The sequence below is a fragment of the Esox lucius genome, chromosome 6 (assembly GCF_011004845.1).
Source record: "Esox lucius isolate fEsoLuc1 chromosome 6, fEsoLuc1.pri, whole genome shotgun sequence".
Classification (NCBI taxonomy): domain Eukaryota; kingdom Metazoa; phylum Chordata; class Actinopteri; order Esociformes; family Esocidae; genus Esox; species Esox lucius.
Genome location: NC_047574.1, coordinates 27,685,110 through 27,829,288, shown reverse-complemented (window position 1 = coordinate 27,829,288; position 144,179 = coordinate 27,685,110). Strand labels below are relative to the sequence as shown.

General features: G+C 40.4%; 3 protein-coding genes and 1 long non-coding RNA gene across 9 annotated transcripts in view; 2 read left to right on the top strand and 2 right to left on the bottom strand.

Annotated features, from left to right (window-relative positions):
* Positions 1-3,239, top strand: part of LOC105025931 (zinc finger protein 518A) — a 7,003-nt gene extending 3,764 nt beyond the window's left edge. For both annotated transcript variants that reach the window (XM_013134282.4, XM_013134281.4), the window contains exons 2-3: positions 1-292; positions 453-3,239. The exon at positions 1-292 is cut by the window's left edge and continues 2,329 nt beyond it. In XM_013134282.4, the coding sequence (XP_012989736.2) occupies positions 1-292; positions 453-1,207 (1,047 nt within the window). In that variant the 3' untranslated portion in view covers positions 1,208-3,239. The remainder of the gene's footprint in view (positions 293-452) is intronic.
* Positions 3,240-3,242: 3 nt separating this feature from the next.
* On the bottom strand, positions 3,243-42,700 carry blnk (B cell linker). Of its 2 annotated transcripts, XM_010897002.4 has the most exons (24): positions 42,604-42,700; positions 42,379-42,441; positions 31,274-31,320; positions 25,296-25,361; positions 13,139-13,185; positions 12,959-12,999; positions 12,602-12,719; positions 11,919-12,031; positions 11,745-11,808; positions 10,209-10,292; positions 10,001-10,026; positions 9,865-9,890; positions 9,658-9,711; positions 9,473-9,503; positions 9,289-9,337; positions 8,786-8,849; positions 8,673-8,691; positions 8,559-8,589; positions 8,311-8,386; positions 8,028-8,059; positions 7,562-7,614; positions 4,463-4,546; positions 4,023-4,178; positions 3,243-3,908 (listed from the first exon to the last, which is right to left on the bottom strand). In XM_010897002.4, the coding sequence occupies exons 1-24, from the start codon at positions 42,670-42,672 to the stop codon at positions 3,792-3,794; spliced, it is 1,530 nt and encodes a 509-aa protein (XP_010895304.3). In that variant the 5' UTR covers positions 42,673-42,700; the 3' UTR covers positions 3,243-3,791. The 2 variants fall into 2 exon arrangements, with proteins under 2 accessions (XP_010895304.3, XP_019902963.2); XM_020047404.3 differs by lacking the exons at positions 31,274-31,320; positions 42,379-42,441; positions 42,604-42,700 and adding an exon at positions 26,246-26,656.
* Positions 42,701-63,719: 21,019 nt separating this feature from the next.
* dntt (deoxynucleotidyltransferase, terminal) lies at positions 63,720-139,549 on the top strand. Of its 4 annotated transcripts, none has more exons than XM_010897005.4 (12): positions 63,720-63,983; positions 66,892-67,066; positions 73,014-73,121; positions 79,904-80,074; positions 81,642-81,713; positions 81,912-82,035; positions 88,733-88,865; positions 97,937-98,039; positions 105,071-105,319; positions 105,763-105,843; positions 115,299-115,435; positions 136,791-139,549. In XM_010897005.4, the coding sequence occupies exons 1-12, from the start codon at positions 63,790-63,792 to the stop codon at positions 137,008-137,010; spliced, it is 1,767 nt and encodes a 588-aa protein (XP_010895307.2). In that variant the 5' UTR covers positions 63,720-63,789; the 3' UTR covers positions 137,011-139,549. The 4 variants fall into 4 exon arrangements, with proteins under 4 accessions (XP_010895307.2, XP_010895306.2, XP_010895310.2 ...); XM_010897004.4 differs by having other exon boundaries at positions 105,760-105,843; positions 136,791-139,547; XM_010897008.5 differs by lacking the exon at positions 115,299-115,435 and having other exon boundaries at positions 136,791-136,966.
* LOC117594576 lies at positions 102,401-104,045 on the bottom strand. Its single transcript, XR_004575801.1, has 3 exons — positions 103,731-104,045; positions 103,271-103,391; positions 102,401-103,035 (listed from the first exon to the last, which is right to left on the bottom strand). It is a non-coding gene; the product is annotated as an uncharacterized LOC117594576 (long non-coding RNA).
* Positions 139,550-144,179: the final 4,630 nt, after the last annotated feature.

Below are 144,179 nucleotides of genomic sequence, written 5' to 3'. Positions count from 1 at the left end.
GAATATAATTTAGAAAATTTGGAGCTTCCAAACACTAACGTCAGTTCTGAAAACACTGGAAGACTGAGCAAGGGCATGGATTCTCTTGTCCTTGAGGGTCAAGCTTCCCCAAGGGTAGGCCTACCTCATGTATCTAATGGAGAAAGATCTGCTGGAAATCCTTTGGGCCTAATGGCTGAGGAGAAGTTGGAGGATGTCAACTGTCATCAGTCTGACACGGAAGGGGTCAGGATTACAGCAGCTCACAGTGCCATGATATCCCACTCCCCCATACACTTTACTTCCCCGCAAGGTAATCGGCACCATATTATGATTTCCCATCGTTACTTCTTCTTATCTATTATACATTATTTTGTTGACCTCAGTCTGCTGTTTAGATAGACAAAAAACATAATGAACAATCCCAATTACTAGACTAATTGTGCCTTGTTCTCTTTGAATATCTTCAACAGGTTTTACCAACTTGTCTGACAATCTGGTCCACACTCCAGAAATTTGTTCTCAGGACTGCTGTCCAAATACCAAGCTAAGAGATCGAGGAGATCAGGGCCTTACCAGAACTGGCTCACCGTTGCAAAATGAACAAACAGTCAGAGCAAAGAGGCACAGTGATCTGTCCACAGGGGAGTCTTTTGAGCCCCTCTCAAAGGCCAATAAGTCCTCTGGCCAAGTTGTGGTAGAAGAAGCAGCGGCCTGTCACTGGGAACCAGGCCGTAGAGATGTGGAGAGGACCCTGAAGCTGTTGCCATTAAGCCCCACTCAACTTATTAAACGTCCAAGGGGAGACCAACCTGTTGTAGTGCTGAATCACCCAGACACAGACATTCCTGAAGTTACAAATATCATGAAAACAGTCCACCGGTACAAAGAGGAAGTCCAGAAGGTAGTGCTGTCTCGAAAAACATTGAATGCCCTTGCAGCTATTGGTGGCGATGCATTTAGCACGAACGCCTCAGAGAATTTCCAAACCCCTTTTTGTCAAAGTGTGTGGCCTGAAAACAGAGTGAAAGAGCGATTTCTTTTGAAAATGAAGCTGAAAAAGATGAGCAGAAGAAAGTACAAAGTGATGAATGCAATCTCGCATACTGCCGAGCCTCAGTTAAGATTTAGATGCTGGTTTTGTGGTCGAGTCTTCAGTGATCAGGAGATCTGGATTCGCCATGGTCAGCGACATGTGATGGAATCTACAGAGAATGATCAGTCATGAATGTTATCTACACTGGACACTGAGTTGAGAGAGCTGCTCCTGCACTAAAACAATGGACAGCAAATATGACGTATGGAAAATATCTTTTTTTTTTACTGTCTTATTAGAGGAATATTGTTGATAATGACAACGAAATTATAGTTTCCAAAATGGGTGTAACTTAATGTGAGTTCTTCAAAAATACATGGCTGTAATACTCAGGTAATTTTAGCATTTTACTTTGGATTTTTTTTCCTCCCTTTGCTCAAATCGAAGTATTTAATTTGGAACCCACTGACATTTTAGTGCTACCATTATTTTAAATTGCAATACAATGCTATTTAAGTTGATGTAAGTACACTGTCATAAGGAATCGTTCAAAGAACACTGTAATAAGGACACAAATGAGCCATATTCCAGGAAGCTCGAAACATGAAAATGTAACATTATACGGGTAGGCCTATGTACAGTCATGTACAAAAGTAAGTACACCCCCTGGAAAGTTCTCTTTTTATATATGGACGTATGGATATTTAATGGTCACTTCAACAGTGGGTTCTTAAGAGACTTGCGCATCTTCCGGTCAGTTCTTGGGCAGAATTTGGTGGGACGACTCGTCATTGTAGATTGACGATGGTTTGGGATTTGTAGATGATCTGTCAAACGGTAGAATGATGTACTTTGAATTGTTTGGAAATAGCTTTGTTACCACTCCCAAACTCATGGGCGTCAATAATCTTTTTTCGGAGGCCCTAGGATAAGTTGTTTGATCTTGGCGTGATGTGTTACCACCAATATGAGTAAGAACAAACTAAATGTTTCTAATATGTAATGGAAGGCTAGACACTCCCACCTCACTCTAATGATCTTCTAATCATTTGCACCTGTGTTGGTGCACCTGATAATAATTGTGGCCATTTTATGTGATCGTAAAAAGAGGGGTGTATTAATGTTTTTTTCATGTAAATGGCATAAATGGTTTCAAAGTAAAACATTTTGGGTGTGATTTGTTGTTACCTTTATCAACGATGTGTTTGGAATTTACCTCAAATATCCCTGTGTCCAAATACGTAAAAATATAACTTTCCAAAGGGTGTGCTTTTTCACATGACTGTAATGTATATATGTATGTATGTGTGTGTGTGTGTGTGGGGGCGTGTGCGTTTGCGTGTGCGCGGTTGGTACAATGGCAAATTTCATGTTACTAGGCCATACCATACCAGCATTGTCTGAAAAGCTATTTTCTTTTACGTTTTATTTCTATTGCAGATGTACACTGTTTTTTTTCCCTTCTATGATTAACAGTAGAAAATAGTGAATGTTTGTTTTGTTTGTAGGCATACAGTACTTACTAAACATAGTCATGGGGTCAAATGTAGTGTTACCAAAGTGTAGGGCACATTTTGTTATGAAGGCACTGCATTAGTAGCAGATGTAGTACTAAGAATATTCCTTTTTTATAATTTAACAAAATCAATCAAATGTCACAAGATGACAAATGACATTTGTGCATATAGGAAAAGATGGTTTTACATGCAAAGGCTAAGTGTGTTTTTCAGGAAGAAGTTCCCATTGTGACTTGAAATGATTATCCGTTTTTTTTAATTGCACTTTGAAGGGACAGTAAATATTTCTTCCCATTACCTCACTTTATAAACTTTATGACAATCTTGATATGCATGTTACTATGTATGTTTCCATATGTTCTGACAATCTCACAGTATCCATGGCAAGGGATACTTTCTGTCAGTCAGCTGAGGACCATTGGTTAAATGGACCCAAATTGCAAATAGACGTAGCACATTTACCTAAGCACACTCTTTCGGCTTGCACACTTCAGCATTAGTCGCCCGCCATTTATTTCATAATTTAAACCGAAAATACAGTTTGTAATTTTATTGAGAAGTCAGGGAAACAGGTACACATTTGACCTAAGAAACATTTTGCTTTTCACCAAGTGCCTGAGTTTCCCTTAAACCTGTATGGATCTTGATACCACAACTGCTAGCATTATATGTTGAACAGATGAATAAATACGAGTAGTTTGACAATACACTGCACTCTGTGTCATTTATTAATATCTTCAGACATATGTACTGTAATTGAAGTAACACAATTGAGAAAGTTTTGGAGTGATGAGAAACATTGAGTTTATTAAACACAACAAAAAAAGTAAAAAAACACCATGCTTGCACATTTTTGTTCAACCCACAAATAGCATTCCTGCTTTATATATGTCATTATTATAATATATTCTAATAATACTTCTAAAATATTTTTTTTGGCAGAATACATGATATCCAAAGCACCCAACTTGTTAGAAAACATTTTCAGCACAAGTTTGACGATGCATACACAAAATATTTGACTGAAAAGTGCGACAGCAGTTAAGTCAGTTTTGTTCTGATCTTGCTTGCATAGCTCTGGCTGGGTAATGTGACGAGAGTAATCCAGCAGGTGTTCTGTGAGATCCATGTGAGAACACCGTCAATGCCCATTCACTTGAACTTCGCTCTTCGTACACTAGACCAAGCTTTGGGTTGTGGTTCCGAGTCCCAACCTTAAATCCCAATGGCCCATGGGTAAAGTAATTGTCTGGTGAAACCTATGGCTTCACAGCAAAGCATAACTTAGTGGAGTCCTTGGTGTTATTTTGGCTGTCAATCAATACCAAAGGGTTCCTCTGATGGTTCTCAATCATGTGTGAAACACTGGCGAATCGCTGAGGGAAAACAATGAGAGTTAATAGGCCTATTGGTTAAAAATCTAACAAAATTTGGGTTTTGTGTCAGAAAATAATTTGGCAGCCCACAGAGCTAGTGGAGATGGTTTTTACCTCCTCGCCTTTCTTCTCCCTTCCAAGAGCGTACTGCTTCCGTCCTTGGATGTAGCGCACCGGAATGTTGTACACTCGACTGTTGTATAACACCACCAAAGTGAACGGCTGCTGTGTGTCCTGACCGGAGCTCTTCCTTATTAGGAATGACCCATCCTGATACAAAGAGGAGACACGAACACTCAGACAGAGCATCCATTTTTTTTTTTAACCCAAACCCCTTGATGGTATTTTGAAAAGTACATTATTAAAGATGCACTGTGGAGTGCATCTTCTACATCAACCATTTCCTGATATGTTACAGCATGCAGAAAATGTTTGGTATGAATCCAACTTGTAACATGTCATACAAATGTGGTGCGCTTAAGATCCCTGAAAGCATCTTTAAGACTAGGTGTAATCTAATAGGAGTTTGTTCTACTATCCAGAGTCAGACTTGCCTTGTTTGAGCGAATCAGAGCCTCCTCAGCTGTCTTCCGGTCACAGGTGCTGGCATACCAGGGCTTCTTCAAGACATCTGCGGCCTATAACAACACGAACAACAATATCAATTAGCCACAAGAAACTGGAGTTCAAATGGCAATTAAAACACTAACAAGTATATATCCAGCTCCTGTTTTGGTTGAGGTTGATCATGAACGAGGTTCAAACCTGTAACCACTTTCAGAATTATGGACATGCAAGGACTGAATATCCACAATATCAACATTATATTTGTAACCATGTTTTAGGGTTGGGTTGGATTTACTTTGGGTACATATATTGGACTAATACATGTTTGAGTCATTGTCTGGCTGCAAGGGGAAGTGCTGTTCAAAGGGTTTGGAGGGAATTTCATTAGAGCATTTGAGCCATTTCATACTCTAGATGTTTCTGTGTATTTCAGGATTCATATTACTGCTGCTTTCAGCACTATCATCATCACTGAAAAAGTGACCCTTTTCCAGTGGCAGCCATACATGGCTTTTTACCCCTCAATACCTTATTTCACAGATACATACAGTGGGGAGAACAAGTATTTGATACACCGCAGATTTTGCAGGTTTTCCCACTTACAAAGCATGTAGAAGTCTGTAATTTTTATCATAGGTACTCTTCAACTGTGAGTGATGGAATCTAAAACATAAATTCAAAAAAATCACATTGTATGATTTTTAAGTAATTAATTAGCATTTTATTACATCAGAAAAGCTTGATATTTGGTACACAAACCTTTGTTTGCAATTACAGAGATCATACGTTTCCTGTAGTTCTTGACCAGGTTTGCACACACTGCAGCAGGAATTTTGGCCCACTCCTCCATACAGACCTACTCCAGATCCTTCAGGTTTTGGGGCTGTTGCTGGGCAATATAGACTTTCAGCTCCCTCCAAAGATTGTCTTTTGGGTTCAGGTCTGGAGACTGGCTAGGCCACTCCAGGACCTTGAGATGCTTCTTACGGAGCCACTCCTTAGTTGCCCTGGCTGTGTATTTCGGGTCGTTGACATGCTGGAAGACCTAGCCAAGACCCATCTTCAATGCTCTTACTGAGGGAAGGAGGTTGTTGGCCAAGATCTCACGATACATGGCCCCATCCATCCTCCCCTTAATACAGTGCAGTCATCCTGTCCCCTTTGCATCCCCAAAGAATGATATTTCTACCTCCATGCTTCACGGTTTGGATGGTGTTCTTGGGGTTGTACTCATCCTTCTTCTTCCTCCAAACATGGCGAGTGGAGTTTAGACCAAAAAGCTACATTTTTGTCTCATCAGACCACATGACCTTCTTCCATTCCTCCTCTGGATCATCCAGATGGTCATTGGCAAACTTCAGACGGGCCTGGACATGTGCTGGCTTGAGCAGGGGGACCTTGCGTGCACTGCAGGATTTTAATCCATGACGGCGTGGTGTGTTACTAATGGTTTTCTTTGGGACTGTGGTCCCAGCTCTCTTCAGGTCATTGACCAGGTCCTGCCGTGTAGTTCTGGGCTGATCCCTCACCTTCCTCATGATCATTGATGCCCCACGAGGTGATATCTTGCATGGAGCCCCAGACCGAGGGAGATTGACCGTCATCTTGAACTTCTTCCATTTTCTAATAATTGCGCCAACAGTTGTTGACAATAGTTGCATTCTCACCAAGCTGCTTGCCTATTGTCCTGTAGCCCATCCCAGCCTTGTGCAGGTCTACAATTTTATCCCTCTCTGGTCTTGGCCATTGTGGAGCGGTTGGAGTCTGTTTGATTGAGTGCATGGACAGGTGTATTTTATACAGGTAACGAGTTCAAACAGGTGCAGTTAATACAGGTAATGAGTGGAGAACAGGAGGATTTCTTAAAGAAAAACTAACAGGTCTGTGAGAGCCGGAATTCTTACGTCATGCAATAAAATGCAAATTAATTATTTAAAAATCATACAATGTGATTTTCTGGATTTCTTTTTAGATTCTGTCTCTCACAGTTGAAGTGTACATATGATAAACATTACAGACCTCTACATGGTTTGTAAGTAGGAAAACCTGCAAAATCGGCAGTGTATCAAATACTTGTTCTCCCTACTGTACATTGGTATTCCATCCCCCCACACTTTCTTCTTGCCTTCATTCTAGTACATGTTAATATTATTTGTCTTATCCTTTCATATTAACTTCTACCAGAACTCTGCAGGCTAACTTTGGTATTTGAAGTAGTTAGCCTGTTTTTGAGGCTAACTTATAGTTTTGAAACATACAGTCAAGCCCTTGGTTGGAGAAGTATTTTGCGAATAGTGGCTGACACACAACTACCTCCTAGTGCCTGTTCCTGATCTGACTCTCTTGTCCACTACATCTACTCTAGCAGGTAATTTACTATTGCTAAGCTATCCAGTGCTTGCTTTCTTCTTCCTAATGTTTTAGCTATGTCTCTGAAGACCTTTGTCATGATTTATCTGCATCATTATGGCCAGCTTGACCTTTATTGACACCTTTGTTCTTATGCTGTTAAACACCAGTAAACGACTCAGAATGCAAAGCCTAGAATCAAGACTAAATACTGACAGCTCTCTTGTGCATGCCCTAATGAGGCAAACAAACACACCTCCCTATTAAGAAACAGCTGTGAGGATAACTGTCCAGACACTTTTGGCACCCTTAAATACAGGGGACTATGTACCAAGCCAAACTAACACATTTTGTGTTCATGTTTGATGACTACTACCCCTATTGCTGCCCATTTACTCTTTTTAAACTGCTGCTAGTGTACAATGTTATGTATATTATTGCTTTATTTTTTTATGCAGAATGAAGCTGTGTATTTTGGTGCATTTGACAAACAAACTCTAAAACTTTGCAGTCTGCACAAACTTTAGTAGTGGAATTATCCATTCATTGTGTATTTCATGAGCAGCAAATTAAGCTGCAGCATGACAGGACTGCTCAATCCTGTTCCTGGAGAGGTTCTCTCCAACCCTAATTTTGCACACCTGATTCTAGATCTTCTGGACCAGAATTGAGCAGCCCAGAGCTTTGCCATGGAATGTTATTAAAAAAATGAGGAATTAATGTCAGGTTTTTATCACCTCTTCAGCGTCCATAAATTGGTTTTCAGCTGTTGGTGCACCTCTCTCAGGTTCTGTAACAGGGGAAGAGAAAAATGGTAAATATTAATTCAGAATTGGATGGACAAAGCAGGATTTATTGACTGAATACATTTTTGAGGTGTTGTGTCACCGCCAGGGTTACACTGCAAAAATATATGGCTTATCAAGTACATTTATCTTATTTTCAGGTTAAAAACCCTACCATCCTTAAAATAAGGTATATTTTTCTTAACAAGCTGGGTTATTCCGCTTGTTTTTAGAAAATATGCCTTGAATATCATAATTTGTCTTGTTCCTTTGGCAGATTATTTCACTTATTTCAAGCAAATACCTCCTCAAATATAGTTAAATTGTATTGTTCCATTGGCAATTATTTTGCAGTGTATGGTGTATCGCATCTGAATGTTTGCATGTACTTTACAATTCAACATGAGACACTACTTACTCTGAGAGGTAAACTTCTGTGGCAAAAACTTCCTGCAGAAAAAAGTTTTAAGAACATAATTCAGCCCGGGAAAAGTCTGGCTAAACATATAGCGGTGTGGTCACTGTCTGAAACTGCCTGAAATTCCTTCATTCCTGGAGAATTGAAATGAGCCTAGCCCCAATCTATTTGTGCTGTCTTGCTAGATCTGTAAGGCAGCAGAAACAGATATGGGATTGGGCAAGATATGAATGTGCAGTGTTCAAAATACAATAATTTCTTATGAGGAGCTGACATTCCATACTTGGCACATCTGAATTCAGAGGGCTGGGGTGTGGCCGTTGGTTTCTGGGTATTCTGTCTTGTGGCCAGTGCTGGCCCTGTAGGAAAGCAGACAAAGAGATTGTGTTTTACAGTTAACTACTATTAATAAAAATGCATAAAATGAATTTGACAACTTTCAACAGATAAGTCATTTCATGCACTATGGACAGTAATGCAATTTGGCAATGAAATGTAAGGAAACACATCAGTTTAGGAATTGGTAAATACCTTCATTTACCCTGGTTACAATATCTGGCCTCTGAAAAAAAATACATTACCATGATCATTTAACACCATATCCCATATACTTTGGTAATCAAATCCAAAGCTTTGGTTTCCTACCTCCAGAAAAGATGGCTTCCTAAAATAGAAAAGATTATTTCAGTTAAGCAACCCCTGGAACAGTCGACAATGAACAGAAAATAAATGATGATGATTTTGTGACTAACACATACGTCTCTCTGGGCAATGCTCTGGGAACAACAGGCATAGGCTTCTCCTCAGACTTTGTACTGCTACCTAGGAGAACAGAGAACATGTACAGTTTCCAGAGTATCCTACACTAAGAAGTTCTGTCAAGAAGCACAATGATATTTTCTCAGTGAATGTGTTCATTCAGTTTTCACTTCCATTCATTGTTTTGCGCATTGAGTTGCATCTCATGTTTCTGTATTTTCTTGTATGCTGCTTTTTTGGCCAGGAAAAAGATCTCGCTAAAAAGATCTCTATATGTCTACATAACATTAGCAGAGGAGATGGTCCCATTTTGGTTTTGAATTTGCCAATCCACTAGGTGGCATGATATGCCAAGCAACTACCAATGCAGTATTTCAAATATTTGGAGAATATGGAACAATGTGCTTAAGACCATTGTGCTCTGTGTTATTTTAAAGTCTGTTTGCTTGTTATTGTTTGAAGAGTTTGTCATTTGGTTGACGGTGGTAATACGAAAACATACTTTCATCTGAATTGCAGACTTCATATTCCTCATCTCTGTGCCCCTGGACCTGGATGAACATAACAAACAGTTATAATTCCCATTTTTGTGGTAAGTAATCTTAACTTCTAATTTCTCACATTATCTCATTAAATATCCTTTTTGTGATCAGGTATTGTACAGTCACTGGTGCAGTAGTACTTACTGGGATTGGGGGACATTTCTTTATGTGCATTCTAAGGAAGGAAGTATAAAGAATAGTTATGCAGTTCAGTTTGGCAATGACAAAAATAAACCTCATGTGTATTAAATGGTTAGTAGATATTTAAATGGCTATAATACACAAAATGTTCCTACAACAATTCAATAGGTCATTGTCATTGTTAGCACCTTGGGCTGGCTCTAGGGGGCACACTCTGTGAAGGGACTTTGAGAGTGGCAGGTCTGTTGAAAGAAGATGTGAGACAAAGCAATCATTGTGATAGCTACCCCATCATTTTAAGCAATGTACATGTCTTTAGGTATTTCCCTCAGAGGAAATGTTCACCCCATTTCACCCTGTCGGAATAGTGCTACCAACCCAGAAACAGAACTGACCGACTCACTGGCACGGGACAGTGTTCCTTCGGATAAAAGAGAAAATGGGACACATTAAGCATGCTCCTACAGTTATTGCACAGCCATTTGTTATACTATTAATTGTAATGTACAAGCCATTGGTTATCAAACCCACCTCCATGTCAGGAACTTCATACACATCTGAAAAGAGAGAACAAATATAAGCCTCAGAGTTAGAGGAGTTGGGAATAAAGAAGAGCCAAGTTCAAACTCAGTCATTAATGCTACTGCTACGCACAATAAATTAAATGTCTTGAAATTCAATTAATCGCCTCAAGCAATTCCATTCAGTCTTTCTGCTGAAATGCAGTTACATAGCCTACCTGGACTATTTGAGCGCTGTGGCACTGCCTTGGGCATTGAAGGACTGCTCTGAATTGGTTTTCCTCTTCCATGTGACTGGTTGTCTGCAAGGAAGTTTACAATTCTATTTTTGTTGACTTTAGGTGTCTTAATAAGGTTTCCATTCAGTTGGTGACTACTATACTACAAATACAGGGTACGCCCTCTCCCCACATGCACAACCCCAACAAGATATTGCCATACATGCCCTTCAAAGCCAACAAGGGCTTGAGCCGGACTGGAAGCCCCACGTTACAGGTGACAAAATCAAGGCTTGGCCAGAAGGACATAGATCCATCACACTTGATTGTGGTAAGCGGAAGGGCTCAGACTTTTTAAGCCCTATTATCATGGGACTCATACTAAGCCACCTGTTTTGGGGTTTCAGCCTAAGTGTGACCTGAACTCACAGAGGAGCTAACTCGAACATCTGACTCTATACAGAACTATGCGTTTGTGTCTATGCTTAGAACAAATTAGTTTCGCCTTCCATAATCCAGTGAAGCTGGGGTCTGTAGTGTGTTACTGCAATGCCTCCACCTGTTGAGGGAGTGATGGTGTCAAGGATAGCCATAATTTTCACAGGACCATTATGGATGCCACCGGTTCAGGGGCTGGGTGTTTTCCACTTGCTTGAATGTAACTAGCCTCCTTAATTGGAGGCTCCAGGTATGCTCATCTTACCTCAGGTCACTGGCCCTGTGGGGGGACACCCAAACATTGTTTCAGGGAGGTGAAATGGACCAGATTGTACGCACTTTTCAATTCTAGCATGGGGCTCTTTGTCTGCTTACAATGCCAGTTCAGAATAATGCCCTATCTAAGCAGGGGCTATCTCAATGGACTGTGGGGGATACTTGGCCTTTGACAACAAAGGGCAAGGGTTGCAGAACAGGGTACCCCACGACTCAATTTCTTTTGTAACAACATCCGGGGTATCTGTTCAGAGGGTTGACTGTGGCAAATATCTTTGTTTCGGTAAGCTGGACATCACCTCACAAATATTACCCATAAAATATAATATCTATTCGGCTGAATATCCTTGAAGTCACCACATTCCCCTTGAGTACTGGTGCGCTGATGTGTAATGATGTCTTCCTTTGGGTAGGCTGACATTCTGTCTGTCCCACTTGGTTTGTGATATTTTTCGTACCAAAGTGACTTACTGAAAGGAAACTTTAAATTATGTACATAATCCTGGTTCCCTGAAGGATGGATTAAGGTACATCACAAGGAACTCCTCGTGCCAAACAAGGTGCAATGAACAGCGTATCTTACTAAATGGTTTTGGGCCAAGATGTAATTTTATCACCTGGAGGGCAAAGTCTGAAATCTGAGCCTTGAAGGTGACATTCTGTCAATTTTTCAGTTTGTGGTGAGAGTAGAACCTTGTTCCTTCCTCCAGGGAACTAAGGATATATACATGAACTTTGAATTTGTCATTTAGATTTAATTAAAATATTCCCAGTATATTGGTAATATTTCCAGTGCCTGATTTGCTTAATGCCATAGCTTACTAGGTTTCTCTGTGGGGTCTATGTAGTTGTCATCATTGTCACATTCTGGGTCAACGTAGTCTTCCTACAGAGGGCAGATGTAAAATGAAAATATTTGATGCAAAGAACAGTATCTGGTAATAATACAAGAACTAACAAGAAAAATTTCCATTTTGCCTATCAATTTCACTTTACATCAGCATTGTCTTTCTGGTTGGGTTTTGGGGGCAGTGATGGGGATGTTTTGGTGCTTTTTGGGGGGCGGATGGGATTCCTGTGTGGGGGGTCCAGCCTGCCACGGCAGCTGTCTGGAAAAGAGAAGCAAAAGCAGAAACAGGACATCAGTATTTGCATAAAGCAAGTACACACTGTCTTTGTGGCTCTCTGAGTCACGGCCCACTGACTACACTGACTGCTGGCTTTCATCAACGAAAACATCACTAAGTGATCACTCAGCAAGCCAAATAGTGGCTTAACAGTTTTGAAAATGCATGTTTTATTTATATGGTATTTTCCATAACATGGACAACAATAGTGGTTCAAATTGCAAGACGTGGTGTTACTTTTCTACCTGAGGAGATGGGCATGCATGACTGCATCTTCAGTTGGTGTGTGTGTGCGCGTGAGTGAATGAGGAAGTGTAGTAGTTTTGTGTGCTTGCAAGTGTGTGAATGAATGTGTGAAGGAGTGAGTGCATGCCTTCAAATCTTTAATATGCTACCTTGAAATTTGTATGACTCCATGATGGGTTAAGAGAGTGTTGTTCAGGCTGACTGTTTTGTAAAAGCACTTTGTGACAACTGCTGATGTAAAAAGGGCTTTATAAATACATTTGTGTGATTGAGTGTGTGTGTTTGTCAGACTGGAACAGCTCTCACCAACATAGTCCCCTCTGGGGAAAGAGGTTGATGAGGAAGGGGTAAAGACTTTCTGAGTGGGAGGGGGCTCATAACTGTCATCTTGATCCTCTTGGGGGTCCTCATAAGTGTCACTCTCCTAAAACATCAGAATATTGTTAAGTTGCTCAACCCAACACATTTGTACAATGTGAAGTATAAACACTGTTCAAGTGGAAAAGTAAAGACTGCAAAATGGAAAAGCCTAAATCCTTCAGATGTCCCAACATTAATGTCTCCCCATTAAAGTTTACATGGTTAAATGTTAGGTTGGTGTTAATGGTGAAAAGAGACAAAACGTTTGTTTTAGAATCCATTAAGCACATAGATTTAACTTACAAACTCATTGTCAGACCACTGTTCGGCGTCCAATTCATCACCTGTACAGATAAACTATATGAGTCATTAGAATTCACAAGACATGCAGCGAAGTTCACAATTGATTTTTGAAGCGTATTGCTAACAAATACTGCTGGCCATAAAAACAGTTAGCATTGGGAGACTTAAAAAATATCTTACCTTGATAGTCTCTTGCAGGTAGTTTTGGAGCTGATTTGGTTTTAAATCTACAGTAAGAAACCAGAGGTTTTAATAACAAGAACAGACATGAGCAGAAATACAACTACTTATAGGCATTACAGAGGAGCAATTGCATACGCTGAACTTATGAACACTCACTGTAAAATCACAATCACCTCATCCATCCTTATGGTATTCTTCATGATCTAGCAGAGTGAATACTTTCTTTCTTGTAAAAATTGTTTTTGAAGTAATTTTCCAGTGAGTAATTTACCAATTCCTTTTTAACAAAGAAGGTGAGAGAGTGGTGACATTTGTCTTTTGGTTGATCTATTTTCAGACTGAAGGAAGTTTTATATTTTCCTAACAGCTGAAGAAAGGGGAATAGCCACTATTCACCACAAACTCAAAGATTTTTTTGAGAAATATTTCCAAATCCATGCTGTACACATCTGTTTTTTTCTTGTGGTAAGATCTGTGCCCAGTTCATGTCCCTGTGCACGCCACCTGAATCCCAACCTTCCACTCCACCAGAACGAAGCACCTATTGTCACTTATCTGTTCTCTTGTTTGTCACAGTATTTAGTTCAGTCTCTCGCCCCTGTCTGATTGTGAGGTATGGTTTTGTACACTACTAAGCTGTTCATAGCATTGGGTTTCCTAAAATAAATATACCAGTCCTAGACTTGGTTCTTTTTGTGTATGACCATTCAGCCTGTCCCTGATATACCCTTTGTCTACCACCCAACGCAAAACGTTGTCAAACTATGCTCAATCGTTTGTGCTGGTTTGTGCTGTAAAAAGTTTCGTTTGTGCTGCTTCGGTTCTTTAGATATTAAAATAATATCTTTATCATTCTGAAGTCACTCAGCCCCCCCACATGCTCCAAATTCACCCAAAATAGTCTTGTTCGTTTGTGCTTCGTTTGTGCTGGTAAAAGTTTAGTTTGTGCTGCGTTGGGTTTTAAAATATTAGACATTGAATTATAGACGATGACGTCACCAGCCCCCCCACATGCTCCAAATTCACCCAAAGTAGTCTTGTTCGTTTGTGCTGGTTTGTGCCATCAAAATCTTTGTTTGTGCTGCGTTGGGTTTTAAAATATCAGAAATTAAATCAAATTAATGTTAATATTTATTAGGCCTATATGCTACAAATAAGGCTGACTGAATAAAATAGATAAATCAATGGTCACAAGATCAAAAATAGTTATAGACAGCTCTGTATTTTTGTGTGAAGTTAGTCAGTAGCCTATAGCCTATGAGCATTTTATTTCGGTTTTGTCTATTCAATCTCTAAAATGTTAGATGCTAATAAAGATGATTTAATAGAACATCATGCAACTTCTTATCAGTGTTTTTTGTAGTCCTGTAGTGTTTAATAAAAACATCATGTTGTTCAGATATTAGTCCTATGTCACTCTCTCTGAGCAAAATGGATTTGTGCGCATGTGCCATCAAATCGTAGTTTTAATGTCACTTCAGCATTTTTGGGCAAGAAAACAGCTAAACTATCCTCGAGGTGAGCACACTTTTAAAGTAGAATTGACGAACTCGTTCTGTCATCACATAATTTGTTCAATAAAGAATTATCTTCACTTCAGTGTCTCCTGAGTAAAAACACTTACCTTCAAGTTTATGTTGCATCCACACATCCTGTGATCCGCATCAGTGTTTGTTAAAAGTTGAAAACGCACAGGATAACAGTAACCTATAAGTGAATATTGTGATTTGGTTTGCCGATTCTTTAGGTCTTACCTTGTTACTTCAGCTAGCCTACTGTTAAAAAAAAGTGGGCTGGTGCACTGTCTATAATTCTCTCTCATTCATTGTCTTTCCCATTCAGTTAGTTGTGCACAGACGGAGCACAAACGAACGGGAATTTGGAGCATGTGGGGGCTGGTGACGTCATCAACAATAATATACACTCATCTAAAGGATTATGAGGAACACCATACTAATACTGTGTTTGACCCCCTTTCGCCTTCAGAACTGCCTTAATTCTACGTGGCATTGATTAAACAAGGTGCTGAAAGCATTCTTTAGAAATGTTGGCCCATATTGATAGGATAGCATCTTGCAGTTGTGGGATGCACATCCAGGGCACGAAGCTCCCGTTCCACCACATCCCAAAGATGCTCTATTGGGTTGAGATCTGGTGACTGTGGGGGCCATTTCAGTACAGTGAACTCATTGTCATGTTCAAGAAACCAGTTTGAAATTATTCGAGCTTTGTGACATGGTGCATTATCCTGCTGGAAGTAGCCATCAGAGGATGGGTACATGGTGGTCATAAAGGGATGGACATGGTCAGAAACAATGCTTAGGTAGGCCGTGGCATTTAAACGATGCCCAATTGGCACTAAGGAGCCTAAAGTGTGCCAAGAAAACATCCCCCACACCATTACACCACCACCACCAGCCTGCACAGTGGTAACAAGGCATGATGGATCCATGTTCTCATTCTGTTTACGCCAAATTATGACTCTACCATCTGAATGTCTCAACAGAAATCGAGACTCATCAGACCAGGCAACATTCTTCCAGTCTTCAACTGTCCAATGTTGGTGAGCTCGTGCAAATTGTAGCATCTTTTTCCTATTTGTAGACCCCTGTGGTGTCTTCTGCTGTTGTAGCCCATCCGCCTCAAGGTTGTGCGTGTTGTGGCTTCACAAATGCTTTGCTGCATACCTCGGTTGTAACGAGTGGTTATTTCAGTCAAAGTTGCTCTTCTATCAGCTTGAATCAGTCGGCCCATTCTCCTCTGACCTCTAGCATCAACAAGGCATTTTCGCCCACAGGACTGCCGCATACTGTTTTTCCCTTTTCACACCATTCTTTGTAAACCCTAGAAATGGTTGTGCGTGAAAATCCCAGTGACTGAGCAGATTGTGAAATACTCAGACCGGCCCGTCTGGCACCAACAACCATGCCACGCTCAAAATTGCTTAAATCCCCTTTCTTTCCCATTCTGACATTCAGTTTGGAGTTCAGGTGATTGTCTTGACCAGGACCACACCCCTAAATGCATTGAAGCAACTGCCATGTGATTGGTTGATTAGATAATTGCATTAATGAGAAATTGAACAGGTGTTCCTAATAATCCTTTAGGTGAGTGTAATGTCTAATATTTTAAAACCCAACGCAGCACAAACAAAACTTTTACCCGCATAAACCAGCACAAACGAAGCACAAACGAACAAGACTACTTTTGGTGAATTTGGAGCATGTGGGGGGGCTGAGTGACCTCAGAATGACCTAAAAATATTATTTTAATATCTAAAAAACCGAAGAAGCACAAACGAAACTTTTTACAGCACAAACCAGCACAAAAGGAGCACAAACGATTGAGCATAGTTTGACAACGTTTTGCGTTGGGTGGGGGGCCAACTTCATGCAAGTTTTGTCTACTCCTTTGTACTTTCATCTGTGTTTTGGATCTCTGGTGTTTTTGACCGTTGCCTGTCCAACGACCACAATTTCTTGCTTGCTCCTACTGCTGTTTAATAAACCTACACTGGGCACTCCGCAGTTGGTACCATCAACACCTGTCTCTGTCCGGTATTTTTACTTGTGGCAAAATTTGCAGTATTCTCACTCATCTATAATTCTGTATTTCAGGTATGTGCCAACCCAATGCTGTCTCAGAGCTTTTCCTATTATTATGAATGTAAATCTGTGACACTGAATGAGTTATTGTAATTTCCCAACGTGGAAAATGGAATAGATTGTACTTTATTAATGATTGAAAGGAATCAAACAATTATATGGGAAACTAGTATTTTATACTAAGTGCTGAGAGAATACACCGATCTGCCATAACATTATGACCCCTACCTAATACTGTGTATGGTCCCCCTTATGCTGCCAAAACAGTCCTGACCCATCGAGGCATGGCCTCCGCTAGACCTCTGTTGGTGTGCGGTAGTATCTGGCACCAAGACGTTAGCAGAAGATCCTTTAAGTCCTGTATGTTGCAAGGTGGGGCCTCCATGGATTGGACCTGTTTGTCCAGCACATCCCACAGATGCTCGATTGGATTGAGATCTGGGGAATTTGGAGGCCAAGTCAACACCTTGAACTCATTTGTTGTGTTCCTCAAACCATTCCTGAACCATTTCTGCTTTGTGGCAGGTTGCATTATCCTGCTGAAAGAGGCCAATGCCACCAGGTAATACCATTGCCATGAAAGGGTGCACATGTCAAAGTAACATTTACATGAATGGCAGGACCCAAGGTTTCCCCGAAGAACATTGCCCAAAGCATCACACTGCCTCCGCTGGCTTGCCTCCTTCCCATAATGCATACTGGTGCCATGTCTTCTCCAGGTAAGCAAAGCACGTGCACCTGGCTATCCATGTGATGTAAAAGAATATTCACTTGCTGCCTAGTATATCCCACCCACTGACAGGTGCCATGATAACGAGATTATCAGTGTTATCCACTTCATCTGTCAGTGGTCATAATGTTATGGCTGATTGGTGTATATTGTCGCATTACATTTTTTTGCTGTAATAGCAATTCTAACCTCTAAAGATTATTATAAATTAAATCAAAGTAAATATAATCCTATTTCACTGGGAAAAGAAAATTAGGTGAAATACTTGTCAAATCCTTCTGCGTATGTCATAATGGGGAAATAAAAAAAAATCACAAAAGACAATGGGTTGTTTACTTTCATATATCAAGCACAGGTACTTGTAAAATCAAGCATATATGTGCAAGAATTTCTCTTTGAAGTCAGTACTTTCAGGGTAGTTGTATGATACTTTGTTAAGGAGTCCCCACTTTGTAGGGAATATAAATGTGTTGACAGGTGCTGCTCTCGGGGTTGTTATAGAAAATAGTAACTGATTTGTAAAAAATAAGGCTTCATGCTAAGTGAAAGTGAATGCTTATTTATAGCCTATGTTTTGTGGCAAGGAATTGAAATATCACTAAATGTGTCAGTAACCTTTGCTGTTATTACACTCAACTATAAATTGCAAAGCAGAATTTCCGATATGTTCGTTTTCTTTCTCATGCATAGCCTGAAAACATATCTCAACTGTAAGTGTCCTGCTCATTACAGGAGGCTGGGGCTGTTTAAAACATTTAGTGTGGATTGTTGAGCCAATCTCTTGTGCCAAAGTTATCTGTATAGCCTATCATTGCCAGGACAAAATGAAATATACATACAACTCCAAAAGTGAACTCAGCAAATGGCGAAATATCTGCTAGATCAAGGAAGACCTCTACATTGGATGATCAAAGATTGATCACCATAATGAGAAGAAATTAAACAACCAGACCTTAAACAGTCTCAACATGTGAATGTGTCAGGCAGTACCATCAGCAGAAGGCTTCACCAGCTGATCTACAGAGGCTGGATTGCAAGGTGCAAACCACTAGTAAACAGGATTGCCTAAAATGTACCTAAAAGAGCCTGCAAAATACAGGAAATAAGTATAGTGGACAGATGAGACAAATATGTACCAGAGTGATGGCATGAGGAACGTGAAATGATATAACTGTTCAAATACTATTTGATGTCAATGTATTCACATCTAGAAAATAAAGACATTCAATTGTCTGCCTTTAGCTTGGAAAGTTTGGAAAAAATTTACCCGTCTGAACCATCCATAGGAATAACTGACATTCTAGCAATGATGAAACAATATTATTTTGTAATACTAGTCCTGTGCGAACAATTAAAATATCAGCTGCAATTCATCTTTAAAGTTACTCTTTTCATATTATTTCTGAGGGCTAACCAGTCATTCTACAGCTCATATTTGGGACAGGTCACTAAATACCGTGAATGACACCAGAAGACAAGAATGCATTCTAGTCACCTGAAACAAAGAACAGGGCTTAAGTCCCTTTTATCCTTCTGGGTTTTTTTGTTTGTTTTTTAGGGAAAGATAAGGATGGTGTAACGTCTGCTTATTGCCAGAACCTTGCCCAGAATGAAAATGTTAGTGGCAGTGTCACATCCTGGCACGGTAGACTTGTTGGGCCAGAGAGATCCAATGCCCGCCCTCCCTCCCACATTTGGAGCACTGAGACCTGTTTGTTGTTATTGTCATTTCCCAGTGTATCTACTCAGTCTTTATTTGGTTTCCACACCATTGTAATCTGTGTCTCTGTTCAGTTTTTCATCCCTTGCGTTCGTTGATTTAACCTGTGTCTGTAGTCTTCTCAACCGGGGTCTGTAGCCTTTTCACCTGTGTCTACTTGACCTCTTATCACCACCCCTATTTTGTCTCCTCCAGGTCACTGTCTCTTTGTCATTCATTGTTTCTTGCTACGCCTAAGAGTCCTATTCTTGTTTCAAGTCCTGTTAAGTCTTATCATGAAGTCTCTGAATTAAAAGTAAATATTGCTGTTAATCTGACATTGTGTCCTGCTCCCTCCTTGAAATGTGAAAGGCATATGCATTTATTTATCCCACAAGTGGTGGTCGGTACCATTAGGCAAGGTAGGCAGCCGCCTATGGCCCTAGAAGGCCTAGGGCCATATACAAATTCAAAATATGTTTTTGTCTTAAAGGGATTTTTTGTCTTAAAATATTTATCTAAAAGTTCACATCCTAAAAGATCCACAATGAAAGAAATAAAACTGAAAAGAAAAAAAAGGTCCACCGACGATATTCACGTTAATGGGCCAGCTAGAGACATTCTCACCTCACGTAGCTTCTGGAGACTAAAACTCACTCCCACCCCGATGACGACATCACTGAAGCTGTGTGAGTGTCTGGAGGAAATAGTTTGCTAATGCTGGTTTGGATTGACCAAATTCGGTTGTTTGGTCAGTGTACAGTTAAAATAAACTATGCTACCGCGACAGATTATTGAATGTAGTTTGAAGTGTTTTGGAGTAGTTTTCTGCAGTTTCCATTCATTCATTTGGAAGATGCTAAGAATGCAAACTACAGAGCTGAATAATGCATGGTTGGAAAAAATGACTCTGTCCACTCTGGACAAAATTTTGGTTAGTGAATTCTTTATAATTTTTTATAATATTATATTATTTTCTTATGTTTGCATACCCTGGCAGAAATAGTGACATTTTGGCATTGATTTTGAAAATATGACTGATCATGCAAAAAACCTATATTTAAGGATAATGATCATATGAAGCCATTTATTATCACATAGTTGTTTGGCTCCTTTTTAAATCATAATGATGACAGAAATCACCCAAATAGCCTTGATCAAAAGTTTACACATCCTTGAATGCTTGGCCTTGTTACAGACACACAAGGTGACACACACAGGTGAAAATGGCTATTAAAGTTTCCCACACCTGTGGCTTTTTAAATTGCAATTAGTGTCTGTGTATAAATTATTGGCGTCGTTAGGCCTGGGCGTCCGGGGCTATAGCCCCAAATCTTTTATGAATAGCCCTGGATCTCAAATTGACGAAGAAAATATATTTGATCGATTCATCTTTAATTCATCTATAATTCCGATTGCATGCAGGCCTACATTCAAAACCCTGTACTTTCTGTCCAGGGTGGGGGGGCTAATCCCCGAATGTATTGTGATCCTAGTCTGGTATAGTCTGGTATAAAAAATCAATGAGTTTGTTAGCTCTCACGTGGATGCATTGAGCAGGCTAGATACTGAGCCATGGGGAGCAGAAAAGAACAGTCAAAAGACCTGCATAACAAGGTAATGGAACTTTATAACAATAGCAGCTGCCTCAGGAGGTGTGTCCTCTAGCCCATTTACTACTCCATAGGTAAGATGTCTGGGTCAGAGCAGTCGGCTAGACGACAGACCTTGTGGAGTGTTCCCGGTCTGCAGTGGTCAGTATCTATCAAAAGTGGTACAAGGAAGGAAAAGTGGTGTACCAGCGACAGGGTCATGGGCGGCCAAGGCTCATTAAAGCATGTGAGGAGCGAAGGCTGGCCCATGTGGTCCGATCCAATAGACGAGCTACTGTAACTCAAATTACTGAAAAAGTTACTGCTGATAGAAATGTTGTTGCGTGTGGTGCTGTGTAGCCACAGATCAGTCAGGGTGCACATGTTGACCTGTGTCCACTGCTGAAAGTGCCTACAATGGGCACGTGAGCATCAGAACTGGACAACGGAGAACTGGAAGAACGTGGCCTGGTCTGATGAATCACGTTTTCTTTAACATCATGTGGATGGCCAGGTGCGTGTGTGTCGTTTGCCTGGAGAACACATGGCACCAGGATGCACTATGGGAAGAAGAGAAGCCGGCGGAGGCAGTGTGATGCTTTGGGCAATGTTCTGCTGGGAAACCTTGGGTCCTGCCTTTCATGTAGATGTTACTTTGACATGTACTGTACCACCAACCTGAGTTTTGTTGCAGAACATGTGCAAAAAAATTTCAGGAATGAACTTACAGGACTGCTCTGATGCACTTTCAAGTACTCTAATGGACATTAGAATATCTAAAATCCATACTAATTCACATTTTCTTTTTCAATGTATATTACTGCAATACTTGCCATTTCTACAAAATTCAATACTACTACCAATATTGCTGCTAATCTACAGTACTCTTTTTAAACTGCTGCTATGTACAGTGTTATATGATCGCATTATCCTCTTGATATGTTTAAAGCTGTGTGCACATTTTCTTCTTCTTTATATCTGATATTTCAATAACTCCATCAATTGCTGCTAGGTCACACTGTTATGTATATTACTGCCATACCAAAATGTTCAATAATGCAAACTGTTCTCAGGGGATTATGTAGACTATTTTACATAAACCTTTGACAGCCAAATTCTTAAGATATATTATGTTTGGTAAAGTAACTTTAGAGTAATAACCCTGGTAACACCATGTTTTGAACCAGGAACCTTCTGCTCCACAGACAAGTACTCTACCCACTGCTCCAAATAGGTGATTATCTTGTCTAACTCAAAACTTAACATTAACCTTAACCCCAGTGCTGTGATACCTAACCTTAACCCTAACCTTAACCCCAGTGCTGTGATATCTAACCTTAACCCTAACCTTAACCCCAGTGCTGTGATATCTAACCTTAACCCTAACCTTAACCCCAGTGCTGTGATATCTAACCTTAACCCTAACCTTAACCCCAGTGCTGTGATATCTAACCTTAACCCTAACCTTAACCCCAGTGCTGTGATATCTAACCTTAACCCTAACCTTAACCCCAGTGCTGTGATATCTAACCTTAACCCTAACCTTAACCCCAATTCTCTGATACCTAACACTGTAACATTAAAATGTAACATCAAAATGCATTTATTACATATTGTAGCGACCTTGGTAAGGCCGCTACTTGTTCCACGCTTTAATAGCGTTCGTAACATATTATACGTTGTAATAGCGTTCGTAAAATATAAGTTTTAACCAATTCGGAATGTGTTCAACGTTTTGGTAGCGCATAGTAATGTAACCTAACGTAACGTAACATATCATATGAAATTGGGTGCCATGGATTTAAATAAAATAGTCTATGTAGTCCCCTGAGACCACGTTGAATAATACTACCCAGATTGCTGATAGTTCACAGTATTCTTTTCTAAACTGCTGCTAGTATACAGTGTTATGTATATTGTTGCTTTATTTTATTATTATTTTCCGTCTAGCTATATTTTTGCTTATATACTCTTCATCTTAACTCTCACTACGTAGTTTATTGGGTGACATGTCATAATAATTTCATTATACAGGATGACGCTGTGTTGTTCAGTGCTTTGACAAATAAACCTTGAAACTTGATTATTTCTTTCTTCTAACATCACACATTTTGATTATAATGATGCCAATGTTGATCATGGTGGTGATAGCGTCAGTGCTACTGATCACTATTAAGCAATGTTGATGTTAACCCTCCCCTGGCTCCCCAAAAATACTCTGACTCTGTAGTGACACAGAATATAATCTCTAATCCAGGTATATCTCCCAGCTGACAGATCATGAAAGGAGCAGGATAGTGAGAGTCATAGTTTATAAGGCAGGATGTACACTTCAGATAATTATATTTAAACTAAGTGATTGATTCTATTTAAAGGGGCAGCAATGCAAGTGTCTTTCAAAGTGGCAGTTACATTCAACAATAAAGAAATTGTTGAATGTTGCCAGAATGGCTGATGGATGATGTTGGGGCCTCAAATAGTCTCTGCCTAGGGCCCCTAAATTACTAAAACTGCCACTGTATCCTACTGGGAGCTGGATGAATTCCTTGGCATACGACACACCTCCATAACTCCACTTGTGAGAGAAATGATTGGGATTTTTGTTGTTCTCCCTAAAGGCTTGTTGTTCAAAGAGCTTGAAAATCAACTTGGAATCAAATAATGAAAAATGTAGTCTCAATAGTCCACCCTTATATAAATTGAAACTCACATTGAAATGGAGTATATTTATACCTGACATTGGGGGTGATGGAGATTGAGGAACAAATCTATAGCCTACTGTTAAATATTCTGAATTATGCAGCTAAATATTTTTCTATAGGCACAATTATGTAGCCTAAAACAATAAAAAACAATTATGTAGCCTAAAAATGTCTGGATAGTGGACACTGACAAGATGCTCAGAAAATTCCTGTGTCAATTTTTTTTTATGCCTGCCCACAACATTCACGGCTGGTCTTTACATGCTGCCATTAATAGAAACGTCATTTAAATAAATGGTGTCATAGATAGATTGTAAAATGGCATCATGTCACATTTGTCTGTTAGCCCAGGGCTTAGGAATCCAAGTGTGAATCCTTAGCCTAGGGTTAAACCTTAGCCCAGAGTTAACAAACTCTGGCTAAAATAACCCAGGTCTAGTCTTACCGTGGGCTAATGTACAAATACGTCACAACACTATTTTACATTCTAAGACAAGCTACAAATGTGTAATTGTCCCTGGCACGCGAATAATGTTACTGTACATCAGATCATTGTTACCCTCAATTAATTTAAATTAATGACTATTTGACATTGGTTGATCAAGACGCCCACCCTGTCGGCATTTGCTTTAACTTTGTTAAAACTATGCAAAGAAAGAGAAAAACAGCAAAGAGAAAATATAAACACATGGCAGAAAATCTGACTGGTCAACCTTTATTCTTTCAACATATTTGTTGGATTTACGTCAAAAGCAAGCTGCAATAAGATAAATAAGATAAAGCCAGTATACTGAAAAGGGGAATGTTTGCAGAGGGAAAGTGAAACTTCTATGATTTTGTTCTTGACCCCATTTCACACTGGTTATTCTGTCACTGTGTTTCTGGGGCTAGCCCTGAAAAGTCGGTGCTGGCCAGAGCATGGCCAGCTAGCCCTAGACTAAGACTGGTGCTAGCCCACTTCAAAATATGCAAGTGTGAGCACCCAGAGTTTAGGAGGCTCTTAGCCCTAGGCTGAGGTGCAGTGTGAACACGTCTAATATATAGTGAACACCTGCTTAGCCCTGTGCTTAAATCTCCCTTAGCCAAGTGCTTATGAGGCTTTTATTTCTAGGCTAAGGTGCAGTGTAAACAAGCCTATTTTCTCTCAGGTTTACTCTCCATAGCGTTAAAATGTGTAAAATCCCCTGTCTCCACATATACCATTAGACGCCCATGTGCATGCTAATTAATTAACAATAAATATTTTTAAAAAGGGTCCTAATCCCTAAGAAGATGATATATGTTACATTATGAATTGAATAGCAAAACTGTAGAAATCAGATAATGTATGGTATTACACAGTGTGTCTTTCTCTGAGACCATGTTGCTTGCTCTGGCATAACAAAGGAGAATCGTGCAGACAATGTACATTGTTGATTATGGGAACTAATATCAAAGGTTAGGATAATTTACTTGAAAGGTTAAGTTAACTAAAATGACAAAGGAAAAATATTAGTATTTTACCAGCTGGTTAGCTGAATTGTGCTGAGGTTAGAATAAGGGTTAGGGGAAAATGTTAAAATGTTTAATGCCACATTGCTAGCCAGTCATGAATTACACCGACCCTCCCCATGACTGACCTTGCTGCTTTTGTTTCTGTCTAAACATACTTTACACAGAAAAAAAAGTAGGCTGTAGACTTTGTGTCTGAGAGGTGCTCAGAAATATGTAAAGTACTTTAAGTATCATATTAAACAATGGTAACCTGCTAACCGGTGGGTAACAGACATAAGAGTTAAGTGATGAACTGATTAAATTGTGTCAACCATTTAATTTGAAGCACTGACCTTCTCAGTCTGTTTAGGATACTGCCATCATTTTTCTTGATATCCTGGACCATCTTCTGAAGCTGCCTGGAGAACAGGTTTAAAGCTTTTCAGTAAACATGTCTGATATTCAACATAAAACATGCAGTGTCCATTGATCTTATACAGTAAAAACCTGTTTAGACCCTTTGAAGACAATAACAGGCGCTAGAGAAACAGTTACAGCTCACTAACAATGTGTTAAAACAAGTCCAGTATTTGGCATAGCCTAAATATATGTCTCTATGGCTGGCTGCGGAACACTGAAATTATGTCAACTTCAACACTGAATAAAACCACAGGTGCAATCTTCGGTCAATTTTACATGTTGGCTAGCGCTTGGAGGTATTAGCGTAGTTGGGAGTAAAGTACACACCCACATACACTCACTCAAACTCGGTCACTGTAGCTTACATGCAATTACAGAACGAGTGCTGAATAGAGACAGTCTTGAGACGTGTAATTACTGCAACATCCAAGTTAGTCACACTTCTCTCCACACATTCCCTCTCCCATTAAATTTTTGCAACACCAGCACATTAGATTTGGATTCACACAACAGCCGGCCATTGCCATCATAAATATAAACGTAGAGTAAGCCTGTTGTTTACTGTTTAATTTCATCAGGATGAAAAATGTTTTGTGACATACAATAACAAACAACTAAAAGTGTGGTGGGAATATAATATTAAATATAATATAGGCACTTCAAAAAAACATTTAACAGATGTAAATTTCATTTTCATTATCTTAGTGCATATAATTCTGTACTGTATATTTATTTACCAGAACCCACTATGCCCATATAGAGATACAGTAGCCCATAACAGAACAATAGACATTATTGAAATAGTAATTAAGGTTACGATGACATATTTACAATAAAACAAAGTTCCTGTTAATTTCAAAACATCAAATTGGTTATCTCTTACCGAAGTTGTCCACTTGCAGAAGCTGTGAACTTGTAAAATGTCTCCATGTCTTAATTTGGAAATTGACCCGAGAGACCACTTGCTCTGTCTAGCTACTAACCAGCTTGACGTTTCCGTTGTGAATGACCTCACTGACACTGGCTCTGTGCCTAAATTACGGTACTGAAAAACTCATGCAACATTCATTTGTCATGGCAGAAGGAAAAATAATAACACCCCTGCAAGAACTTCTTCTTTCCACTCCTAGAGTTTGAATGCATGTGTGGCTAGTCTATATTAAGAAAGCATAGATAGATAGATATGTTCCAGATGTCACAAACTGTATGTAAACCAGTCCATGGGGTCTATATTTTTCACATCCAATTTAAAGTAAATACAATTCTCTATCCACACACATTTTTTATCCTAACCTGATAGTCATGGAATCAGTCAAATGTAATCTGCTGAATAAGGCTAACTATAAATGACACCTGTAAATGAAACTCATTGATAGTCATGTTTATTACTACAGGTTGCCGTTGGGGGGGAGGGGGGGCCATAGAAAGGATCTAAGGGGTATTTAAGTGGCATAGAAAGGATTACAAGGGCCCACATAATTATCTATCCTAACAGTTAATAATGAAAATGATTTTAATTCTGTTCTATGTAGTTGAGTCATAATGAAATTAATATCACATAAGAAACAACATGATTAGATTAGAAAGAGCAATATTGCCCCCTACTGTGAACATCCTCTGATCAGCCAGCACAGAAAAACGAGTATTTAGGAACTTTCCAGTGAAATGCCAAGTGCGATTTCCATCATCAGATATTAACACACAATACACAGTGTTTATGGGGTAATATGTTGTATCAAAAGGCAAGGCAAAAAAATTTACCTGGTCATAATCACTTTGAACATTTACCCAGTAGCCACTAGCCTACCAATACAAGCTGAAATTAGACAGCCTGCAGTACGCTGTAGTTAAATTTTTTTTAATCTATGGTTTTGGTTTCTACATGTTTCACAAAACCGTTCTAGTAATGTAGCTACCTCTGAAGATTTGATCAGTTAGCCAAGAAGTGTAAATTAGTGTAGCGACAAACACCACTTGCAATGATAAATCCATTATCTTCAAAATCGTTGGCACCCTAATATTCTATCTGTCTGGATGCTCTATCAAACATCAAACCAACCAAACAGAACAACTGCAGAAACACAGAAACCAGGCATTAATGCTTAGTATGTCAATTCTACATTTCATTTTGAATCATTAATCATACATAATATACATTCTCTATATGTTCAGCTATTAACTTGCTAGGTGGAACAACCATGTAACCCAGTAACCCAGTCAGGTTAACTCAATTAAGTATCTATAAGCAAAGTCAGAGCTAGAAGAAAGAACAAGGTAAAATGCAAACATTAATTAATGAAAGGTATCAGAAAATGGACATGGACACAGCTGTCCTAGCTTCTAGAGGAAGCTAAATTCACCATTGGGTTGCCGAGACATTGAATAGATTTGGGCTTAGTGGAAGCAGCCATCCCGCAGGTGTGGGAGGGCCATGAAACCAGAAGTGGCAGAAAAATTGTCAATGTGAAAGTCAATGTGGTTTTTAAGCATAGACTGAGGTTGGCCGGGACAGTTCTTGCTGCAACACAGGGCAAGCACCATAGTAGTGGTTTCTCCTGCAAACTGGAAGGTAGGAGAGTTTTTGCTGGAGCAGGGTGACTTTGGAAAACTTGGGAAGGTTGAACAGCAGAAAAAGTGCAGAGGATTCACAAGCAGGAAGACCTACTAGTTGCGGCAGTCCAAAAGTGGGATGACAAGTGCCTGCAGTAGTCCATACACCGCTTCATCTGTGCAATAAAGACATGCAGTACGAATGTCGTAGAGCATGATACCGCAGGAGGAAAACAGTGCGTTAATATTTGCGGAGAAGGACAGGATGTTGTCTGAAATAACTTCGAGGTTCTCTATGCAGTGGGGAACTCAGAGAAGGAGTTGTTGTGAAACTGCACAGGCCTGTGGTAATGGCCCGACATCCAGGCAGAGATTTCGGCCCAGCGTGCAGAAATATGTTGCCACCTGGGTGTCAGATGAGCGGGCATTGAGGGAAGGATAGAACCAAGCACCAATGGACATCAACGCTGTTCCTGTGGAGCAGATGCAGATCCTATTGTTGGCCCACTTGGTAAAAATATTACCCTCAGCCTTTAGCACTGATCAGATTCTGGAGGAAATCCTGTTTACTGACACACAAAAAAGAACGATTTGCAGGATTTCACCAGAAGAAAATGAGTAAAAATGCCTTCATGTGTTTGTGGTACGAGTGAGCAGGTGTGGATGTCATCAACCTCCTTTTGTGGCTGACAAAGTCATTTGCATGGAGGGGGAGGAAGTGATAGATTCAGAATGTGTTTCCTGGGGTTAGAGGAAGATGCTTGAAGTTTGGAGATGTGTGGAAAGAAGAAGGTGAAACGAAAACAATCAAGCTCATTGAGGAAGTCTGAAAAGGCACCTGGTGGACAATAGATGACAACAATGTGGAGCAGTGACAGTACGAAAGTTGAAAGAGGACATAGTCTGCTGGGCTAGAAGGAAGAGAGAAATCCTCCCCTTAAGAGAAATGATTAGCTCTTTGCCACCAACACGACAATACAATCAGACCGGACCCTCTCAATCTGTGGGACAAACACAGTCAGATGAAGTGAGAGCAGTTGGAGTAGCAGTTTATTCTGTAGTAATCCACATCTCTGTCAGGATCAAGAAGGTGAAGGACATGAAGGGCATCATGAGCTGAGATCAACATTTCCAAATTCTGCTTGAGACTAGGGATTGTGCAAGCAGTGAAAACAACCTTACAGCTATTGCAGACCTGTAGTGTAGAGCATCTGCAAAAACCACAGGGTCGAGCAAAGAGCAATAGAACACACAAAGTTGAAAAAGCTAGAAAAGTGCACATTTTAATTTAGCCAGAATTAAAAAAAAGAAGGACACAAATATACAGTGGAAATAAAAAGTCTACACACCCCTGTTAAAATGCCAGGTTTTTATGATGTAAAAGAATGAGACAAAGATAAACACGTCAGAAGTTCTTCCACTTTTAATGTGACCTATTATGTGAACAATTCAATTGAAAATCTAACTGAAATCTTCGAGGGGGACATTTTTAAATGAAAACCTTACAATAACCTGGTTGCATAAGTATGCACACCCTCTTATAACTGGGGATGTGGCTGTGGTCAGAATAAACCAATCACATTCAAATAGAAGTCATTACAGACCTGCCATAATTTAAAGTGACTCTGATGAATCACAAAGTTCTGCTGTTCTAGTAGGATTTTCCTGACATTTTCTTAGTTGCATCTCAGAGCAAAAGCCATGGTCCGCAGAGAGCTTCCAAAGCATCAGAGGGATCTCGTTGTTGAAAGATATCAGTCATGAGAAGGGTAAAAAAAAAAATCCAAAGCATTAGATATACCATGGAACACAGTGAAGACAGTCATCATCAAGTGGAGAAAATATGGCACAACAGAGACATTAACCAGAACTGGACGTCCCTCCAAAATGTATGAAAAGATGAGAAGAAAACTTCCAAGAGGCCTACAGCAACATAAAAGGAACTGCAGGAATTTCTGGCAAGTACTGGCTGTGTGCTACACGTGACAACAATCTCCTGTATTCTTCATATGAATGGGCTATGGGGTAGGGTGGTAAGACGGAAGACTTTTCTTACAAAGAAAAACATCCAAGCCCGGCTAAAACAAACAAAAACAAACATCAAGTCTCCCAAAACCACGTGGGAAAATATGTTATGGTCTGATGAAACAAAGGTTGAACTTTTTGGCCATAATTCCAAAAGGTATGTTTGGCGCAAAAACCACAATGCAAATACCAGGCAGTTTTGGCACAAAAACCTCAGGCGTCCGTTAGAAAGATGAAGAGGAAGTTCACCTTTCAGCACGACAACGACCCAAAGCACACATCCAAATCCACAAAAGCATGGCTTCACTAGAAGAAGATTAATGTTTTGGAATGGCCCAGCCAGAGCCCAGACCTGAATCCAATTGAACATCTGTGGGTTATCTAAAGAGGACGGTGCATAGGAGATGTCCTCTCAATCTGACAGATTTGGAGCACTTTTGCAAAGAAGAGTGGGCAAATATTGCCCCATCAAGATGTGCCATGCTAATAGACTCCTACCTAAAGAGTGAGTGCTGTAATAAAATCAAAAGGTGCTTCAACAAAGTATTAGTTTAAGGGTGTGCACACTTAAGCAACCAGGTTATTGTGAGTTTTTTATTTTTCCCCCTCAAATATTTCAGTTTGTTTTTCAATTGAATTGTTCACGTTATATGTCACATTAAAGGTGCAAAAAGTTTTGACATGATTTATCTTTGTCTCATACTTATACATCACAAGGACCTGGTATTTTAACAGGGGTGTGTAGACTTTATATATCCACTGTACATTTTATGATAAACTTCTCAAAAGAGAGGTTAGTATAGTTAGCCTTCCTCACTTTCTTTTATTCAATAACTCTGCAGATCAACTCGGCAGAACTGTCTTTGTTTTGGCATCAGTCTTTATTATAGAATTGCTTTTGCAACTTCCAGATTGCACAAGAGTAAAGTCTTGAAAACAGGAACTCATAAGGAAAGAGTTCCCGGTGAACATATCAGACAACTAAAATACAATGTACAATATTCACAGAAAGGGAGAGAGGAGCAAATGCACACATTCTCTCACACACCATTGCTTTGTGGTGCTCTCTTGAACTCATTTTAAACATTGTACATTTTAGTCATTAAGCAGGTGATCTTATCTGGAACGATTTACAGATTTGTGCATTTCATCTTAAGATAGCTTTGTGGGACAACCACACAACCCAGTAATAGTAAGTACATTTTACTGAGTGAAGTAGCTATCAGCAAAGTCAATGCTAAAAGGAAGCATGATAAAATGTGCTGTCTTTACACTAAGTGAAAACACAAGAAAGGAAGACAAAAAGGATGTCAAAAAAGAAGAGGGGGTGACTTACCGTTGGTGAAAAAGGCTGAACCGGCTCATTTCATTGTCAGACATATTCTGGGAAAACGAAGCAGAGGGGCACAAAACAAATATACAGTTTTTTTATTTAAAGATCTACCACATTTTTAAATCCCAGTTTTATTGACCTGTCTGAAATTGTAAAATGTGAACCACATCTGCTGTTATGTTATAACATTAAAATCTTCCATTCTGTTAAACCAGAACTCATTTTTCTATACAAAGACTGTGTTGAACCACACATAACTGATACAGTAGAATAGATTGTACAATAATAAAGACCACTTAGGGAATGTGTCACTATTACCTTACACTAGATGGCAGAATGACACTAAAACAGTCAAAAGCCTTGGACGTCTGCTTGCTTTAAATCAGAAAAGTATTTTTAATGTTTGGCCAAACTGACCCAACAGACTACTATCACTACTATATTCTTAATTCGTCTCTGATTTGTTGACTACATTTTTCAGTCAAGTCCCTAGTGACTTGTTACCACTGAAATAATGGTTCATGAATAAGTACATACACATCCAGTGGCATAGTGGAGGGTAGAAGTATTTTGCCTTCCTTTGTTCTTTTTCTATGACATTTTATCTAACGTTTGTGAAAGAAAATGATTTGAAAGTGAGCTTTACAGTTTTTTTTTTGCGGTTTACCCCTGTTGAACCACTATTGAACTATACACCACTATTGAACTGTACTCATGCTTCAGTACAGGTTCATACAGTATGTTTTTATGGTTCTCTTTGAAGGGAACATTTGCCCTGAATCCCAGAGTAGTGATTATCATGTACATTATGCTCAAATAATACAGTACATTGCTTAAGGTCTTCCTTTGGCCTGACTATTTCCTCTTTTCAGTTATCTCTTACTGTAGATGTGCTATGTTGAACTGGTTTTCAGTGATTCAAAACTAAACTGTGACCAATTATAGAATGATCATTCATAGGACAGTAACTGAATTTTGTTGGCATCTTGATTTTGGTTTAATGTGTAGCCTATTATCTTTACTGTAGAGTCGTTTAATATTTTGCAACATCAGGTCGTTTTAACTACAGATATTTAGAATACTTCCAATATCAAATCTGAAGTCAAGTGTCAATGATGTATCTGTGTTCATGTTTACAATGTGATGCAAATGACACCATGGTTACCAAAGTACCAAAACTGGTAAAAAATGTATTGCAATGTGTCATTTCTATAATTTCTTAGATGGGTATCACTGCATACTGAAAGCTGTCAAGAAGAGACCATGCTGTTTGAATAACCTCTAGAATAATGAACTTTTTATCTAAGAGAGTTAATGGTTGAATCATCTGTAAAATTGGTCAAAATGCTTACTCATATGACAGGAATCACCTTCCTTATAGTTCAAACAGACCTCCATGTGCACGGTGCAGACTTGACCATTTAACTCACTTAAAAGAGGAAAGAATTCTCAGCCCTCATTCCTACCTCTTTGACACCGAATGAAATATCAAATATTTCGCCTGAGTGCCTTTTCATACGCTGCTCCCACATTGAATTATTTATGCCTAGATTCTCCTGGTGTTTGAATGAAACACAACAGGCCTATGCCCTGCAACTACTCCTGCATATTGAAGACCAGCAGTCCCTGCTGCAGAACAGGCTAGAGCTACTTCCCTCTCACTGCAGGACCTCAAAGCTCATATTCTAAATAGGCATTGAGGAGACAGACTTGAAATCTGAATCAGGTCCAAGAAAAAGAGAGAGGTAGACCACAATCTGACCCCTCATCTCCTACAATCAACACCTGGCAAAATAAATATAAAATAAATATAATCTCAGACCTCATTGATGGCTGTATTATCTCCCTCTGTTTTAAGACTTTCCTTCACTCTAACCACATCTCTCACGACTTCCAAATCAAATCAACTTAGTTATGAAAACTAGTATTCTGCTCAGTGAAATAAGGTACTCACTATGTAAAGCACAGTTACGAATAATTGAAATGCTACAAGCTTCAAACTACATCCTTTCCTAGCCACAGATGGTGCAGAAAGACAGCCCCTCAGATGAACTGCCCACGGTTTTACTTGTCGAGTAATGATCAGATGTCATATAGGAAATGAGAGAAAAGGCCTGCTCATTTACTGAGAGCCGCATGCACCGCCAAACCATATGTTTAAGGCTATAAATACCACATGAATATGCAAATCGACATATAATGGCAGAACCCACACGGGCCAACATACTCTACATAGGTCATGTAGCTAACTGTAAGCAGGGTAGCTAACTGTATTGCATAACTATAACATAATGTAGCATGACTATCTTCAACCACACCTGACAACCTCTTAGAAACATGGCCTATGTGTATGTAGATTTACTACCTCAAGCCTGGTCTCAAAATAATCTTAATCTTCATCTTGATCACTAACTAGCTCAGATGCTACTATGGCATTTTTATTTTGCGAACTTAATGAGAGAACGACCCTGGGGCATGGACTGGGAATAAGTTGTGTTTCATTTTTTGTTTGATCCTCAGAAGTTCCAGAGCTTGAATATGACTATTTGGCATGAGAGAGAGGGCTGTGGACTGAGAACTAGGATGCTTGAAGAAATTATGTTGAAATATTTCTGTTTCGAAGGAAGACCACAGTAACATGAGTTTTAACTGAACCCAAGTGATCAATAAATGCTAGATGAATCAATACATATGTGCAAGCTTTAGATCTGGTCTGGTAAACCTCACATCAAAAGTCTTTCAAACATTAATGACTCTGATTGATTCACCTTGAAATCCCTTATTTTGGGGAGGGAGAGATGGACAACTTGAAGATACATTTTGAGTATATCAAAATATCTAGTAGTATTGCTGTAGTATTTTACTTCCCCAAGGAAGCTGTATAGGGTCACTGAATAATACATAGAGAAGCTCACAAAAGAATATCCTAAGATGACAAGAACTCCTTACTCATTGCCATGACTAATGCCTTTTGGATCATTCAGTATTTGGCAATGAAGCCTTTTATCTACCTCCCCAGAGTTACAGCCAATGTCAACTAGCAGTAGTGCAATAACTGAAAGTCTAAGGGAACAGCTATCAGGTGTTGTCATAGACTTCCTGTCATTGTGGTAATGGGATTAGCCATTGTGGTAAATTACAACTTTATTTAAACTGTACACAGAGACATAAGCTTGGGCTGTGTTGTATTACTCAAAACATTATTGAGTGTCTCAGTCTTGTCTTGGTAAAATTGTACTTAGTCTTGACTCGTGAGACCAGAGTAATAATTCTAGTGTTATTCTAGCAAAAATAGGTTTGGGTGACACGGCAATAGCCAAACTCTGCTCTGGCTTCTCGAAGCCTCTGTTTGCATAATTACTATGAAAATGCTTTTGTAACTTGAACTGGAATGGCAGTGACTGGCACATTTATGCTTGTTTTAGGTTTTGTACAGTATTTACTTGAATGCATCTACATTACCAGTCAAAAGTTTAGACAAACCTACTCGCTCAAGGGTATTTCTTTATTTTAACTATTTTCTACATTGTAGAATAATAGTAAAGACATCAAAATTATGAAATAATGAAGTAACCAAATTAAACCAAGTTAAACAGATACATTTAGTAGATTCTTTAAAGTAGTCACACTTTGTCTTGATGACAGCTTTGGCACACTCTTTGCATTTTCTCAACCACCTTGAGGTAATCATCTGGAATGCATTTCATTTAACAGGTGTGCCTTGTTAAATATACATTTTCATTCCTTCTTAATATGTTTGAGCCAATCAGTGCTGCTGTGTGAAAGTAGGGCTGGTATACCATAATTATAACTGTACTGCTGTAGTCAATTTTTTGGAAAGAAAAACAAAAATAAGCAAAGAGAAATGACAGTCTATCATTACTTTAATACATGAAGGTCTGTGAATCCGTAACATTTTGAAAAGAGTCAAAAACCATCAAACGCTATCATGAAATTGTCACTCTTCAGGACTGCCACAGAAAAGGAAGAACCAGAGTTACCTATGCTGCAGAGGAGAAGTAGATTACAGTAATCAGTGGGGGAATGGATAATCTCTGCATTTGTGGTTCCTACCGTGAGTCATTGAGGAGGAGGTGTGATGGTGTGGGGGTGTTTTGCTGGTGATGGTCTCTGTAATTTATTTAGAATTCAAGGGACACTCAACCATTATGTCTACCACAGCATTCTGCAGCAATATACCATCTCCTCTGATTTGTGCCTAGCAGGACCTTTTTTTTTTACAGGACAATGACCCAAACTTACTTCCAGGCTATGAAAAGGCTATTTGCCCAAGACGGAAAGTCGTGGTGCAGCATCAGATGACCTGGCCTCCAGAATCATCCAACCTCAACCCAATTGAGATGGTTTGAGATTAGTTGGAACGCAGAGTGAAGGATAAGCAGCCAACAGTTTCTTAGAATAGCTTTTCCAATGCTTTTCCAATAACTTCTTGGAAAAACATTCCAGGTCAGTACTACATAGAGCTGGTTGAGACAATGCCAAGAGTGTGCAAAGCTGTCATCAAAGCAAGGGGTGTCTGGTTTGAAGAATCTAAAATATAAATGTACTTTGTTTAGCACTTTTTTGTTAATGCATGATTCCATATGTGTTATTTATAGTTTGGATGTTTCTGTTATTACTCTACAATGTGGAAAAGTAATACTAAAGTAATACCCTTAAATTTGTATACAGCTCTGGAAAAAATTAAGAGACCACTCCTAATATTTCTTAATCAACATCTCTACATTCAATCAGCCATTAAATTAAATCAGCCAATCCATTCCAGTGTCTGTTAAATTCCAACAAAGATACACCTAATTATACTTAATGAGGTAATGATTAGGTGATTATCTGAACCAAATCTAATTTAACGATGAAAAGTATATAAACCACTGCTGTGGTCATCACTATCATCTTGCAATAGGACCAGCTGGATGGCAAAAACAATGCAAGTAGTACCTCTGTCCACGACTGTCCACAGACCGAGATGACCGTGAACTAATTTGAATGTCACTCAACAACCGTAGGATGACATCAAGTAACATACAAAAAAAATAGCAGCTGGGGTGAAATGCACGGTGAGGACGGTTTGAAACAGGCAACAAGGGGCAGGGCTGAAGTCGTGCAAAGCTAGAAAACTTCATCAGTGAGAAGCAAAGAAGAACCAGGCTGAATTATACAAAAGTCCATAAGGATTGGACCGTAGAGGAATGGAGTAAGGTCATCTTCTCTGACGAGTCAAATTCTCAGCTTTGTCCAACACCTGGTTAGATGGAGACCTGGAGAGGCCTACAAGCCACAGTGTCTCGCACCTACTGTGAAATTTGGTGGTGTTCTGGGGATGCTTCAGCAAGGCTGGAATCGGGCAGATTTGTCTTTGTGAAGGATGCATGAATCAAACCAAGTACATTGTTATCCTGGAAAAACACCTGCTTCCTTCTGCTCTGACAATGTTCCCCAACTCTGAGAATTGTTTTTATCCAGCAAGACAATGTTCAATGCCACACAGCCAGGTCAATCAAGGTGTGGATGGAGGACCACCAATCTCCAGACCTTAACTCCATTGAAAACATCTGGAATTTGACCAAGAGGAAGATGGATGGTCACAAGCCATCAAACAAAGCCGAGTTACTTGAGTTTTTGTGCCAGGAGTGGCATAAAGTCACCCAACAGCAATGTGACAGACTGGTGGCATGCCAACACACATGAAAGCTGTGATTAAAAATCAGGGTTATTCCACCAAATATTTATTTCTGAGCTCTTCCTAAGTTAAAACATTAGAATTTTGTTGTTGAAAAGTTAATATGAATTGGTTTCTTTGCATTATTTGAGGTCTGAAATCAACCTTTTGTTTTGTTATTTTGACCAGTTGTTATTTTCTACAAATAAATACTCTAAATTACAATATTTTTATTTGGAATTTAGGAGTAATGTTGTCAGTAGTTTATAGAATAAAACAAAACTGTTCATTTTACTCAAACCAGAGAAACTGATTTTGCAGTGGTCACTTAATTTTTTCCAGAGCTCTATGTACAATGTTTCACAGTTCACACACGGTTGCCTTCAGCCAGGGGAGTTAAAATATCAAACATAAAACTAAACTGAGTTTACACACAGACTCTTTTACTTTAAACCTACAGTACCAAACTATTTGCTAAACAATACAATATTAAGTGAATACAACAGATGATTCAGCATAGCTGCGGAAAGTAGGGGTGCTGTGGATGCTTCAGCCTCCCCTGCACCTCTGACAAGATTTCTTATTTCTTAATGGAAAGCTAGGGACACACAGGGAAGATATTTTGAGAAGCGGATGCTGAAAGTGAATAGACGGGTAACGCTTGCCCATTTGCCACGGTGATGTGCGTCTCACTGTTGTACGATGCTTGTCCGTCGGCTGTGGCGATGCATAACACTTCTACGAACTGTCCCTCAAGGACTGGCACAGACTCTGCTACAAAATTATGCTGTAAAAATTAAGTTGTAAAGTCAATATCCATGTTATAAACACAGTGCTGTTGTTGTTCTTTGTGGACATAATATATGTGAGTTCATTTTTTGTAGGGCTGTGGCAGTGCTCTTCCAGTTCCTCCTCACACAAAGGTGAAGATACTGTTCCTGCAGCTGGGTTGATGCCCTTCTACAGCCCTGTCCAGCTCTCCTTGTGTAACGGCCCATCTCCTGGTATCTCCCCCACGCTCTTGAGACTGTAATGGGAGACACAGCAAACCTTTGCACGTATGGATGTGCCATCCTGGAGGAGCTGGACTGCTTGTGCAACCTGAATGGGCTGCAGGTACTGCCTCATGATACCTCCAGTGCACCTGTTTGTCACTTTCATTTGCACCAACAGGTGAAGTTGATTCACAATTGCTTATGCTTCCTAACTGGACAGATTGATATCCCTGAAGGTAAATTGACTTGGTGTTACAGTTGTGCTCAAAAGTTTGCATACCCTTGGAGATTTGGTATTATATGTACAATTTGTAAAGAAAACATAAGTGAGCAGGCAAAACACGTTTTTTATTTCTTATGGGATTCACATTCAACTGTAGGTCATAACAGAATGGCACAATCATAAAACAAAACATGGCAACAAAGAAAAACACGAACTGACCCCTGTTCAAAAGTCTGCATACCCTTAGTTCTTAATACTGTGTATTGCCCCCTTTAGCATCAATGACAGCGTGCAGTCTTTTGTCATAGTTGTCTATGAGGTCCCCAATTCTTGCAGGTGGTATAGCTGCCCATTCGTCTTGGCAAAATGCCTCCAGGTCATGCAAAGTCTTTGGTCATCTTGTATGATTCGCATGTTTGAGATCTCCCCAGTGTCTCAATGATATTAAGGTCAGGAGACTGTGATGACCACTCCAGAACCTTCCCCTTTTTCTGTTGTAACCACTGGAGGGTCAACTTGGCCTTGTGCTTAGGGTTACTGTCGTGCTGGAAAGTCCCTTTCATGCAGAAGAATGCAAATTGCCTGCCAGTATTTTCTGATAATATGCTGCATTCATCTTGCCATCAATTTAGCACAGTCTATGATTAGGTGTAGCCTGGCTCAGGGATGTGAAGGTGACCAGAAAGGCTTGATAATGTCCACCCTTGCTGTCTTGCCATTTGGGCTCTCATCGCCACTGGGATGCCTTCCCTCCAATGCCTCTCGGGGGCGGAGTCACTGGCTTGTTGTTGCACACTTGTGCAATTGGGCTGTACTCTGCTGGCAATTCTCTGCCCTCATTCAGGGAGGTTGCGGTTGGTGGGTGTCCCTTTTGGTTGATGCTTGGCAATGTGGGTGGATTGATTTCCTGCCTGTTGGTCCCTGTCCAGGGCATCCCCCAGGTAGGGCCACAATGTCGCTATATTATTGTGCTGGGGGAGTAGGGTCAGTTATCCTTCTCCACTAAGTTCTCCTTCTCCACTATAATTCCTTGTTGATTTTCTGAATTTTCCCAGTCTCCTCCCGTTTTGAATTTAGGAGGGCATGAGGTCCTGGCCCACATCTGTGGAGTACCTGGCTTGGGGGACCCGTTGCTGTCCCTGTCCAGAGTCCTCCTGGTTGTGTTGCAGATCGAGACGATGCCTGATGATTTCAGCTGCCACTGTGCTGACACCTCCCCCTCTCCCGTGCTGTCCCTGTCCTTGTCCATCTGGTCATGCTTCCGACCTGGACTAAGTTAAAATAGACTCGAGACTCAGCCCACACGCATTTATTAATTATTACAATTGTAATCTTAATATGTTCACCTGGCACAACCAGCAGAGGACTGATCACCCCTGAGCCTTGGTCCTCTCTAGGTTTCTTCCTAAAAATAATTGGCATTCTTAGGGAGTTTCTTTTGTTTTTACATCTGCTGATGTAAAAAGGGCTTTATAAATACATTTGATTGATTGATTGAATTTTCACATCAATTTCACCATGCCTTTAGAGCTCACACACCCACAAAACATCAGTAAGCCACCACCATGCTTTACAGTAGGGATGGTATTCTGCTCACTATAGGCCTTGTTGACCCCTCTCTGAACATAGCGCTTATGGTTGTGACCATAAAGCTCTATTTTGGTCTCATCACTCCAAATTAGAGTGTGCCAGAAGCTGTGAGGTGTGTCAAGGTGTTGTCAGGCATATTGTAACCAAGCTTTTTTGTGGCATTGGTGCAGTAAAGACTTCTTTCTGGAAACTCAACCATGCAGCTAATGTTTGTTCAAGTATCGTCGTTTTGTGCCCCTTGAAACAAACATACTGTCTTTTTCCAGAGCAGCCTGTATTCCTCCTGAGGTTACCTGTGGGAGTTTCTTTGTATCCTGAACAATTCTTCTGGCAGTTTTGGCTGAAATCTTTCTTGGTCTACCTGACCATGGCTTGGTATCAAGAGATCCTGAATTTTCCACTTCTTAATAAGTGATTGAACAGTACTGACTGGCATTTCCAAGTCTCTGGATATGTTTTTATATGCTTTTGCATCTTTATAAAGTCCCATTAACTTGCTTTGCAGGTCTTTTGACAGTTCTTTTCTGCTCCCCATGGCTCAGTATCTAGCCTCCTCAGTGCATCCACGTGAGAGCTAACAAACTCATTGACAATTCATACACAGACACTAACTGAAATTTTAAAAGGTGTGGGAAATCCACCTTTAATTGCCATTTTCACCTGTGTGTGTCACCTTGTGTGTCTGTAACAAGGCCAGACATTCAAGGATATGTAAACTTTTGATCCGGGCCATTTGGGTGATTTAGTTTAGTTATCATTATGATTTAAAAAGGAGCTAAACAACAGTGTGATAATAAATGGCTTCATATGATCATTATCCTTAAATAAAATACAGTTTTTTGCATGATCAGTCATATTTTCTAAATCAATACCAACATTTCTGCCAGTTGTGGTGGTAATTCCATCGATCGGAATTCTTATAGGAGTAGGTACAGAGACAAAATTCTCTTGGCATAATTAGCAGTTTATTTGTAAATAAAGAGATGCGTCAAAAGCTTACAAAATAATCCTCTGAGGAATCTCTGCGTAAATACATGAACAGTCCGTATTTATTACAGATAAAAGGGGTGTGGTAAGATGCTGCCCAGCTTATGTCACACAGGTTTTACCCAAATGCCGGGCTGTCCCCCACATTATCCTTCCTGCCCTATGTGTTTACTGTTGTGTTTACCTAAAGAGGCCAATTACCCCTAATTCCCCCCAAAGGCCACATTCCTAAGGAACAAAGAACTGATACCCTTATAAGCAGATAAACAGATGGTCAGAGTACCTAATAATTCTCTGATATTATACACACATTATACATGTGTGTCACAAACAAAGACCAGAGTTACATATCAGGTAATAGAAAAGCAGACATTCCTCATATGTACATTAGTTCAAGAATTTCCATAACACAAGTCATGTACACTTATGAGCACAACTGTATACTGTGATGATTACATGTTCCCTTAATTGTTTTGAGCGGTGTATCTAGATCTCAGCACACAATTTAATGTGTTGTCTTCAAACCGAACAAACAATGGAAAAAATTAAATAAGCCTTCATATACTGTAATGAAAAAGAAGATTAGGCTGCATCCTGCCTTTGGCATCCATTGTTCTCCAAGACAGGTGAGCTCACCTTTCGCCCTTTGATTGCTAAAGCTATGTTTGCTTAATGATAAGAAACAAGTGTTTGCCCATATGAGGAGTCAATGGTGTATTTGGTATTTTGAGTTAAGCATTCTGAATGGCAGTGTTTTCCATGTAAACACAAGAGATTTTATCAAAGATTTTTGGGTCAAATGTAAGAACTATGTGGAGTGTTTTTCAAAAAGTGTGGTTTAGAACGGCAGAATTAATGAAAAGCAGGAAATGTGTTTGTATTTGTGCAGGATTGGTGTCAGATGAGGTACATGAGTTTCAGGTTTTGGTCACGGTGTCTCAAGTTCCGGTGTCAGAGTGTAAGCAATTGAGAAAAACTATAGAGATCATAGTTAAGTTAGCAAAGAAATATGTTCCCTACGACCAGAATAGTGGTCCGTTTGTGGTTATAGAATGTTACATACAATATGCATAACGTCACACTGTGGCTTTCTCAAAGGGGAAGTCCAACCCAATTGTCTTTTTTTGCTGGACTTCCACAAGGCCTCACTACTTGTCGTTCGGGGAAGTAAGTGTGATGATATTTTGACTAATGATGATTCCACTTCCTGTTAATTTTCACCAGAGGTTGTAAACTTTTTACTGTTACTTCATAATATACTTCATTTAATGCCCAGCATAATGCTGGAAAAGCCATTATGTCCATTGTGCATTTGGAAAGGATTTGCATTTTCAGGCTTGTTTAACCTAATCCCAATATGTTTACCAAAGATGTAGAGAAACTGACAGATTTTTGTCTCCTGTAAATGAACAACACCAGTTAATTAACAAGGATTTAGTGAGAATGGTGTCAACTATTTTCAGCAACACTGGCCAAAAGTAGCATTAGGAAATTGTAATTATTGTGCTCCTTTCAAGGCCATAATTGCTGTAGGGAATTTGGAGTCTATTGTCCACTCTGACATGATTAGGACGCTACTACTTCCATGTAGTATTTCTATAGCAAAGGAAGAAAAGTGTATAAAATAACTTACCATGAATCTGTGTCCATCAATCCTCATTCTTTTAACAATTGTAGCACATTCTTGCATTTGATTCTGAAAGCAGTATGACATACATCCTACTTTATAACGTATAATTTGTTGCGGTCTCGTTCAATTAATTCAGTTGTAAAGAATGATGCAGTTGTTAAGTACTTATTTGTGTAATTAGTAATACTTAAAATCACATTCCCCGAACACACACACACCCTCACATACCTGGCTGAGGAAGCTGGACACCTCAGTTGAACTCCAGTTCTCAAATTGCTCCCTGGTTGGCATATTCATCACTGTCACTGCCTAAGGGAGTTCTGAAGTCCAGGCTCTAATGGGAAGTGATGGACTGACCTCACTCACACACTGCTACGTCACATCAGGAAGTGTACCAGGAAAGGAGGGGAGCTAATCTCTCACTGGGGCAGGCTAATCACTCTCTCTACGACACTCACTCTCTCATACTCTATATACAAATATCACTCACTCACTGTCTCTCTCTCAACCTGCCTCACTCACCAATTTACCCTCCCCTTAACCCTCTTACTTTGTCCTTACTCACACTTACTCTCATTGTCTCTTAGTCTCCCATCTCTTTCAAAACAAAACTAAAACTACATTTCATGAACTAAGGCTGGCACTTGTTTTTTTTATTGTTTTAGCATGGGCTCTGCAGATAGCTAATTGAGTGAAAGGTACCTACTATTTGTGTGGTTTTCTTCAGGATGTGATAACTCTAAGTTACTCGGGATAAGTAACTTTTGAATTACTTGAATGTAAAATGTGCACTAATTATAAAATAAATGTGACTTATTTGGTGTGAGTAAAATGTAAAACAAGGCAGACTGTGAACTATTATTGGCAACATGACACAACGTTACAATAAATTTTTCTTAAATATCAGTCGAACCAAAATAACAATTGATACAATGTCCAAAAGTATCACTTCTCCTGGCTTGAAATGTTTCACTTTATGCATCTAAAGTGAATCTAGAATATAAGGTGTCACTTTGTGATTTGAATTACGGAAAACAATGTACTTTTCCACAATATTCAAATTTTTGTAGATACACCTGTAGGGAATTTAACTGGACAATAGAAAAGTCAATAGAAACAGGATATGCACGTTTCTATTGAAATTTGTTAAATTTTTAAGTGAGAAGCCCTTAGCCATGGTATACTGCCCATATACCAAAAAACCCAAAAAGGTATTTTAGCCTATCAATTTCAGGGGATCTCAAACTGTTAACCTCTCTCTCTGCTTGCTTCCTTTCTCTGTTTATCTCAATACCTTATCAGGACCTGTGTCACTACTCTCTATGAAGAAATGGTATCTGTATTGCAAATATTTTTTTATTTTTTTATGGTCAGGCTCAATTCAAAGTTAGGTATTTTCAACTTCATCCTACTTAGCCAGCTAGTTAACAGCTAGCTAACTCATTGCAGCCAGAGCCGTTGAACGAACTAACTAGCTAACCAACTAACTGAAATACTTACCAGCTGTTAACTGATTCTCGGACACAGTATTCTTTTATTTTTTATCGTTTGAGGGATGACTGCATAAAGACAGATGTTGAAGTGTTTTGAGAAAGTGCTGTGAATGGGCAAGAGTACTTCCAGGTCACAGATTTTTGGAAACCTTCAAAATATTCTCCTCATGTTTACTTAATTAGTCAACATTATAGATAACTACTGATATGTCTTATAACACTAATCATATTTGTAAAAAAAAGATGAATTTTTCAAGACTTTATTTTTCAAGAATTGCATATTTTGTCAGTAAAAGGGGACCCAAGGACTCCATTAAGGACACACTTATGTTACTGCTCACTCTGTGCACTCTGTTTTCCGTATTGGTCACACAGATCAGACTGCTAATTATAATTATTAATAAATAGCATATACTTTGTATGGCTTCGATGTATGAATTGTGTTATATAAATAAACTTGCTTGCTATTGTGATGTTACTTTCATTGATGTTAAGTATTTTGTAATACTTTTTCTTGCTGTAACATTAATAATGCTAATATTATGTTTATTTGCGCTATAATCCTTTAGACCTTAGCTGTTTTAGATTGTTAATAAAAATTCTATGTATGCTTAAATTTCCACATAAAATATAAATGATCCAGACCATTTGTAATATTGTTTTCATGTCTTAATTGAAGGACCTTTATTATGAAGGGAAATTGTAGCGATCTCAGCCTTATTCTTGCTAGGTCTTGCTTTTTCTTGCTGATGGAAGGGAGAAGTGTGCTAAGGGATGGATACTAAAGGTTCTTCACAAGTGATTACTCTGATTTTTTTACTGTTGGTCAGCAGCAATAGTGGAATTATGGTGTTTCAACATATAATAGTACCACAGAGTTGTGATTTGTGGTTTTATTCACCGGCATTCACCATAATAAATCAGTCAATCCCATTTTCTGTCAATCCTAAATCAGTCTGTCAATGTTGCTGGTAAAACTCTGAGGGTGACTTCTTTCAAGTCACAAGTGTGTGCAAAAGATTATGGGTTTATTGATCTCCTTATCTCTCTCGGGAAGTAACCCCCTGAGTTTCGTCCGCAATACCTGAGAATAGCGTGAGATTCACAGTAAGACTGGTTCTCATCTGCACACTATTTATACATGCACAACCCTCCTCCCACTGCACCTCAATTGCATTTTCAGTTATATAGCAGATTATCCAGAGCCACTTAAAGTTGTCTATACATCTTATCAATGTTTTTTTTATTTGTTAACCTATACAAACTGGTTTTATTAAGCATTTTAATATGGCAAAATAGATATACACTTTTTAATAATACATTATCAAAGTGTTGAAGTGCCTTTCCTATATCTGAGCTGTATTTAAAAAAGTAGTAGTAAAAATGGCTCTATGACAACACACTGTGAGTTTGGTCCCCTTCCATGCAATGTGCTTATTCTTTTTACCAGCCAGTTCTTTAGTGTTGTATACACTGTGAAAACAGCAGTGATGACAATGTACAAAAGCAGTGATGATGTCAGTTTGACCTCTGATAAATAAAAGATAAAAGCAGCCAACAGGGAAACAAAGATTCCCAGAAACCTCTCAATAAAATATGTAGCCTGAGGAGTGTGTTGTTTATCTGAATTCACTTTGGATTAACTGGTGACCAGCACTGAGGTCTTGAAATAAATTGTAGCCTACTTGTTTGAGCTGAGGCTCCTTTTCATCCAGAGGTTCAATCAACAAATGTTCGCAAAGCACAGCCTAATGTATTCAATTTGGTCAATGACTAAATAAGAAAAATATTGGAGTAGTAAATAGGGAAACAGTATCTCAGACAGTTGTTGATAGAACTTGCGTTTCTTTGAAAACCTTGCTCTGGCTGGCTGTGGGACTGTTAACCTGATGTATATACATTTTCTTGTGAACAAATAACACTATTTATTTGAATTGAATAGAGCTTGATATAGTGAATATCTTTAATAAGGTTGGTCTGACTGACAGAAGAATGACATTAGTGGAACATGGAAAGTCTCCAGGTTATGCTGTTACTTGTGGTTACTGCTTCTTATTTTCTGTTACTTTTTTTCCATTCTTTGTTATTTTCTAGGCTCCCCTGCGAAAACATGTTGTATAATAGGAAACAACAAAAGAGCACTAAGAAAAAGAAAAGAGGAGACACCTGCTACGTATGTTCTTATGTGGTTTTGTTTTATTTATCCTAGCCTTTTCTTTATTTTGGAATTGTTATTTGGTTGAAAATGAATAGAATACATTACACACAGGTTTTCTATGTTAACCTGATTTCCCCTGACTCTCTATCTTTTCTATCGTTAAGTCTTTCTTCACAGGGAGGCCTGCTTGTGTTGACTGAGGCTGGAGGAGGGGGATAAATAATCTACTGTGTCAGTCTGTTATAGGACATGAGAATACTCCCTGGTGTTATTTTGTCATGATATGATACTGCTGTCTGTTGTTTCTTGCAGCCCAAAGTCAAAGGCTCATTGCATCATCAGCCGGATTGCCTGCTTTGAACCTTTCTTCAAGGTGAGTGGGGAGGGCAATGTTTTCACGTATATACACTACATACCAACATACATACAGCCCAGTCCAAGTTTAGACACACCTTCCAATTATAGAGTATTTCTTTAGTTGCGCTATTTTCCACATTATTAAATAGTAGTGAATCCATTAATACTCTGAAATAACACATATGGAATCATGTAGCACACTCTTGGCATTCTCTTAACCAGCTTCATGAGGTAGTCACCTCTTTGTACTTTGCACCAATCATTCTTTCCTCAATCCTGACCAGTCTCCCAGTCCCTAAAAATTATCCCCATAGCATCATGATCCGACCACCATGCTCAACAGTAGTGATTTAGCTATGTGATGAGGAGTACCTTGATTTTGCCAGAAGTAGCACATTGCATTCAGAGGCCGAATAGTTTGATTTAGGTCTTTCAGAGAATCTTTTTCCTATGCTCGCCGAGTCCTTCGGGCAGCATGAAGGATGCCTTTTACTCAGAAGTAGCCACTCTACCATGAATGCCAGATTGATGGAGTGCTGCAGAGATAACCTTTCTAGACAATCTCTTAAGTGGCAACTGGTTTCTTGGGAACACATCCAAAAAACACAGAACATTTTCCAAACATTCACTCAAGGTTCTGTTTTGGTAACTTTTTCGGGAAACTTCTCAGAACATTTTGGGAACATGATATTTATTTTGTAAACCGAAAGAAAATCGAACTTTCTTATAACCACTGAAAATAACGTGACATTTAGTGATTTTTGGGAACTAAAACAGAACCTTCCTGTGATGTTCCCTGTAAGTTATATTTCATAAATCCTTCTCTAAAGGTTCCCTCAGCTATATTGAATAACCTTCCCCTAATTTTCTGGATAATGACACCTACTCAGAAAACATGTAAACTCTTTGAGAACTTTCGGGGAAGTTTATTTATTTTTTTGGCCTCTATGCACTTTAGGAAAATGTAGCATTTTGGTTCTCCTCAAATTAAAGTAGAACGTTTTCCTTACGTTCCAGGAACGAAGGAGAAGGAGGTTGTAATAAGGTTCACAAATAACGTTTTGCCAACGTTATTATACGGGATACAAAGAAAACCCAGAGGTAACCTCAGGAGAAATACAGGCTGCTCTGGAAAAAGACGCTGTGGTTGTTTCAAGGAGTACAATATGACGATACAAAAATGAGCTGCATGGTCGAGTTGCTGGAAAGAAGTCTTTACTGCGCCAATGCCACAAAAAAGCCTGGTTACAATATGCCCGACAACACCTTGACAAGCCTCACAGCCTCTGGTAATTTGGTGACGACATCAAAATAGAGCTTTATGGTCACAACCATAAGCATTGTTTGGAGAGGAGTCAACAAGGCCTATAGTGAACAGAATACTATCCTTACTGTGAAGCATGGTGGTGGCTCACTGATATTTTGGGGGTGTGTGAGCTCTAAAGGCACGGGAAATTGATGTGAACATTTATGGCAAGATGAATGCAGCATGTTATCAGAAAATACTGCATTGCTGCAATACTGAAAATGTTTTGCAAGAAAGCTGCGCGTGGAACGCTCTTGGACTTTCCAGCACAACAATGACCATAAGCACAAGGCCATGTTGACCTTCTTTGTTGCCATGTTTTGTTTCATGATTGTGCCATTCTGTTATTACCTACAGTTGAATGTGAATCCTATAATAAATAAAAGATGTGTTTTGCCTGCTCACTCATGTTTTCTTTACAAATGGTACATATTTTACCAATTCTCCAAACTATGCATACTTTTGAGCACAACTGTACATATATTTGTTTTGAATCATTATGCTTTTGCTTTAAGAAAAATATAAAACTTCCATTTGAATATTTTTTTGGACAGAATTAAGCACATTACAAATTCTAAGTTAGTGCTGTCAGCATAATATCCGGACCTGACTGTTGACCAGGCGACAAATTACGAGGTGCTGAAGAAAGAAATCCTGCGACGTTACGGATTTAATCTGATTAGCAGGGCACAAAGATTCCACGATTGGACATATGACAGCACCCCCCCGGACGCAAATGCATGATCTGATCAGACTGGCCAAGAGCTGGCTGACGGCCGAACCACTGACCCTCAACCCCATTGAGAAAGTGGTCATAGATAAATTCTTACGTGCTCTGCCGTACGAGGCTAAAAAGTTAGCAAGCCAAGCTAACCCGCAGAGCGCAGATCAGTTAGTGGAGCTAGTGGAAGGACAGCAGGTAGTTTTGGAGGTTCTGCGCAGTGGACAAACACGGAAAACCGAACCCTCCCCTTGTCAGAAGGAGAGGAAAAAGACAGAGGATCGTGCTGGTAGTCCTGCTAACGAGAGGGGAACACCCACAGCCAGCTCCCAGAAAATGTCGACTCGGTCTGCAAGAGGCTGAGTACCTCGGTTACACGATTGGGAGGGGATGTGTCAAACCCCAGGTGAAGAAAGTGGAGGCGATTCGGAACTGGCCCCGCCCCCTTACGAAGAAGCAGGTACGCACGTTTGTGGGTTTGACCAGCTACTATCGCAGATTCATTCCCCACTTTGCTTCTCTAGCCGGCCCCCTAACAGATCTGACCAGGAGCTGCCGGCCCAACCCGGTGGTGTGGACAGAGGGGACGGAGAAAGCATTTCAGGACCTAAAGGCAGCGCTGTGTTCTGGACCCGTACTGGCGACTCCAGACTTCTCCAAACCACTGGTGGTACAGACCGATGCGTCTGAAACCGGGGTCGGTGCTGTCCTATCACAGCAGCAAGAAGGTGAGGAACACCCAATCTTGTACATCAGCCGGAAACTGTTGCCCCCGGGCTTGCCACAATGCATATTCAAAATTAAGCTAAATGACTATTAGGCTAAACCAGCTTTTAAGCTAAACCATTATTATGACACTCTCCGTTCAGACATTCCAATATTATTTTTTTTTGTTAAGCCACAGAATAGAATGTTGTTAGTGTTATACACTTCAGTATGGATTCAAGAAAGAAAAGAAGTATGTACACAAGACCGTGGAAAAAATCTAAAAGTCAGTGTGTTTAATTTAAACTAGCTCTATTAACACAGCCAAATCCATCTGAAGATGTTGATTCCACGGCTAGTGCTGCAGAGTAGTACAGGTGTGTGAGGTGCCATGGCCATCCAGAGCTACCAAAAACAGGTTGCACTCTTCTGCACACACCAAGATCAGTGACAGTTGAAATGAAGGAAGACATGCATTTTAATATCAGAAAAGCAATGCTGAGAAAACTCATGTGAAATCGTGAGGATGATTTCAAAGAGTCAACTACAATTATACATTTCATGGTAAATAATATCGAACAGGAAAAAGATAAAATGTGTTTAATTTGTTGAGAAGATAAAATAGACCTACAAACATGTAGGCCTTGTCTGTGGTAGATATAAAATCATTCCACTGAAGGCAAAGTGCTCCAAGAATAAAAAAAAATTGGTGGTGAACCTTTAAGTAATACTGTACACTAATGCAATTATAATGTATGTGTTACAGATAAGGAAAACTGAAGACTGTCGTGAGACGTCAGACAATAAAAAAATAAGAGGCAATTTTAATTTCATTTCAGTTTTTTTCACTAAACGTTTCAGGGTGACGTTATCATTGAAAATCCTTTGTTAATAAAGTATTAGAATTATTTTTTATCTGTTTATAATTGTATCCTATAAGGCATTTTTAAAATTTTGGCATGACTGATCAAAGAACATTGTTGAACGTTACTTGTTGAACATTCATACAACCTCCAGCTAACATTCATGGAATGTCTGGAAAACGTTCAATGTTTACCTGAGGAGAACCATGTAACGATTAGGGAGCATTAAACGAATGTTGCAATTGTAACCTTCTGAAAACATTCCCAGTATGTTACACGTTGAACATTCACACAACCTCCTGCTAAAGTTCATGGAACATCAGAAACACATTCCATTTTACCTTGAGGAGCACCATGTAATGTTCTGGGAATATTTAATGAACATTGCAGTAGTTGTAACCTTTAGAAAAACATTTCTAGGTTCAAATTTCATGGGATGTCAAGAAAACTTTCCATTTTAACCTGAGAACCTAAATGTTCTGTTTACTTAACTTACATACATGGAATGAAAAACAAACATTCCCAGAACTTTCTGGAAACAGAATATTGTTTGCGGGGGTTAGTCATTTAATTTTAACATTCCCCAGATCTATGCCTCAACAGAATTCAACCTCCGCCCACCTGATTGTTCCTAATTGTCCTTTTCATAGTTCTTTTTTTTTTCTTCTAGCCACTGTGCATTAACTATTGTTGCTTGCTCTTTGGGGTTTCAGGCTGGGTATCTGTAAAAACACTTTGTGAAAACTGCCGATGTAAAAAAGGGATTTATAAAATACATTTGATTGATTGATTAATACCTTGGAAGTCTATGGAGAGTGTCCAATAAACTGAACTTAACACGTGTGGACTCAAACTTCAAAGTTCTAGAAACATCTGAAGTATGACCAAAGGACAATTTGGAGTGTTGTGGTAAAGATAAGGTACATAAGATAAGATACATATGATATTTCAGTTTAAAATGTTCAATAAATTGTCAAACATTTCTAAAAACTTGTTTTCACTGTCAGAAGGGGGTCCTGTGTCTAGACTGATGCCAAAGGACCAGGGCTGTAAAATGGAGCCCTTGAATGCAGCTTGGCTGCCACCCTTTGACGCAGCATACCTTCCTCAATCAAGCCTTGTCAGATGGAAGATAAAAAGGCCCCGAAGAACGGCTTGGGGTAGTGGATGAAGAGAAATAAGAGTGTACCCTGACGGATGTGGTTACGTTGCTTCTACTTTGTGTAAATAAATATACATATATGTTTGCACACTATTAGTATAGAATCATAATGTGCCATTTGAATACTACCTTACTATAACAATGTGTTCTTGATGTCAGTTATTAGGCTAAATTGTAAACATTTAAGTAGTTCTTTTCAATTATATATTTAAAAAGAATTTCCACCAGTTATAAGTCTAGCAGTAGTTCTTTTTTTTACCAATAGGCTACAATAACGTAAAAGGCTTAATAATAAAATACAGAATTTTGACTCTTACTGAAAATGCATTGCACATAAAATAATAAATGAGGTGTGCAAGTCACATACACAACACTATTGTTATCGATGGGTTTCAGCCCAAGTCATAGTGAAACCCCATAGAAGCCATATGTCTTTATTAGGCAATAGTCACTGATGTTTCTGCTTTTGTCCCCACAACATGTTCAGAGGAACATAAACCACCATGGCTTCCTGTCTGTCAGAGGTCTGTAGAATCATAATCCTTTTAATTCAAGTGTCTCTAAAATATTATGGTCTGTAAGCTTCTGTTAGGCAAAAAACATTAACGGTATCAGATGTCAGTCAAATACAGACACAGAGTTTTGTGCTGTCATAGGATGACCAAATCACACTATCAAGAAAGTAGAATACATGTTATTTTACCAACCATCTGAGGTGAGCAACCATGGTGTGTTGTTCCATAATCTGGACTTTACTCAGATCCAATAACAAATGCTCTAGAGTCCAACATAGGGTCAAGAACAGGTAATGCTTTTATTCCACTGTATTCTATGGTAGTTCAGCCTGGTTTTGGGAAATTGCATACCGCCACATATAAATTGCCTGGTCCAGACATCAATGAATGTGATGTGTGAACATGCAACAACAAAATAAAAGCACCCTTACCATGTAGTCCACAAGTTTGAGCTTTACGCCTCAGGCTGGATCCCTCAGTGTCAGTTGAACAGATGTAAACACTCCATACCACTATGAGTCATGTTCCAAACTGAAGAACTGTGGGGGAGACCATGTAAAATTCACTCATTAAGCTGTATGTAGATTTCATTAAATCATTTGATCATTCTATATAAAGACATGTGCAATGCAATATTTGAACTTAAATGTACTTTTGTTTGTATTGTTTCTGTGTGCAGAAGCTATTATTTTGTCTTGAAAATCAGTTTTGAATGGTGGTGAGAACAAGTGTTTGATACACTGCCGATTTTGCAGGTTTTCCCACTTACAAAGCATGTTGAGGTCTGTCATTTTTATCATAGGTACTCTTCAACTGTTAGTGACGGAATCTAAAACAAACATCCAGAAAATCACAATGTATGATTTTTAAGTAATTAATTTGCATTTTATTGCATGACATAAGTATTTGATACATCAGAAAAGTAGAACTTAATATTTGGTACAGAAACCTGTTTGCAATTACAGAGATCATATGTTTCCTGTAGTTCTTGACCAGGTTTGCACACACTGCAGCAGGGATTTTGGCCCACTCCTCCATACAGACCTTCTCCAGATCCTTCAGGTTTCGGGTCTGTCGCTGGGCAATACAGACTTTCAGCTCCCTCCAAAGATTTTCTATTGGGTTCAGGTCTGGAGACTGGCTAGGCCACTCCAGGACCTTGAGATGCTTCTTACGGAGCCACTCCTTAGTTGCCCTGGCTGTGTGTTTTGGGTCGTTGTCATGCTGGAAGACCCAGCAACGACCCATCTTCAATGCTCTTACTGAGGGAAGGAGGTTGTTGGCCAAGATCTCGTGATACATGGCCCCATCCATCCTCTCCTCAATACGGTGCAGTCGTCCTGTCCCCTTTGCAGAAAAGCATTCCCAAAGAATGATGTTTCCACCTCCATGCTTCACGGTTGGGATGGTGTTCTTGGGGTTGTACTCATCCCTCTTCTTCCTCCAAACATGGCGAGTGGAGTTTAGACCAAAAAGCTCTATTTTTGTCTCATCAGACCACATGCCCTTCTCCCATTCCTCCTCTGAATCATCCAGATGGTGCGCTGCAGGATTTTAATCCATGACGGCGTAGTGTTTTACTAATGGTTTTCTTTCAGACTGTGGTCCCAGCTCTCTTCAGGTCATTGACCACGTCCTGGCATGTAGTTCTGGGCTGATCCCTCACCTTCCTCATGATCATTGATGCCCCACGAGGTGAGATCTTGCATGGAGCCCCAGACCGAGGGAGATTGACTGTCATCTTGAACTTCTTCCATTTTCTAATAATTGCGCCAACAGTTGTTGCCTTCTCACCAAGCTGCTTGCCTATTGTCCTGTAGCCCATCCCAGCCTTGTACAGGTCTTAAATTTTATCCCTGATGTCCTTACACAGCTCTCTGGTCTTGGCCATTGTGGAGAGGTTGTAGTCTGTTTGATTGAGTGTGTGGACAGGTGTGTTTTATACAGGTAATGAGTTCAAACAGGTACAGTTAATGCAGGTAATGAGTGGAGAACAGGAGGGCTTCTTAAAGAAAAACTAACAGGTCTGTGAGAGACGGAATTCTTACTGGTTGGTAGGTGATCAAATACATATGTCATGCAATAAAATGCAAATTAATTATTTAAAAATAATAGATTCCGTCTCTCACAGTTGAAGTGTACCTATGATAACAAATACAGACCTCTACATGCTGTATGTAAGTAGGAAAACCTGCAAAATTGGCAGTGTATCAAATACTTGTTCTCCCCACTATATATATCATTTTAATATGATTTTTGAGTGATTTATATATGTTATTGTAATACCATTTTATCAGGTGTAAAGATTAATTTATGCCAAAATTAATAGGCTATGAATAAGATAATTAGGCTATGAATAGGACTATATATATATTCTCATATATATATTCTATATATTCTTATTCATAGACTACTAATCTTGGCATACATGAATCTTTACACCTGATGAAATGGTATTACAATTATGTTGAGTTACATTGTGATTGGCAAACATAGTGAATACTATGTAGACACGCTATCTGATTTCAATTCTGGGAAACAGTTCCCTCGAACTTCATGCCAAAACAGATAATTTTGGACTCCTGGATCACTACTGATGAAAATGCAGTTGTTGATGCCTTGAATCACCACTTTATTACTGCTGGTTGTTTATTTGATAGAACTTCCATTGCTACCCAAAAGGAAGATGAAAAAGGAATAAATGATAATCAAATATTTAGGCAGATCTTAACAACCAAAGCATTTCACTGATCTATTCACTATAAAATGTGTCCTTGTTGCCCTGCCCCATTCTGCTGGTTAGTTATACACCACACATTTCTGGAACTATAAAGCATGTTTTTTTACTCAAATTAATTTCTGGAATTATGTATGAGAAACCACCCATGGACTGCCACTATATGGAACTGATAATAGTGACCTTGATAACTATTGTCCTATCTCTAACTGGTCTCGTCTGGCAAAAATTCTGTTTGAAAGAGGAATTGGAAAACGCACAGTTCCAGTCTATTTTAATCTGTGAACAGTAATATAACTGCTGTTACACTGGTTGCATAACTGGATAAAAATGTAATTCTATGGCTCAATTTATTGACCTTTTTTTAAGGCTTTCAGGAGAGTGGATCATTCCTTTTTGATTAAGAATTTGACTATTCTGGGCTTAACTGTGAACACTTGTAATGCAATTATATTGTCTCTTTAGTTACTAAATTAATCTTTTACAATAATTTATTGACTCCTTTAATAGCTTATGCAACAGGTCTAAATCCAGTTCCTCCAAGAGTCACTGACAATGTCATTGAATCGCCAGCAGGTCAAATCCCAAGGGATACAGGCTGCATCTCCCTTTGCCAGGATCACCTTGAATGAGTGGACCTTAAGGACATGTTGTCGCATTTGAAAGAGAAAACCATTACATTAGAAGTCATTAGAAGTCAGTTATGGATAAAGTGAAGTTATTTTAAATATTCTGAAAAGCAGTGAATACAGGGCTCTTGCAGTGGTTACTGACTAACATTGGTCTTAGGATTGTATGGAAAATTGTTACTGAATCACATTGTGGAAGGTGTTTGGTAAAATCACTCCTTAAATAGGTCCTTTGGCAATGGTTACTAATTAAATAGGTTATGTGGTAGTTGTTACTCCTTAAATAGGTCATGAGGCAGCGGTTACTCCTTAAATAGATCATGAGGCAGTGGTTACTCCTTAAATAGGTCATGAGGCAGCGGTTACTCCTTAAATAGATCATGAGGCAGTGGTTACTCCTTAAATAGGTCATGAGGCAGTGGTTACTCCTTAAATAGGTCATGAGGCAGTGGTTACTCCTTAAATAGGTCATGAGGCAGTGCTTACTCCTTGAATAGGTCATGATACAGTGGTTACTCCTTAAATAGGCAGTGGTTTCTTCTTCAATAGATCCTGTGACAGTATTGCCAGGGGAAATTAATTGCTTAACTGTGAACACTGATGAGTGGCTTTTGGGTGGTGATATAATGTGAAACACAAACATAATTGACAAATAATAAACCTTAAACTATGTATTTAGATAGATGAGGTAAATGTAATGTTAATCTTACTGTAGTTACATTAATGTTTTGAATGAATATTTTTTAAGTGCTTTATCATTAACTAGCAAGGTCTAAATGTAAAATAGTCTCTCACAGCCAACATGAGTTCTCATGATTACCTGTTAGCTAGCTTGGTAGATAATGTAACAGTAACTTTAATTAGACAGCAATAAAAAGCTTCACCAAAGACAGAACACAAAGTGAATGTCAAAATGTTTGATAGCTTCTGTAACATAAACGAAAACACAAAAGAGCCATCAGTGGCCACAAATCAGCCAAATTAACAAACCTCACCAACCTCCCACATCTCACAATCCTCCATGCAAACCCGTTTCAGACATAATCCCATGATACATTCACCCATGACTCTCATATAGTCAACCAGTGGTCAACATCAGACCATCATTTACGCTCAAACACAGACCCACAAAATGCTGTACGACAACCAAAGACACTATGAACATGCCAAATAGTTGGAAGATAGCAGATTTGTTAGACTACTCTCAAGAAAACAGCTGACAAATTTGGTAGATTTTTGGGTGGTCTATGCCTTTAAGTAAAAGCTAGGCTAATGTTTCAGTCTTCAAAGTAGCCAAATGCAAAATATTCTATCAAACTAATCTTAACTTAAAAACGGACCACAATGGTTTAGGTTTTGTCCTGGGATTTCCTCCCACTGGTATTGATGTAAAAATGTATATCTACAACAACTAATCCTCCATTGTCTCACTGCTCATGACTGAGCACCAGTGTTAACTAATATTAGATAATATATTGTGACATTTTATATTGGTAATGAAATGCCAAGCCACAGTGAGTCAGAAAATAAGGGGAAATCTCAGACAGATTTAACAGAAGAGCCATTTTTGCCGACTGTAACCAATGGCAAAACTCAGGAACACGTTGACAATTTTCTATCGTTCAATTTCCATGCAGTTCAAGCCAGAATAAATTACTTTTAGACGTGCCAACTTACCCCTTTGAAAGGAGAGAGAACATCACAACACATCTTACCAGCACAAAAGCTATCCAACTTTTTTCTGGGAATTTTCTGTGCGTCACTTATGCGTCTTCTGTGTGACATTAATTAAAGCCCCTTCACAAAGAAATAACCTGGGTGACAACTTCAACTTCTACGTAATTTTTTTTTTTTTTACTGTTCATCTGCTTTTGGATGCCAGCCACCTCTGTTAGCCACCTGTTTTCTATTTCTTTATGTCTGGAGGCTCAAGGACACCTTGGACTGACATGCCTTACCCCACATGGACATCAGATTGACAAGCCTTACCCCACCTGGAAGTCAGATTGACATGATTTACCCCACCTGGACGTCAGATTGACATGCCTTACCCCACCTGGAAGTCAGATTGACATGATTTACCCCACCTGGACGTCAGATTGACATGATTTACCCCACCTGGACGTCAGATTGACATGCCTTACCCCACCTGAATGTCAGATTGACAAGCCTTACCCCACCTGGACGTCAGATTGACAAGCCTTACCCCACCTGGACGTCAGATTGACAAGCCTTACCCCACCTGGACGTCAGATTGACAAGCCTTACCCCATCTGGACGTCAGATTGACATGATTTACCCCACCTGGACGTCAGATTGACATGATTTACCCCACCTGGACGTCAGATTGACAAGCCTTACCCCATCTGGACGTCAGATTGACATGATTTATCCCACCTGGACGTCAGATTGACATGATTTACCCCACCTGGACGTCAGATTGACATGCCTTACCCCATCTGGACGTCAAATTGACATGCCTTACCCCTCCTGGACGTCAGATTGACAAGCCTTACCCCACCTGGACGTCAGATTGACATGCCTTACCCCACCTGGACGTCAGATTGACATGCCTTACCCCACCTGGACGTCATATTGACATGCCTTAGCTCACCTGGACGTCAGATTGACATGCCTTACCCCACCTGGACGTCATATTGACATGCCTTAGCTCACCTGGACGTCAGATTGACATGCCTTACCCCACCTGGACGTCATATTGACATGCCTTAGCTCACCTGGACGTCATATTGACATGCCTTTGCTCACCTGGACGTCAGATTGACATGACTTACCCCACCTGGACCTCCTTGCACTTGGAGTATGAGACACAAGAGATTTACAGATAGGAACAGCCATAAGGCAAAAATCTGCCTAAATACTACAATATACCCACACCTATCCCATTAACCAAGATGCAAAGTTTTGTAAAAAGGTCCGGCGCACTGATATTTCCAACATGTTCAGTAGATATTTACAAGTACAGTAGGTCTTCAATTTAGTAAACATTCCGCAGCTACCACCCCAGTGTCAAGACATCCGACCACTAGATGCAAAATTCCAGACCTGACACATCTTGTCAATTCCCTCCGACACATTGTGAACATATAGTACCAGTCAAAAGTTGGGACACACCCACTCATTCAAGGGTATTTTTTGAGTTATAATACTTTCCACATTGTAGTTTAATAATAAAGACATCAAAACTATGAAAAACACATAAGGAATCATGTAGTATACCGTAATTCCCCGTTAATAACCCACACCATTTATAAACCGCACTATAAATTGTATTGCATTTGTGTGTATACAAACCCGAATATTAACCATAAAACGCATTTGCCTGGAGAATTATGACTCGTACATACATTGTAAATTATTAATGTTGAACCTCTGTTATATGGCGCTACCAAAATACATTTTCCTGAGGAATAAAATATGTTTTGAAAACCCCTTTAACATCAATTGTATTATATTTGCTACATGAGTTTCTGAGATCTTTACATCATCAAGCAATCATTTGTGAAAAATGTTGCTGGTGGAAATGGTTGTAAAAATGTAAACTTGTGTATTAGCCACACCCATGTATTAACCGCTGTAGTTGAAAATGTCTACAAAATCTGTGTATAAGCCGTGGTTTATAATGATATTTTAGATCCTTCCAAGTAGCCACCCTTAGCCTTGGTGGCATCTTTGAACACACTTGGCATTTTCTCAACCAACTTCATGATTTAGTGATGCCATTATTCTACAGTGTGGAAAATAGTAAAACTAAAGAAATACCTTTCAATCAGTACTGTGTGTCCAAACATTTAACTGGTATTCTAAATAAATTCATTTCTGGCAGCGAAAACACAACAACACAGACTCTTTTAAAATGTGGGTAGAAAGAGATGTGTGAAAGAGGTTGTGTTGTACACACAGGTTATTTATCAACCCTGGTATTGCATGTTGATTTGATAGTACAGGCACCTTGTAGTTTCATGTAACAATGTGACATATTGGGTAGGAGTTACTGACATGGTTATTAAAAGGGGATATTAAAATACTTAATTACATTAGTTACATAGTGGGACACGAAAAGGTGTAAACACATTTTTTTTTACATGTGGAATAACACTCAGCAAGTGAATGTGTAATTAATAAATAATTATTCCAACTGTGTAATAACTGATTCGGTAACAACCATATTATTACCACATATTACACAGTAATACCTATGTAACTGCTATTATTGGGTTTGTTACATAGCAATTAGCAAAACCTAGTCTAAAGTTTTGTATTTATCCATCTAGTCATTCTTAAACTTATTTAGCCTGCCTGACTTCATTAAAGTGATTAGCCCAAGTAAGTCAAAAAAGGCTGTTTATGGCCACTAACTGGCTCTGGGTAAGATGACTAACAAAAACAAAAGCTGTTAAAGCAGTTTTTAGGTTCAGAACCAGGCTTTAAATCAATACTCAGGTTTATTGATCTGGAAACAAATCCCTGGGCAAGTGGTATGTTCCCCTTGTTCAAACCAATTGTTTTACGCTTTGTTCCTAGCCAAGGTATGCCACTTGAAATGTAATAGTGGACACTTTTTTCTCTTTGTGTAGATCAACCATGAGCGAGGATTATCTTTATGTAAAACATCTATATTAGCATTATTTCAACAAAACAAAAAAAATACACACCAACCTCACACAGACACACACATGCAATCAAACACAAAAATATCATGAGCAGCGCCGACCATAGCACCAGGATCTGGAGTAGGCACCGGGGCCCAAAACCCAGGACAAATATATTATTCTACATGCCATGCCAGGCTCAAGGGGGAACATAAGTCCACATAAATAAGCCTGTTCCTTAGTTCTCTTTGCCATCAAAGGCCTGCAGAGCAATGTGGCCATTTTAATTGGTACTCCCTAATACACACTGAAATGGCCAAAATGGACTTTCATTGAAACCACACTCTTGTAATTTCTGTCTCAAATTTCTATCCTAACTCCATCTGAATCACTTAATCTTGATCAAAAAAATCCTGCCATCTGAAAGCTGGCCTTCGGAAACCAGCCATCTGTCCCATTGAGACTAAAAAGATTATTCACACTACATCAAGGCTAGTAAGCCTTAAGTAGATGTAGTCTTCTCATCTTCCTGCATCTAAATATATAGATACAGTGGGTAGAAAAAGTATTTGATACACTGCCGATTTTGCAGGTTTTGCATGTAGAGGTCAAAAATCCAGAAAATCACATTGTATGATTTTTAATAATTAATTTCAATTTATTGCATGACATAAGTAATTGATCACCTACCAGAGAGCTGTGTAAGGACTTCAGGGATAAAATTGAAGACCTGCACAAGGCTGGGATGGGCAACAGGACAATAGACAAGCAGCTTGGTGAGAAGGCAACAACTGTTGGCGCAATTATTAGAAAATGGTTCAAAATGATGGTCAATCTCCCTCGGTCTGGGGCTCCATGCAAGATCTCACCTCGTGGGGCATCAATGATCATGAAGAAGGTAAGGGATCAGCCCAGAACTACACGGCAGAACCTGCTCAATGACCTGAAGAGAGCTGGGACCACAGTTTCAAAGATTAGTAACACACTACGCCGTCATGGATTAAAATCCTGCAGCGCAGGCAAGGTCCCCCTGCTCAAGCCAGCGCATGTCCAGGCCTGTCTGAAGTTTGCCAATGACCATCTGGATGATCCAGCGGAGGAATGGGAGAAGTTCATGTGGTCTGATGAGACAAAAATGTAGCTTTTTGGTCTAAACTCCACTCGCCGTGTTTGGAGGAAGAAGGATGAGTACAACCCCAAGAACACCATCCCAACCGTGAAGCATGGAGGTAGAAACATCATTCTTTGGGAATGCTTTTCTGCAAAGGGGACAGGACGACTGCACCGTATTGAGGGGAGGATGGATGGGGCCATGTATCACGAGATCTTGGCCAACAACCTCCTTCCCTCAGTAAGAGCATTGAAGATGGGTCGTGGCTGGGTCTTCCAGCATGACAATGACCCGAAACACACAGCCAGGGCAACTAAGGAGGAGTGGGCCAAAATCCCTGCTGCAGTGTGTGCAAACCTGGTCAAGAACTACAGGAAACGTATGATCTCTGTAATTGCAAACAAAGGTTTCTGTACCAAATATTAAGTTCTGCTTTTCGGATGTATCAAATACTTATGTCATGCATTAAAATGCTAATTAATTACTTAAAAATCATACAATGTGATTTTCTGGATTTTTGTTTTAGGTTCCGGCATTCACAGTTGAAGAGTACCTATAATAAAATTACAGACTTCTACATGCTTTGTAAGTAGGAAAACCTGCAAAATCGGCAGTGTATCAAATACTTGCTTGTATCCCCACTATATATATAAATATATATTATACAGATGTAAATATATACACTCACCTAAAGGATTATTAGGAACACCTGTTCAATTTCTCATTAATGCAATTATCTAATCAACCAATCACATGGCAGTTGCTTCAATGCATTTAGGGGTGTGGTCCTGGTCAAGACAATCTCCTGAACTCCAAACTGAATGTCAGAATGGGAAAGAAAGGTGATTTAAGCAATTTTGAGTGTGGCATGGTTGTTGGTGCCAGACGGGCCGGTCTGAGTATTTCACAATCTGCTCAGTTACTGGGATTTTCACACACAACCATTTCTAGGGTTTACAAAGAATGGTGTGAAAGGGAAAAACATCCAGTATTTCTGACTCTACTGTTCATATCTCATCAAATCGCATATAATCCTATATGACTCATTTGTATGTAACTGTTTATAAACTGTGTTATTGTGTTTTCTGCAGTATTCTGAGGTTTTGGACACTTACTTAGCAAATAAAGGAGTTCTTAGTGCATCTGGGGCCACACAATGTTTACGCCTTGAAATGGTAGTGGTGAGAAGTTGAAAGACTGCTAGATATTATGCTTGTGATTTACTGTCCTAATTTCCCTTAAGTGACCTCTATATACAGGTGCTGGTCATAAAATTAGAATATCATAAAAAATATGATTTATTTCAGTAATTCCATTCAAAAAGTGAAACTTGTATAATGTATACATTCATTCCACACAGACTGGTATATTTCACGTGTTTATTTCTTTTAATTTTGATGATTATAACTGACAACTAATGAAAAACCCAAATTCAGTATCTCAGAAAATTTTAATATTGTGAAAATGTTCAATATTGAAGACACCTGGTGCCACACTCTAATCAGCTAATTAACCCAAAACACCTGCAGAGGCCTTTAAATGGTCTCTCAGTCAAGTTCTGTAGGCAACACAATCATGGGGAAGACTGCTGACTTGACAGCTGTCCAAAAGATGACCATTGACACCTTGCACAAGGAGGGCAAGACACAAAAGGTCATAGCGAAAGAGGCTGGCTGTTCACAGAGCTCTGTGTCCAAGCACATTAATAGAGAGGCGAAGGGAAGGAAAAGATGTGGTAGAAAAAAAGTGTACAAGCAATAGGTATAACCATTTTCCATCAGGACTTGGCACCTGCACACAGTGCCAAAGCTACCAGTACCTGGTTTAAGGACCATGGTATCCCTGTTCTTAATTGGCCAGCAAACTTGCCTGACCTTAACCCTACAGAAAATCTATGGGGTATTGTGAAGAGGAAGATGCGATACGCTAGACCCAACAATGCAGAAGAGCTGAAGGCCACTATCAGAGCAACCTGGGCTCTCATAACATCTGAGCAGTGTCCCAGACTGATCGACTCCATGCCACGCCGCATTGCCGCAGTAATTCAGGCAAAAGGAGCCCCAACTAAGTATTGAGAGCTGTACATGCTCAGACTTTTCATGTTCATACTTTTCAGTTAGCCAACATTTCTAAAAATCCTTTTTTTGTAAGTAATATTCACATTTTCTGAGATACTGAATTTGGGATTTTCATTAGTTGTCAGTTATCATCATCACAATTAAAAGAAATAAACATTTGAAATATATCAGTCTGTGTGTAATGAATGACTATAATATACAAGTTTCACTTTTTGAATGGAATTACTGAAATAAATCAACTTTTTGATAATTTACACATGTTATGACCAGCACCTATATATATAGCCTTTCAAAAACGTCTTAATCATTGACAACTCGACCATTGCACACCTACCCTATGCGAGAGCAACTCTTTTCTTTCAGGTATCTCAACGTGATGACTGACCAAGAATCCCATGTGACACTGTAAGCTAATTAAGTGTTGGAGCAGATGGTGGAAACATGGCCTGGACTTAATGAGATGCAGGGGTGGGGAGGTAGACTGGACGTTGGGGTTGTACAGATGTTGACGTCTCCTGAGGTGAGCATTATCCCGGAAGCCTCCTGGAGCAAGGTTTTACTGTGACATGCAGTGCAGAATCCTGATTACAAATATTTTTTTCCTGGGCCACTCTGTGAACTGTTGATACTGTAAGATGTCTTTGCTTTTATTGTTTTACAATTTAGGTATCTTAGTTGAACTCCACTCCTTGTTATTATTTGATTGTGGCAGTTGATTAATAAAACCAAAATCATGAACACCTGTTTCTTTGCCAGAAGCTTCCTGTCTGCCAACCCCAAACAGACCTCATTCCAACTGTCAGTTTGTCCTCCCGAACAAATATGAGGCAACCGCTGTGGCATCACCAAAACAAGCAATTTCTCTGAGGCAATAGTTCCTGGCTATGACACAGACATATACATGTGAAACTAGCAAAAACAGGTTCCAAGTTTACACTCTCTACATTCTGAAGCTTGTAAACCAAAATGAACCATGCAGGCATGTTACTGCGTGGGAAAAAGAGGTCGAGACCAGTAGAGGCCAGTGCTCGGTGTCAGGAAGAGGTCAAGTTCAAGGAGGTGATGGTTTATCTGGTGGAGAAGAAGATGGGCCGAAGTAGAAGAAACTTTCTCACCAGTTTGGCCAGATCAAAAGGCTTTAGAGTTGATGATGTCCTCAGGTAGGCAAACCAGTGCACTCTTCTTAACACTCTTATCAAATGGATTCTGTTAGTTTTTCTTGTTGAGCGATTAAACAAAGGATTTGACGTTGTAATGTTAACAAGCCTTATGTGATGTTTTGCGAATTCTGGTCATTATGCCTTGACTCTGTCTGATCATGTGAAGTTTCTTGGTTTTAAGTGATCACACCGTGCATTTGGAAGAGAACAAAGATTGTAACATCATCCCATACAATTCTGTCATTTGCATAAAAAAAATCTTTCCCAAGACTTTCGATGCCAAATAACCCCCACACAGAAGGAATCACCCACCAGCCAGCACGCAAAATCCTGTACAACAGAGCCAGCCACAGGTTCATAATAAGGATTCATTGTACCATAGCTGGGCGGCAGCGGGAGCAAGCACCACTGAGCTGATCGATCTCTGCCAGGCAGACCCAGCTGTGTATGTCTGCCCCAGGGGCACCGGTGGGTTAGCTGAGCTGGGAAGCTGTAGAACAGAGCCGCTGCCAGTGTCCTGTTGTGCCAGGCTGGGGAGGATGGCAGCTTTCCCAGAAACACAGCTTGAGCGCCTCTGCGGTTACACTTGGCTTGATACAATTGTTTGAAACCGACCGCAGGAAGTAGAACGTGTGTGTTTGTGTGTGTGAGTGTGTGCGTGTGTACACGCCTCAAACTGATATTCTACCCAGCAGCTGATTTCATATCAGCTGCAGTTTTGATAACACCTCACTTACACAAACAAAATACGCCTTTGCACAAACACGCGCACACAGACGCACACCAACACACACATATAAGTTAGTAGGTACACATACGCAGATACGCATCAACATACACACATAAGTAAGGTGGCTGAAACATGTTTAATGGTGTGGATAAGTGATGGATCCCTCTGATATTATTTCTTATCGGATTTGTGAGCTCACTATAGGAATTACGTGATTTTGGAGTTTAGCTGCTGTGAAATGAATGGCATGCTGACCATTAAATGATTGACATACACCTAATCTTGATATTGGAAGCACCCTGCTGTAAGATGCGGTAGGCTGCAGAACGATTCAATGCAGACTCAAGTTAGCACAGGCAACAGCTCTTCGTGAACCCAATTGACTTTAGCCTGTCCTTGCTCACTGCACTGGAGCTCAGGATCCCACTGTTCCTGGGAACTTCAATCTGCTGCTGCATGACATGCTAGCATATTTGCATATCTATCTCCCATGCCATTCCCCACTGGTCAGGTCTCAGAAACATATCTAAATCGGGACTAGATTATAGGGGATTTGTTTATGTAAAGACTGCAAAGTAAAGGAGCAGAGAGAAAACAAGTAAGAGTACACCATTTCCTTTTTATTGATCCTTTCTCTATCCTGGCCACAACTAGATTCTCCATCAAATTAACCAGAGGGGTGATAGGATATGAGTGAGTGTGGACTATAAACTATCTTGATAATATCAACATCATTTGATTAGCTTGATGGACACATTCCTTGTCCCTTTTCTAAGAGGATAGGTTTTTACAACTTCTTTGTCTGCAAATAACAAGATTCTGTGCGCAAATAAAATCTTTGATCACTGTTGGTGCCCACTCTTTCGGTGATCTTTGATGAGCTTTATTCCATATTTCTTATTGTTATAGAACCTCTCTGAACTTGGTCCCAGCGACAGGCCCACCATCGCAGGAAACATTCAGATAGAGGATTATTTCTGCCACTGATGCGGCCAATTAGGCCCCGGTGTGACACCGTTAGGCTGTTGCCACGTCCTGGGAGGCCCGTAAGGAGCCGTTCTGCTGTTTTAACTCTGCAAGCAGACAGGAGGAGGAGGAGCCCTGGGTAGGGTAATTCTGCACACGCGGGTGCTCTGACTGGCTCATTGGCATAGGAGTTACACAACGTGATGGAACAGAGGGTTTCTTTCTGGATGACAGAAAAGCAGACCCGTCTGTTATGAGGATCCTCGGTGGAGCTGTATGATATTCTCTCAGTGAATGCATATGAATGCATCTCAGTGGAGCTGTATGGTACATGCGAGTGCATATATCAACTTTTAGGAGAGTATTATTCGTCCTAAATGTCTGAATGATGCACCAGGGACTGCTGAGAAGGCAGTGGCGTGTGTTGTGAGTCTACGCTGGTCCACAAACATCACGCTATACTAGTCCCTGACAAAGACAGCTGCAGTGGATCTGACACCTTTCTGGATCTAAAACAATAGAGACGAAGACGGCAAGAAGTTATATCGTACTCGAAACAAATTACTCTAAAGAAAAAAGAACCACTGAAGGGACCATCAATATCATATAGGTAGCTCTAGAACAGTGGTTCTCACAGTTTTTATACTGCGTACCACCAGTGGCCTCGGACCGGGGGAAAAGGGGGTACTAAGTATATAGGGCCCTGACGTTTAGAGGTGCAGTCGGAATTTTTTTGGAATCTTGAATAAAGATGTGATGGGCCCTCAGAAGATGCCTATGTACAGAGCCCAGAATGTTGTGCTATACCACCCCAGAAAATATTTCACTGAATATATATCCATGAGAATCAGTGCTCTAGAACATTTAAGATGCTTTTTTGGACCTTCTCACTAAATGAATAGCATATTTGTCAGCTGGCGGGTTGTCGCTACCCTCTTCACTTGAACAGTGTGCTTGTAACTCCAGCATTCACAATTTCAAGTGCATGCGCTATTAAAACAATAAAAGGTCAAGTTGCTTTGTATAAAATAATGTAGTTTTAGAGGGACATGATAATAGGGCATCATGGGTGGTTATGGACTTTTATGACACCGTTAAGACACAGTTATGACAGAGATCCATTATTTGTGCGTTTGTACACATCATTACTCATTCTAACTGTCCCTGTAATTTGACCGGCCTGCGATCTCCCTCTTCCGGGTACGTGTGCAGTGATGAGGTCACTCATGTGGTGGCGGAGGACAATCAGGCCGGGGGATTGTGGTCATGGCTGCGGGAGCAGGGTCTGAGGGACATCTCCAAAGTGCAGGTGCTTGACATCTCCTGGTTCACAGAAAGCATGAGGGAGGGCAGACCTGTCACTGTGGAGTCCAGGCATCATATTCAGGTAAGGGACTTTGTTCAGTGTTAGGGTTGGGTGTGTGTATTTCGTTCAAATACATCATAATTTACTTTTGGTATTGTAACCTGTTCCTAAAATCTGATTTAGATGTATTCTGTTTTCACTGCTTAACATTCAGATATTTTTGGTTTCAGTTTTAGAAGGGTTACATTAATTGAGTCTGGCATTCATACATGAATCACACTCTAAATGCTAACTGAACATACTGTTAAATACCCAGTGTGGTTTTACTGTGGGGGGGGGGGGGGGTTCCACCTCAACCCACTATGCCCACTCAGCTGAAGGGAAGGGAAACAGACATTCCGCTCTGTTTGCTAGTTACACGAAAATGTTCTCGCTACCTGCCCTATGGAACAATATCACTGTTAAAACCTATTCATGTCCTGTGTAGCTCAGCTGGTAGAGCATGGCACTTCCAACATGAGGGTTATTGGTTCCCAATGGGGAACAGTACAAAAAAAGATGCATGCACTCACTCCTGCAAGCCGATCTGGATAAGTGCATCCGCTAAATTACAAAAATGTAAATGTTATTCGGCTCAATACTTTTTACCTGGCTTGATGTGCCAGCGCAGACAGCGGCCAAAACTCTGGGTACCAGTCACTCTGACTAACATTCCAGTCCCTGAATTCCATGTCATGTTCAGTACAGGGACTGGAAAGTGAGTTTAAAAGACTGGTTCTCAGACTAAGCTGCCCAGTCTTCCACTGAGATAATGTGTTGTGAGAAGCACTGGGTGAACCAGTACCGACAGTTAACTACTACAGCAACTTCTGGCCCGCTACCACAAGGAGATGAGGTCACCAAGTTTTACAAGAACCCGTACCAACAGTCTCCTGTGCCCAGAGCCGTCTGGCAGTGAACAGGAATGTTTTCGGTTGAGGAGGTAGAGCCAATGCACCGCAGGCAGTGTGTAAGCTCTACGTTTAGGAGATGTCAAAACTGACTAGAGCCATGGACCTTCTGTTCCACTTAGACTAGTCACAAGGCTCACATTGATTGGGACAAGCTACTACATGCACAAAAACAAACATGCACAAATAGTTTGAATATATTATCAGTAAAAAATATATATATAATTTGGTAATTAGTTAATTTTTTAATTCAATGTGGTTTAACTCAGCACCCAGCATCAATACCCCAAATAACTTTATTGGTGTGTGTATCAAATACTGACCATGGAGGAACTGCAAAAATTATTTGGCAACGTGATTGCAATAAATATACGTTTATTTTTTATACGGAACATAATAAGGAAAACTAATCAATTATGCTGATTTAAAATATGCAAAAGAATAAAAATGTTCACGTATGGGTGACTGCATAAGAGGTGAATGGCCTAGAAAGTTAAAGAGAAGGAAGGTAAAGGAGTCGTTAAAGAAGTAAATGATCCATAACATTAGGAGATGGTGTGACTAAGTCCATGAACAATAGGCACTAGAATCATATACTGAATATGCCAAGAAGAGACAGTAAAATGCCACCTTGAACAAATTGAGTCTATTTTCTCAACACGAAATCTGCAGTAATACTAGTTGCCACACAGCTTTACTTCAGTATGAATGTCAAATGCTCAATAATGGAGGGATAAAAGATTCCATCCTTATCTAAAGTTCAACAGTTAATCAGAATTTAATGCTAACAGGATATCCCGCCCCCAAGTGGGATTGCCTGATTTAAAGGTGGTAGTGGGAGAGACATTTTTATAAATATGCTTGGTTCATTGAACTGGGGTTATGTCAGTAAACTCTGCTAGCCGGTAGATGCGGTTGTATTTTATGGTTTATTCTGTTTTCTCCCAGAAAATGTTGCCCTCTCCTTTGAACAGTTTCAGCAACAAAATATTAACACTAACAGATGTTAAAGAGAAGCTTTACTGTGTGTGTGTGTGTGTGTGTGTGTGCATGTATGTATGTGTTTGAGCATTCGTGTGTGTGTGTGTGTGTGTGTGTGTGCATGTTTATGTTTGATATCTACCCACCAGAGAGGAGTGTAGAGACAATAATTGAACGTTCTCCAGCCTCCACTCACATTACCACATTTCACTCTGCTTGACAGCAGGAGATACATCGGCTGTGTTGCTCTTGCGTGCCAAATAGACCCATCAGCCCAACGTCAGGCCTCGCAACTCGCCTCTAACCATCACACAGGCAGATTTGTTTCTTCTGAATGGCAATGTGGAGGGCTACAAAACATATGGGCCTAGAATACAAAAATATGCTTTCACATTTAGATGGACAGTGAGTATGTCTCTCTATTCTCATTCAGGGATAAAAAGACAGAAGCCTTTTCCTTCATACCATACCTGGGTTCACAGTGAAATCATGAGCCTGATATAATTTAACCATTTTATGCTCTAAATGAAAACCAGGTTTCTCTAAACATGCCTGGAGAAATCCAGTGTGGACAAAAAGCTAAAGGTGGTAACTGCAAATAAGTGATGCTTTGCAAAATGTCAGAACCAATCAAAATTTCAATATGTATGCTAATTTTATTTATGGAGAACACATTAACCAATAGAGACATTTCTTTTGCTCTAGGTTATCCTCTTTTTTCTGCAATATTGCAAATTTTTAACAAAATTACCTTTTTTTTCTACCTGGTTTGGATATTTTTGAAAAGGTAAGAGTGGTCCATTCCACTAGTATAGACAAATACAACATTTTCTAGAACTCAAAATGAAGCACAACAATATTGAGATTGCGAAAACACTTAGGTTGCAGTCAGATAATCAATTAATAACCAAAACGAGGTCAGTTCTGGAGGTGCCTCTAATCAAAAGCTAAAACTATTTGAAATATGATTTGATCACAGGTACATTTCTCACCAACCTCAGCTTGGTGAGAAGCTCAAACTGCCTTCCTCACGATGTTCTGCTGAGTTTTGTCAACAAGTATGCTCGTGGTACCGTATAAAAACGTCTAGTTACCATTCCTTCCATTTCTGTAATTAAAAATGACTTGCTAAAAATGTGATCTTCACACAAGCTGATGATGCAACATTGACATGTATCGACCTGTCTCCTACGATAACCACTTCTGAATGAATAAATAAATAAAAAAATAAAAAATAAAAAAAGATAACCACTGCCTTTTTTTACTGCTTGTCCCATGATGCATCGCTTTTCTAAATCAATCAAGGCGGCCCACTACGGCGCTTACGTGTGACTCACTTCCGAAACATAGTTTTTTTTATTACTTATGAATCAATTTAAGAGTCCCTTGTAAAGACAATACTGTTTGGTCTGGCTTTGCTAAAACGTTCGCCTCAGGCTCATCCTAGACCCTGAAAGCAATGCATTTTACCGCCATAAATATTATACCGTGCCCGCCGCTACGGAGTGGATGTTTAAGTATTAAAAACCTATTGAAATGTACTATTTCCATTACGTACTTAGTGGAACGCATGCAATGAGCTACAGTGGCAGATTTGTTTAAGTGGAGTGGGCTGCGGAATAATATGTGGGCTGCCAGTGAGAACAAGGAGAATGAGGACAAGGGAATGAGTGACTAAGGGAATGCAAGGCTGGAGAGAGACACGTCAGGCCTGGGAATACTGAGACGTGCTTTTACTGCAGTGACTGCCATCAATCTTCTGCTAGAGGAGCTAGTTCCCCCCCACGTAAGTGCCGGCCTCTGTGACACCTTCCCCTGTTCGGTGGCCTGCAAGGATTTCATTAATCTGCTTGAGCACACCTCTCTGTCTGGGTGAATACCATTAACCTGAACAGGCCGCCTCTGTCGGTCTCCGAAGACACGCACACACAATTGTGCCCGGGTCCGGTCACATACACGAACCACGGGCGGGTAGGCAGGCTGTTAGCCAGACGTGAGCGTGCACCATCAAACTGTGTTGAATACAGTAGGTCTGATTAAATTCAGCCAAGTCATGCTTATACCTTAACTACTCCTGTATACTGTTTCTGCGTCTCATTTTAGGCTCAATTCCATATGCATTAAAACTATCACTGAAGCGAAAGATAAAAAGCAAGTTGTATTTGGATTTGTGTAAGAAAGACGAAAGCAAGTTTCACATGTGATTGGTGCTGCCATGAAATTTATTCACAGCTATTCAATACTTTTTGGGAACAGGAGAGGCCTCGGGCGAGAGAAATAAGAGATTTTTTTTTTGAATCCCTTGCTAATTGAGTCCGCTCTCCAATTCTGGAAAACCGGAGAGAGGCCAAGCCCTTTTTTTTTATTATCTTCCGCATAACACCCACGTTCCGTTTTTCTTTTTAAATGTTTTCGGTCAACACAGCGCAGTGAAGTCATCCCTACAAATCTCGTGTCACAGTCCGGTCGAAATACTTGTAAATTCCTCAGGTAAAATTCAAAGATACAATGTTCCACTGCGGTTGTTGTCTGCAAGAACATGAATATTTCATCTGCAATCTTTTTGATACATTACAAATTAGTAATTTTGTTCTGCTGGAATGAAAATGCAATTTACAAAAGGCACATTTGGTTAGCAGAATTCTTGATGCGTTACAGGTTAGCTGGATTCAGATGCCATATGGGTCTGTGTGCCTAGTATCATTAGACGGTTGCCTGGTGACGTGGGGACTGGGGTATTCTTAACCTCTGTCTACTTAACTTTCCGAACCAGTAACTGTTCTACATAAACCCCTTTTGTCACATTTTGTATAAACTCCCACCGAAGGAGACTGCTGACAATTTATTTGCAAATGTTTTTCCTCAGAATCCAAATATACTGTAAACTGTCTTCTGAAAATATTCAGACCCCTTCACTTTCTCCACATTTTGTTGTGCTATAGACATCATTTTTGATTACATAGTTTGCCATCAATGTACTCTCAATATCCCTGAAAGAGTAAGTGGAAACACATTTTTAGAAATATCACAATATATTACTGAAATATCTCATGTACATTAGTGTTCAGACTCTCTATTCATTACTTTGTATAAGAGTGTTTGACAGCAATCACAGCTTTGAGTGATTTGTCAAACAACACCTGCACAACTGGAATCGGGCAGTTTTTCCCATTATTTCTTCCTGCAGATATTCTCAAGCTCTGTCAGATTGAATGGGGGGTACTGGTGCAAACTTCAGGTCTCCTCACAGATGTTCAATGGGGTTGAAGTCCAGGCTTTGGCTGTGTCACTTGAGAACATTCACAGACACATCCCAAAGCCACTCCTGTGTTTTGTGTTGGCTCTGTGCTTTGGGTCATTGCCGTGGAGAAAGATGAATATTCATCCCAGTCTGAGGGCCTTTGTCTCTGGATCAGGATTTCTTCAAGGTCCTCTAAATTTAGATCTGTTCATTCTTCCCTCAATCCTAACCAGTCTCACAGTCCTTGTCACAGAGAAGCATCCCATAGCCTGATGCTCCCACCACCATGCTTCACTGTAGGGATGTTATTAACCAGGTGATGAGCGGTATCTTGTTTTTCCATGTGTAATGTTTGGTATTCAAGCCTAATAGTGAGATTTTGGTTTCATCAGAACAGAGAATATTTTTCCTTCAGGCGGGATGTCATATGTCTTTTATGCCTTTTCAGGAGTGGCACTGTCTAGCCACAACTATTAAGGCCTGATTGATGGAGTGCTGCAGAAATGGTTGTCTTTCTGACAGTTTCTCCCATCTCTGCAGAGAAACTCTGACTTTCAGTTATAGAATGGCTCTTGGTCATCTCCTTGGCCATTTATTTAGTTTGACCCTTTGGACAGTTCTAGGATAAGTCTTGGTGGTTCTAAGCTTTTTCCATTTTACAGTGATTGTGTAACAGGTGCCATTTTTAATGATGTCCATAAATTGGCAAACATTTCTTAAAGCGTGTTTTCACTTTGTCGTTATAGGGTATTGTATGTCGATTTGGTCGATTATACATTTAGTTCATGAAACAACAAAGTGTGCAGAAATTGAAGGGTTCACTTTCGGAAGTCACTGTACTTTTTGCGTTCTACAGGAGACACTGGCAGAGACAGTCTGTTCCACACCTGCGGCTGTGGACAACGTTTCTCAATATGCGTGCCAGAGGCGGACAACCACAGAAAATCATAACAAGATGTTCACGGTAAGAACCCACTCTCTTTACATGTCTTTCTGGCTATTTAACCCTTATTGCCACAAAGCACCCCAACTGGCTAGGCACTAATTGCTTCCTTGATTCACACACTGTTGCACTGACCTTGCCCCACCCCTCTGCACCTAATATGTGAACCTATGAATGAGAAGCATCTGCATGTGGGCTACGAGGAAGGCAGAGCAGCTGAGTTGCCCCTGAGGACTGACACAGGCTGGCATGGGCCGACCATGAGGATGGGCATGCCACACTGAATTGGGCACTCGATGCAATGCTTCTCACCAACAATGATGGATCTGTCTCCATGCCATCTGGCCACTGGGCAGCTTGCTACCAATGCCAGCGGAAAGGAGGGCATGTGTTCACGCTGGCTTTGAGGGAAGGTAGTACTGCAGACCTCCATTGCATTGTGTGAAGTAAGCTTTAGCGGCACATTATCAATACAATACGCTTTCAAATAAGTCTTGCTGCCAGTGCGCAGTAACGTCTTTGTGTACAGTGAGAGGGCTGTTTTGCCAAGGTAATCAAAAGCCCCTCATAAGAATAGTTGGACACTGGTATGGAGGAATGGAGGACCTCTGATGCGGTTCCAAACTTACCGTGGGCTGTGTGTACGTGTGGGAGGTTGGTGGCTCGCTGATGATTTCCTCCAAGCCTTATTAAGCAAAGCTTATTGGGAGCCCACGGAGACATCTGTTTCATAATGACTTTCACTTTTTTTCCAGACTGTCTGACAGAGCATGCACACTCACATGTGAGAATGCACACCTATTCATGTCGTGCGTGTATACACACACACACACACACACACAGGGAGTTTTCGTGTTCTCCTTCCCCTTTCCACTCTGTTAATTACCAGTCTTCGCTCCCGATCGTAATTGTTCCCCATGAATGTAATAACACTCCGCAATGTTATTGGTGCTAATAAATGTAAGTTCAACCTGTGGCTCTGAAGGTGTGATATAGGTAATTAAGCAAAGCCCTAGTCACTTTGTAAATGGTGAACTTTTTAAATTCTGTTACCCATGCCTTGAGCCATAGGCTTTAAAACTAGAAGTTGTGGTTAGAGCTGGAATTAACTATAGTTTTCCATTAGGTGAAACACGTGTGAATGTATTCTGTTTCATTTCTGTAAAACCATGAGAACTAATATTGGAGTGTACTATGTACAAAATACTGCAGCTTGTCTTCCTGGTTCTTTTCACGCCACTCTGGGAAGTGTGAACCAGTAACCTTGCATACAGGAAGGAAGGCATTATATGGCCTTTACCTCAATGGACCTCACTAGCGCCCAAGCCAACACGTGATCATGCAAGCCATTTTGGACTGCATACCAATCAAAAATGCTGGCCAACTGCTCAGCCCTCCACGATCCGTGTGCTCAGGATTCTAACCCTGGTATGGCAGTAAGAAGCTAAATAATTTTAACCCTGCTCCCTGTATATCCAGGGGCCCTGTAGACCTCAGTATTCCCTGTAATACAATGGCGTGCTTTTCTGTTGAGTATTATAGCTTTACTGAATTCACTGCGGCATTCTATAGAACTGACTGTACTTCTCCGTGGGTATAATATTTATCATAGTGCACTACAGTATTTACTGTAGCACTTTGTAAGGTACCCCAGTGTTGTTGGTTTTGGTAAAATAAAGTGAAACTGTAGTGTGTGCCTGTTATCGGGGCTGTGTACTGTGCAGTGTATGTGTCAGACGGGATCAGTCAGGTGGAGAGGAAGGGAGGGAGGAACCAGCCCATGCAGCTGCGGGGGTGTGAGGAGCCACAGGGTGTCGGACAAGGAAGCACTAGGTACCAAGAGGTGTTGGCATCAGAAAAACAGGATGATGACTAATGAGAGAGAAAGAAAGGGCGAGAACAGGAGGGAAAAGAAAACGAGGGAGAAAGGGCTAAAGAGCTTGGATTTGTTTCTTGTCCCTGGTGCTTGTTCAGCATGTCGATAGCAGCATGAAGGCGTTCTATGTGCTTGACTGATCTTCAACTGCACCAAATTGATCCTCAACTTACACAGCGATAGCAGCTGGCAGTCAATTCCTGGCTATATGGTGTATCTGACTTATAGATGTATGCTAACATAGTTGTTTACATTTTAGGCATTTAGCAATATCCCAAAGGCACAGTGACATGTTTTCCATGTCTTGTCTGTGATGCAGAAAGACAAACAAACCAGAAGCTCCAAGTGGGGCCCCATGTATCTCAGTTGGTAAATCATGGCACTTACAACACCTGGTTTTGTGAGTTTGATTCCCACATGTTGGCAATAAAAAGTATTAAAATGCTGACATGGTCGCTTTGAGGGGTCTGGGAAGAATTTTGTTCCATTCACACTGCTTAAAGAAAGTACGTGAACCACACACTGAGTTCTAAACAATTCTCTGAAAAGGGGCCGAGTGTAGATGAAAGATGACTGAACACAAGTTGTCCTCAATGTTTTCCTCACTGATAACCTGCCACAGACTCCAGGCCTTCCGGGTACAATGGAGCGAGTGCTGGGTGGCAAACTGGGATGATACATCCACTCTGTGGGGAATAACCAGCCTTACTTTCCATTAATTTGATAAATGCAAATGTGCCTGTCCTCCCAGCATGCTGGAAGTAGGAGACCTGACAGCTGACAGGCTGGCCTCCAGAGGAGATGAGAGGGCCTGGGAGTGTTGATGGTCCCAATCTAGTCAGGTAGGTTCAGGAGTAGGTCAGACGCTTTAGGAGCATGCATGACTCTGATGGTATAGAGACTCTGTGCTGAGCCATCTGTCACGTTGAGCTGTAAGTGAAGCTGAGGTGAAAGAATAAGTATACTGCACAGACAAGGTGAGAGAAACTTATGTAGTCTATGATCACCTGTTAGAAGCATTTCATAGAAGACTTCATTTGGTTCTTCTACTTCCATGTCTACACTTGAAGAAATAAGTCAATAGATTGAGGGTCATAATTGGTTGAAGTCTTTGTATTTTTTGTAAGTCATGTGAACTATGCATGTGACCTGTTGGTTAGCCAATAGCCAATGAGAAGCCTGTAAAAACTATGAAGCGGTTACTAGAGATTAGTCATATAGGAAATTAGAGGATTTCCAATGTTTGTTCATTGAAACTAACTTTTTTAAGGGAGAGAGTTAAATTGAAGCAGGCTGTATCTGTCCACCAGGCTACCAGCTAGAGAAAAAACTACTTTTGTATGGTGTGGAGTGAATTCTTCAAGCAACACCTTGGGTAATGCGTGAAGTTTTCAATTCAGGAACATAGTGTGCCAACATTTTGCACATCCTGGCATTTTACAAATCAAAATGAGACCCCCAGTGATGTATTGTATGTTTTCTTTTTAGAACTGCAATGGCTTGTCCTAGTCCTGTGTGTGGAATTTAAAAAAATTGGCCACCGCCTTAGTCAGACGGTAATGCCAGGAATAGACAGTGTACAAACAAAACACATAATTCAGTATCTGAATATGAAAGCTCTGGCTAATAGGCTGAATTATCAGTTTTGTTGGCGGGAATGCATATTGGAAAGCTACAAACCATGAAGGGCAAGGTAATGACAATCTCCTAAGCACATCTGAGCCCCACCGTGTCTCCTCCTCTCTCTACTTGAAGTTCAATCGTTCCTGCTTGTTAACACATAGTAATGTTGTTAGAAATATTTTGGCAATGTTGTGTGCCTTGCAGTTGTGTATATACTGCCTATGTATGAAACTAACTGACGGCTAGTAACAGTGCTTGTAACCGGAGTGACTAAGCAGCTTGTTTTCAGTCAAAATCAGCAACGGACACGTGATGTAGACTGAGTACTGTAAGTATTTGGACTTGCTAGCTATAGGCTTTACATTATTAACCTGTCATATATTAATGCTAAATATCTAGCGTTAAATGCATTGGGCATACGTTTCAAATGCCAGACCTATTGTTTTGTTGGTTGCTGTTTACCGAGATTTTGAACATCATGGAAGCAATGGTAATGTCCTCAATCCAGTTACTTCCTTATCAGAACGTTGTTTTTGAAGTGGCAATCCAAGGATGAAAAAATCACAAACCTGCCTCCGCCCTTGTTTCTGAACAAAGATAAGAGCTTTTTTTAACCACTTTGTATTTAAAAATAATAGTTATGGGAGGGCAAGGGGATATCATCCATTTCATTAGTTTGACTGTTTCAGTTTAAAGTAGTTTGTCTAGAAGCATCGGAGCAAAATAATATGATGTTTTGGGTACTGAATGGGTTCGGCAGTTAAAATATTTCTTCTGTTGCTGTTGTTAAAAACACCCAAATTCCTACTCCTCTGGAGTGGAATGACCAATCTGCACATAACTTGGTCTTAAGCATCTACAGTATGGAGGAAGTTCTAACAATGCTATATCTTCCAGATTACATGTTCACAACAATGGTAAGACCACATTTTGATATAACACACTGTAGCTCTATAATAGCCATGTTGTTTATCTCTTAAACCATGATTTCCAAATCCTGCCCCTGGGGACCCCAAGGGGTGCACATTTTGGTTTTTGCCCTAGCCCTCCCACTCCGGATTCAAAAGCTGCCCTATCCCTTATACACCCGATTGACGTCATCAACCTATCAAGTCTTTAAGTGTGTGAGTGCTAGCGCAAAAACGTGCACGCCTTGGGGTCCCCAGAAATCTCTTAAACAGTTTGACAGAGTGGAGAAATACTGCATTCATGTTCAAGTGTATAAGTCTAGCTAAACTCTGAAGTGGGTAAACTCAAAAAAATGCTGGCCTAGAGTTGAGGCTGTTGAATGGGAAAAACCTTTTGTTCAAGCCCATTGGCTCAAAGCGGCCATAATATTTTAATTATAAATATATTTTTCATAAAAAATAAGTGACTGTGGCTGTTCCATATCTAGTTTTTAGTGTACTAAAGGGCCCAATATCTTAAGTTTTACAGTAATGGAAAGTAGCATGATAACAATGTAACTGAGCAAGCCCGTCCAACTTAATATTAAACAAAATGAGGGAGAGAACCCGTGCAGCACACATGATGTTACATACGTTCCTGTGCATTGCATAACATTGTTATATGTTATAAGCTGTTGCTAAATTTGCTAACATGGGTTTTTACAAATTCTTGTACGTCCAGCTGCTGCAGTGCACACAGCTGATCAGAAAGAGCTATTGTTGAGGAAACATGCTGGCGGGCAGGCAGGCTGATAATGAATCATTTTGGGGGAGTATGATTACTTCATGAAGAAATCCATCTGTGTCACAAACCGTTAGCCTCCATTACTAAATCTCTCTGCTACTTGTCAACAACAGGAAACGTCCTTTGACCTCCAACGTCACCACTCAAGTGTAATTTTTATTTTTTATTTGAGTGACATTTGTGTTTAGACATCATTAACCACTGAGAGTATCTCTGGTGAAAGTGTCCTATGCTACCTTGGAAGGTGATTGACATTTTCATTCAGTTATGATATAAAACATTTCGATTTTATGCAAATCTTGCAACAAGCCTGTTTAGGTAAATAAAACTTTTGGTATAATTAGCTACCTCCTCCAGGTAGACCCGTAATGCATACTGAGCAGCCCAGCACAGCAGTAGCCTACCCTTTCAGTTCTCTCTATTAAGGCCTAACTACTCTCATTATCACATGCTGTGAGGGGAGCCCAGTGTGTGTGTTTGCACGTATGTTGAGTGAGTGTGCATGTATGCTTGTAAACTCTCTGTGTGCCCATGCTTGTTGTAAGCGTGCTTGGGGTCACGCTCTCGTTGCGTTGTGAACGGGTCAGTGGAGTCTCCTGCCAGGCTGTGCCTGCTGACCCGAGGCAACATGTCTGGACAAATCACCCATGGCCCAGCCTTTCTGAGGGTGACTGCACTCATCTAGCTCCCCACACAACCAGACCAGAAGAAACCAGCCAGCTCTGCCACGTCATGATCCACTGAAGAGAAACACTGTTTTAAAGGTCAGATTGTTGGAAGTGGACCGGTTTTGGTAAAGTCTCTACAGCTAGGCTGTCATTAGCCTCTAGCAAAATGTAGCCACCTTGTGTTTTTATTAGTCTGTATTATAAATAATCAATTAACTAAGTTTATTGTGCTTTTGGTGGTCTATCTACACTGTCTAGCTTCATATTTCTTAACGTTGACTTTCTACTAATCTGCACAATATGCCCTTGTCCATCACCACAATTACCACTGTATTACCGCCGAGCCCAGCTATAGGTGGTAGTAGTAAAGAAGCGTGTCTAGCTAGAAAATGGTGTCTTCATGTATAAAGCCCTCACTATCTCCCCCTCTGGCAATATCCTACTATTGAAAATAACAAAGGAGAAAACTCCTGACAGTTGTTCTTTCCTTTTGTCGAACCAACGCGTCGTTCCACAGAGGAAAGTCCACCGCAACACCGCAGGCCCCTGGGGAGCCTGCTGTGAACAAGTGGAAAATGACAGGTTCCTCTCCGGCGCACACCGACCCAAATGTCGCTGTGCGGTCATCCAGAAACGCCGGGGCCCACCGCGGCCGGGAGGGAGATGGACGGGGTGGGAGGGGGGGACTTCATCCTACGATCCCTGTCTGGCTGTCACCACGGGTCAATGTGTCTGATGTGAGAGTGAACACCTGACATTTCTCTCTCTCGTTCCCTGCACCCCGTCTCTATGGGTGTTTGTCTCGTCACTCCTCCTGATAGGCAAAGTTTCCATCTATATTTATAACTTGATTTTTACCTCTTCTTCCTTCCCTCTCATTTCATCATCCACCCCCGCCCTCTCTCTCACCATGTCCCCATTCGTTCCTGTCTCTTTTTCTTTAGGACGCGTTGGAGGTGTTGGCAGAGAGTTCTGAGTTCAATGAAAACGAAGGGCGGTGTCTGGCGTTTCGACGAGCAGCCTCAGTCCTGAAAAGTCTTCCGTCAGCTGTACGCTCCCTGGGGGCCACCCAGGGTCTACCCTGCCTAGGGGAACACACAGAGGCTGTCATTGAGGTAACATCTGCTCTGCCAGACATGCATACATGGCACCGAACGCAGACAGACACACACACACGCGTGTGGAGGGGTTCAAATGAAATATGGGAAGTGCGGGATGGCCCTAGTCTGGGGTCAGGGGGAGAGGCGTCAAACCTGTTGCATGGAGAGTTGACTCTCTGCTGGTTGTCTATTTGGAAAGGCAAAAAGAAACTAATTTCAGAAAATCCAATGTCATGTGAAGCTTCCTGGCACATTAGCTTAACTATTTCTAAAAACATTTCTAATATGCAGCTTCTCTGGTTGCATTTTAACCCAGTTTTGATCTTTTGTTTGTTATTGGCCAAATTGCTGATCAAAACAACTATATAGTGTCAGAATTAGGCAGCCTGTGTACAATCACAACACAATTGTAGACCTAATTGTAATTATTTTGGTCTAAATCTAACCCATATTTTGGAAATGACATTTTTCCTTGTGAAGATTGGATAAAATAAAATCTTCTGGAGACCAAATTCTCAGGTTTTACTCTGTGTGGAATTTGGTCCCCGCAACCAGGGTAACACAAATACACCGATATGTGCGTATATTGTCGACCCCTGCCCACCTTCCCCACAGCACATTCTTCTGAATGTCGTTGTAAGTAGAATGTGAGAAATGTTTGATTTGAATGCAAAGCGAAGTTTAAAGATAATTCCATGCATGTTGGAAATGTAGGCAATGTCTCAATGCAAAACACACTGGAGTCCCTCAGTTGAATTCCGTTGAACATCAGAGTGGAAAAAGCTAAAAACACAGTGACATGAAAGTTAGTAGTGAGCAATGAGTCAGAAATTAACAATTTGCATGTGCGTGTGTCTGCCAACAAGAAAGTATGTTAAAGGTTTAACCCGTAAGCATGAAGAGAGTTGACCTTGGCTTGAGTGTACATTGTGACGGCCTTCATTGTTTTCTATCATGCTTTAGGCCTTCACTGTTGTAGATTGTTTCTGCATCCTATGCTCAAGCACAAACAAAAATGCAGTTTTGAGTTATTTTTCTCTTCTCTACACAACCAGCTGAAAACAGATGACAGCAAATTACCAATGAAAATCAAAAAACTTCTCCACATTTTGTGTCCTCTGGGGTTGCCGATTATGGTTCTAATAGATAACTCCAAACAGCATAATAGTTTTATCCTACACCTTACAAAGGGCCTTGACGCCTACTGCTTTTACATTTATGATAAATGTCTTATGGGGACACTTAAAATGTGACCAGCAAATGAGTTGTGCTCCCTCATGAGAACAACACTATTAGGCCTGCGGACATAGACTATTCAACACAAACAGTCAGAGCCGTAGAAAATAACACCCTTTCTTCTTCATTACAGCTATAAAATAGGAATTAATAAAAGGTTTTACCATACCAAAGCTATTATTTCTAGAACAGTTTTGGAAATGGGTATCAAAGGAGTACTTGGAATATGTATAATCTATTCTAATATGAAGAGCTATGGAAATGTTTTTTGAAAAAAAAAAAGCATCCAACTGCCTTTTGGCAAAAAAAATCAACATGGTAATGTAGTTAACTTGATTCTTCACAGGAAATCCTACAATTTGGCCGTTGCTTCAAAGTTGAAGAGATACAGTGCGATGAGCGATATCAAGCGCTAAAGGTGAGCTGATTAGAACAAAATCTTTTTAAATCCATTTAACTTTGGAAATATCCTCTAGATTTTTTACAAATGTTCTTTATATGCACAATGTTACAGGTCCTAGCAAGACTTTAAAAAGGACTCATAACCGTCACTTTTTCTCTCAGAAGTCCCAGTTGACAACGTGTTCTCTTCAGTGCATTTCTGCTTCCTTGCCAGCTATTTACCAGTGTGTTCGGGGTTGGACCCAAAACAGCAGAGAAGTGGTATCGCAGAGGGCTGCGCTCGTTCAAGGAGATTCTAAATGAGCCCGCCATCCAGTTGAACAAGATGCAGAGAGCTGGTATGAACAGGAGCCTCACACAAACTCCTCCTTTTTATCTGTCACAACACACCAGCAGAACAGCAACCTGCATCCCACTGCTGACTTGCCTCTGCTAAGCAGGTTCGCTCTTGGTTGTTCCAGGATTGGGGACCAGCAGGGGAACTCTTCACTCTCGTTTAAAGATTAAATCTCAGTAGCCCTCGTCAGTAAAGGGGATATTGCCCTGTGATTGGTGCAGTCTTTCAGATGTAATGTTAAACAGGTCCTGGTTGGTAGCGGTCACTAAAGAACTCATGGCACTGATCATAATGGTAGGGGCTGGTAATCCTGGTATCCTAGTTACATTTCCGATCTGGCCCTCGTGTCATCCTAACTTCCTTATCATCCGATGCATTCAACTGGCTCCGTGTTTCCTCCTCCTGTAACTGCCCCCGACCAATAAATATCAAGTACGTGAGTCACTTTTGATATGAGTGTCAACTAAATTACTTAAATATGGAAACAAGATAAATGGGTACACTAGCTTCTCACAATTTATTTTTTATCTGCTATTTCCCTGGTGTAGCGGCAGGCAGTAGTGATCTCGGCTTGTACTCCGATCCATAGACCTCATTCTGTATTTACTGTAATATTTCACAGACTGTCCTTTATCCGACAAGTTACAAGTACAGTAGCATTAAGCCCCCAGATAGCACTTGCGAGAAGCTGAGCCTGTAGGGATCTAACACAAAGTAAACCTACCAAGGGGGATTTGAAAATCAAAATGAAAATCAATGAGTTGTATTTACGAAGGGTAGCACTTCTCATGGGATTTGCCGGGCAGACTCATCAATCAGCTTTAGAGAGAAGGTCCTTATCAACGTAAAGGCCAAAAATGTCCCCTGACATCCAATATGATAATGATGATTGGTTTGTCACATCATTGCTGTGACACAGCTACAGAGTGAAATCTCATGGTTTTAATCCCTACTTCCTTGTTTGAGAATGTGTTTCAGTGAACTTGGGGAGTATGCTCTTTCAGCAAATTGGGACTTTGGGATGTCTTTGGCAAGCAGCCATTTTTCTTGCTGTTAGGACAATAAATGGATGTGCTTAGGCAGAATTTAATAAAGAAGCTCAAGTTTTCTTTTCCTTTTTTTGTGAGTGAAACACCACTCCAAATTTGCATTATTTTTTTTATTAAGGACAGCCCACTGATTAAAACAACATTATAATTTTATATATATATATATATATATATATATACTCACCTAAACGATTATTAGGAACACCATACTAATACTGTGTTTGACCCCCTTTCGCCTTCAGAACTGCCTTAATTCTACGTGATATTGATTAAACAAGGTGCTGAAAGCATTCTTTAGAAATGTTGGCCCATATTGATAGGATAGCATCTTGCAGTTAATGGAGATTCGTGGGATGTACATCCAGGGCACGAAGCTCCCGTTCCACCACATCCCAAAGATGCTCTATTGGGTTGATCTGGTGCTCTATTGGGTTGATCTCATTGTCATGTTCAAGAAACTAATTTGAAATGATTTGAGCTTTGTGCCATGGTGCATTATCCTGCTGGAAGTAGCTATCAGAGGATGGGTACATGGTGGTCATAATGGGATGGACATGGTCAGAAACAATGCTCAGGTAGGCTGTGGCATTTAAACGATGCCCAATTGGCACTAAGGGGCCTAAAGTGTGCCAAGAAAACATCCCCCACACCATTACACCACCACCACCAGCCTGCACAGTGGTAACAAGGCATGATGGATCCATGTTCTCATTCTGCCAAATTCTGACTCTACCATCTGAATGTCTCAACAGAAATTGAGACTCATCAGACCAGGCAACATTCTTCCAGTCTTCAACTGTCCAATTTTGGTGAGCTCGTGCAAATCTGTAGCCCATCCGCCTCAAGGTTGTGCTTGTGCTTGACTCTCCTTTTTAAATTCTTGACAGCAGAGGCTTCTTCCTTCCTGACCTCCCATGTAAGACACATTTGTGCTGTGTCTTTCTTAAAGTTGACTCATGCACTTTGATATTATGTTACTCTGGGGTTCTTAGAGACTTCTATGAGCATCTTTCCGTCAGCTCTTGAGTTGGATTTGGTGGAATGATCTGTCAGTGATCTGGAATGTGAAAATGGCTTTGTAACCCGCTCCTGTTTTGGTGCACCTGACTAATTTTAACTAATTTTATGTGAGGGTAGGGTGTATGTTAACTTGTTTTCGACTTAACGTCTTGCATCTCTGTTTACTCTAATTGCATGAATGGTTCCAAATATGTAAAAAAAATTATAATAGACCTTCCGTTGGGTGTATGTACATGATGACAGCACATGGATTAATTGAAAATTGAAACTTTGCCTTTTATTTATAATTACATTTTTCAAATTCTCAACTGTACATAAGTGGAGACCCTGACCCCTGCCCTCCAAGAAACATGATCTGTGCACGTTACTAGATGGATCCACTGGTGTTCATAGGGCGTAATGAGTTAGAGCGGGGACAAATGGGAGTGGGACAAAAAAGGTAAAGTGGTCTTGGTAGGACCAGGGAATCGAACCCATGCTTTTGGGGCATTGTGTATAGCCCATTGGTGACTGCACTGCCTCTAAACCAGACACTAATATTGTATCAGAAAAATGAATATAGTGCCAGTGACAACATATCTAAACTGTTAGCTCTATATGCCATATATGTGTAGTTTTTTTCCCTTTAAATTTCTCTCTGACAAATGTGAATGATAATCCTTACAAGTTATTCTGGTGAAATGTCTGTGCTCTATCTGCATACGGACCATTTGATCTCAATCCGTTTCATGGAGATAAGCATTTACATCTTCCAGAATTACAGTGTCTGAGTAGGGTATACACGCTTCTCTTTTGAATTAAGTACAATGACAGCTTTGTTTCAGCTTTAATCTGTTTGTGCAGCAGTTAAGAAAATACTACTTTTTTTGCCAAAAAACAATTTTCCATATTAGTATAGCAGATGCTCTTATCTTGATTATTGTACATGAGCAATTAGGGTTAACTATCTGGATCAAGGACAGAACAATGTATTCCTCAACTTATCCATCTCAAGGATTATAGCTAGACTGCCAGCCTACTGCCTGCCTGTTTACTTAATTAATTGGACTTAGGAAACTCAATCAATCTTTTGTCTGATTCATACTATATACCAGTCTGCCATAACATTATGAACACCTGCCTAATATTGTGTAGGTCCCGCTTTTGCCGCCAAAACAGCCCTGACACCGAGTCATCGAGTCATGGACTCCACTAGACCTCTGAAGGTGTGCTGTGTTATCTGGCACCAAGATGTTAGCAGCAAGTCCTATAAGTTGCAAGGTGGGGCCTCCATGGATTGGACCTGTTTGTCCAGCACATCCCACAGATGCTCGATTGGTTTGAGATCTGGGGAATTTGGAGGCCAAGTCAACACCTTGACCTAGTTGTTGTGTTCCTCAAACCATTCCTGAACAAGTTTTGCATTGTGGCAGGGCGCATTTATCCTGCTGAAACAGGCCAATGCCCTCAAGGAATACCATTGCCATGAAAGGGTGCACATGGTCTGCAACAATGCTTAGGTAGGTGGTACATGTCAAAGTAACATCCACCTGAATGGCAGGACCCAAAGTTTCCCAGCAGAACATTGCCCAAAGCATCACACTGCCTCCGCCTTGCCTTCGTCCCATAGTGCTTCCTGTTGCCATGTGTTCTCCAAGTAAGCAACGCACACTCACCGGCCCATCCATGTGATGTAAAAGAAAACATGATTCATCCGACCAGGCCACATTCTTCCAGTGCTCCGTGGTCCAGTTCTGATGCTCATGTGCCCATTGTATGCGCTTTCGCCATTGTACAGGGGTCAGCATGGGAACCCTGACTGGTCTGCGGTTACACAGTCCTTGGACCACTTCTGATACGTACTGATCACTGCAAAGCGGGATAACCCCACAAGGGCTGCAGTTTTGGAGATGCTCTGACCCAGTCGTCTAGCCATCAAAATCTGGAATGTTCCCTTGCTGCCTAATATATCCCACCCACTAAAAGGTGCCATGGTAACGAGATTATCAGTTATTCACTTCACCTGTCAGTGGTCCTAATGTTATGGCTGATTGGTGTATATAAATAAACATCTGACTGTTTGAAATGCATAAAGGAACTTCATTTCTTTTCAGAATTGATTTATTGACGTAGCCTTATTCTGTTTAATGTTCTCTGCCTTTAAATAATCTACATACCTTAGGCCAAGTGCCAAATAATAGAAAATTGTGGGAATTATCTTTTTGAAGTTTTTAGTCACTAGCTCTCATTTTGTGTGTTCTTCTATATAGAAAATGTAATAATTGATGTTAATTTTCCCCGTTTGATTTATTGCCTGCTCCCATCCTCTCTGTAATGAGTTCTAAAGGAACACGCACCTGTCTAATCAGGAATTGGGTAGTAATATTTGGTAGCTTAACTGGCAAAAAGTTCTCAATATACTGCTTGAAGGAGATTGTGTAGCAGGTGACTGGTTTTGTACAAGACCTGCCTTTGTGATTCTGTAATGTTCTCTTATCCTTCTACAATGGATAATACAGTTTAATTCAATTACTTTTCTAGTGTTTTGGAAGCAGTTTACATTTCCAGCTACTTGGTAGAAATTTGTGCTACTTTCCAAATATCTCCCTTTGTGAAATCCGAGCAAGATGGATAACGGTGTGAAGTGTCAATAAGGATTGAAATGGTGCACTGAGTGGGTCGTAAAATCTGGAAGGTGGGGCCTCCATGAACCAGCTACACGCTGTTGTGCTCAAGCTTAAAACGCTTAACATTTCTACTTTTCTACCCAGTCTGGGTTTTATTTTGTTAGAGAAGTTTGTTAGAGGAAAGTACTATATATATATATAAGTATATATTGACCGAACACAACATACAGGACTAGTACTGTACACTTATTAAATTGTAAAATAATGTCAATACATCCATGCATTTCCAAGGGTTGCATTTTGCACTGAAGATCAGGACAAAGCATATTCGAAATAGAATATTACATAAACCCCCCCCCCCCCCCCCCCCCAAAAAAAAAAAAAAACCTAAGCATCATTTCTTTGCCTAACTGGGTCGTGCCATATCACTTCATCCACATCACAGGCTATGTCCTTGCTCACAAGATAACGAGGGAAGAATCTTCTTGAATGGTGAATCATCCTTGTACAGACCCTGCATCAATTTGGTCGCAGGCCTCAGGGACCATGTAAGGGAAAGTGCAAATGGGTGCTTTTTATTTTAAACCAAGCCCCATCAGCACTCAAGGGGAGAAGGAACGTGGGTGGTGCCAAACAAAAGAAATAAACAAAAATGTCCTACCTAAACAATAAGGAAGCCTACTAACCAAAATTAAATAGGATGGCACTCACACCCTAACCTATTGTGTTTAACAGACAATCACCTACGGGTTATGTAGACACCAGGGCGTTTTACCTGCCCCCCCCAAAAATAAAACTGGTATAATTAATAACAACATTAAGGACAGACATGGGAGAACTAGATGCAAGGGTTGCAATAGAACACACCACCATGGGTGGCAATGATGACTCAACTCCAACAATGAAGCTCCCCCTCCTGGATGATTCCAAGCTGTATTTAAGGGGATGGCGTTGTAAGGAACTGGCAGGCAGCGGTAGTGGATTGGCTGATCAGTAGGTGGGAGAAGGAGGACGAGTTCAGGTGGCAGTGGGATGGACCAATCCAGGGGAACCTAATATGGGAAAGATAGTAGAACAGACCAGCCAACAAAATATATTGTAATTACACACACTAATGCATGGGGGCGTAACAATTCTGAATGGCATTGTTTTGCAAAATGTGGTGTGTGGAGTGTTTTGCAAAAAAGTGTGGTTTAGAACAGGAAAATGTGTGGAATTTATTCAGAATTGGTGTAAAATACGGTTCATGACTTGCAGGTTTTTGGTCAGTGAGTCCCAAGTTCCAGTGTCAGTGTGTAGATAATGGAGAGAACCTGTACTAGCATCACCATGAGACCTCATGCGGGTTTGTGAAATATTGTCAATATACCATGTCTAAAATGTGTCCAGACGCTGGCTTGAATATAATAGATGCATATATTGTCATATATTGTACAAAATGGGACGTCCTTCAGTGTATCAGCAGATGTGAAGGTACATACAATGGATTAGTGAGAGGCTGAGCAATGACATACACATTGGAATGCTTTTAAGATGTGGAAACTTAAAAACTGTCCATGAGTTTCCAGTGAACAGTCTAGAGCTTATCGCTGTGGAAATATCTCATCGCCAAGGAAGTCATTTCAAAAGGGAAGCGATCAAAGAACAGCCCAACGTGTGATGCAAGAGGAGAGCTTTTTTTGGGTTGTCCTGGTGTTATGTCCGGAAGCAGCCAACCACAAAGACTATTCCTTGACAAGACAAATACACTATTTTATCAAAATCAAATAGCGTATTTCTGTCAGGTATGGAGAGCCGAGAAGTTAGAAGGGTAGAGGGGTGAGGTGAGGCGAGGCAAGTTGAGGGCAGGGCAGGAATGACAAAGTACATGAATCCTCAGTGTCACATTAATTGAAAATTCGACTTTAATACAGTAATTGCCAGAATACCAGATATCTGCAATGCTTTACACATGCAATGCCTGGGCTACTGCAACATTTCCTACTTCAAACAGAAGTCTCTGATATTGATATTTTCCCCTCAGGTTTCCTATATTACAGGGACATCTCAAAGACTGTCAGCAAAGCTGAGGCCCAAGCTCTCAGATGTATAATCGAAGAGACTGTCCATTGGATTATGCCTGATGCCATACTGGCTCTGACAGGTGGCTTTCGCAGGTACTGTACAACTCTGGTCTTTGCTTCTCAGTGGGGATCCATTTTTGCTATTTGGTAATGAGTTTGACTTACAAGGCCAACACAGCACTGCCATTATAGTTCATAAGTCTTCTTGTCTAATTTTTTATTTTGAGTAGATGCATTGAAATGTATTCATTGATGTTATTTGTAATATTAATCAATCAATCAAATGTATTTATAAAGCCCTTTTTACATCAGCAGTTGTCACAAAGTGCTTTTACAAAATACCCAGCCTGAAACCCCAAGGAGCAAGCAACAATATTGTGGAAGCACAGTGGCTAGGAAAAACTCCCTAAGAGGGAAGAAACCTAGAGAGGAACTAGGCTCGGAGGGGTGACCAGTCCTCTTGTGGCTGTGCCGGGTGAATATTTTAAGAGTAAGTTGTAATTATTAGTAAATGCATTTGGCCTGTGTCCAGAGTCTATAAAAGCTAATCCAGGTCAGAAACATGACCAGATGGACAAGGACAGGGACAATCGGGGTGGCTGGTGGGGGTTATCAAACTGGCAGCTGGAATCGTCAGGTGTCGTCTTGATCTGGAACACAGCCAGGAGGACATTTTGAGAGTGCTTTCTTTAGGTTTGCAATGACTTATAGTGGAGAAGGAGAACTGACCATACTCCCCCCTCAGCCCATTAAAATGGCAGTGTAAAAACTTGTGGCTGAGACATGGGGGTCCAGTGACACTGTGGCCCTCTCCGGGTGAGGCCCTGGACAGGTCCCAGCAGGCAGGAGGTCAATCCACACATATTGCCAAGCATCAACCAAAGGGACACCAATCAACTGCAACCACCCTGAAATGAGGGCCGGGTATTTCCATCAGAGTTCACCTCAGTTGCACAATGGGTGCAACAGAGAGCCAACAACAAGCCAGGGACTCCGTCCCCGAATGGCATTGGAGGGAAGGCATCCCAGTGGCAATGAGAGCCCACCTAGCATGGGTGGACAGTATCAAGCCTTTCCATTCACCTTCACACCCCTGGGCCAAACCACCTTATCATAGGACATGCTGAAGAGATGAGTCTTTAGTAGACACTTGAAAGGTTGCACTGAGTCTGCATTTCTGTCCATAATTGGCAGATCATTCCACAGTAGTGGAGCTCTATGAGGGAAAGCCCTACCTCCAGCTGTTTTTTAGATATTGTAGTTATAATTAGAAGTCCAGCATCTTGCAATGTTAGGTTACGTGTAGGTATATATAGCTAGATCATTTCAGCAATGTAAGTAGGAGGAAGTCCATGTATTGCTTTATAGGTTAACAATAAAACCTTAAAATCAGCACTAGCCTTAACAGGCAGCCAGTATAAAGAGGCTAGTACTGGAGTAATATGTTCAAATTTTTTTGTTCTAGTTAGGATTCTAGCAGCCATGTTCAGCACTAATTTTAGTGTTCCACATAAAGTGTGAAAAGACTAGCAAAGACAAGCGAGCTTGTCTATGATCTTAGAGAATCATCATTCTAATGTGTGTTTGTGTGTATCCAATCTGGGTCTAATCTCCCCTTTTATTTTGCCCTGAGATATTCTGGAATCTTTGATAAGCACTAAGTAGTTCTTCTTTTGTTCCTACCCTGCGAGAGAGAGAAGCGTATGTCCATGACTGTCAACCCTCCATGTTACACCACAGTGATTTTAATCAGCATCTAAACCAGTGTCACTCACATGACATGCCAATCACAGTGGGCTCATGGTGAAGTCCAGTGAGGCAGCTACAAAGTGGTGCTGTTTGTTCATTTCCTGCACCTCTTTCTTTGTCACTTTCCTTTGTTCTCTATGTGTGGTGCGGTGGGCTTCAGTCAGCCTGGAGCACAGGGCTCTGTGGTGCTGTAAAAGCGGGGTGGTAACTGATTAAATAATTCACAACAGGAGCAGTCTGGCGGTGAGGATAGGCTCTTCTCCTCTCTGCAGGAGTGAAAGTTTTGCTGCCATTTAGCCATCGGTCTTTAAAACCTGTATCTCTTCAATCTCTTTCTTCTCTGTTGTTTTACAGACCATCTCTGTATCAATTCAGTTCAAATGGCATGTTACTACATACATTGCCAAAGGAAACATAAATATTTATTAACACTAATAGAACAGTGAATAACAGTTACAGTAAGAAGTGAATAGTGTGAAGGAATAGGAATAGTGATATTTTTGGCTATGTATTCCAGCTCTTTGAATTTGTATTGATACTGTATTTTGTCTTCCACTCACCCTTTTTTTACACCAATTGATAACATACAGTGCCTTGGGTAAGTATTCAGACCCCTTCACTTTCTCAATATTTTGTTGAGGACTGTTATTGACTATATTTCCCATCAGTCTAGACTTAATACCCGATAAAGACCAAGAGAAAGCATGTTTAAAAAGAATATATGCCAATATTTTGTACATTTACATATCTCATGTATTTCATTTGAGTACACCTGAGGCAAATTCAATTGACTGGACATGATTTCCAAAGGAACACACGTGTATATATTGTCCCACACAATGCTTTTCAGAGGGACCAGGGACTGGGACTCTGGTCATTAGTGGGGTAGGAATAAACAAAGAGAAATCCTTGGGCTCCTTGAAGAGAACCTGATCCAGAGTGCACAGAACCTTAATTTGGGCAAAGATTCATATTTTATCATAACAGTGACTGAAAGCACACAAGGCCGGAGACTTCAGGACAAGTCGGTAAATGTCCTAGCGTGTCCCAGCCGAAGCCTGGACTTGAATCCAGTTGATCTGTGGGGAGACCTGAAGATCACAGTTCACAGATGCTCCCCTTCCAGTCTGACAGAGCTTGAAAGGATCTGCAAGGAAGACTGGAAGAAACTGCCCAAATCCAGGTGTGCAAAGCTGGTAGTCTCAAAATCTAGAAGACTAGAAATTGTGATTCCTGCCAAAGTTGCTTCTACAAAGTACTGAATACTTACATACATGGGATATTTCAGTTTCCAAATTTCTAAGATGTGTTTTTCCCTTTATCATTTATGGGGTAGTGAGTGTGAATAGATAACAAATTATTGTATCAAAATCTATTAAGTAAAATCTATGAAGGAGAAAGTGAAGGGGTCTGAATACTTTCCGAAGGCAGTGTACAGGAGGTCAATTTATGGTAGTTCTAATCCCATACTAATTGCCAGCAAACCAGTCCTACTGCCTTTCTGCCTTTGTACCTCAGGGATTCTTGACCTGCAGAGAAATCATAGTTTTGTTATATAAAAAAAATATCTGCATATAGAAGAAAAACATGGTTAGATACTTTTTTTGTGTGTTAAGTGATTCCATGGGTCTATGTATGGATAGCTCATGGTCCCAAGCAAATGATGGCAAAGATGGGGAATATAATTATTTTCATAAGTTAGGATATTCCTCGCAAAATTAAGATTCAGTAAATTTGTCTTGAGGTTTGGTCAACTTCCACAGATTTGTCTAAATCAGTGCTGAATTTTAAATAGATAAAATAGATGCTGGATCTGTCTTCCAGGTTTATCCTTTCGACCAGGGAGTCACTGTTAAGGTAGTGTATAAATTACATTAGCCCCTCCTCTTGGAGAGCTGCTGGCTGTGCAGGCATTCTGATGGTCCTGCATAACACTTTCTCAAGGTCTTGTCCTGTATTCATTCATGCTACAATATGGTTAGAGTGGGGCTCAGGTGGGGGCATGTCCACCCAGTAGATCTCCTGGTGCATGATAGAAATGTTGCCATGTTACAAATGTTAAAAATAAAATACTAGATTTCAATGCAGTGTTACACATATGGGTGAATTTCTCCCCCCTTCCCATCCACCTCAAAAATCCAAAGCCAGAAGTCCCTCTGTTTTCACCCTCTTTTCCAACATGCCACCCAAAGGAGATGAGGACTGAGTGACACGCAACTGAAATTGTGCTTTTGCATCTGTGTGCAGCCTATGTGAATGGGCTAATGTGAATGGGCTGTCCAGGGAGGGAGGGATAGATAATTTTAGATTGTTGGCGGTAGCATGGCTAGCAATCTGCTAGTTAATTACTTAGCTAGCTAGCCTATGACACATTGTTACTGCCCATCACCTTTTAACCTGCACTGTTGAGAAATTCGTAATGATGTTGGAAACACTATTATATAGATGTACTACGCTGTTAAAGCCACCCTTTCGAGTAGCCAAATTGAAATAATAAATGTCCATGCTTTGCAAATAGATCTCCCCCGATGAATGTTTAGATAAACATTTCTAATTAGCCACCTTGCTTTGAAGTAGCTTATCCCTTTGATCCCGTCTCATTCATTGAATTACGAATAAGAAAGGGCCCGAGGCCCCACTCCAACCACATTGTAGACAAAATTACCAGCCGTGCCTGAAGGACAAAAACCTTGAAAGGCTTAGGTGTAATTCAGGGCAAGATCAAATGCCTGCAGACACTGCAGCTCCTAGATAGACAAGCTGGTTTTAAAATGAAAAAGATTAAATGTAGTCGTCAAAAGAACACAACGTTCCAATCCAAATGGCACTTTCACATTGTGCTCCTGTTGAACAATTAGGTTAACAAAGCAACAGATTTTCTAACATTTTCAGAGATTTATATTAGTATTTAAATGCCCTAACCACTTGGCCACCTGCTTCCCTGTTATATATATATAACCACATTTTACAGTAGTCTATGGGAGCCTGATGCAGGTATTTCACATGGTGGTGGTGGGGGGGTGGCTTGATCAAAAGCACAGAGGAAAGGCCTGGTACACTATGCCTTAAACAATTCTGGACCAGGTTCATACAGTATGTCGTGTGCTGGCTGATACAGTGCTGGTACTTGTCTAAATCATAATCAGGAGTGAGAATGGCCTACACCCTCTTACCAATGTTTTTAAAAGGTTGACATTTACAGACTACACACACAAAGTACTAGTAACACTTCTGGCATTCTAAATGAGGGTTCTCACAATTTCTAATTAGAGGGTCTTTTTTTCTGTCTCATTCACAAACACACCTGCCACTTTTGCTTACAGTATGAAATACTCGCTTGGAATAGCATATCACGTTTCAGTTGCGGGCTACCGAAGTCTGCATAGCCTAGTCAATGTTAACGTTATTTGGTAGTTAGCGAGCTAAGTAACGTGTGTGTGTGGGTGTGTACGTTTGCGTGTACACTAACAAACACAAGTATAAAGGGACATTACCCTGGAGCTCTACATTTTCTCAGAAATGCCACATTTTCATTGTGTCTATAGAATCTTGAGGTTTCACAGTGACTGAACCAGGCATGACAAGGCCTTGATCGGAAGCAACGTCCCAGGCTATAATTGTTTTGTGGCTCAACAAAACATGCTTCCCAGTTTACTGTATTTACAAATGATTCTGTCGATAGGAGACACCACTGAAAGATGTCAAATGGATAAACCAACAAGGAAAACCACACATGCGGATACATTAATTTAAAGAAAGATGAAAGATAATATCTGGAAATAAAAATCTCCGCAAGGGATACCGAACAGTTAGCTAATGTTTCTTTGAGCACTGTGTTCCTGTAAATGATTATAGCCCATAGCCATCATGACACTTCAGCGCTATGGATTTCTCGACACTAGTGATTTGATGCTTGAGACATTAGCCTTATTGAGAGGACAGCTGTTGAAGGCATTTGACAAGGCTTAGAGCTATTTGTAAGTAGGATTAAAAAAAAATTAAGTCACTTAAGTGTGCAAACAGACTGGCTTTACTAAGGTGCTGTTTTTGTTTGCAGTAATGTTGTCACAGATCCCAGTCATGGCATTTTGTATTCTTCTGAATATTTCAATTCAAAGTGCCCATATTATGACTGCTTTTTAACAAGTTAAAATAGGTCTATAAGTTCCATAAAACATGTTTCTGACGTTGTTTGCTGGAAATAGCTTGTAGGAAAAGATTCTTACCTCCCTCTATTACCCTCTGTTTCAGTCCCTTTCAAAGTGTTCTGTTTTCTGCTGCTCATTGCATATTCATTAGCTGCTGCTCCTTTGCCCACGCCCACTCTAACTGTTACCATGGTAGCGGGGAGAGTGTAGTAGTTATGGTCTAACGTAATTTGCGCATGTTTTGCCCTAGACAACGCTAACATATTCCCTTTTGTAAATATAATATTATAAAATATTAACAAATGCATTATTTCCACAAATCCCCGATATTATATCCAGCAGGGGATGTGTATTGCTTGACCGACCGAGTCTCCGGGTTGGTTAGCGTTACCTTGTACTATGTGGCAAAACACTAGCTAGCTAAAATGTTAGTTGGCCAAAACACTTCTTGGTTAGTTAATGTAGAATCGCAAAATAAAGACCGCTAATTGACAGCTAATTGTGGAGCCTATAGACGGTGGAGACATTAGGTATGCTCTGTTGGGAGGGGTGGAGGGTGGGAATACTCACATTTTTCGAACAGCTCACCCAGAGACTGAAGACAGAGGACATTCAGAAACCCATATCTCACGCAAAACAGCATGGATGTTTTTTTTCAAATTTTGTATGCTTGTGGAAGCACCAGAGACACAAAAGAACAAAACCCAGAAAGTGATTTTTTTCATAATATGGGCACTTTAAAGTGTACACTAAGCCAGCTTGCTCCACTGAACTGTTAAAAGGTCTTTCATATAAGACCTTTTTGTGGTTTCATATAAGGATTATTTACATTATCTATAGCATTTATAGTTATTTCTGGCATATTAATGTTTTAATAAGTTATACCTTACATGGTTGAGTCTTGAGAAACGACGTGTTGCTAGCTGCAATATGCCCAACCCTTTAGGACAGTTTCCCACAATATTTACGTGAGACATCTTAGTCAACAAAACATCTTCATGCTCGGGAAGACGAGCTGTTAATGACACCATGAAAGGATTCAGGAACACACAGCTGTTGGTTCTTTTGGCAGGTATTTCTAGCGGCAACCCAGAGATTCTATTCACAAGAACACATCCGAAAACTGCATTATTCATATACGTCACCCGTGTCATCTAGTTGTAAATATCCATGTATATTTGATATATTCTGCACAGAGGTTATTAATAATTTACAGCTTTTCCTCACGCAATAGCATCCTAAGATCTAACTACACATCGGGGGTATGGACTGCAGTAGTAGGCTAGGTGTAGTTGACTAAACAACTGCTGTTGCTTAGGCAAGAGACTAGGAACACGGCCAGGGTTTCCTTTAAAAAGTCCATCAGTCTTTCTTCCCTAAGCCATAAAACCACACTTTTTGTTTAAGAGCTGTCCCATGGGGTTAGAGTGGGTGCTCAAAGCTAAATAAGAGTACAATGTTTTCAAGGTATACAATAGAAAAATCTCTTTGCCGGGAGAGAAATACTCTGCCATGCTGTTATCAGTTTTTCCGCTGAGTGGGGTTGATTCAGAGGAAGTATCTGCCCGACTGTAGTCGAAAGAAACCCTCTAAACTGATGCCATGATGAGTTGACTGTTCCGCAAAAGCTGCCTGTCCTTGGTAATGCGGCACTCGTTCTAAATTAGCACCTGGAGCTGGGTGTTCAAGACTTGATTGGAGGTAAACTGAATTTATGCTGATAATTTCCTCCTCCAGTTTTGCTATTCATGACACACTCTTATGCAGTGCAGTCAAGTGCCTTTCTGCTAGCACAGCAGAGGCTAGCTCAGAGATTCCGCCCTAGTATTAAGACAGGAGTGTGTTGTGGCATCTTTGCGTTGCTGATTAAGGATGCTGAAGAAAGAAGAGTGCCCATTCAGCAGTTAGGAATGTGCTGTGTTTCCAAAAAGACAACCAAATAAATCTCAGTTATCTTTCTCCCTTCACAGCCTCAGTCTCTCATTGAATCAGATGTGGAACTCAATATGACAGGCTTCCAGTCCAAGGCAATTCACTTTACCTCACTCCGATTTTCCAAATTGTCTCACAATGATGTAAAGACTCAGTTTTAATTCCTAACATTTGTAAATGGTTAGATGGAAGTGTTTTTAAATAGGCTTGCACAACAGGTTGGCAGTATAACCCCCCCCCACTATAATTGAGCCAAAAAAGCATCAGCATTTCTAGTTGAGCTCTCAATGGCTGTTGTCTCATTCATCACCCACTGAGTAAGAGAAAATGACCTTCTGCCTCAGACGGTTTGTTTTCTTTCTATTGCTGCTGACAGTCTCAGTTGCATCCTCTGCTCAGGTGGAGGTGGCGGCGTGTGCTTGTTTTGTCTCTGTGCCCTGTGCTGGTACCAGCAGGGTTACCTAAAGACGCCATCACCCTTGTTCTGCGGGGCATGCTGCTCCTCTCGACCCAAGCTATGTGGTCACAGTCAGGGAGAACATAACATTTTCAAGAGCTTCAAAAGTCACAGGAAATGTTTAGCTTTTTTTATTCTGTGTATTTTTTGCTCTGATTTTGTCTCTGACATTGTCTTGTTGCCACGTGAACATGAGACTCTGTACATTACCTCTTTCATTTTTTGGACCTTTCCACCTAATACGTCCAGTTGATCATCCTTTCAAGGCAGATGGTTCTGATTAAATTCCTAACAGAGGCCTCGAGAAGTTTCCTCTGGTTGGTTACATAAGGTCTTCAGGACTAATGGTCCAGAAACAGTATTCTGAGGTTGCCCTAATAGGAATTGGCACTTTTTACTAAACTCAACTGATATTCAAGGGCACTGACGGAAACAACTCAAAGCTTTAGTAGATAAGCGCGATACATACACCCATTAATCTATTACACAGCCTTACATTTGTCCTTTTCTCTATTCACTTATGTCTATCTGTTCGCTGCCCACATTCCTGCTGACATTGACAGACTATATAATGTATGTGAGCAGCCATGCTCGGTACGAGTGTTCTTTATTGCAAGAATCGAAGTAGAAAATGATGATTCAAATAAAAGTGAAGGCTGTGCTGACAGCTGAGGCAACAAAAAGAGAGCTTTTGAACTCAATGACGCAAGCCAAATTGCTTGTTTGAATAATGAATAAAGTCAAATTCCATTAATATGCTCCCTGTTCCTAATGTGGCATCTTACAGTGTATCAGTTATCCATTGTGACAAAAAAAATTATGATCTTCAATTATTTCCTGCTTGGTGACAATAGTCTGAAGTTATTTCCTATAATCAGGGGGAAGGAGTATGGTCATGATGTGGACTTCCTCGTAACTACACCTGAGCTGGGAAGAGAAGAGGGCCTACTGCTTCATGTTATTGACAGACTTCAAGACCAGGTATGTGTGTATGCTATGAGCCGACCAGTATACTGTAAAGAATAGAACCCAATGGGCACTAATATCATTTCAACACCTGTTTTTCATTTATATGTGGTTCACCATCATGAATTCAGTGTGAAATCAACCAAAAAGTACTTTATTGGATGTAGTTTTGATGAACAAAAAAACATATTCCTTAGGGTGTTGACTATTTCCTGTGTCAACTTAACATAATCAATTTCTAATTAGAGGGTTGACTGTAGTAAAAACAATATTAGCTTTGTAGGAACTAAGATCAAAGAGCTTTTAAGCCTTACTAACAATGTCTTAAAAAAACTGTTAGCTACTTTACTGTTCAGATAACTTTACACACACACACACTCCCTCTTTGCGCACACTCGCTTTTTTTCTGTCTCATTCACAAACACACCTGCCACTTTTGCTTACAGTATGAAATACTCGCTTGGAATAGCATATCACTTTTCAGTTGCGGGCTACCGAAGTCTGCATAGCCTAGTCACTGTTAACGTTATTTGGTTGTTAGCGAGCTAAGTAACGTGTGTGTGTGGGTGTGTACGTTTGCGTGTACACTAACAAACACACATATAAAGGGACATTACCCTGAAGCTCTACATTTTCTCAGAAATGCCACATTTTCATTGTGTCTATAGAATCTTGAGGTTTGACTTCCTGTGTATACGTCTGCTGGTCGTGTACCACAAGACCTGACTTTCACAGTGACTGAACTTGATCGGAAGCAACGTCCCAGGCTATAATTGTTTTGTGGCTCAACAAAACATGCTTCCCAGTTTACTGTATTCACAAATGATTCTGTCGATAGGAGACACCACTGAAAGATGTCAAATGGACAAACCAACAAGGAAAACCACACATGCGGAACCATTAATAGTGTGATGGAATTTCATAGAGGCTACATCAACTGCCTTAAAGCAGGACTACTTTCACTTTCAGGTATCGGCCGCTACGTCAAGGCCCTGGCAGATGTAACTGGGTTTATAATCAGGTGTATCGTTTGCTGCAGAACCAAAACGTCATTTTTTCGCAGACAGTTTTTGTATGTTTGAGACACATCTTGCTGATGCCATACACACATGATCAAAACAAACCTTGTCATATTAAGGTGGAATTGTACTTTAGTTTCAAGAAAGTTATTTAAAGAAAGTTTTCTGTTTCCTGTGTCAGCTTAACGTAATCACAAGTTTTTTAGTTTTTTGTGGAAATCACGTGGTAGCAACTAAGGCTGTCACCGAACCAAATTGTTTTGGTCCAGCGAGATTTGGTTGATCTGTCTGACTAATCAATTCATTGAATACATTTCAAATATATATATTTCTTTTTCATAAGCCCGTGAGCCATCTGTGGAGGACATGCTGGAATATGTCAACTTAACAAACTCGTACTTGACAAACCCGACCTGGCATTTATATGAAATGTGTATCTATATACCACAATTGATTGGGGTTCCCCGATTTTGTATTTCCAAGCATTGCTTTCACTTACAACTTTGTGAAATAATTTTCTTGCAGATCTCATTAATGGGGGTAGAGCATTAACCAGATGATGCTGCACTTGTGCTAGCGAGACCATGCTGGTCTGTGAGGGAGCTGTGTGCTGCATAACGTCCAACAATTACTTCAAGAGCGATTTATGAACTTAGATGTTATTCCCTTTTAATAAAATAAAGTTGTTTGATGCTTTAAGGCGCTGTTGGATTAAATAGGAACTAACAAATATGTAACTAGAGAGGAGAATTGACAAGAACTACAAGTATAAAATCATGTTTATGATCTGACTCACTGGAGTTGCAAGGCTTCCCAGATTCAACCACTATAACGTTACTCCTCTACAACAGAATAACTACTACAACAACGACCATGTTGTAACTATTTGAGAAGTGAACCGATATGCACCGTGGGAAAATGCAGTTCAAAATGTGTGTAGGGAACTGTGCTACACAGTGGGGAACTATGCTGCAGAGACAAATGTTTGGTTACAATTGTGCTCACAAGCAATGTCTGCAGAGAACTCAGATGTATGGAAGGGGAAGTTTAATGTAAGGCTAAGCCTAACATACAGAACCAATTCGGACAAAAGTTTAGTAAGAATTACTAATTACTTTATTAGTGTTGCACCACTTTCTTCCATAACCATACATAAATTCAGTAGCACATGCATTTTTTTGAGTAATGGATTACTCCATCCCCATGGCTTCAAACAATGGACTGGTAGAGGCGGATCTCAGGTAGATGTCCCATGGTCAATCAGCCTCCTGACCGAAGAATCGACTAGTTGATTAAACTGGGTCTGTCAATTTTTTTTTTTCACCTCAGAGATAGGTTTGAGAACGGGTATTTACCCTTTACCAACATCAAAATTTAAAAAGCACAGCACGGAGCGTAAGCACTTTTTAAGACAGAGTGGAGTTTGGAGTTTCACTTCAATAAAGGTTAGAGTGTGGAGTTTTGGTAAAGGTTGAATCTACCTTATAGTTGGTTTTATTATAAATGTCAAGTCAACTTTCTTGCATCCTTGAAATATGTCAAGACATCAAACAAATGGTTGAAAAGAGGGTAAAGCCCTTGAGTAAGAGCTTACTTAGTGCTGACAAAGAACAAATGTTTTGTCTCCAAAAGGAATAGAACTTGTGATGCCTTTCTCCTTCCTAGTGTACGTAAAACACTAAGGCCTGAATAGGATATGCCTGACCCTCTATCTTTGCACACCCTCAGAGAAAATTGCGATGATACACTGATGTATAATCCTATTTTTTCAGACAGAATTGTCTGGAAAAGGACCTAATTGACGACAACGAGTATAATTGGTTTCCAACCAGAGATATAAGGACCTTTGGGTGTACATGGCCTGTCCACAGATGGTACCTGGGAAGACTCAGGATACCATAGGTTTACTGGTAAAATAAATGCATAGGTTTACCGGTAAAGTCAACGTGATGGGGTACCTCACTGGTCCTCAGAGGTCAAATGTCAATACATGGTATTGTAACCAAAAAACGTAACCATTGTTACAGGCCTAAGTCCTCTATTGTGAAGGCAGAAGGTGATCACACCTACTATGTGAATATGAGTTGGCACAGATAAAAAGGAAATATAAAGCCATTCACACCAGGTCCTTGATCCAGGACATCTTCATTTAAGGAGAGAAAAGGTGCGGAGACAGAGGAGAGAGAGAGAGAAGGTGGGAACTGGCCCTCTGGGACGCCCATCCTCTTCTGAGGGCAGTCATCCCCCCCACGATGGATGTCTTGTTAGGGGGCTGAAAAGAGAAAAGTGTTTGATGAAAAGCACGTCTAGCTGCGGGCCTCTCTTTGTCATCGCTGCCTGGGTTTAAAAATACATCTCTCCGTCTCTCTCCATCCCCAGCCTGCATTTGCTTCAGAGGGTCAACCTAATGAGAATCAGCACTCATGCTAACGCACAAGCACACACCTACTCTGCTGGTCACTGCTGGTTCCTCCCTCCCTTTGGTGAGGACGAGGTGAGGGTGGGGAGGAGCTTCTCCAGGAGGGTCCCTGCACAGGGGAGAAATATGACCAGTCTGCAGTGATGGGAAGACTGGGGCAGGTGATTAAGTGGCGGTAGCACAGGTTGACTCTAAGTCGTGTAACCTTGTCATCTGCAATTCAGTCCCCCGGGGGCCACATGTCTTCGGCTCTTCACCGAGGCCGAATATCATGGCCGCTTTTCCCCCTTTAGCCCGGGGGGAGGTAAAAATACATCTGTCTGGAAATGTCCTTGTGAAAACCGGCATCGTTGTATTTTTCATGTATTTGGTTATGAAAGCATAACTTGGGGCCATGAACAAGGTCACCCAGACGTTTCCATGGTAGACGGATGAGGCACAGCTATTTGCCCTGGTAATAGCAGTGGAAAACGTGAGAGGGTGATGCCTCATCCACCGTACACCAATCAGGTCGCACTGTCCGGGTGCTGGTAGTAGATTAATAGCCTTGGAAGAACATGCTCCCTACATTTTGCTCCCCTAACGCAGAAGATTATCAAGTGGGTGAGCTGAGATCATGCAGCAGAATCACCCATAAATTATGTGAGTATTAGACGTTTGTCTAATACTCACCTTCCTAACAGTAGCAGTCAGAGGGTGCGTGAACTAAATATGCCGTAACATTTGAACTGTATGTGTTGAGGACAAGACCTGTAAAGTATGTAAACTAGGTCAGACCATGGCCAATCAGCACCACAGGACTACTGGGCTAACTGAAAAATCAGCTGAAATGAATTAGTTTTAATCATAGTCAAATCAAACTGCGTAGCATTTTGCACCATGTTTAGAATGATGGAACATTAAACTGTAAGCTACGTCTACAAGCATTGTGGGTTCAGTTCTACAAGCCTTTTTTAACTCGTTTTTTCAAAATGTAATCTTATCCTGAACCTTAAAGTTAACCTTGTCTCCCTTTGCGATAAAATTTGCATTGTCCAAAAGAGATGCAACAATTCTCTCTCGCTCTCCCAATTTCATTATGGCCAGTCATATCTACAGACTGTCTATGTAACAACTTCAATCAAAGTCTTGATCCTATGCAGCCAGGCACTTATCTAGTGGCACAGTTAAGGCTCAAACCTAAATTGTGGTGGTTTTCTTGGTGCTGCGTCTTGGACCGCTGCACCACTTGGGATCCCTTGCTGCAGATGTTTTACATTTACTTCAATTAACACAAAAACATTCTTGCCAATACACATGCACATTTTCATTTTTTTAAAGGCTTTACTTTAATTTCAGCAATAAGACCAGACCGTTCCATCAAAGCTCTGAATCAAAGCTAAACAGTTCAAACACAGCCTGCTAACACACGCTAATCTGGGACTTGAAGGGAGGGTTTGAAGTCTCTTGCTCTGAGTCAGAGCGAATATGACATCATATTGCCGCGTCCCGTGTCCCTTGCCTCACTGCTGTCTTTGTCCTCTGGGGTAGTTGGCTGTTGTGGCAGCCTGCTTGTCAGCTGTTTGTCACAACCCTTAAAAGAACCAAACAAAATAAATAACACAAAACAAAGAAAATCTGACCTTTCACATTGCATTTTGGTGAAGTGCAGAATCAAATAACATTATGTTGTTTTTAGCTTTGCCTCTCTTAAAGGCAAAGCTTAACTTCCTTCAAAAGATTAATTCTGCAACATGTCCGCCTCTGTAATTCCCTCTATAAACACTTCTGACGAAATAAGCTTACTTTGGGATGCTCGCTGACATTACCTGCTGCGTAGGAGACGATTACAGCGCAGCGTTCCGCTAAACAGCCCTCAGAGCTGCATAGACGGAAACTTTAAGACGTCCCTTTTTCCGTATGCTGGATTTGTGCCCATGGGGCCGAATCCTTTATCAAATGAAGGACACCCATGTTCAGACACTTAATGGTCTGTAAAACTGTCACTAACTCATTAATCCTTTGGCTCAGTGCATCCTTAGTCATTCAAGGCTAAAAGGGGAGAAATGCATAGGATGGAAGGTATAGAAATATCCAGTGCTAAATGATTCACATGTCCCACATTAAAGCCTTTTAAAATATGCCAGTGTTTTCTTTCATCGACCAACTTATGACAGGAGACTGCCTAAGGCAATACATGTTGATATAAGGGAGTAGGTAGTACATATGTCATGAATGCAAAGGATTTCTAATCTCTTCCTTCCCCACTGTGGGAAGGAGACAGGTTACCTGTAATTGCAGTTGGAGATCATTCCTGAGGTTCAAGGAGGGTGACACCCGAATTCCTTCTGACAGCAAGCTGACCTGCACTCGGAGCAAATTAGTGGTGCTGAGGCCGGAGGAGATGGAGGAACAGGAGACGGGCAACAAGGACGACTTCCCTCAGTGCAGTTTCCTGCGTGTCACTCACTGAGTCCCCCTGATGTCATCAGCTAATGACTCAACCTCTCCGTCTCCTCCTCTCCCCACACCCGCTGGGAAACGCTGTCCTCTTCGGATGAAGTCGAGCAACGTGGTCAAACGAGAGCGGGCAGCGCCGCCTCAGTAGTGTTTTAATGTCTTGTGATTGACCTCGGCGTATTGGTCGGAAAAGAAGGATTGGTTGGAGCTGTACTTCCTGCTGCAATAATTGCTCTTTAAGGAGGGGCTGGCGGATTTATGGGCAGCAAGAGGAACACAGTATCCCAACAATTACTGTGGGTTGCTGGAATTAAATTGACAATTTGTAATGTTAATCGCCTTAGTGCTCCTGGACTGGGGCGAGCTGCATGATCAACCAGGCCAAAGCCCAGAGGAAATCAACCCTTTTCTTCTTACTGCTACTGCCTACTCTCCACTATATGCCCCCCCCCACATCTATACCTCTCCCTCCTACCCCTTTCCTTTATCCATCGGTATTCTCCGTACCGATTCTCTATCTGTTTCTTCTCTGTTGTTGTCCCTAGACATTTTTCTTTCTCTATTTTTCTTCCTTTCTCTCCTTCTCTCTCCCCCTTCATCTCTGTTCCTGTCTGCCTGCTGGAATGCCTTTCCTTTTCTGTGCAGTGAAACTGTGTTACCGACTTGTTCAGGGTTTGAAAGGATGTCATTTTAGTTGGGATCTCACAGTTGGCATATTACGCTATGTGGCAGACATACTTTTTTCCACTACTCGCAAACTAGAGTAGTAGCAATTTTAAACATCTGTTTCTAATGGTTCCAGATGTTTTGTGTTTCTTTCCTTGCCTAATAACCCTGTGATTGAATTTGTTTCATATCTGGTCTATTTTTACTTTGTTATTTGCATAATTACATGCTTCTACTGTGTGGCTGTATGGAAGTCCTACAAAACCATGGCGACTGCATGATCCAATACACAAAGCAACATTCATGGTTAAATACATCTAGTGCTCGTTTTACAAGACAAGGCGGAAACAGTGAATCTATTTCAATCAAATTTATTTATAAAGCCCTTTTTACAACAGCAGTTGTCACAAAGTGCTTTTACAGAGACACTGGCCTTAAACCCCAAGGAGCAAATAAAAGTAGTGTTGAATTTCATTCCTATATCCCATTCCTATCCAAACAAGGGCATCCTGCTGTATTGTGAACACCAGGGCACCACCTTTGACGCGACCAAGTTGCCGAGTTGCAATTTCGAGGCCATGGACCACTTCGAGAAGTGCTTCCTGATCGTGAGGTTGTACGAGGACCAAGTGGAAGGAGGGCTGCAAAGGAATCCTGGGGACAGCAGGGCCTGGAGGGCTATACGGGTGGACCTGGTAGTCCCGCCTGTTGACCGCTATGCCACTGCCCTCCTGGGCTGGACCGGCTCCAGGGTAGGCACTGATCAAATTATTGTAAAATGAAAGTAAATGCTGAGAAAAACAGATGCAATTTAACAAGAATGATGACTCAGTAGCAGGCTCCATGGAGTTTCCACGATTGAGTTTTTCTGAGGGCAATAAATTGCACGTTTCAAGAAGGTCAAATGGATTTTCAAAATGTATGATCAAATTTACATGACATGAGGATTGCGCTTGACAGAGAAGTCAATAACTAAAAAATTAAACATTGATGTGAAATGTAGTTAAACATGAAAGGTGCATTGGGAACGAAAAGAGTTATCGGAGACTGATTTGGTATGTCAGATATACTGTTAAAGAATGCAAATATAGTAGTCTACAGGAATAAATAATTGATGGGTGTCAGGAAAGGGCGATACATTAAATGAAAAAGAATAAGAAGGGATATGACTATTAGTTCTGTTTTTCTACAGCAGTTTGTGAGAGATCTGAGGAGGTTTGCCAGAAAGGAGAGGCGGATGCTTTTTGACAACCACGCCCTGTATGACAAAACAAAGGTAATGTGTGATCTGGGAATTTCCATTGAGAACGACACGTAAGCACAAAGATCTACCCATACTTTCCCAGTGACAGATTAAGCCTAGTCCTGGACTAAACATCAAAGTCAACAGAAAATCCCCATGGAAATATTACTTTTCTCCAGGATTAAACTTTAAATATTATGTGTCTGGGAAATAGCTCCTTAAAGTTCATGTGAGCAAATTGCATTTGGTATCAACTGGAAGCTAACATTTTACAGTGTCAAAAAGACACTTCCCTTTTGTACCTTTCGTATACGTATTGTGCCGATTAAACCGATTTAAAATAATTAATTGCAATTAATAACAAACTTCTGCAGTTAATCACAATGAATTGCATTTTCAGAATGTGTTCAAATGTGGGCCTTAATAAAAACAATTCTGTGTAAAAAGCAGTGCATTATGTTGAAGATGTGATGATGTTTTATTGTAAACTATGGACAGTACTTGATTTTGAATGATTTAAGTGCAGGAGCTGTCTTTTTCCTAGATGGTCCATTAATACCGGGGGTGTCATACCCCTTAAATGTCTCCCCTTTAATTACTACTGTGACTGTCTGAATCTATTTGTAGCTAGTGGAAATCTAAACAGTAAGTTGCCAGTCCCTGATCAAATTGTTTTACCATGTCCTACCTTTGTGCTGTTGATCGAGGCACCAAGTACAATATATGTTAGGCTACTGTATGAAACACGTCAGCCCCTCTAACACACGTCATCAAACAGTGAATCACGCCAATGCTTTTTGTGGTATTGTCCTTTGATTTGTAGGCTAAAATGTGGTTAGAATGTTGTTCTGGTGAGGGCCTGCAAACAAAAAGCTTTTCTGATAGGTGTTTGGCCACCACCAAATATGTTGTCTTTATTAAATGATTCACAAATTCAACCGAATACTTAAGATAGGTTATTTGACTAGACAACGGCAAACATTATTTACAAACCTTAATCATGAGAGATCTGTAATTTATTTATAAACAGTATGGAAGTTATTCATTCCACTATTATGTTTTAGTGGAAATACAACTTCCTACGACATTAATGCTTAGCTTAGGCTAGCAGAAACATGAAATAAGCATAACTTACCATGCTTAAAAGCAGGTGTATTTGCAAATATAGCGTCTCTGGACCAGAAAAGGGTCAGAGGGGAGGCACAGCTGTTCTCGTAGATATTCCAATAGATATTCCAATTTGGAACAGTGCAGACTGAATTCTGGTGTTTGAGTACTAATGCGCTGTATGGCAGGATTCACAGACCTTGCGAGTAAACATGATTCACGAAAATGAATGCGTAGGCTACTCTCCATTGTTACATTGGAAAAACTACAGTGGAAGTGCTCTCTAGCACAAGTCAAGTGCCAATAAAATTAAGCGTACACTGTTGCAAATCAATAAGTCACAGCTCCTGCTCAAGTTAAGGACTAACTATGGATGGTTCTGAGGTTCAAAAAAAAAAATGCTTTAAAGCAGTTAATTTCACAGGACTTGAATATATTCACTGAACAAAATTATAAACGCAACACTTTTGTTTTTGCCCCCATTTATCATGAGCTGAACTCTAAGATCTAAGACTTTCTCTATGTACACAAAAGGCCTATTTCTCTCAAATATTGTTCACAAATCTGTCTAAATCTGTGTTAGTGAGCACTTTTCCTTTGCTAAGATAATCCATCCACCTCACAGGTGTGGCATATCAAGATGCTGATTAGACAGCATGAATATTGCACTGTTGGTGTGCCTTAGGCTGGCCACAATAAAAGGCCACTCTAAAATGTGCAGTTTCATTGAGTTGGAGGGGTCCGGGGGGGTCCGAAAACCAGTCAATATCTGGTGTGACTACCATTTGCCTCAAGCAGTGCAACACATCTCCTTCGCATAGAGTTGATCAGGTTGTTGATTGTGGCCTGTGGAATGTTGGTCCAGTCCTCTTCAATGGCTGTGCAAAGTTGCTGGATATTGGCAGGATCTGGAACACGCTGTCGTATACGCCGATCCAGAGGATCCCAGACATGCTCTATGGGTGACATGTCTGGTGAGTATGCTGACCATGCTGCAACATGAGGTGATGGTCGTGGATCAATGGCACAAGAATGGGCCTCAGGATCTTGTCACGGTATCTCTGTGCATTCAAAATGCCATCAATAAAATGCACCTGTGTTCGTTGTCCATAACACATGCCTGCCCATACCATAACCCCACCGCCACCATGGGCCACTCCATCCACAACGTTGACATCAGCAAACCTCTCACCCACACAACGCCACACGTCTGCCATCTGCCCTGTGCAGTGAAAACCGGGATTCATCCGTGAAGAGAACACCTCTCCGAAGTGCCAGACGCCATCGAATGTGAGCATTTGCCCACTCAAGTCGGTTACGACGACGAACTGCAGTCAGGTCGAGACCCCGATGAGGACGACGAGCATGCAGATGAGCTTATATATTTGATAAGTCATTATATTTTATGGTTTATTTAACTTTGCAGTCAATTGCTTTTGTTTAATATTTGAAGTAATACTCTCTTACCTCACATATTAAACAGTGTAACTGATAATAAAAGTTGCATCCTTTTGCTTTAGACCAGTCCTGTCATGTTCCACTGTGGATGATCAATATATATTTTCCAACGAGGCAATTTTGAGGGTCGCCTATCATCTTTTGCGTGTACACTTTTGTTGTTGTGTTTGTTCTTTCTCTGTCTGCTCTCTCTGACCTCGATTTCTGTTTGGTTTTGAGCGCTAACATAATGAAGAACCTTGTGCCAACCCATCTTGTTGCTATTTTGAGTTTAAAATTAAGACACCGGTCACCCTTGGAAGTCCACAAATGTCCCCCAACTTGATCCTGGTAGAAATGCCTCCCCGAGAGACAGACGAACAGAAAGAGATAAAGCAGTCCTTTAAAAAAAACTAAAAGGCTTTGTGCTGAATGCGGTTTCAGGTGGTTCCAAAGTCTAGCTTCCGGAGTGCATGTTTATGATTCTGGGCGGTGAATTACAGCAGAACGTTGTGCTCAAAGGTTATTGAAGGGATTAGGCCTGGGGGTTTTAATGTCTCTGCTGGGAATACGGAGACACGTTATCTTGAGTTATTTTATGCAATATGTGCCTCCTTGATATTGGTGAGAAGGCATCATTTTTTAATTACAGCTCTGCTTGGTGTAAAGGGGCCCAGTGTGCCAAACACGCTGTGGCAGACACACAAACCAAAACACCCTCTTCCGTGCACACATGCGCGCACACACAAATCAAACATGCACACTCTAAAACAAGAAGCAATAACACCACTTTACTTTTTGCAGCAATAAGTGAATCAAACTGGTGAAACTGTGCCAGTAATTTAGTTACTGTAGAGGTTCGTTAGAATGAAGTTAATTGCACTGAGAAGCACAAGGTTAATTTGTACCTTATAAAAATGAATTCAACTGTATCTCAGTTTCAGACAACATATTAATCTACACACATGTTAAAAAGGTTGTTATTTCATGTTATTAGACTTCAAGTTGCATTTAACCTCTCCTTTGCCTACACAGCTTCACCTAAACTCATCCAGTTTACGCAAAATAATAATAATGTTTCTCATTTATAACATTAATAACATTTGTCATGTTATTAATTCACAGGCTGTGGGACGAGGCTGAGGGTGGATCCATTTTTGAATATTTTCAACCAAGTAGAAGGCGGCCTAAAGCTTTACGCTAACGTCCCTCTAAATACGCATGAGAAGACCTTATAAACAAATATTTTCCAGATTGCCGGCAGCGCTGACGTAATGCATTGCTCGTTTACATGAAGTTGGCGTGTGTTTGTGGTGAAGGGGGGTGGACATGGTGACAGGCGTCTCGACGAATGAGCGGAGCTGTACAAGGGCAACCGGCATGTCACCCAAATGACGGACAAGGGGAAAGGGGTCAGCACATAGAGACGGCAGGGGTGGCAGCTTCGTGACAGACATAACAAACACTCTACCATCTCAGATGTTGTTTGTACAAACGCAAGGACGGAGAGACTGGCTGCGTGGCCATCCGTGTGCTCTGGGGGACAGGGGGATTGGATCGCACACGCTCGCACTCAGATTGACATACAGGGTCAGGTGGAACGGAGGGCCTCGGAAACTTGAGTTTGAAGCTATAGTATCTGCATGCCCGCGAGCCCCCCACCCAACCCAACCACCCTCCCAATCCTCCCTCATTCCGGCTCACACAGACAGCAGTTTGGCCGCTAGTTTCAAGGTCGGCGGATTGCTAAGTTCTGACAGAATCATTCAACAGTGTGACCCGTTTTTCAGTGCTCAGCTCAACATTACAGCCGTAATTAAGGTAATGAAGATCAATTAACTGTCTAAGTCGCAGGGCTGCCTCCGACCCCACAGATCATTGACTATTCCTTCTGTTCTTCCGTTCACTCGAGGTAGAGAGGTGTAGTCTTTCTCCGTCCAGTCCTAGTCACTGCTGCAAAAAGCCCTCATTAATTGGATGGCCGCCACCGCTCAGAAAATGGTACTTTTATCTTTGCAGCACTCATAATTGACCAATTTTTTTTCCTGGAGAGTTGGAGACAGGACAAAATGCAGGGATATGGGAATGAGATGATGATGAGGGGGAGGGGGGTTTCAGAGAAGCGGTTACTGCTCACCGCCCGTCAACTAAACCCGGTCATTTGGAGGACTTTCATCTTGTCTCGTATTGAAAGAGCACTCGCTGGATGGATGCACGTGACAGCTCTCCTTTTCTTCTTGTAATGTGGAATCACTTAAAATACAATTATGGCTAAACTCACTCTAATGATCCTCTCCCAATTAAGAAAGGACTGGTCCAGGGGAATTGCCTTGAAAAAGGAATGTAACAGCTTTTAGACAGAAGGAGCGTGTTTCTTTCCAGACAGCTTATGATCCAGTAGCAGTAATACCTAGTATAGCAGTTGACTAACTATTCAAACAATACAGCAAATGCTAAAGTCCTTTGTGGCTCAACTGGTAGAGCATGGAGCTTGTGGTGCTTAGAAAAGTGGCAGGTTCCAACACTCAAAAGTCATTTACAAGTAATCATTTGTCTTTGATGGGTTCACCATATCCAAGGCCGTAGGGATGACCAGAGACTTGGATAGATGTGGGAACTGAACTTTAGGTTGTCAGGGAAAATATATGGAGTGAAAAGCACTTAATTCTCCTTAGAATGTAGTGAAGTGAATGTAAAAATATAAATAGCTAAAGTAGTACCTCAAAATAATTTTACTTGGCTTTTCACCATTGGACGCTTGCAAAGCTAATGAACGTAGGTTTGATTCCCACTAGGGTCCCTTTTATTTAAAATGCATGCATGCATCATGAGTAATGACTTGCATCTGTTGATATCTATACATCTTCATTCTGTATTGGATCAATATCAGAAGAGACGCAGACAGCCTATTCCAATATTCTACTTAAAGATGCATTATGGGACTTTTTTTTATAACAAACCTAATATTTGAAACCTTGCATTTCATGCTGGATCTGTAAAATATTGTATGTGCATAATCGATGAGTAGAATCACTATCATGTGTCAGTTAGCCGCGAAAGTTTGAAAGGTGTTGTTGACACAGGGTCCCTATGAGCCTGTGTGTGGCACACCTTAGTACACAACTTCTCTAGACCTGTTTTGGCTTGACAGCGCCGCTCACAACCAGTGGCCGTAAAGCGAAACATACGTTAGCGCCATCAGAGTAAGGTGGCCCCATGAAGGCCTGCCTTCTACGGGTGTGGGGGGAGCCGGCGGGAGTGTCTGTCCTCTGCTGTTAAGCTGAAGGTGTGGAATAATTAATATGTGTTGTGGGCTTGATGAATGACGACAGGCAGAGAGTTTCATCAGATCCGGACAGGCTGACTCCCTTCCCTAGCAGGAGGGATCTGTGACCTGCCCGGCACCTCCTAAATCCGGCCCTCTGCTGCTAGGTGTACCCTTGAAAAGGCTTACGGGAGTATGTGAGCGCGAGGCAGCGTGCGCGACGCATGTGTAAAGAACACCGTGTCAGTATTTGTCTGATGCAAATGTGTATGCAAATGTAATTCTCTAGTGTACATGCTGGTGTGGATGGATGAATGAAGTTTTGCCGCATAATTAATGTGTGGAGCCCGACATGGCATAGGTGCAGATTCCGCAGAAAGCACATTACGCCTGGATCTGGCTAAATGTAGAAGCCATACTGTCCACTAGGGGTCGCCTGATTGCCAATTACTGCCTAGTACACAGGCAGTTGTTTGCTAGGAAGATATGGAAGGTCAAAGGATGTATACGTGGCTGAATCAAGACATACGTGTTTTCAGTTTCAGTACTGGGTACATATTGGACATTTTGTTTTCCCAAGCCTTAATTGAATCACTCTGTTTTAATATCTACATTTAAGTTCAACACTATCCCTCATCTTTGTTTAACCAAAAAGTTCTTTTTTTTCTGACTTATTCCTTTTCTGTAAGTGAGTAGAGACCGTGACAGTGCTTGTGGCTGTCAGTGTGTTTGGATGTACGTGTTGCTTGTGTGTGTGCCAGTGTGTGGTAGTGTATATGAATGTACGAGTCTGTGTGCATGAGTGAGTGAGTGTGAGTGTGTGTGTGCATTTGTGTACGTGTGTCTGTGTGTGTGTAAAGCAGTATCTCACAGAGAGTAATTACTCAAAGCCAAGTGTAACAGTGTGATTAATGATGTGGCGGTCAGGAGGTTTTTGAGGCTGACGTCCTGGCCCGAGCTGTGGCGGTGTCGTGACATGAGAGGGGAGATTAATATTCACTCACGTGCTAGGAGTCATACCACCCATCCCAGCACTAACAACTACAGGAGCTGGAGCTTAACAGGGCTTCTGAAATGTCTGAAGTTTGTTGAAAAGACAGTAATTTACTCAGCTTTGAAATTGGTTGACAGATAGGTTTCCTCCTATTTAGACAGCTAGGCATTTATCATAAGAAGTGATACATAAATAATCATTAACACTGATTAAAATCATTTTTGACAGTAAAGCAAGGCAGCTTCTGAGCTGTCCTGCATGAAGGCTGAGATGCGTCTTAATGCTACATTTTACATTGCAAATATGCTAGGCTTGAATTTGAATATACATGTAATAAAAATTGCACACAGTAAAGTGTTTCTTGAGATAAAGTCCTCTTTCTATATCTGCCATGGCCTACCCATCAGCATAACAGAAATAAAAGCCTTGTTTACACTTGTGCCTAAAAAAGTATTTTTATCTCCAATTCTGATTGTGCTTACATTGTAGCTGTGGTGTACGAGAAAACAAGGTGTCTCAAAAATGTGCTGTTTCTTCATTGTGTCCAGATATTTTGTATTCAAATTATTGGTAAGATAATAAAAACATTTAATTATTTATTTAGAGAATCGTATGAAAGCCATAAATCAATGGTGTCAACTGTCCAGAGATTTAATGTCCACACCTGTATGATATCTTAGTACAATATAACAGCAGTCAGTTACTAAAACAAGAAACCAGGCACGCCTAGTTCAGTTGGGCCGCAACAAAGTGTTACCATCTCGAGATTCGAACCCGGGTCCCCTAGGTGAAAGGCAGTGTCGTTAAACAATATACCACGGAGCTATACCTTTGGCAGGTGTCAGTATAGCCTCTTGTGTTTATCGTGAACAAATCCTCTTTTGCCACTGGACGTTTTAACAGTTAATTGGCCACAGTTAAACTGACTCTAAGTTTACCTACACAGTTTTAACAGCGTATTAGCCAGTAATAGGCTTTACCGGTATCTACTAACTTACTGGAATAGTCATAAGATTTGAGCAATTGCTAGCGTGTCTGCCAAAGCTATTTCATTTCATGGCATAGGAACATAGTTTTTTCTTTCATGGCATAACACTTTTTTTTCCTTTCATTTGTGAATGACATTAATACAATAACCATCATTAAAGGTGACGATAAATTAACGTTTCTTATTAAGTTTACATCCACCACAAATAGCATCTATGAACTGTATTGCTAACAGCTTATTAGCAAGTAATAGGCTTACTAGCTTCCTACTAACTTCCTAGGAATAATCATAAGAATTGAGCAATTGCTAGCAAGACTGAAAATGAACTTTTCCATGCCAGAAACAGTTGCAATATAACTGTATACTGTTTCAGTTAATGTATGTTGTAGGCAGCAAATATGTATGTCTATCCTGACCCAAAACGCATGCATGGATGCAAACTTCGAAAATCCACTAGAAACAGTTGTAATATAACCGTAAAGTGCCAGCAAAGTTTTCGTTTATACAGAACAATATTTAACTAGAGTCAGTCAGTCACATTTGCTCTTCTTGGCCGGCTCCGCTTACGCGGTCTGGCAAAAACTGTTACACAATGTTTGGAAATTATCTGTATCATATTAGCTTGCTTTCTGGCAGCACTGGTGGATATATTTAAGCTAAAAGCTGATTTTAGCAGAACTGCTGTCAGTTATGGAGTGCATTTTGTCACAACAACAGCCGTGTTGCTCAATGAGTAAGAGTAACTTGCTTATGGCGCCTATAACCTTTGTAATAATCAACATAAACATTTTGCGTCATTCGATTCACACTGAGCACAACTTTATTAAGAAGAAGTAATAACAGAGCTTTGAGAACACTATGCTTTCTAATTGCAGTCTAGATAAAAAAAATTTTTTTTAAAACATTAGGTATATGAAAAGTCACAACTGTTGCAGTCTAATAAGCCTTGAGCTCCACTCTAACCGCATTCGAATTTAAACACCAACAATACATTTATTTTCTTTGACAGTATGCTCTTTACCAAGCATGTAAACCAAAAAAAAAGGCAGCAACAAATTAGTCTGTCAGTGAGAATCCAGTATGGCGGGAAAAAAAGCCTCACCAGACAAGCACCACATACAAGCATAGTTTAAGGGAAGCATATTAAAGAATAAACATAATTTCAAAACATAATTAAAAGCTCTGATGTAAAGAACCATGCACGTGGACCTTTTGACAAAGCCTTCTCAGAGTTTCCTCCTCCGGGTGACTGTTAAACCTTTTCAATATCTTGGAAATATAAATAGGACACCCCATGAGAACACTCATTTAAACGACTAGGAACTGGGTGATTATAGTCATTTGGACTTCTAGTACTCTTGTGTTCGTTTATTCCACCTAGAGGTTTTGCCAACATATTTACAATCATACTGTTACTTGTAGTAAAGCCTATTTAGCATTGCGTTTTGCCAGACTGACGTCCAAACTTTTTGACAGTGGTGCTATGCTGCAAAATCCCATCTCTGACAAGCACAAACAGGGTTGGTTTGGGTCCAGCACTAAGGCATCAACTGGTCTATTGCGGAGGTTAGAATCTCTTTTAGTAACAGAAACGGGTGAATTGGATAATTGTAGGGTCTGATTGGACCCCACATAGGTTCCTTCGTGCTGCTGAAATCATCCCTCTCCCTTTGTCTCTCTTTCTCTTTGTTCAACAGCTTACACTGACAGTGGAATCTCGATTCTCTACTCCTATGCCCTCATCTCCTTTTCAGGGGCTGTGGGAGGAAAGGGTCAAGGGGATGGGACCTCTGGCATTCTTGTTTCCAATTACCAATCCTTCAGCAACAGACAGGTGTGGAGAGGCGTCTTTAACATTGCCAACAAATGCGTGTTTAACACTAGCGATGCCTTAATGTCACACACAAAGCCTCTGATCCCAATCGTCACATAATGTATCTTTTGTATACTGGGAAGAAATGTGGCCATAATCGCATTGTGGACAAGATCAGGAGAGGAGACTTGTTAGAAACAGGTATAAACAGGGTTTTAGAGAAAGCTCCCAATGCCACAATCCAGTGTTAATCCATCCATGTTGACGTTCCTTACAGTCTGCATAATTTAACATCTTTCATGTCAAACACTCAACCACAGTGAAGTGTTTAGAACTGCTTGTCATTTTTCCCGACACAGCATGTGGAATACTCCCAACTTGCCTTCCTCCCCCCTCTCTCTTCATCCATCCCTCCATTCTAAGAGTGGCGGAGGAGTGGACAATACCGGGGCAATTGCACTGGGCTTTGGGGAGCAGCATGTTTTGAAAGCTCCCCAGCTGGTGCTGAAAGGCGCTGTTTGCAGAGAGGATGAAAACTGCCTGGAAAGAGGCCCTTCGTAGAAAGCAAAGGGAAGATCTGGAGAAAAGGCTGCAGGTTTAACTTTGAGGCTCATCTCACAGCAGCCCTCAGAGCATCACACAGACACTTGTGATGTGTGAAAGACAGACAGACAGAAAAAGAAGGGTGTAGTGCTTTTTCTATGAGGAGACTAAGGCAGTTTTAGATTTGTAGCATTACAATTTTATGATCTCTTGTGGTCAGACTGCGCAAACAAAAATGGTTCAGTGGATTTGTCTAGAGACTTTTTGATGTGACTGCTAACTAGTCACTTTGATGCCTGAGTTTTTTGTCACTGGTTATTTGGACACCTGGATTGGATGAAATTAGGTCTTTAACTGGACTGGACATCCTTATTTTCCATTAAGAATTTAATCCACCATTTCATTTGTTGAAAGCCTATGTTCCAATATTGGGTACAATAACTTTTGCCACCCGGATTGCTAAGTGGACAGCATAGACAATAAGTGAAAGCTAAATGTATATTCTGGTCCCTGGAGAAGGGGGGAAACTCTTAACAGAATTACTTGTAATCATGAATGCTAAATCATGGTGTGGAGTAAATGGCTTCCTTATTGTTTCATAATTTCTGCAGCAAAAATGCTCAATGCTTAATACAAAGTGGTTAACACATTACAACTAGTTTATTTAACAGTGGTTGTCATGTTAGGAACCAGTTTATATTATAGTGGTTTACACACGTTACAACAAGTTTGTTTTACTGTGGTTCAAAGGTGTTACTACTGGCTTATTGTAAGATGGTTCTCACAAAATCTGAAATTGGAATGGGGTTGACTTTATTTCATTGACTCCTGCTGCTGGAAATGCTCCCCGCTTTTGGAGATTTCTTTCCCGTTATGTGTCCTACTGAATACAACCCATATTAAAACATCTACCAATTGGGCTACAAGGGGTCTCCTGAAAGGGATGGTCCGATCCTTAAAAGGAATGATACTACCCATCACACATACAAGCATAGCTAACGTTTGCATAACTAAGTTAGTGTACATAACCAAGTTTTTCAAAACTTAAATAGCACGCTAGGTGGCATATACATGGCCTGATGGAAAACCTAATTCCATACTGTACACCATGAATATCTTGTAAATAAAAGTTGCCTAACTTTTTATGAAAGATTATACAAAATACTATAGAAAACAAAAGAAAGAAAAAATGGTTATAAACAAAGCTCAACAATCAAACTATATTCTTGCTGTTTAAATTAATCTCTGTTGGAAACGTGGACGGTTTCCCTGCTACCACATTCTGCACTTTGTGATGACGTCGTACTTAAGTGTAGTTCATTGAGAGCCACATTAGCAGCTAATTAGCTTCCTGTAGTTTTTGGCTAAATTTAGGCAAATATATTGATATAAGTCACCTTGTCTTATATATATTTACTTGGTTATTAAAACGGCAAGGAAGTGTAATCCTAACCAAAACACACCTTATTTGAACTAGATCTAAAAACCCACTATGGAAAAAAAATATCCCACTATGTTTTATGGGCATTATGATTCATACTATTTCAGTCAATTTCACAAAGCGTTTTAGCGCTAAAACCAGCTCCCAAATCTGGGAAAAGTTAGGAGTAGTCAAGAGGACTCCTAAATCAGAGATCAAATCACAATCCTAAAGGCTGCTGCCAGCAATCTGCCTCGTAATCCGGTGAACATTTTAGAAATACTTATTTACACAGAGCTTTTAAAAGGTATCCGCTTAATCTCGAGGGTACAGTAGCCTATAATGATCATAGTAGTCACTTCACCATCAGAAACAACCCAATAACACCGGAGATTAATGTTGTGACAATTACGCTACTTGGCCACTAGAGAGATGCAGCTATGCAGCACAGGCGAACTAGATAGATCTGTCAATTGAATATTACATCAAACAATACATGCCCTCTACAGACCCCACATCGTCTGAGAAATCATTCGGTTTCCTCATTTGCCAACTACAAAGAAACACAGACGACGTCATGGCCATAGCTGGACCACCCGGTGTAGTTTGTGCTATAGATGGGACGCATATTTGCACTAATTAATGCACCATCAAAAGATGAACGTACACTTCTTTACGAGCTGCCAGACATAAGAGGCTGACAATTAGCTGAACATATCTTGGCTAGTCAGTATGTCATTCTTGATTTCACATTTAATCAGTGACACTCAACATTTGTATTTGAATATATTTTTTCCAATATGGCAACATGACACATCGTTCTATGATGAATTTACTGACCGAGACCCCTCCCCTATTAGCCAATCTCGGTGGGCATAAATAGGCTTGTTCGTGGAACAAAACATCATCCATAGCAACGGGGTCAACCCCGCCCTTTCTCTTACCTTAAGACTTCTCCCCATTCATTCGTAAAAGTTGGTCTTTGCAGCTTTGTGGTTTTAAGGGGAAACTCTAGCTAGGAATTTTTTGTGCTGTTTAGGAGTCCTCCTTTTTGGCATTAACGGATAGCCCTAACCCTAACATCTAATATTTTCCTAGCCTGTCGGTTTTCTGTGAGCTGCTCCACATAACCAGCTGTTTAGATCTGCATGCTCTCCCTGCCTGAAACTGTATGAGCTATGTATAGGCAGCATGTTTGCAGCTTCATGATAAATAATCAACATCTCAAACGAACAACTTCAGGATACTATTGTTTTATATAGATTAGGCTTATAATAAGTATGATTACAATGTTGTTTTAAATTGTATAGTCTACCAACATAGGTACCATACTAGGTAACACTTTATTTTATGAGTCCCATAAGCATGTCTGTAGATATTGTACAGAATATTTACTGACTTTCTACTAACCCTTACTCTATTCTTAACCTTTTTCCTAACCCTAACCTTAACGCTTACCTTAAACATAATGCTAACCTTAGCAGACAGGTGCTTATTAACAGTTTGTTCAATGTCTGTTAATATTACTATCTATAGCAAAATGGATATTGAGACTCTCAAAATTAAGTGTAATCCTTCTTAATTACTGTGGTGTTTATTTGTCAAGAAATGTGAACATCTCTGTTATTGTTCTACAGGAATTTGAAGCTGTTTATTTCCTCACACTTCCAGCGTAGCACCCCAAAAACCATCTCGATTGTGCTAGGACAGTACACTCTTGCAATGTTAGTGCTCTAGTTTTCCAGTAACAAAGACCAAGAGGCAGTCACCTTCAAACATGTACTGTATTCCGACAGCCAGGAGCTGTTCGATTACTTTTATGTGTGAAAGACTGCTTTGATCACGCCAAATTGGATTTGGAAATTTCTTTGGTTTATCCCTGAGTTTTGACATTCAGAGCAAGCTGTAAAGCTTTGGCTTTAAGAGGGTACAGTGTCAAGGGTTTAAGCAAAGGAATAAACCAAGGCTGTGTCTTTAATTGATGAGAAAATGCAGGCTTCTTTATGCATTTTCTTGTTTTATATCTGTCAATTCACGTACAGTGCGTATAGAAAGTCACCACTCCCTTTCAAAATGTTCACCTTTTGTTGCCTTACAGCTGCATTTTCAGGCTTTATTTACAACAGTAACCTACAGTATCTAAAACCCTTTGAAAATGTTTCAAAATGTAAACAGTAAAATAACCTATTTGGATAATATTAACTCCCCTGAGTTAATACTTGGTGGAACCACATTTTACTTGAAATTAGTGTGTTTGAATACAGCTCTGCTAACTTTGTGCACCTAGACTGTGCAATATTTGCCTATTCTTCCTGGCAGAAGCGCTTATAGACTGCATTCTTAAAGTCATTCGACAGATTCCCATTGGGATATCAGTCAGGGGTCTTACCAGGCCACTAAAGCTTGTCCTACAGCCACTGTACAGTTGCTTTGGCAGTGTGCTTTGGGTTATTGTAACGTTAAAATGTGAACCATCTTTCCATTGTCAACTTCCTGGCAGAGGGCTGCAGGTTCTCTTCAATCTAGAGACTGTCCATTTCTCATTCTATCCTGACAGGTGTTCCAGTCCCTGCTGAAGAGAAACACCCCCACAACAAGATGCTGCCATTTTTGCGTGCAGGTCAAAATGTTAAATTTTTAACTTGACCACAGCACCTCTGACCACAGCGCCTTTTGCCACTTGGCCTTGGAATTTACAATGTCCTTTTGGTCAAGCTCAAACTGAACTTGATGTTGTCCTTTTTGAGAAGTGTTTTTTTTCTTGCCACCCTCCCATATATGGGCCAGATTTGTAAAGCCCTTGTGATATTGTGGCCACTTGCCCGCATTGACCAGTCTTTGCCATAAAGGCCTGAAACTCCTTAAAAGTTGCCATTGGCTTCTTGGTATCATATCAGTCTCCTCTTTGCCCGGTCATCCAGTTTGAGGGGACTGCCTGATCTATGCACGTCTGGGTGGTGCCATATGCTTTCCAATTCTTAATAATTGTTTTAACCATCTGATTTTATGTTTTATCATTTCAGACTTTAAAGCAATAAAAGGTGAACGTTTTGAAAAGGGCTGATGACATTCTATACCCACTGAAACTGTAGGCGTATGTATTGAGATAAAGAGGGTGTAAGGAAACTAGTTTAGTTTAAAATAAATCTAATGAGAGCATTTACAGATTCTAACCATAGGAGGAAAAAGTACATTTCATTTAGTGTTTCAGCTAACATTTGCCATGAGTATATATAGTCTGGTGATTTCTATTGTGAAGAGATTGACATGCTTTTCATACAGAGATCTCTTCAAAGCCAACCCTTCACAATGCCTCTCACTCTCCCACTCTTTGAACATGAAGCCTTTTCTCCCCATCCGCCAAAGAAATCACAGCAGCTGTGACAGGCGAACAATGCAAATATGGACTCTTATCTCAGGCTACAATTGCCATGTGATTGGGTCATTTTCCACGGAGGTCAGAGAGACAATTAAGGGTTGGGGAATAAAAATGATAGCGAGAGTCATGTGGAGAGAGAGAGAGAGAGAGAGTACAGTTAAATTGATGGTGTGCAGTGAGAGAGTGACAGGAGCAGGCTGCTGGCATGTGGTGGTAAAATACTGAGAAAAACAGGTCTCCATGAGGAAAAAGTGTTGAACGCTGCTGGTGACAGACATCAGGAAGTGATGCAGGTTTGTGTGTGTCTGCATGGACCTATGATAGAACATTTCTTTTTGGTTTGAGATTTGACTTTTGAATAGGGCTACTAAAAGATCAGAGGACACTGTTTCATTAAGCTTTACTTATCCATTAATTCATTGCGTTGAGATCGACTCCCGGATGCGTATAGGCTGCTTGTGATAGGGCCAGGCTAAGCAATATCTCTGTTGTGTGATCGTAATCTATAGAGGGATCATATGTTAGTCAACATTCATTACTCTGAAGGTCAGTGCCTTTTGGAAAAAAGAATGTATCCCTGGGAAGCAATGAAATGGAGATTGAGATATGGATGGAGAGATTGAGACACCTTGTGCGAGAAAATAAAGAACAAAGACATGCGGGCCAAGACAGACACATGGAGAGACAGACAAACAGATGGAGGAAGAGACGGAAAGAAAGGAAGACAGATCGATCAAGAAACAGATAGTGGAAGGGACACAGAGAGAAAGACCTACAGAGGGAGAGGCAGATGGAGGGAGAGGCCGACACATGGAGGAAGAGACAGGAGAAGGCAGAGGTGGATATAGGGAAAATCATACATAGGTGGAGATGGAGGAAGAGACTGAGAGGGACAGAAAGACAGACAGAGGAAGAGACAGGTAAGGGGATAGACGGGTATGGGCTGTGACAGATATTGGGTGCGAGTGATATGGGGAAAGACACAGATTAGTTCTCACCAGGCTGAATAAAACCACTTGACCCCAGTAAAAATGACTGCCACCCCCTCCCTTTCTGCCACCCCTCTTCCTTTCACCCCCCCTTCTTTCCTCACCTTCTCTCTCTCCTTCCAAACAAGGCCTGTTAACACTATTTCCTGGAAGGAAACATTTTGTATTTATAGATCCTATTCTGCGCCAGTGTTTTTGTGTTCAAAAATGGAATTCAATGGCAAGATATTTTCATTGAATCCACAACCTACAATCTATTCTTATGGAATTATAAAGAGAAGAAAGCAGTTCTGAACCCAGAAGACATCCGAAGAGAAAGCGTGGGGGAGGATGAGAGAGATGAGGAAGAAGGAGAGCGGATGGGGGGTGTTGTCCCCCTGTGCTAACTTTAGAGATATATCTCCTGCACTCTATTATTCTCTATTATTGATGAAAGTGAATGGCAGAGGTTTTCTCTTTGGGTATGATGTTGGGGTCAACCTGTCTGTTGTGTCACCTTAAATGATTCAGCTCTAGTGGCCGCGCGTCTATTCATCTGTGACTCTTATTTCAGTTTGGTCAATGATTTATTCACGGTATGCACCACTGACCAATCATTGGAGCAGTTGAGACCAATCCTTGAGGCACGTATCAGAAAGAATCTATGGCTATTTTGTACTATTCCCGCACCTGTGACATGACATCCTCTATCCAATCAATCAAATGATATTGTATTTGTATTATCTAACAGTGAAATTAGGGGCTTTATAAGAAGAATTTAAGTGAATGGAGTAAAGTTCAATATAGAAGGAATAAACATAAAAAATGATGGAAATAAGCACTAACGTTAACAGAAGGTATACTTGATTGTTGTGTGGTTTATGTAGGTATAGATAGTGGTAACAAATGGTAGATAATTAACAGTAGCAGCAGTGTGTGTGTGTGAAGTGTATGTGTGTAAAGTGTATGTGTGTGTGGGTAGAGTCTTACATCAGCTAGCAAAAAGAAAACTGTTCAGTTGACTTTAATGCCGGTTGTTTATTATGGTGATATTATTCATATGAATACTTCTACTTCTGTTTTAAAACCTCTCAACATAGTTTATCGTAGTGCATTGTGCTTTATTACAGGTGAGAGTAACGTAATTGCTCTCTATATCAGAAAGTAGGTTGGCCCTTCTTATAGTCACTTAGATTTATGCCTTTCACGCTTTGTTTTTAAGGCTCTCTTGAACAAATAACCACCATAAATTACTTCTCTGCTAACACACAGAAGTACAGACACAGATCTCAGGAATGGTTAATTCTAGAGATCCCTTCAATCTTCACCAAGTTAGGAAAAATCTGCTTTTAGTTTTTCTACATATCACATTTGGAATAATTTCCAAGACAGAATATTTTCATGAATAATGTGTTTGCGATTTATGAATTGTGTGTTCTTCATTTCTTTAATTTCTTGTGTTTGTGTTCCCCACATTTTATACTTGGAACTACATTTGTCAATGTAGAGCTGACCCGCAGAAGATACCCATTGTCCCCCCTTGCTTAAATAAAGGTTAAATAACAATGTTGTTTGAAATGCTGAATATCCTGAAATGCTGCTGTAGAAAGAAACCCGATAATGATAAAATGTATTCTATTTATACATGGGATCAACCAACTGAGAATGAAATCTCTTTAAATGGTGCCCGGGATTACAACAATAAACAATAAAAACCCACTCAAAAATACAGATTAAGTAATAGCAAACACAATTCACCGTAAAATGGTCATTCTAAAAAAATTTAACTGCATTATAGGCACAGTAGCCTTCAAATTAAAGCCACTGGGGATAGAAGCTGTTCAAGGTTCTGATCGTTATTGAATTGAGCCACAAGTACCTCACGCCTGTTTTGGCTTGAATGGCTGACAGTGTCTGTGTGTGTGACAGAAAAAGAACAAGTGAAATGTAGCGCGCCCTAATGTAACAGTTTGCTCCAACTGTAATTGTTTCTATACAATAGCAATAAACATACATTCAAATCAGTGACATTTCTTATACTATATCTTTTATCGCTTATCCTAACTATACAGTTAACAGTTTAAAATATTATTTTCCAAATATATTTAACAGAGAGATTTTAATTAAACAGAATCTTCCCACTGCTTATACAGCAGCATCTGATCACAATGTCTGGATGAGAAAGCAAGTCAATTGCTCACGCAAAATCTTCCCTTTTGTAACAAACCAGTTAATTATTTACATTCTTCAGAAAAGCAGAGAAACCTAATTTATTGTTATCCTTAAAGGAGCATTCTCTTTAGGTCTGTACAAGTAAGAGGCTGGCAAAACACCCGGGCTCATTAGCCAGCCAGGAACTTCGTAATACTGCTGCAGTTTAGTACACCTCCCAGAACTTCATGGATTTTTCCCAACTTCATGGAACTGCAGCATTGTGTTGTTTACTGCATTGGCAGAAATGCCATCTGACTGCAGGTTGAAAGTAACTCTGTGTATCGAGGGAAAGTAAATAATTCACTAAAGGAAACTCTGAAACTCTAACTTGACAGTTTCAAATGAAGTCAAATATAATGAAGGAGGGGCTCTGGAGCTGCAAGGGTGTGATACGTAGAGTCATGTGAAAAAGTACATACTTGTTTAAAATTCCAATAACATGAATTATAATTTAATTCCAATGTATTCATTAATACATTTATAAAGGAAACCCAACTTAACAAATTACACCAATAAAAAGCAACCAAAATGTGCACCCTTTGTTTCATTAAAATATAAATACTATTTCCTAATTCGGAAACAGTACACCCCAAGTGTCAACAGCTTCAATAGCAGGTATTAGGGTGCCCCCTTGGACAGAAATAACTTATTGTAGACATTTTGTTTAACTGTCTTTCTGTCTTTTACATATACTCTGAGGCACTTTTTGCTTCAACTGTGTCATGTTCGAGGGCTTTTATGCATGGCCCGCTTCAAGTTCCCCATAGATTTGGGCTATGACTTGGCCTCCATTTCCATATTTTGGATCCTTTCTGTTGGCGTTTTCCAAGATTCATGTTCAGTCCAGCTTCAGCTTTTTGACAGACAGCCTCACATTATCCTCAATACTTTTCAGGTTGACTCAAAGATGGCATGTTGGCTAGTCATGAGGCAGCAAAGCATCCCCAAACTACAATGCCACTGCCTCCCTTGTTCTGTGGTGTCTGGCATTGCAGCAAAACAACGCCACCTTTGACTCATCTGTCCACAGCACATTGTTCCACTAGATTTGGTCATAACCCAGGTGTTGTCTGGCAAACATCAGTGTTGTTTTGATATCCATTTTCGAGAGCAGAGGCTCCTTCCTTCCTGACCTTCAATGTCGTTCTTGTTTGTGCAGTGTTCTTCTGAAAGTTGATTCATGCACTTCAATCTTGTTACCCTGAGGTTTTTAGAAACTTCTATGAGAATATTTTGGTCAGATTTTGGCCGGATTTAATGGGTGCCCACACGTAGATTTCCAGTAGTTTGGAATTTTTTCCATTTGTAAATGATCTGTCAGACAGTACCTCACAAAGGTGAGTAAACCCCTCACTTTTTTGCAAATATTTGACTATATCTTTTCATGTGACACTGAAGAAATGGCACTTTGCTACAATGTAAAGTAGTGAGTGTACAGCTTATATAACAGTGTACATTTGCTGTCCCCTCAAAAAAAAACTCAACATACAGCCATTAATGTCTAAACCGGGTACACTCCTATGTGAAGATGTCCAAATTGGGCCCAATTAGCAATTTTTCCTCCTTGGTGTCATGTGACTCGTTAGTGTTACAAGGTCTCAGGTGTGAATGGGGAGCAGGTGTGTTTAATTTGGTGTTATTGCTCTCACAGTCCATACTGGTCACTGGAAGTTCAACATGGCACCTCATGGCAAAGAAATCTCTGAGGATCTGAAAAAAATAACTGTTGCTACATAAAGATGGCCTAGGCTATAAGAAGATTACCAAGACCCTGAAACTGAGCTGCAGCAAGGTGGCCAAGACCATACAGTGGTTTAACAGGACAGGTCTCACCGTGGTCGACCTCAGAAGTTGAGTGCACATGCAGCATCATACCCAGAGGTTGTCTTTGGGAAATAGACGTATGAGTGCTGCCAGCATTGCTGCAGAGGTTGAAGGGGTGGGGGGTCAGCCTGTCAGTGCTCAGACCATACGCTGCACACTGCATCAAATTGGTCTGCATGGCTGTCATCCCAGAAGGAAGCCTCTTCTAAAGATGATGCACAAGAAAGCCTGCAAACAGTTTGCTGAAGACAAGCAGACTAAGGACATGGATTACTGGAACCATGTCCTGTGGTCTGATGAGAACAAGATAAACTTATTTGGTTCAGATGGTGTCAAGCGTGTGTGGCAGCAACCAGGTGAGGATTACAAAGACAAGTTTGTCTTGCCTACAGTCAAGCATGGTGGTGGGAGTGTCATGGTCTGGGGCTGCATGAGTGCTGCCGGCACTGGGGAGCTACAGTTCATTGAGGGAACCATGAATGCCAACATGTACTGTGACATACTGAAGCAGAGCAGGATCCCCTCCCTTTGGAGACTGGGCTGCAGGGCAGTATTCCAATATGATAATGACCCCAAGTGTATTGTGTTATTTTGAGGGGACAGCAAATTTACACTGTTATACAAGCTGTACACTCACTACTTTACATTATAGCAAAGTGTCATTTCATTAGTGTTGTCACATGTAAAGATATAATCAAATATTTACAAAAATGTGAGGGGTGTACTCACTTTTGTGAGATACTATACATGTATGCCTAAGAGTCTAACTATCTTACAACATTTTATGAAGTTGGCCGCAATGTATATACGGTTATACTGTTTTTAAAACCAATTGTATTCATTATTTCTAAATGTCTTATCAAGGATCCCCTTGACTGGTAACACTGTTTATAATTGCTCTTTATGACAATTATGCCTGTCTATGTGAATCACAGTTCACTTCTCTTGCAGGTGCAATTTTAACAGTTGACAGAGGCGCCTTATGACCGTGACGTATTGGAAAGGCGTAATGATGTAGGGTTGAAGGAAGGTGTCACAGTAAAGAAAGCAAGCATTCTGTATCACAGATGAGGTGCAGTGATATCACATTAGCATACATTTGACCATTTCCCCCGACAAATAGCTGCAATTTACTAATGTTGATGCGGCTACATCAACATAAAGGAAACAAACATATATAAAACCACAGAGGCCAAATAAACATATTCTTGGTGTATGATTAAAAGGTTGATTATCTTGCACTGTTTAGTGCATTGGGCTGATTAGCAGGCTGAGAGAGCTTGGTAATGAAAACCACATTCAGCTCAATAGCCTTTTTATGTTTCCAAGTGGTTTATGAGGCTAACACTAATTGCTGGGTTGATTAGTGATTTGTCGTCTCTCTTCTCTCCATGGTTCTATTCTGCTGCCCCATGGTGCCTGGAAAAGGCTGGATTGTGTGTGTGTGCGCATGTGTGTGTGCGCATGTGTGTGTGCGCGTGTGTGTGTGTGGGTGGGTGTGTGGGTGGATCGTTTTAGTAGGGCATTGGAGGACCAAATTGACTCCCACTTTTCCGCCACTGTCAGCCCTTTCCTGTGTGCTGCAATAAAGATAGATTAACTTATAGAAAATCTAAAGATTTTTCTGATTCATCAATCTCATGACTTTAATGACCTGTTGCCTGGTGGTGACAGTAAGGAGAAAAGGATCTAAATAAAAGGAGAGAAATATTGGGGTCTATGCTGGAATGCCTTACATAATAGCCCCAATATGGTATTGTTCATTTTCCATGGCTTTATACTGTAGTAGAGAGAACACAGGATTAGTACACTATGAATTCAGTAGAAAGGACTAACAATAGGTAGTGATGGGCTAATTGGCTCCGTACTGTTCCAGTCACTAAAATGCATTGAAGCGATGTTTAAGACGTGTGCTGATACACTTCTGATCACGGGATGCCAAGCACCAAAACGTTTGTCACATGATATTAAATGAAACCTGTGTCTGTTGAGTGTCAAATATGACACCTGACTGTCTCAGGTTTTGAAAACCAGGTGGCAATACCAACAACTTTGAATGTGTTGTGAGAACAAGACAGAGACATTTCTGAGATTACTGAGAGGTTGTGAGGGTTAGCTGTGGGACACTATAGGTAGCCTAGTTAGTAGTAACTTGTTGCAAAATGCAGGGTTCCACAGTTCTCAGATGCCTGAGCACACATGTTGATGCTTTCAAACAACTTCTAATAGACACCTTGTTTAGCAATTTAAGGACAAACTAGTTTAACTATCTTAACATCAGTGGTTGTTCAGTGTGTAGTGTCACCAACTTCTAAGTAACACTACATGAGTTTGAATCCTGATAAAATGTCGTCCAACTGAAATGTTTTCAGTTGAAACACCATTGTTTCGTTTTGTGCATCCTATGACACACCTTTACCATACAAATTATTATAATAGATTAATATAAATCAAACTGGAAATACAAGAGATGTGGGATACAAATCACGCATTCTGTTTTCCCTTTTCAATGAGCACACCCCAAACCATTACCCCACAAAATATTTCCCAATAGTATGTCAAAATGCGTCTGTATGAACAATAAAAACCTATGTGAAAATACATAAAAATTACATTTGTTAAATGTATTTCTAACTGGGAGATGTCACTATTGAGTAAATGTGTTGTGCATTTCATAAAGCCTTGACACTTATGTTACAATTGTTTCTATGTTTCAGAAAGTGTAATTCTGCCCATCGATAGAAATAGTTGTCAATGCTCAGACAAAATAACCAAATGCAGACTCCTAAGGCTGGAGTTTTGACGCAAAGGCAAAGTTTATTTAAACAATTAAAAACCAAAGTACAGGTAGACAGGATTATGTCGGGCAGGATGATGTTTGGTAAACTTTGAGAAAAGAAAACAAATAAATACATGTAGGGGGGGGGGTGTCCAAACTATTCCACGGTGGGCCATGTGTCTGCAGGTTTTTGCTCTCACCTAGTACTTGATTGATTAATTAGGTCACTAATTGGTTAGTTTCTACCCTCACCTGGTTGTTTAGGTTTGAACTGGGAACCAATTTATAGGAAAAACCAAAAACCTGCAGACACACGGCCCTCCGTAGAATGGTTTGGACACCCCTGATGTAGGGATTGGGAAAAAACACCAGATGAACTGGCATCAGAACAAACAAATAAGGAATGGCTCGATCCAGACATGGAAAGTCTGCGCTGACACCTCCAACTAGTGCCTCCATTCCTCTAATGCCATCTTCACCTCCATATTCAACTTTCCCTGTTTCTGTCTGTAGTCCCCTACTGCTTCAAACTGACCACCATCGTCCCTGTACTGATATATTATTATTCTTAACTCTGACTATGTAGTTGTCAAGTGCCATGTCACAATAATTTTATTGTGCAGAATGACTGTGATGTTCAGTGCATTTGAGCAACTCTTTTTTTCCGCAATGTCGTAATTCCTCTCCACAGGGTTCAGCCAGTGAGTGAGGAACGTGCAGGGGTGCAGCTTCTGATCACAGTCCGAGCGTTGGGAAATCCCTGCTCTTATGTTCAAGGCGCAAGGCGTCAACTTCCATCAAAAACTGGCTGGAGGGTTCTGGGTGGATCAGCATGGGAGCAGAAGTGAAGCGTTGTTTCAGGTCCACAAAAGGATGGGCAGCCTCAGTAGATAAGACCAACTGGACCTTAGTGAAAGTGAGTGTGGTGAAAGGAGATGCCTGAGTGCTGTTAAACCCAGATGAAATGGCAATAGAAATTCATGAAACCTAGGAACCTATTGAGCTGTAGCTGGGACCTGGGCTGTGCCACTCCATTGCTGTGCTTACATTTACTAGGGTCCTTCTGGAGAGGCTCCCAGCAGTGATGATGTGGTCCAGGAACAGAAATCGTGGAATGGTGGAAATCACATGCTTTTCAGCATGTTCTGGAGCACATCATTGATTAGAGCCTGGAACACAAGCAGGGGTGTTGCTCAGTACAAACCGTATCACCAAGTATTCATAGTGGCCACTGGCGGTGTCTTGCAATCATCCGCAGGTTGAGCTTGGAGAACCTGGTCACTCCCTGAGACAGCTCAAAAGCAGCAGAGATGAGCAAAAGTGTCTAATGGTTTTTGATGGTGATGGTGTTAAGTCTCAGGTAGTCAATGCATGGGTGCAGGATTTTATCCTTTTCCACAGAGAAGATATCCTTTTCTCTGTGGAGGTGAGGTCCCGGGGGTTGTTGGATATCACAGTTGTAAGGCCAATGCAGAGGGTGGGTGATGGCCCGAGACTTGCAGAAAACCTCCCAAAGATCCAGATATTCAGTCCTGACAGAGGAAAGGTCAAGGTCGTCCTCCAGGCCAGGGAGGTTAGACACTGGGGTGTGCTGCATGGACTTCAGACTGCATAACCCAGCCGATGGGATGGCCGTCTAAAGCCTTGATGGGAGCAGAGAGGGGTTGCGTAGGGATCCCTAGCTACTGGACAAGGACGCAGTGCAAAAACTCTTTGGCACCAGAATCAATGAGAACCTGGAGGGAATGAAATTGGGATCCCCAGAGGAGGGCAGCGTGGTCCAAGTTGTAGGGGACAAGGGGTCTCGCGCAAATACTGATAAGCCTGGTCTTTTAACAGGCAGGTGGCGATGAAATGAGCCGGGTTCCCGCAGTTTCGGCTGCTGAGGGAGTCGAGGCCGGGCTGAAGCTCTCTAGCTGTGAGCTCATCCTTGATGATGTTCCATTGCCTGTGGAAGAATTTATCAAAGAAGGAATACGGGTTCCACAAGCTCTTTTAGGCTAGGGTACAGAACTCAAACGGCAGTAAACTCCTCTAGACTGTGGCGGATGGGGGATTGTTGCCCCCATATCGTAGAAGCCCAGGCCTGGGTCCCCCCAGACATCAGTGTGATGAGATATGCTATCCCAGAGCTATCTATGGGAAATGAGAATGGCTACATCTCTGAGAGAGAGCACTGTTAGAGGAAACATTGGCAGGTTTCTGGGTCTCCAGTGTATTGCTCCAGAGGTAGGCTGAGTTCTCTTGGGTAGGAGGGTTGAAACGTCATTCAGTGTAGGCTTGATGGGAGCTGCTGGAACAGTTTTAGAAGCTTTAGACCCGACTGCAGACTGAGACGGAATTGCCAGCCCATCAACCCTACTGTACATTCAATGGCATATCTCCTCCAGCTACCCCTCCTACCAGAGTGAACCCAGCCTACCTCTGAAGTGCAGGCAAAGTATATTTAAACAATCTTGTAAATCAGGAAATGTACAAGCAGGCAGGATCTGTTCGAGGCAGGCAGAGGTTCAGTACCTGGGAAATCTGGGAGACATAATTGAGAACAGGAAAAAATAAATGCATGTTCATCTTGGAGAAAAACAGAAGATGAACTGGCATCAGAACAAAAAGAGAACACAGGTTAAATACCCAAGAGCAGATGGGGAGATGAGACACAGTTGGTCGGGATGGAACACAAGACAACACAGGTGAATGGTGTCAGGGTGTGACAATAGGTCAATGTATGTGGAAACAATTTTTTGTGTTCAGGAAGTTCATCATAACTGGCAATTGAAATGACTATTTCAAACTACTATATTTTCCTTGAATACTTTAAATTCATTTATTGCTTTCCAACAACAGAAAACCAACAATCTTGAATTTTAATATTCTTCAGACGTACTAAGTTCTCCCAGTGTGTTGTACGATAGATGATAAATATCTACACAGAGATAACAGTCAAAAAAGCCCTCCTCAACAGGCCTCCTGTTGGGTTTGTTTCTAGTATTTGTGTTGCCTTTGTGCGTTCACATGTACCTCAGGGATTATTGAAAATCTGGACAATCTTTTTCCAGCTGGAAAATGGTATTTATATACTTGGAAACAGTTATATGTAACTTTGCATTGTAAATAATGTGTATACCACTGAATATCTGCAGGGGATGGAAAAATAATGGAAAGACCACCTGGAAATTAGTTACTTTGAAGTAAGTATATCACAATTACAAACTTCGCTGTAGAGGTCACATTAGGTTCATGAAATAAGTAAAACAGTCTGATTACTCTTTCACCCTATTTCCTACATATGGACAGGTTAATGTTTGGAAAAAACCAAAGGATGCCTTCAGTCCACAATGTCTGCTGCCTATTGTTAAACATGGTGGAGGATCCCTAATGGTATGAGCAGCCATCTCATGGGAGTCTTTGGATCTCCTGATTGCTCTGTATGGTCTCATAAAGGCTAAAGAGTAAGGGGCCAGGTGCACTCTATGGTGCAAATACTTCTCCCTCTTGATTTTCCAGTATTCCAGGATAATAATGCCCCCATCCTCACCACTAAACTAATATAAGAAGGGTTTTATAAATACCAGGATGACGTTGAATGCCTTTGATGGGCTCCCCAATCACAAGATCTGAACATCATTGAACATTTATGGGAAGATTTCCACCTCCTTCAATGCTCAAAGAACTGAAGGCTTCTCTTCTTGATGTATGCTGCAGAATCCAACTAAATACATTTCAGATCTTTTATTGGAACTTTTCTCAAGGCAAAGGGTAGCCCAACTCCTTAATAGGTCCTTGATATTGATACATTGTTAGGTGTTTCTATTATATTGTCCAGCTTCTCTATGTTATACATGGTTACATTTATGCTAATGTCACTTTAAATGACTCCTCTGATGGCATTTATTCATTATAACAATTACAGTATAGAATTATATATGGATATATATATATATTATATATATATAAAAGAAGACAAAGCAACTGAGGAAAAAGTATTGCAACTGTGTGTAATGCTTGACTGAAAGGCTTGACTGAAGATCCAAATGATCTCCATAAAGATAGATGTTATTTATATAATAAATATTAATGGAATCCCTGTTTTGCTACATATGCTTAAACTAATAAAGTAGTATAATAGTTGCTTTAAATAAATATATATGTATATATATATATGTATATATGTATGTATGTATATATATGTATGTATGTATGTATGTATATGTATGTATATATATATATATGTATATATGTGTATATATATATGTATGTATGTATATGTATGTATGTATGTATGTATGTATGTATGTATGTATGTATGTATGTATGTATGTATGTATGTATGTATGTATGTATGTATGTATGTATGTATGTATGTATGTATGTATGTATGTATGTATGTATGTATGTATGTATGTATGTATGTATGTATGTATGTATGTATGTATGTATGTATGTATGTATGTATGTATGTATGTATGTATGTATGTATGTATGTATGTATGTATGTATGTATGTATGTATGTATGTATGTATGTATGTATGTATGTATGTATGTATGTATGTATGTATGTATGTATGTATGTATGTATGTATGTATGTATGTATGTATGTATGTATGTATGTATGTATGTATGTATGTATGTATGTATGTATGTATGTATGTATGTATGTATGTATGTATGTATGTATATTTATTTAAAGCAACTATTATACTACTTTATTAGTTTAAGCATATGTAGCAAAACAGGGATTCCATTAATATTTATTATATAAATAACATCTATCTTTATGGAGATCATTTGGATCTTCAGTCAAGCCTTTCAGTCAAGCATTACACACAGTTGCAATACTTTTTCCTCAGTTGCTTTGTCTTCTTTTATATATATATACATACATATATATATATATATACATATATATATATATATATATATACATATATATATATATATATACATATATATATATATATACATATATATATATATATATATATATATATATACATATATATATATATATATATATATATATATATATATACATATATATATATATATATATATACATATATATATATATATATATATACATATATATATATATATATATATATATATATATATACATATATACATATATACATATATATACATACATATACATATACATATATATATATATGTATATATGTATGTATATATATATATATATATATATATGTATGTATATATATGTATATGTATGTATGTATGTATGTATGTGTGTGTTTAGAAACTAGAGAAACATGCCCATCAAATTTGTCCTGGCACATTAGACCATGCTGGAAGACAAAACAAAAACGTGTGTGTGTGAGCATGGCCCTTTGAGTAACAGCCAACCATTACCATCAGCCCATCGATCAGCCTGTGTGTCATGGCAGAGAGGTAGTGACAGAGAGCAGAGCTGGGGCAGATGTTCACAAGGCCTGATGTTCACACCCAGTAGTAATTATGTAATGGACAGGAAATGCACAGCTGATTAGCTGCTTGTTAAGGCAAGGACCATGACATGCCATAACGCACACTCTCCTCTGGCCTTTGGACTGAGCTGGTACTGCTGCACTTGTCAGAAATGTAGTGCTTAAATTGCATCTTTGCAGAAGTCCTAACGGAATAATAGGGTTTACGCTGAGCCACAAAAGAGCAACCAAATGTACTCAGCCAACAGACATTTTGTTGGTTTGCTGTGGTCTATAAGTGAATCAAGCGAAATTGATCCCCAGAAGAGATTGGAGGGATTTGGCAAAGTTCACGTTTCACAGATCAGACTTTGTGTTGATCTTGGACAGTGGTTAAATTGGTCAGTACGTTTGAGTTGATTCTTGTCTGTTCCGTTTCCTTTGTTTGCTGGACTTAAGAGATTCTCATAGTTTCCTGTATTATTATTATAATATATTTTTTAATAGTTTTCAGATTTTACCCATTGAACAGGAAGCAGGAATCATATTAACAAGGCATGAACACACTGCTTTAGTCTACAAGCAAAACCACCTTCAGATGTCCAAAGCCCTGTTGCAGCGTCACCAATTTCCAAGTCACTGTGTAGATTTTCACTATTTGCTCCTGAGTGGAGAGAACTCTCAGTAGGCTCTGGTACTAGGGGGTTGTGAAGAAAATAGCCAATGCTAGCCATCTCTGTGGAAAGGTTTTAATGTGCTTTAACCATGGGGGACTTTTCAATAGAGTGCTCTGAATGGGATACTGAGCCAGGGTGACCTGCAGTGATTCAATTTTTTTCTCTTAGCTGGAACAAAAGTGTGTGAGTGCTCGCTCAATTCGTATGTTCCTGAGACTCAGGTCACAGTGAAATTTTGACTTTAAAGACTCAAGCTTCAACTGTATGATTGATTTTATCAACAGAGATAGAAGTCAAATGAAGATGGAGAGAGTGATACAAAAACAGATTGGACCTGGACAGGCTTGACTGCTTTTACGCAAAGTGCGCTCAAGGCTTCTAATGCACCCCTTTTGTCATTTGCATTGTAAACAACGAGCTTGCACGGCGGGAGACAAGCCTAGAAGTGCTTTTGGCTCTCTCCTACCAGTTATGCTTGGTTATCATCGGCTTAGCGCTGACAGAATGGCCCAACACGTCACCATTTTCCCTCTCATTTCTATGTCAGGTCTAGTTTAGCACTTCAAGGCAGGACTTGTCAGGATTACAGCTTCTCATCGAGCCTCTAATGCTCAGTAGGTATGTCAGGCTCGTCACCACGACGTAGTCATGGAGACACGGCCTGTCACATGACATTTGTGTATGCCAAACCGTTTAGACCCCTGGCGTGGTTTGTCAGTGAAAATGATTGTCTCGTCAAGAGTGGCGTTTCTCTCAGAGCATAGTTTCACTTAGCTAGACCTTGTCGTTGTCACGCATCCTTGTTCGGTCTGGATCATTTTGTATTGGTCGAATGGACAGCAGGTGCCCGGCGGTTAGATTTTCATTGGACGTTACAGTACATCACAGTCACGCGGCCATTGGCACGAAGAGTTATGTTTCTTCTCTGTTTTCAGAGAGTTCTTCTGTATTGTCATTTGCAGCAGTAAAACACACTAAAATAGCACAAATCAACTAGTATTTTGCTAACTTTTTAATCTGCTATTTCCTGGCCATCCTCATGCACCTATTACAACACTAATTGAGCACCATTGAAGTTCTGCCCAAGAAAGCTATTTGACTGATTCAATGTTTTATGAGGATTCGCTGATTTACAGCAGGTTCCAGACCCTATTTAGCTCATTTTCCTTTGTGGATTTTTCCAGGTCTCATGTTTAAGTACATTTTTATTACAGTGAGGAGGACACAGACAGCTGGACATAAATCTAGGTGCTCACGGTACAGTCAGTGTTGGCTCATTTACAGTTCTATAGCAAATGGTGGCCATGGTATTGATAGCCTCTATTGTAGCACACATCTTAATAGTTTTTATTTTCATCAGATCATAGCTACTGTGCATGCATGGTTCAAGGGATGCAATTCAGAAGAAGTAAGAAGACAAAAGTCTGAAGGCAAGCGCGTAACTGACCTTACTGGCCCTTGGATATTGTGTTTTCCTCTTTGCATTCATCTGAGACCAACATGAGTGACCTTTGATCTGCTCATTCTTCTCTTTTTTGTCACATGTGATGTTTTCAGTGAGTGTGTGGCGTCTTGCTGTCAAGCCACGTCACCCTTCACAGTTTGATGCGTCGGCAATGTTGCACATTGAAAAAAGACAGCAAAAGCCACACACTCCAAAGGCTCCGATGCAATCATTTATTTTTTCCAACATTTCAACAGACAAGCTGTCTTCATCGGTGTATCAGCTGAAAGAGTCAGATGCCTAAATCAGATTCCATTGAACACTTTCTAATTATGACCAATATTGCTGTTATTCCATGGGTCAATTTAGCAGTAACACATTTAAAGGAGAAATTAATGGATAACATTCAAATATTAATGTGGCAACATTTTTAAAACAATTATTTGCAATTAAATACAACCCTCTTTTCCAAAAGGTTGGGAAACTGTGTAAAATGTGAATGCAATTATGTGCAAATCATGTAAACCCTATTGTAAATACTACATAGACAGCATATCTAATGTTGAAACTGAGAAATGTTATTGTTTCTTGAAAAATATATGCCCTCTTTGAATTTCATGCCAGCAACACATTTAAAAAAAGCTCATGTCAACCTAATTTCTGAATCTAACCCTTTGACTTTGTCTCTGTTTTTTCACAGAAAATGTTTTTATCCACCACAACTGAGGAAGACATCTTTGTCCATCTGGGTTTGGAGTATGTGGAACCTTGGCAGAGAAACGCTTAAGAGCGTCTTCCCCACACGGACACCCATAGAGTACCACCGCGGTTACGCACAGTACAAAGCGTCATTCCCATCTGTCAACCCAGCTCAGCTACCCACTTCTGCAATCTTCTTTCAAAGAGCACAATCTGGGTAGATTTTTATAGTCGTGTTCCGTTGTCATGCTGATTCAGTATTCATGATTCTTGTCTTTTCATCATGCCTTACTTGTTTTTGTTAGCCTCTTTAACGAGTAAACATTCAACTCTGTCAATCAAAACCCTCTCTTCTCTGGAAATTCTTATCACAGGGATTGATGAAAAGTTAAATGAACAAATGCCCACCGTGGCTACAAGGTAAAAAAATAAAATGGCAAGAGAAGGGAGAGTGGCGCTAGTGCGGGCAAGTGAGAAAAGAGCCTAGTGGAGCAAAATGGTTGTAATCACCCTCCAACTGGTAGGAGAGCGCTCGTTGTGATTTGGAGCCAAGCCACCTGGGAATTCAGAGGACGGTAATTGGCTACGGATGGAGTTGTATTCCCCCGTTTAGTCTCCGTTTGAACCTCCGCAACCACTGGAGATCATTTAGCGAGCGATCTGTACCCGCTGCAGCCTCAACCGCCTGTGTCACAATGAAAATCTTCCCCGGGTGCAGCACGGTAAATTGCGCCAATTAAAGCCAATCAGCTGTACTGGGAGATGCTGCAGTCATATAACAGGTCAGTTCCCATTGAGTATACAGTGTCGGTTGTTAAGATAGATGTTGGCAATTGCAAACCTTTATACCGGCATACACGCGTATGTAAATCCTGATGTACCAGCAAACAACGGATTGGGTATGGAGAGTGGTATAGCTGTGATCGTCTGGGTGTTCTTCAGTTAGAGGAGCGTGGGATGGGGTTTGATGTGAGTATAGGATGTTTATTTAAATATAAAGAAATACCAGTGGTGGGATTTTACATCGAAATACAATAAAAAAAATATATAAATGGGGTTAGTAATGATGCAAAATACTCTCCATGCATACTGTCAGAGCTGATCAACCTCTGTAGGAAAAAAGTAGTAATATAACACACTTTGACAGGGATGTCATAGGGGCCTTCCATTTGGAATGCCTGGTACTATTCCTCCTATGGTAGCTATGCTTGGTCATTCACATTTACCTGCGAAGGATATAAAGACCATGATCCTCCATCAGCATGGTCTGCTGTCCTATTGACAAACTTAGCCCAGTTTCCCACAACGCTCAGGTCAAGCAAATCCCATGCTACCTCAGAAAGTGGAGATATACTATACATCACTGGGACTATCACATCCTAGTGAATCACCCTATTTTAAGACATTTTAAGTAGAGCATCCCAGGCAGTTTGAGGACTCAACCCCAGGGCCCAGCTCTCACTCTCCCCCCTCAGTCCAACCCAGGCAGATTGGTCAAACAGTGAGCCACACGAATGGCTTTTGCTTTGAGACTACTGGGTGTTTGTGCTAAAGCAGGACCTCCAGCTGGCTGTCTCTGAAGGTCTGGTTCCTTTGGTTGTGAAGCAATTAAACAATTCAACTTTCTTCACTCCTCAGGTAAGGCAGGCGGCTTATATAATACTACATGGAGATATACGTCTTTTCAGTCATTACTATTGGGATCAGGCCTGACAGTTGCACAATCTTGCCACTTTCAGCAGTTGAAGTCTTGGTTCTGTGTCTCTTATCAACCAAAGAGGATTGCTCTCACATATCACACACTCCACAGTGTGCATTCTTGCTACAAGGTGAGGAATCGATTTGAAAGAAAATCAGCTAAGTGTCAGCAACCACAGTGTAGGCAAGTTTATTACTGGCCATTTCATTCATTCATTGTTTGTTTGCTTGGCTTTGCAAGGAATCAACAGACCATTCAGCCCCTCAATTCTAGCAGCAGTGATATGCACCATTAACTTATATTACAATATGTCTAAAAATGCAATAAAACAAAACGATGGGAGCATCCACCAATTATCTCCCCTAAAAGCATGTGGTCTGGAAGAAGGGAACAATATGAGTGAATTCAATAATTCAGGGGCAGGGTTCTTACTTCTCAAATTACTTGAATAAACAAATACACAATACTTGGTTAACTTTAACAAGTTAATTGTTAATGTCATGGTTACCAAACAAAGGTAAAGTACAATATCAGCTCTACAATATTTTTTATTTAAATAATAATTTCAACATTTCAATCCCCCATTTCCTTACCATATGTGAGCTTTTTCGTGACTACAATGGTGAATGTGTGAATAAAACGACAGCTTGTGGTTAATTTGCATTAAAGTGCTTTATTCGCTGAAAAATTGCTGTGTTTTGCAGTCCAGTCACTTTTTATTTGTCCCTATGCAAACAACAGTTTGTTCTCAGCAACATTCTACTGGTAGTCTTCAATCATCGTACTCCAACACCTATCCCATTAACATGCTATGATCAATCATGGACTTGGTCATTTAAATCGGTGGGTATACCATGTATGTATATATCAAAGGATTTTAGTAGCAACCGTTTCCTTGATAATGAGCCTATGCATCCTCAAATGTCCCTAAATAAACCTCAATATAAAAACAAAGTCAGGGGAGTACTATGCTCTATCAATTGTTGGAGGTGATGATACCAGGAGTTTGCATAAAGTCTTTCTAAGACATTGACAAGGGAGCTATGGTATGGATGACCGGACCATTCAGTAAAACACTATGTCCACAAACTGCCTTTAAGCAAACGTAGCACTACTTTTATCACTGAATAGAATACGATTTATGGATGCTTTTGTGTGCTATGTGTAATCCATTGTTAACAGTGGAGGGTAAATCTATTTGAATACAATCACTTTTTGAAATCCTTTTCATTTTAAGGAAATTGTCTAAACATATTTGTAATAAAAAGTGTGTACTTCGATTTACTGGCTTACTACCAAATTATATTCAAATAATGGTTGGAGGTCCACACATCAGACAATGAACTAAACTTTTGGATTAAACTGCTGGAATCACAAAAAATATAGATAATAAATATTAATGCCCATTTGAAGTAACATACAACAGTGAGGGGACCATCATTCTCAACTTCAATGAGGTACCAATTAAATGGCAATAGTTTCAAGGCACAGGTCCATTCTATTCATCCTGTCTTTAAGAGCATGTTGAGCATATCCAGAATAAAACAATACAATTTCTGGATGTAGAATTTAGTCTAAGCAGTGAGGAAATTTAAATTTAGTTAAATTCCTTGAATGCTAGAATGGCAACTTACCCTTGTATGGTACAAACACGTGCTCCAGTATTCCCTCTGGGAGCTCTTTCTCACTATTCCAATGAGGAGGACAGCCACCAGGAAGGTAACTTAGCAAGCTTTCCCCTCACTCCTTTGGGCTCTATCTACACCAGAATAATCTCCATTATGTCTCCAACCAGCTGCTCTCTCACATAGAGCTTGAATCAATCGACCTTACTGGGAGATGGCAAGGGGATTTGCACTTTAGACTGACTCACTATGAAGGCAATGGCTGCATCTTTTGTCCGAATGTGGTTGCTTACCTCAGGGGCCTCAGGTTCAGTGTTCTCGGTAGCCACGAGATTGGGGCGTAGCTCCCACTGTTTAGATTCTGACATGTCACATGTTCAGATTCATTGGTGTAAAACAACTTAAGAATGTCTTCCTTTGTGAGTTGGCTCCATTTGAAAGATAAAAAAAAAATGCTTAATTAATGTTCTATCTAGGTAGATTAAAATGCATAATGAATGCATAAGGAAATTAACTGTCAACTGTCAATGGTGGTGTGATTTTTAACTGCACGAAAGGCTATGCACTCTCAAAAAATATATAAAACATGAGTTAACTATCAGGCAATAGGTGTGTTAATCATTCTTTTATTTATTCTATTCATGTTTTCACATACTTACGACAAGTCATTCCTTCTGATTCTTGTATACTTAGTAATGGGCACATGATGAGTGTTAAATACTTGTTTGAAGACTCAAAATATACTTTTATTCTTCTCACAATCTTTTTTTTGATAAGACAAACTTTCTTGTGGGCCCCTGGGAGCCATCTCACCCATTAAAGCTCCGCCTCTGCTTCATATCCTGGTTTGTATAGCAACGGTTTATAAGTTCAATGTTGCTACGGCTGTAAACATTCGATTGTCCTGCTCACATCGATGACATATAGATACATAGGTACAGACTGAGCTAAATGTTTGTGAGTGAATAACTGCGTGGTCAAACCTAGTATTGACTGTTGCTTCACTCGTGTGATTGTATGCTCCGAAGGCTCTAGAGTTATCATACACGTGACTGTATGTGCCAGAGGGATAATGGGCAAATAATGTAGATATGGAAAAGCTATGCTCAAATCAAAAGAGGAGCTCTCTTAAAGGGAGTCAATTCAAATGGACTTACCCTAAACGCATGTGTATGTGCATTAAATTACATGCGACACAACCTATAACTCTATGGACTTTTACTCTGAACAAAATGTAGCCTATTACTGTCCAACACTGAGAATATCACTGTGTACTTTTACTGACTGTGACAAAAAGTTTTATTTCAAGTCAGCCACTCCCTAAATGAATAGAAGTAGACAGAAATAGATCAGGTTGAAGGCTGGTAATTTCATATCTCCTTGAGTAAACTCTTTGGTATTGTATCAGAGGACAGTGATTTATTGGATGTGCTGTATGCACGGGAATGTATTGTGTCTGGGCTAGTCAAAGCCAATGGAGGAGGGTGACAGAATAAGGACAATGTGTTTCCTTGACTCTCAAGTCCTGTCAGCACGTCAAGTCACCCAAAAAGATGTGAAACTGATACATGGCTGCCGTCTATGTGGAGACAGAAAGGAGGGAGAGGAGAAATAGTCAGATTGTCTGGCTTCACAGCTCAGAGTTTTGGAGACACCCACACGCGAATGACAGGTGTTTGGGAGAGATCTGCTCTTGTCCCTGTTGCCAGGGGCCTGCAGAAATGTTTTAATTTGCATGAAAACAATTGGTCAATCAATTACTGTAACTGTTCATTAAAATGAAGATGATGGTGTTGAAATAATCGTTAAGTAAGCCTTTCCTTCACGTCAATCCTCCATATTCCCAAAGTGCTTGTCTACAGTACAGATAGTTGCACTCCCTATACTCAGAAATATCTGAACATGGGTTCAAAATATACAATTCTGCCATAGACAACTTTTCAACATACTATTAGAAACACCAAAATTGCTGTTTTAATAGGGCAACCTATTTCTGTTCTTTTTCCCCCTCTAACTTTAGATTAATCACATCAAATCTTTTACTGATCTGATTGATAAAAAAAGATAAATGATTTTACTATTAAAATATTGAATGGTCTGCTATAAGTGTCCATTTGCCAAAAACCATTCCCTCAGCATCACAACTGGAACTGATATGCTATTAGTTTATGATGTGTTTATCCACACGACAAAAAATAAGTTGATATCTGCAGCAATTTAAACGCAAAAGTTTTTGCAAGTTTTGTTTTGCTAATAGCTCCTTTTAGCTAATGTAAACAGTTGGGTGGCCAACTAACCAGTGGCCAACTAACCAATAGTTGGGATAGTTGGAAAATTAAATGGGCCGAACAACAATGTAAAGAGGCTGTGGGTTTCCTGTCTGTCCAAGACCCTGCAGAGCTCCGCTACCAAGGTGCCCTTGGCGATTGGGAAGAGATGCACGCAGTGGAGATGGAGGTGCACGTCCATCTCCACTCCCAGTAATGGTACCGTAGTGCTGTCTCAGCCCAGGCACACAGCCGACCCAATGCACAGGGAGAATTGCTTCTCGCATTCAGGGGCAATGAGGGTCCCTCCAATCCAGGACACTGCTGCTTGGATTGGCTGGTTTTACTGGTGGCTTGTGGTGTTTCTGTGTCCGCCGCTAATTGAGTGGGGGGACTGGGAAGGACTGTTCTGCATGCCCCAGCGTCCTCCCTGCTGTGCCTCCTATGTTTGGTCTCACCAGGCATTGAGATATCTTTTGCCGCGGCGCCCACTGACTTATTAACATTTCAAGAACATAATATAACATCCAGATTTTGAATTACAAAGAATATGTGTAAATTTGAAGTTACTGATAATGGACCGTTTTATTTCTCAAAGCAGGACTCTACCAATTGTCTCTGTAGAAACACGATAGCCTCTAGGGAGATTGTTTAATGTTTTTTTTCTCAGGAGTCATATACTGGATTTTGTTCTCAAAAGAGTAAACTAAAGGGACTTGACCAGGGAGTCCTTTGCTTGACCTGACAATGCTACTGAATGTGCTGTGGAGTGGAGCATGTGAAGTGGAGTTATTGCACACTGTGCTTGAATCTCAGTGATAAATGACCGGCATCCCGGTTCCTGGAGTGGGCGGGACATGTCTCAAGAGGACTCCGCCTCCACAGGTGGATGAGAAGAGAAGGACAGACAAAAAAGAGAAGAAAGGAAGAGATTTGCCATCTGCTCCACCACTTCACCCCGCTGGCCTGCACCTTCTGCTGTGTCTAAAGGAGGGGCTGTGGTGACCTTGCCCATCCTCAAGCTGTCTCTGACCGGTCCTCCCTGGCCCTCCACCACCATACTGGTCTGACAGTGGCGGCTCTACAAATAACCTGCTTTCCATTGCCTTCTGGAGGTGGTAATGAGGCAGAGATGCTTATTTTGTCATTCTTTGAACAGGATGCCAACCGTTTAACCCATACCAAACCCTGTTGCCCTGTTTTATTCTTCGAAATCAGATCATTTAATGCCATGGTTTTGGCGAACTTCAGGGGCAAGACCACTATTTGACAGGCGGAATTCCAGACAATGGCGTCTCCAACAAGTTGATTCACGCAAAACTTGTGCCATTTAAAAAAGGCAGCTGTTTAGACCATGCTGCCTTTTACCAAAGGCTTACAAAAGGCTACATACTGTGTCTATGTAAGTGTATTATGTCTACTGGAGCAAGTGAGTGTCTGAGTCAGTAATACTCTCATCATTTTGACGGTATTCTCACTGGCAACCTTTTCCAAGAAGTCTTATATAAGTAGTATGCTTTGTGACGTACAGTATTTATCTCCTGCCTCAGGGTCAACATTCTTCCACAGGTCAGTTCTCTGTGGACCCTTTCCCTCATTTCCGCCACTGTTCCACCGACCTGTCAGCTCCACCAGTTTGACCCAGAAGTAGAAACACATACAATCTGTTTGCCAAGACACACTAAAATACAATACAAATGCACCAAGTGACAGTAAAGAGCAATTGCTTTGACACTATAGTCCCAAAGTCAGTTTGGTTATAATGATTAATTGTGACAGTGATAACTAAGAGAAGATGG

Excerpts from the sequence above, each read along its gene's own strand:
- dntt (XM_010897004.4), top strand. The coding sequence starts at position 63,790 with ATGAACCATGCAGGCATGTTACTGCGTGGGAAAAAGAGGTCGAGACCA. Across the intron at positions 98,040-105,070 it reads TTGACAGACTTCAAGACCAG|GGCATCCTGCTGTATTGTGA; the intron begins GTATGTGTGTAT and ends TATCCAAACAAG. Across the intron at positions 115,436-136,790 it reads AATCCTTCAGCAACAGACAG|AAAATGTTTTTATCCACCAC; the intron begins GTGTGGAGAGGC and ends GTTTTTTCACAG.
- blnk (XM_010897002.4), bottom strand. The coding sequence starts at position 42,672 with ATGAATATGCCAACCAGGGAGCAATTTGAGAACTGGAGTTCAACTGAG. Across the intron at positions 25,362-31,273 it reads TTCAGCCTTTTTCACCAACG|GCAGCTTCAGAAGATGGTCC; the intron begins GTAAGTCACCCC and ends CCTGTTCTCCAG. Across the intron at positions 9,891-10,000 it reads ATGAAGTTCCTGACATGGAG|GAACACTGTCCCGTGCCAGT; the intron begins GTGGGTTTGATA and ends TTTTATCCGAAG.